The sequence below is a fragment of the Lepidochelys olivacea genome (genome assembly GCF_965140295.1).
Source record: "Lepidochelys olivacea isolate rLepOli2 genome assembly, chromosome: 9".
NCBI classification, from domain to species: domain Eukaryota; kingdom Metazoa; phylum Chordata; order Testudines; family Cheloniidae; genus Lepidochelys; species Lepidochelys olivacea.
This window is the reverse complement of record NC_140419.1, coordinates 37223260-37367438: the sequence shown is the minus strand read 5'-3', so window position 1 is coordinate 37367438 and position 144179 is coordinate 37223260. Positions and strand designations below refer to the sequence as shown.

The 144179-nt window shown below is 41.2% G+C and overlaps 1 protein-coding gene across 6 annotated transcripts; it reads left to right on the top strand.

Moving 5' to 3' along the window:
- Positions 1 to 24032: 24032 nt before the first annotated feature.
- On the top strand, positions 24033 to 132795 carry ACSL3 (acyl-CoA synthetase long chain family member 3). 6 transcript variants are annotated; one of them, XM_084638819.1, is made up of 17 exons: positions 24033 to 24184; positions 41494 to 41612; positions 61268 to 61372; positions 71606 to 72031; positions 86257 to 86434; positions 96485 to 96594; positions 99313 to 99451; positions 103652 to 103802; positions 104988 to 105111; positions 105413 to 105484; positions 106710 to 106849; positions 110143 to 110315; positions 116088 to 116162; positions 117625 to 117816; positions 120320 to 120434; positions 124618 to 124775; positions 128254 to 132795. In XM_084638819.1, the coding sequence occupies exons 4-17, from the start codon at positions 71681 to 71683 to the stop codon at positions 128412 to 128414; spliced, it is 2139 nt and encodes a 712-aa protein (XP_084494945.1). In that variant the 5' UTR covers positions 24033 to 24184; positions 41494 to 41612; positions 61268 to 61372; positions 71606 to 71680; the 3' UTR covers positions 128415 to 132795. The 6 variants fall into 6 exon arrangements, with proteins under 6 accessions (XP_084494945.1, XP_084494940.1, XP_084494944.1 ...); XM_084638814.1 differs by having other exon boundaries at positions 124618 to 124787; XM_084638815.1 differs by lacking the exon at positions 24033 to 24184 and adding an exon at positions 40039 to 40156 and having other exon boundaries at positions 124618 to 124787.
- Positions 132796 to 144179: the final 11384 nt, after the last annotated feature.

Genomic DNA, 144179 nt, shown 5'->3' with positions numbered 1-144179 from the left:
CCCATTCAAGCAGGCGGAACTACATTCCCCTGTTTGGAACCGGTGTGGTTTAGGACTGTTTGACAAATGCATTTTAATAACATATTTGCAGCGCATTTCAATAAAGTCCTTGTGGACTGACCATACATACAGCACGTCAGAATCTTAATGATCAGTGGGTCATTAGTTTTCCAATGATATATTACATGACACCCTTTGGGTATATGTCATGACAACAGTGTGTAGGGGTACACGGAATGTGCCAGGCCTGATAAGAGGTGCTGACACAGAGCAGGGAACCTCCAATGGGCCTCTGTATCACAGATGTATAAAGACACATGACATGACTGCTGAAGACAATGAGTCGATATGTATTAGTGAAAGCTCATTTTAGTTGTACAGCACCACAAGTGTGCATGAGGCCTTACAGATGTATAAAGATATTTTCCCTGGCCAGAAAGAGTGTAAGTCTAAGGCTACTATCCTGCAACTAGATATATAGGCATGAACCTTTACTCCCATTTTAACTGCACTGGCACATCTATTTGCAGGATCAAGGACCAGGTCACACATAATACGAGTGATACAGATAAACAAAGGGAAGAAGGAGGGGAAAGAGAATAAGGGTTATATCAGTAAGGTCGGGTGGATGCTGTGGTTAAATTACAAAAGCATCCTGATCCTCCCACATTTCATAAAGTTGTTTACGATTGTCATAATGGTCTTTGCAAGGGTTGAAGTGTGCAGAGAAAATATTGGGAGGAGAGAAGTAATAGAATTCATGTGAGTGAAAGAGGAGAGGGAGAAACAGAATGGAATGAGTAAGGGACAGAAGGGGTGTGATGAAAGGTGAGCAGAAAAGAGTACAGTAGGCAGCAAGAGTTGTGCTGGTGGGTGAAATGGAGGTGCTGGCAGGAGCCTCTGTTCCTCAGAGGTTCTTCCTTGCATGCCTTGTGGATGAGACCACGAGATTTTACATAATATTGTCAAGGCATAATGCCGCAGTCAGTGGAACCACTGTCATTATAAGGAATTTGGGCCAACCCATGTCTAGGAAGAACCGAAGTGTATGGTGACAACATTCCAGTCAAGATGGTGTGCAACTATCATACCAGACTGTAAAGAAAGCCAGAGTAAAGGTAAGGGCTCTGATTTTCAGTTCATTCACACTTGTGTAAATTAAGAGTAAATCCAGGGAGGTCAATGGAATCACACTGGTGTAAAACTGCTGTAAGTGAGACTAAAATCAAGCCCAACAGCTGTAAGATAAAAGAGTATTATTATTTGTGTTGCAGGACTGCCTAAGAGCCCTAGTCATGGACCAGGCCCCCACAATGCTAAGTGCTGTACAAACAGAGAACAAAAAGGTGATCTTCTCTGCCCTAACAAGCTTGCAAACTAAGTAGAAGCTTACAATCTAAATAGGCCCCTTCCTACTGATTGAGACTCTTCAGGACAACTAGTGTCTTTGGCATTTGAATTTACTCTACATCCAGAGTTAAGTAACTAAATTATCACTCAGCCATCCTCCTTCACTAGGCTATTTCAGAGAATCATTGAGGAGGAAGAAGCATCTTACAGCCATGCTTTCTTCCAGCTGAAATGTGATGCAAGCGATGACTTAAGGGAAAAAGATGTACCTTACCAACACCTGAATATTGAATTTCCAGGGTGTGTCCAGTTCTTGGAATATAACTACATGTTATTTTCATAATCACAGTTTCATCCTCATGCTTATTTAGTCCTTGGACTCTTTCTCTCCTGGCACATGTTTTGTGCCTATGTTTTCAAAGACCAGTTTCTATGAAATTCAGTGCTTTCTTTTTCAAATTGCCAATTGAAGTGATACTATATCCCACTGAAAATGTAGGAATAGTATTCTTCACTTCCTCTCTAGGCTTTTGTGTAATGTTGGTATGTGTTGTTCCACAGCTGTCATGACTGAATTTTGGGTGTGTTTTGAACTGATCCCTGGCCCTATATATAAAGAGTGCCCCCTGAGAACAGCATAGCCAACCCCAAACATTCAAAAAATCATGACTCAAGCCCAAGAAAATAAAATTTGGGATTTTAAAAATGTTTTCTGGATTCTGTGAGCTTTTCTCCACAACAGCTTACTTTCTTTAAATCTGAAAAGAGAGATTATCTCATATTCACATGGCTCCAGAAGCTGGTAATTTAGGAAAAACACCCGTTCTCACAAGACTCAAGATAAAATCATGCGAGTTGGCAACATTGTGAGAGGTGCCCTTCAGTGACGCTTGAGGACACTCAGCACCTTGCAGGATCAGGCCTTTAGAATCCTTCAAGATGAAAGATGCTATATGTAAATGCCAGATATTATTTTTACTAACATGAAATGGTGACAGTTAACCTGTACCATGATGAGCTATGCTTTACCCAAATGTTTGTAGAATAGCTTTCATAAAAGCCTGTCTTTGAAAAAATAAGATTGTAAGTTGGAGTCTCTATCATTCTAAAATAACTGTTACTTTCACGGTTTAAGTACCATCTGTTTGATTAATTGTTACTTCCAGTGAAGTGGGCTGTGAAACAGCTGGGTGAAGAAATTCATAAACCTAAAAATTTGTATATTAATGTCATTCTTGTCTGTTCTTAAATATTTTGAGAGAAAGGGAATTTACTCATTACATGTGCTTGTAAACTCAGCCAGGATTTGAATTTGGACCAGAAAGTAGTGGTACTTTTCTAACCATAACATACATAAATTGCATCCATTTGGGACAACAAAGTAAGACGCTGCTCTCTGATTGTGCAGCTGTTCAAAATATGATTGTGTATTCTCCCTGTACTATGCTGGTTCCTTCATGACTGAGATGAAAAATAACTGGTGGTGCTTTCCCAAATCCACAAGTCTGTAGTGCCAAAGTAAGCTATAGTTAGAGTAGACTATGTAGAACTTCATAATATGATACGTTTTTCACCTTTCTTCATATTTTGATGATCACTGAAATTGTTAATAATGTTGATACTTAAAGTTTCATCATTAGCATCTGAGATGGCATCCATTGAAATGAACAGGCATTTCATCTCTGCAAACTCAGGCAGATTTTCAAACTTTTCTCTTTATCCACAACAACTAAAGATCTGTGGGTGTGGCTTTTTGGTTTTGTTTTTTAGATTCTGGAGAACTGAAGGCAGCTTCAGAGAGGGTGGGTGGTATGCTACACCAACAGGACTCCCCAAAATTTGAGTCCTTATCTCAGCAGCTATTGGCAGTGTGGGTGCTTCGTGAAGAAGTCTATGAAAACAGTAATGAAACTTTTTAAGTTGTGACCATTAAGATATTTATATACAGAATTGCAAGGGGAATGTTATACACCTAAGAATGGCCATACTGGGTCAGACCAAGCCATGCTGTATCTAAACACAGAATGTTGCAACACCCTTATCATAGAAATCACAACTGCCTTCAATTTTAATGCCTTTTCTCAAACACTGGGTGATAATGTCAGCATATAATCATACAAAAGTGCTCTCTACACATTTTACAGCAGGTTAAACTAACAAGTCATTTTATGAGTCTTCTGTTTGAATCCTGCTTCTCTATTTTGTCCATATGTTTCCTATTTGTCTTGGTACCATAAGCATTCAGTTCTATATTTTGTATCTCTCTCTCTGTCATCTTAATAACACTGCTTATTAATATCATTGTAAAATGCACAAGTTAACATATGTGAAGTTATGAATTTCTTCTGTATGAAGTTACTAGAACATGTTTAAGACAAGACAGCCTAGCCCAGATAAAGGTGATGAACAGGTCTGTCCTAGACAAAGGAATGTGGGTTTATTTCAGTTTACACATTAGCTGTAAGCAAAGTTCTCAAGCTAAACCAGCAGAGGTTGTCCTGAGCCAGAACTGGAGAGATTGATAATTAACATAGCTTATGCATCCGGTGAAGTGAGCTGTAGCTCACGAAAGCTTATGCTCAAATAAATTGGTTAGTCTCTAAGGTGCCACAAGTACTCCTTTTCTTTTTGCGAATACAGACTAACACGGCTGTTACTCTGAAACATAGCTCGTGCACCTCGGAGACACAGGAGACTGAATCCTCAGGAGGCCTCCCTGACTTGCAAGAAAAAGACATCCCTTTGGGAATATAAGGAATAGAGAGAGACTATCTTGCTTCTTCACCTAAAGGAGATAAAGAAACCAAGTGATTTTTATCTCTGTGTTGGGTCCTGGTCAGGCTGGCCAGTAAAAAGCTGGAAAGGAGACTGTAGGTGAGAGAAACCATCTTAAACAAAGACTTTATCTTGCTAGATTAAGTTTTAGACTCTTAGATGTGTTTTCACTTATGCTTGTAACCATTTCTATCTTTATCTGCTTTACTTGGTGCCACTTAATCCATGTTATTTTGTTAATAAACTTGTTTTACTTTTACTGTAAACCAACTCAGTACTGTTTGAAGGGGAGAGTGTGTTTACCCCAGTTAAAATAATAAACTGTGATGTACTGACTCTTTAACAGAGCAGCAAACTTAGTATCTTCTGTCAACACAGAGCGGTAGGGGCTGTACACTGCAGAGAAACATCTCTGAGGAGCTTTGGGCTGGAGCTTACTGATTGTTACCTGAGGGGCAATGTCTGGGTTGGGAGAGCCTTGAGCAGTTAACTGATGAGGAAGATAGAGTGGTGTGGCAGGGAGCTGACACACAGTCTAACCTCCAGCAAAGCTCAGCTCTGGAGAGCAGCATGTGACCTATATATAGTGGCTATAATAGTCTTGATCTTAGTCATTTCCTACTTCTTCTGGGGAAGCTTTACAAGTATTCCAAGTACTGGAAATCGATAAATTTAGAGAGAAACTGATAAAGAGATGAATTTCCCTCCTAAATTAGACTCCCTTTATCTTGCATGGGCTTTAGATCATACTCTTCATGATTCTTCCTCCTGGTATTTTCCATTACATACTTTTTTTGAGAGAGCCAGACAGACACCCTTGAGGATTTGAACAGTTACAAAATTTCAAGTTTTATAACCATAATTATTTGTAAGCCAGTCAAAAAGTTTCTATTCATACCTCTGATAACAGGAATCTTGCTTTTCAGCAACTTTACATAAGACAAACTATGTAGAATAATCTGACACATCAGGTATGTTAAAAGACAACTGTTGTACACTTGCAGTATGTGTTGCTCTGGCACCATGTGGTTTTCACTTCTCTGCGAAGGGTTATTTTAAAATCGGTTGCACGGGGTGTCTGCATATCTTGTGGCTGAGCTGTTGGGCTTGCTCAGTTAGTAAGTCTAGATTAAATGAATCAAATGAAATACAGGGACAAGATCTCATTGGAGGATGTTTCACACTCTGTACAGTTTGTCTAATGAGATGACTGCCTCAGTGCCTAGCTGAAAGAGCTTTTAGAGTATGATTCAGCTCTCATTGAATTCCAGTGGGAATTTTCTATTGACTTCAGTGGGAGCTGGATCAGGCCACCTATGAAATTTGTTAAAATGTATATCACATGTAAAACGGTTTCCATAGAGAAGCCATAAATGAGCATGAAACTGAATTGCCCTCTAACTGATAGAGATAATGCCTCTACAAAGGCAGGTCCAGATCCTACTGAAGTCTTTCAGTTGACTTGAATGGGCTTTGGATCAGTCCCAACAATGATGCAGATGGGGTGAAAGAAAGCTTCACATGCCAGTGCAGGTGCTGTTGGTAGAGGACTTTAGGCCCCATGCAAAAGCAACACATTTACTTAAATATTAAACTTGAAAATAGGAAGTTGCATGTAGTCCAATAAAAGCAAGGAAATGGTTAAATTTTCTGGTTTATCTGTTGCCAGTAGTGGGTATCATGATTCAGAATCTGATATTTGCAAATGGATTAAGTCGGGTGCCTAAGTGTCATTTCCGTGGCAGCCTCCTGCCTTGTAAAGTAGAGAGGCAAGAAGGAATTGGTTTATAAAGTACTTTTGTAGCTCTCTCCCTTTCCCACGTTTGTAGTTATTCAGTTCAAGTCTTATTAAAAACCCAACCTGTGGAACAGGATTTGTGACATACTTCTCAAAGTATTCATGGCAGGCATTCCAGGCTTTTGGGTGTTACCAGTTGTGCTGTCGAGTGACGTGGGAAATGATTGTTGTTCAGTTTGATTTAGGGATTTGGGAGTTAGGGAATTAGATGAGAAAGGTGGAAGAGTGAAATTTAGGAATAATAACTTTGCTTGTACATATAGTGATGGGAGGTGTGTGCATGGGGAGTCGGGGGCGTCACTTTGTACTTCTTATACATGAACTACAGAGGATGTTCTAATATATTGGAAGTTTTGTTGCAAAATCATTAATCTCTCTCTGTCTGCACCTGGCACATCCAAGAAAACAAGTATTACACCAATTTCTAGTTTTATGTTGATTCTTTTCCATACCAAATAATCAAAGCCAACATTTCAAATCAGAGTATATTTTTAGTGACCTGCTAATTCAGGATTTCTACCATTTCCCCCAACTTTATAGGAAAATCCATTTTAGCCTTCACAGAAAACTGACAATTTTCAAGCCAAACCAATTTTTTTCTAGTCAAAGCTATATAGGGCTAAAAATAGGACTGGGACTCAAATTATCGCCATCTAAAAACAGGGAACACAACTGAATCATGACAGGGAAGTCATATTTTTTCCAGGAACAACTTCACCATAATCAGAAGTTCATCAGAACTGCAATTTGCACATTCCAATGCTTTGAAAAATTTCAAGACTTTCATTCTACTTAACTAGATACTCATTTTCACAATATCCTAATTCATAATAAATGATCTCCACTCTTTTATATCTGATAATATAGCTCTAGATCTGGGTTAGTGCTTGTCTTTTCCAAAGTATTTATATTGTTAGCCACTTCTCCTTCTGTGTGGACAGAGGAAATGCATTCATTTATTCCCTTCACTGTGATTTAGCTTGTTGACTTGGCTTCAGGTCATAATTTTTCTTTGTGCTCATGAACATCAAGCCTAGTATAATTTAATTCTTAGGAGTCTTAACTAAACTGATAGAAGTAAATGTCTAGAGGAGTTTTCTAAACATGTAGTGTTGTCTCCTCATTTGAAAAAAGTTCCCTGAAAACTGTGGTTAATTACAGGCTTACAATTGATCTTTTTTCTATTATAAGTTGGAATGAAGCAGATATATCTGACTGTAGGTTGTCTGCATAAGGCTGTGAGATACAGAGGCCAAGATTTCCAAAAGAGTTAAATTCATACCTCGATACCTTGATACCCGATTAACTGGTCTGATTTTCAGAAGTGCGAAGGACCCAGCATTTCACAGTGACTTACACAGTTGAAAAACAACCTACTTATTTAGGAGATTAACTTTAGGCTCCTATTCTTGAAAGTCTTGGTAAGGATTGTTTGATTCCAGATTGAAGTCATATAAACTTTTTTATTTTTATTTTTTATTTATATTTATTTATAATACATTTTTATTTTAGGAAAACACCTCAAAGTAGTTAGGTGAATAAAAACCCACAGGAAAACACTGGAAGCTCAGTCAGCTTTCACCCTGCTGTGGTGGGAAAGGTTTTCTTGGTTAGTTAAAACCAACTTTTCTGTACATAACAGTTATACACCCATCTCTTTATATAATACTGTTACCATACCATGCCATTTTTATCTGGTCAAAAGTCCAGCAAAGAACAAGGTTGCCGCAGGAACATAAGATCATAAAACTGCCATACTGGGTCAGACCAAGGGCCCATCTAGCCCAATATCCCATCTCTGCCAGTGGCCAGTACCAGAGAAGCTTAGTGTCACTCCGAGCATGGGGTTGCATTCCTGAACATCTTGACTAATAGCCATTGATGGACCTATCCTCCATGAACTTATCTAGTTCTTTTATGAACCTGGTTATAATTCTGGCCATCACAACGCCACATGACAATGAATTCCAGAGGTTAATTCTGCATTGTGCGAAGAAGTACTTCTTGTCTGTATTACATGTGCTGCCTATTACTTTCATCGGATGACCCCTGTCTTTTTTGGTATCATGGAAAGCGGTGCTTTGCACCTTTTTTCTCTAGGAATAGGTGGGTTTTGGTATGTTCTGGGAGAAGCTATGTCTCCAACTCTGCCTCATTCTCTAATATATAAATGGTAAACCAACAGCTGTCTTATAGACCTAACTAAAATTCTCTGGCATGTGATGAACTCAGGACCAGTTACCCTCAACCCCATCAATGGGACACTTTCCTTCTCTAAGGCAGGCCAGTTGGTCACTATGTCAGACAGACAATAACACATGCCATTCATTCAGGACTTCACCCCAACCCCATCACACAAAGGCATCTTCTATCTGACAAATTTCAGTCAGATTTTCAAGGTGGGCATACAACAGAAATGTCTTTGTCCAGAGACTGTCACTATTGCCTGCTCTGGGCAGACTCTGGTCAATGTTCATGTTTGATGCCTTTGATTCTTCTTTTGCTTTTGATAGTATCAACCAAACTATAAAGTTGCGGGGGTTGGTAACTATTTGAGACTTTCATGCAAAATGTTCAAGAACAGTTTTATATCCTGTTTTTAATACTACCTCCTATTTCCTTTGGTGCCAAAATTCTGATAATATTGCAACATTCCATGTTTTGCTTTGCAGGTTTTTATTGTAGGCCCCAACCTATTTAGAATGTGTATATATTTATCTTGGGTGGATATTTCAATCTCTTTGGGTTATTATACTATTGTTATACAGATGGTATTCTGATTTATTTGCATTAGTCTGGAAATTTATCTGTGCTATTAGAGAATATGAGATGAATTTAAGGAACCTAAAGAACTTTTAAGTACTTAAACATTATCAAAACTAAACTGTTCCTTTTTGGTGCCAATTGATCGTTAAATTCTGCACTTAACCACTGAGCACCTTGTCATAAATCTCATGATGTCTTCCACTGTCAAAAGTCAAGGGGTATGATTAGCCCGAGTCCTTACTATGTTAGAATATGTTGACAGTATTACTAAATATTATAGTAAATACTGAACTGGTTTGGGCATATTGCCAGAACGTTTCATTTTCTCTAAATCAGACTTGGAGATTCACTCATTCATTCCTTTATTTGTAGGCAAACTTCTTTCCCAAGCAAGTAAGCTGTCATAAATATAAAGGGAAGGGTAAACCCCTTTGAAATCCCTCCTGGCCAGGGGAAAGCTCCTCTCACCTGTAAAGGGTTAAGAAGCTAAAGGTAACCTCGCTGGCACCTGACCAAAATGACCAATGAGGAGACAAGATACTTTCAAAAGCTGGGAGGAGGGAGAGAAACAAAGGGTCGGGGTCTGTCTGTATGCTGCGCTTGCCAGGGACAGAACAGGAATGGAGTCTTAGAACTTTTAGTAAGTAATCTAGCTAGGTATGTGTTAGATTATGATTTCTTTAAATGGCTGAGAAAAGAATTGTGCTGAATAGAATAACTATTTCTGTCTGTGTATCTTTTTTGTAACAAGGTTTTGCCTAGAGGGGTTCTCTATGTTTTTGAATCTAATTACCCTGTAAGATATCTACCATCCTGATTTTACAGGGGGGATTTCTTTATTTCTATTTACTTCTATTTTTTATTAAAAGTCTTCTTGTAAAACACTGAATGCTTTTTCATTGTTCTCAGATCCAAGGGTTTGGGTCTGTGGTCACCTATGCAAATTGGTGAGGCTTTTTATCCAACATTTCCCAGGAAAGGGGGAGTGCAAGTGTTGGGAGGATTGTTCATTGTTCTTAAGATCCAAGGGTCTGGGTCTGTAGTCACCTAGGCAAATTGGTGAGGCTTTTTACCAAACCTTGTCCAGGAAGTGGGGTGCAAGGTTTTGGGAAGTATTTTGGGGGGAAGGACGCGTCCAAACAGCTCTTCCCCAGTAACCAGTATTAGTTTGGTGGTGGTAGCGGCCATTCCAAGGATAACGGGGGTAATATTTTGTACCTTGGGGAAGTTTTGACCTAAGCTGGTAAAGATAAGCTTAGGAGGTTTTTCATGCAGGTCCCCACATCTGTACCCTAGAGTTCAGAGTGGGGGAGGAACCTTGACATGGTGGCACAGTGGTGGGATTAACCTGAAATCATTTTGAGATCCAGTTGAGATTTTTTGAACTAGAAATACAGATTTTAAAAAGGAATTTTTAGGAAGTCCAGAAGGCAGCTTTGAAACTGAAAGCAGCTTGGTTTCTCTCTGCTTTGTGGCCAAGCAGAGACAAAAGGGGTTTATCTTGTGAATTGCAGGTTTTCTTTGCCTGGAGGCAGGGTACTTAACTCCTGCAGGGAAATTCACAGTCTTCCAACCCAGAGGTTTTTTTTTTTTTCTTTTCTTCCTAAAAGTAAATAGGGGGTGTGTGCTCTACCCATTTGCCTGGAGACAAAAGTGGCAGGGTTTTTTTTAGGATTTTGATTTTTTTTTTGTTTTACAAGGAGCACAGGTTTGAAAAGAAATTTTTTTTCTTCTTTGGGCTGGGTAAGCAGGTTTCCAAGTAGTTGGAGGTTTTTTGCTTTAATTTGGGCCCAGAGCAGAGACAAGGGAATTGTCTTTTTCTGTAGGCTGACAATCACTATCAGAGAATAGGTATTCTATTCCAGCACAGCAAAATTTTACAGCCAAGTTTTGTTTGTTTATTTCCAAACCTCGGGTGTAAAGTTAGTTAAAAACAGAGAGGTTAGAATGGCCAAATCCTCAGCTCGACTACAGCTGGAATTAGCCAAATTTCAGGCTGAGGAAAAACAAAGGGAACATGAAAGACAGATAGAACTCATGCGGCTGAATGAGGAGGAGAAGGAAAAAGAGAGGAAGCATGTGGAGGAGATGGAGAGGATAAAGGCCCAGCAGAATATACCAACAAACCCTAGCAATCCTTCTCCAGGTACCACTTCCCATCCCAGAAAGTTCCCCACCTACAAGGCAGGTGATGATACTGAGGCCTTCTTAGAAAACTTCGAAAGGGCCTGCCTTGGGTACAACATCTCTACTGACCAATACATGGTAGAGCTGAGGCCGCAGCTCAGTGGACCCTTAGCTGAGGTGGCAGCTGAAATGCCTAAAGAACATATGAACAAGTATGAACTGTTTAAATCCAAGGCGAGAGTCAGAATGGGGATAACACCCGAGCAGTCTCGTCGGAGGTTCCGAGCCCTAAGGTGGAAACCAGACATGTCATTTACCCGACATGCCTACCACATTGTGAAACATTGGGATGCCTGGATATCAGGAGCAAGTGTTGAATCTCCAGTAAATTTGCCCTTCCTAATGCAAATGGAACAATTCTTAGAGGGTGTTCCTGAGGAAATAGAAAGATACATCCTAGATGGGAAACCCAAAACTGTAATCGAGGCAGGAGAGATTGGAGCCAGATGGGTGGAGGTGGCAGAGAAGAAGAAAACTGGTCGCAGTTGGAGCGGAGACCAGAAGGGACCACCCCAGACCACACCCTATTACCGGGGGCCGCCCAAAGCCCCACCTACCTCCCAAAGAACCCTCCAGACCCCTTATCGTCCCACCACCCCGTTCTCCAGCAACCCACCTCGCCCCGGTGACCCGTCAGCTGGATGATGTTTTAAATGTAACGAGCTGGGGCATGTAAAGGCCAACTGCCCCAAGAACCCCAACAGATTACAGTTCATTGCACCGGAATCACACCAGAGGTCCACAGGCCCAGATACCTCCCAGATACCCTTGGAGCGGAGGGAAACTGTGAGTGTGGGCGGGAAGAAGGTCACCGCGTGGAGGGACACCGGAGCACAAGTGTCAGCTATCCATGCTTCCTTAGTGGACCCCAATTTAATCAACCCAGAGATCCAAGTGACGATTCAACCCTTCAAGTCCAACTCTTTCAATTTGCCTACAGCCAAGTTGCCTGTCCAGTACAAGGGCTGGTCAGGAATGTGGACTTTTGCAGTCTATGATGATTATCCCATCCCCATGCTGTTGGGGGAAGACTTGGCCAATCACGTGAAGCAGGCCAAGAGGGTGGGAACGGTCACCCGCAGCCAGGCTAAACAAGCCGTGGGGCCTAGCTCTATTCCGGAAACTTCTATCAGGGCCCGGTCAGAGGTGATGGACCCGGACCCCAGGCCAATGTCTGCAACAGCAGTAGTGGATCCAGTCCCAGAGACCCAGACGGAACCAGTCCCAGAACCGGAACCAGCCAAACAACCAACACCAGACCCCGTGCCAGCACTGAATCCAGTACTTGCAACCTCAACACCAGAGGGCCCCACCGAACCTGAACTGGCAGCAGCCGATAACCCTACACAAGAGGCTCAGCCAGAGCCTGAATCCCAACATAGTGCACCAGCGGAGAGCGGTTCACAGTCAACAGAAACAGCTCCATCCCCTATATCGCTTCCAGAGGGACCAAGCCTATGTCCCCAATCCAATGAGGAACTGATGTCTCCAGCATCAAGGGAACAGTTCCAGACCGAACAGGAAGCAGATGAAAGCCTCCAGAGAGCGTGGACGGCGGCACGGAGCAACCCACCGCCTCTCAGCTCTTCTAATCGATCCAGGTTTGTTGTAGAAAGAGGACTTTTATACAAGGAAACTCTTTCTGGGGGACACCAGGAAGACTGGCATCCTCAGAGACAGTTGGTAGTTCCAACTAAATACCGGGCCAAGCTCTTGAGCTTAGCCCATGATCACCCTAGTGGCCATGCTGGGGTGAACAGGACCAAAGACCGTTTGGGGGGGTCATTCCACTGGGAGGGAATGGGCAAGGATGTTTCTACCTATGTCCAGTCTTGTGAGGTGTGCCAAAGAGTGGGAAAACCCCAAGACCAGGTCAAGGCTCCTCTCCAGCCACTCCCCATCATTGAAGTTCCATTTCAGCGAGTAGCTGTGGATATTCTGGGTCCTTTTCCGAAAAAGACACCCAGAGGAAAGCAGTACATACTGACTTTCATGGATTTTGCCACCCGATGGCCGGAAGCAGTAGCTCTAAGCAACACCAGGGCTAAAAGTGTGTGCCAGGCACTAGCAGACATTTTTGCCAGGGTAGGTTGGCCCTCCGACATCCTCACAGATGCAGGGACTAATTTCCTGGCAGGAACTATGAAAAACCTTTGGGAAGCTCATGGGGTAAATCACTTGGTTGCCACTCCTTACCATCATCAAACAAATGGCATGGTGGAGAAGTTTAATGGAACTTTGGGGGCCATGATACGTAAATTCGTAAATGAGCACTCCAATGATTGGGACCTAGTATTGCAGCAGTTGCTCTTTGCCTACAGAGCTGTACCACATCCCAGTTTAGGGTTTTCCCCATTTGAACTTGTATATGGCCGTGAGGTTAAGGGGCCATTGCAGTTGGTGAAGCAGCAATGGGAGGGATTTACACCTTCTCCAGGAACTAACATTCTGGACTTTGTAACCAACCTACAAAACACCCTCCGAACCTCTTTAGCCCTTGCTAGAGAAAACTTACAGGATGCTCAAAAAGAGCAAAAAGCCTGGTATGATAAACATGCCAGAGAGCGTTCCTTCAAAGTAGGAGACCAGGTCATGGTCTTAAAGGCGCTCCAGGCCCATAAAATGGAAGCATCGTGGGAAGGGCCATTCGTGGTCCAGGAGCGCCTGGGAGCTGTTAATTATCTCATAGCATTCCCCACCTCCAACCGAAAGCCTAAGGTGTATCATATTAATTCTCTAAAGCCCTTTTATTCCAGAGAATTAAAGGTTTGTCAGTTTACAGCCCAGGGAGGAGACGACGCTGAGTGGCCTGAAGGTGTCTATTACGAAGGGAAATGTGCTGGTGGTGTGGAAGAGGTGAACCTCTCCATGACCCTTGGGCGTATGCAGCGACAGCAGATCCAGGAGCTGTGCACTAGCTACGCGCCAACGTTCTCAGCCACCCCAGGACTGACTGAACGGGCATACCACTCCATTGACACAGGTAATGCTCACCCAATTAGGGTCCACCCTTACCGGGTGTCTCCTCAAGCTAAAACTGCGATAGAACGGGAGATCCAGGATATGTTACAAATGGGTGTAATCCGCCCCTCTGAAAGTGCATGGGCATCTCCAGTGGTTCTAGTTCCCAAACCAGATGGGGAAATACGTTTTTGCGTGGACTACCGTAAGCTAAATGCTGTAACTCGCCCAGACAACTATCCAATGCCACGCACTGATGAACTATTAGAGAAACTGGGACGGGCCCAGTTCATCTCTACCTTGGACTTAACCAAGGGGTACTGGCAGGTACCGCTAGATGAATCTGCCAAGGAAAGGTCAGCCTTCATCACACATCTCGGGCTGTATGAATTTAATGTACTCCCTTTCGGGCTGCGAAATGCACCCGCCACTTTCCAAAGACTTGTAGATGGTCTCCTAGCGGGATTAGGAGAATATGCAGTCGCCTACCTTAACGATGTGGCCATATTTTCGGATTCCTGGGCAGACCACCTGGAACATCTACAAAAAGTCCTTGAGCGCATAAGGGAGGCAGGACTAACTGTTAAGGCTAAGAAGTGTCAAATAGGCCTAAACAGAGTGACTTACCTTGGACACCAGGTGGGTCAAGGAACTATCAGCCCCCTACAGGCCAAAGTGGATGCTATCCAAAAGTGGCCTGTCCCAAAGTCAAAGAAACAGGTTCAATCCTTCTTAGGCTTGGCCGGTTATTACAGACGATTTGTACCGCACTACAGCCAAATCGCTGCCCCACTGACAGACCTAACCAAAAAGAAACAGCCAAATGCTGTTCAGTGGACCAGAAAGTGTCAGAAGGCCTTTAACAAGCTTAAAGCGACACTCATGTCTGACCCTGTACTAAGGGCCCCAGACTTTGACAAACCGTTCCTAGTAACCACAGATGCATCCGAGCGTGGTGTGGGAGCAGTTTTAATGCAGAAAGGACCTGATCAAGAATTCCACCCTGTAGTGTTTCTCAGCAAAAAACTGTCTGAGAGGGAAAGCAACTGGTCAGTCACTGAAAAAGAATGTTATGCCATTGTCTACGCTCTGGAAAAGCTACGCCCATATGTTTGGGGACGGCGTTTCCACCTGCAAACCGACCATGCTGCACTAAAGTGGCTTCACACTGTCAAAGAAACTAACAAAAAACTTCTTCGGTGGAGTTTAGCTCTCCAAGATTTTGATTTCGACATCCAACACATCTCAGGAGCTTCTAACTAAGTGGCTGATGCACTCTCCCGTGAAAGTTTCCCAGAATCAACTGGTTAAAATCGTCCTTGAGATGTGGAAAATATTGTTAGTCTTTATGTACTTGGTAGTATATTTAGAGATGCATGTGTCTTATTAACTCTGTTTTCCTAGAGCTCCAGGAAGAAATCCCAGCCAGTGTTTCACCCTAGCTGAGATTTGGGGGGCGTGTCATAAATATAAAGGGAAGGGTAAACCCCTTTGAAATCCCTCCTGGCCAGGGGAAAGCTCCTCTCACCTGTAAAGGGTTAAGAAGCTAAAGGTAACCTCGCTGGCACCTGACCAAAATGACCAATGAGGAGACAAGATACTTTCAAAAGCTGGGAGGAGGGAGAGAAACAAAGGGTCGGGGTCTGTCTGTATGCTGCGCTTGCCAGGGACAGAACAGGAATGGAGTCTTAGAACTTTTAGTAAGTAATCTAGCTAGGTATGTGTTAGATTATGATTTCTTTAAATGGCTGAGAAAAGAATTGTGCTGAATAGAATAACTATTTCTGTCTGTGTATCTTTTTTGTAACAAGGTTTTGCCTAGAGGGGTTCTCTATGTTTTTGAATCTAATTACCCTGTAAGATATCTACCATCCTGATTTTACAGGGGGGATTTCTTTATTTCTATTTACTTCTATTTTTTATTAAAAGTCTTCTTGTAAAACACTGAATGCTTTTTCATTGTTCTCAGATCCAAGGGTTTGGGTCTGTGGTCACCTATGCAAATTGGTGAGGCTTTTTATCCAACATTTCCCAGGAAAGGGGGAGTGCAAGTGTTGGGAGGATTGTTCATTGTTCTTAAGATCCAAGGGTCTGGGTCTGTAGTCACCTAGGCAAATTGGTGGGGCTTTTTACCAAACCTTGTCCAGGAAGTGGGGTGCAAGGTTTTGGGAAGTATTTTGGGGGGAAGGACGCGTCCAAACAGCTCTTCCCCAGTAACCAGTATTAGTTTGGTGGTGGTAGCGGCCATTCCAAGGATAACGGGGGTAATATTTTGTACCTTGGGGAAGTTTTGACCTAAGCTGGTAAAGATAAGCTTAGGAGGTTTTTCATGCAGGTCCCCACATCTGTACCCTAGAGTTCAGAGTGGGGGAGGAACCTTGACATAAGCAAAGTAGTTGAATTTGTATTTCAGTGGTGACCAGCTACCAATCTGTATTGCTTCTTTTATAATAATTCTATACTTAAACAAACAACCTCTCTCTCCCCTCAGATAATACTATTGCTGGAAATGAACAAGTTCAGGAATCCAGCTTGTCTCTGCTGCCATAATTCTTCATTTTCTTTCAGCCCAATTGATTTATACCACCCACTTAGTATTAGCTTTGCCCCCTAAAATTTGCAAAAGGGCATGCAAAATGCCAAATTATTCAGACATTATTGGAAATGGATCCCTGGAATAAGAATGGGATTTTATAGTAAACTGATTTTTAAATCAAAACCTCATGGGAGTCTGATTGGGCATGTATGTGTAGTGGGGTGGTTACCCTGCTCCTGAAATAACAGGAGTGAGAATAACTGAGGGAAGCTGACTGAGTAGCTGACCACAGGTGTGGCCGGCTGAATCAGGGCCCAGCTGGCCCTGATAAGAGAGCTGGAGGCCTAGCTGTAGGGAGAGAGAAGGACCTGGTAGCTTAGGGTACCAGGAGTAGAGCAATGCTGGGGAAAGGCAAGAGGAGCTGGGGAGCTCCAGCCTGGTAAACCCCCAGGCTGCAGGCCTTGTTAAAGGCCAAAGCAGGTGCTGGGGTTGCAGAGGTAGCTGATCCAACCCCCTCCTTGCCAATAATGAGTGGCCATGACAGACTGCCCCAGTGAATAGGGGCTGGATGATGACTAGCAGTAGCCACTGAGGTGAGGTGGGGATAGAGGGTTGGGGGTTCCCCTGGGAGGGGAGACCTAGAGTTACCCTGGGGTTCTGCCCCAGCAGTACCCCCTCAAAGGGCCTTGGGGTCCAGGAGGGACATGGGGCTTGAGGCAGGCAAGACACTGGCCAGCAGAGGGCACTCCGAGGCTAAAAAAGAGCTAATTCCCAGACAACCAGCAGGAGGCGCCACAACAGTGAGTCTTTGTTTCACTACAGTATACATTTGAGAAAGCTGTTGAATCTCAAGAAATCTGACACCTCTGCTCTTAAAATGTTCACTTAGCATGTGGTTACATTTTTTTTAAAGCTTTTTTTGTCATAGTGCTATGAGACATATGAGCAATGCTCCATCATTTGTATTGTCCAGTTATCCAGTGAGTCATATAGTAAGTTTGCTAATAGTCATTTTCCCTTCAGAAATTTTAAGGTGTATTATTAAATCCTACCCAGGCTTGAAGCTTAGCCCTACCCAACCCATTCTTAGTTGTCCGTTGTGTCAAGTGATATCATCACCATGCTCTACATGCAGTCTGCCAATTGTAATTTTAGTTCTTGTTGTTTACTTTAAGAAAGTACTTATTTTGTTCAACTATGTCCCTCATTGGAGTTTTACTTACGGGCTTATATATGAGCATCTGTGATGTTTAGATTTCTATTAGTTCTAACTGTAGAACTCCCTCTATCAAGATATAGCAGACTCTGCTCATAATGAATTAACTGAGAATTTCCCATGTGTATTCTCCCATTCACAGTCTGTTTCATAATGTGGTCCTGGTTTTGTTTTTTGTGTGTACAGTATATTAATGTAGAGCTGGCCAAATTATTTGTTACCAATAATATTTGTTATTTAGTCCCTTTTTCTGGAGAGTGGGTTGTTTGCTTACTGATTCTGACTTTCTTTAAATGTATTGTTTGCAAATTATCCTGAATACTTACAATCTAAAAATCGTTCATGAGCTGTTAGCTGTTCATGTTCTGTGGTTGGTCACCCAAGCCACAAGGCGTTGTTTTTGCTCTTTGACTGGATGACTGAAACTTTTTACAACAGGAAATAAGAATATTGGAAAATTTGTATCAGAGCATTTTTCACTAAATAATATTTGTACTAAAATTTGTGCAATTTTAGGGGTTAATGAACATTTTCACATTGATTGCCTGAATAATCTAAGAGCTGCACTCACTCCCTTCATTTGCAAGATCATGTTAATATTTGGTTTATAATAACATCATGCTAATACTTTAGTTTGTCATCGAGCTCTGATCATCTCTCATTTTCTTTGCTTGTGAACAAAGGTAAATTTCAGAGTTTCCCAAAAGTACTAGCCTATATCTCTTGTACATCTGAGATTTTTAAGTATAAATACAGATTATGAATAATTTTAAAAATTAATAATTCTGTTTATTACAAAATCACCTTTCCCCCTCCCCTCCACTTTGGTTTTCTTATGAATATTCAGCATGGAACTATTATATCATACAGTGAAAATTTCCAAGGTTCTTCAACAAATTTAAAACTTAAGAGAAACTTTAGTTCTGACCAAGATACCAGGTATTTTCCCACTATTGATATTTTCCAATGATGGAAAAAAATATTGACATAATCACAACAGAACAACAATTTAGTGTGTCACAGACACTAAAATCTTTTTCTCTGATACAATATAATCCCAATGCTCTCATTTTATAGAGGAAAAACTCCCACCTCTTGGTACTTGAAATCATTGATGCCAGAGAAATGAATAACAAATATTCTAAGTATTCCATCTAGCTGTACACAAAAATGATGCCATACATTTGCGTCTTGTGGTAGTATTAACAACTGATACACTTCCTATGAATGTGCAAAAAAATTCCAGAAGTCAATATCAGCATCTTTCAATATAGTCTAATCCAAGATTTCATGGTATTTAATCTAAATGGATTGATAGTATCAACTATACATAAAAAGAAATAGTTTGTCTGAATCCATTATAAATGCTTCACACTTTTTAATGTAATCCCCCAGACAGGAAAGTAACGAGCTGACGAGTCATTAGGCTCTGAACAGATAGTAAGGAAGTGTTCCTTTTATACCATAAGGCCACTTGGTGCAACAGAGAGAGGAGAAGCTGGTTACAGGTCTCTGATTCTCTGGGAAGATCTGCACAGTCTGCAGGATGCTTTCCAAGTTAGGAACATTTCTAACTTTTTAGCAAAGGGAAGCCCAACTGCCTTTGTACTGAGAAACATAAAAACTCCCCATTTACCTCACCAATCCTTAAACCCTGTGTAATCAAGCAGTGGACTGACACATGGGTTTGAACCTTTCATCCTAGATGAGGACCTGCCCATGCATTTCTCATCTCCAGGCTGCATTGTATTTGAAGGTGAACGTGAAGATGATGCACAGGCTCCAGCTGGTACAGAAAGTTCCAGCTGTTCACCTTCTGCATGACTCAAGTCCTCATGAGCACATCAGGCCTCTGCTTAAGTCCTTCCACTGGCTTCCAGTCAGCATGTGTTGGCCATGTAAAGCCTTGGTCCTAATTTCGAAAGCAATCAATATCTTCCAGAGGAGATCAGGTGAGCTGAGTCTGACCATCTTTGGGAAACATTGCAAAGCCTTGCTTTTTGAGGGGAAGTGATGCCACCACAAGCGACACTCACATTTTGAACACGCTTTTTATTCCACCATCCTCCGCGCTTTTTTAAAACAAAAAAGTTACTCCAAGCAGAGTTCTGACCCCATACAATGAGAAGTAGGGCAGACTGCATGAAGTCCCCTAGGGACTTTGCTACATGGAAGGTGTTCAGACACTCCAAAAATGGACAGCAATATAAACCTCTTACATAAAAAGTCACGTGGAGAGTGAAATCACAGTTAACATTTTCCTTTCTTGAGCTGATTACTTTGTACTTTCACAAGGAACTGAACAAAGGTCTGTTCCAGATTTTGCCTCAGGTGGCATGCCACCCTTGATACGCACCTTTTAGGCTGCTCAGTCAGGGGATTGTTAAAATAAGTAGGCAGTGCATTTTAGCCAGAAGAATAATATTGCCTTAAAACAACACAGGGTATATGTCTACCCAGAGATAAGACTTACAGCATAGCTGCAGCAAGAGCGGGTCAGCTCTCTCAGCCTCCCAGGGCTTGGGCTGTGGAGCTCAAAAATTGCTGTATAGACACTCGGGCCCAAATGTCTACACAGTGATTTTTAGCCCTGCAGCCTGAGCCATGGAGGCTGAGTCAGCTGATCCAGGCCAACTGCTGGTGCGTGGGTTTGTGGGTGTCTTTATTTAAATAAATCTATCCCTGTAAAGATGTACCCGAAGAGATCTACCATGTTTTTGGCTGCAGAATTTTGCCCATTCTGCATAAAAGTGTCAAGAACTTCCAAAGAGGTTCCTGAGCTGCAGGGGGAGTTAATTTAAGTTCCTATAGAAATCTATTTCAGATACACTGCAGTGTTTTTGTTTGTTTGTTTGTTTTGTAGAGATGTCTGAAATTTCGTATGCATGCACAGTCTGCATGCACAGTCTGTACCAGGTAACCTTTCTGCTCAGCTGTTGGACTGAGTTAGGAACATAGCAATTGCCAGAATGCATCAGACCTGTAGTCTATCTTGTTCAGTAATCGGTCTCCAGCAGTAGGCCACATCAAATGCTTCAGAGGACAGTGCAAGAAACCTTGCATTAGGCAGACTTGAGATAATCTCACCCCTACATTAGGTGTCCTTTTAATCTCTGTTAAAGATTGGCTTAAACCCTGAAGTATGAATATCCTAAAATTTATCATTCACTAACTCTAGGTGATATTGATGTGTAGTTCCTTTCTGAATCTTACTAAGTTTTCAGCCTCAATGTGCTGGACAGCCTTTGGGGGAAGTAAAGGCTGTTTCATAATGGGTGCCTGCCAGGCATGAGGTCCTGCACACAAGATTCTGTCTGGGTTGGATTCTCTGTTCAGTGTTCTGAAAGCAATCTATACCCAACTATAGTATCTATTCTGGGTGCTCTGGACTCAGTGTTAGGGGTGCAAATTGATCAAAGTATTGCAGCTATGTAGAGTGGAGCATAGGCTAGTTTTGCTGTTATCCCACTCCCTTCAATTCTACAGAAAGCAGAGATTGCTTCATGCACTCTGTGCATGCGCACATTCTATTGAATGGAGTCCAAACAAAGTCAATGAGAGCTTTGAGTACACAGCATGTCTGGAAATCGGGCCGTCAATTACTAGTTTCTCAGACTTGCTTTTCTGGAGAGGTTGTCTTTAGAGATCCTGATATTGCCATATTGTGCAGGGAAAAATTAACAAATGCATTGTCCTGGGAAGTTTCCACTTAGAGTGGAGATGGGTCTGTGACACACAGTTTGCATTTGTATGTCAAAATTCAGCCAAGTTTAGATCCAGCATGTTAGTTCAGCCTTTTATAAAGATGGGGACAAGGTACAAACTTTGAAATGAGATCCAGATTTGGAGTAAAAAATTCACCCTCTTTCCTAAGTTTTGGTAGATTTTAAATCTAGGGGATTGGGTCAGGGCCATTTCTAATTCCAAGTTAGGTGTCCTATGAGTCTCTGGAACTGAGACTCTCGCTCAGCGTAGTGCATCTTCACATCACACCTAGTCAACCTGTGGAACTCATTGCTGAGGGATGTTGTAAAGGCCAAAACTATAACAAGGTTCAAAAAAGAATTTGATAAATTCATGGAGGATAGGACCCTCAATGGCATCAATTAGCCAGGATGGTTAGGGATGCAACCCTATGCTCTGGGTGGCCTGAGCCTCTGACTGCCAGAAGCTGGGACTGGACAACAGAGGAGGGATTACACAATGAGTACTTGTTCTGTTCATTCCCTCTGAAGCACCTATTGGAAGCAGGCTTGCAAACTGTCTAATCACACAAACCCAAACACCTTTGCCCTGCGCCTTGTGTCTGGGAGTAGGCTCAGGTCTGGGGCAAGAGATTGGGGTTTGGGAGGGGGTGAGGGTCTGGCTGGTCAGCACTTACCTCGGTTGGTGGCACAGTAAGGGCTAAGACAGGCTCCCTGGCCCAGTGCAGCTTCCGGAAGCGGCCAGCACGTCCCTGGGATGGGGCAGGGGACTCTGCACTGTCTGTGCCTGCAGGCACTGCCCCCACAGCTCCCATTGGGTTAATGGGAGCTGCAGAGTCACACTTGGGATGGGGGCAATACATTGAGACCCCTTGCCCCCACCTTCCCCAGGGCTGCAGGGATTTGCTAGCAACTTCCAGGAGCAGGGCAGGGTCAGGGCAGGCGGGGAGCCTGCCTTAGCCCTGCTGTGCTGACAGACTTTTAGCAGCCTAAAATCTCCCGGTTTGGCTTCAGTAGCCTCCGGGAGACAGAGTGTAATTCTGGAGGCTCCCAGCAAAACCAATCGGAAGACAGGATCCTGGGTGAGGTGGACCATTGGTCTGACCCAGCGTGATCATTTCTTACAGAACACCCATAGGTAAGCACAAGAAAAAGAGGATTCATTCTGTCATCCACGCACCAACTATAATAATGCACGAGACACTCTCCCTTGCTGAGTGCAATCTGAACCCTGTGAAGTCTTGTCTGTGTTTACATAAAATAGCTATTGTTTTATTGTGGAACTGTCCTTTGACTGATTTGAAGTAAAATTTAAAAGACTAGAAGTTCAAGCCAGAGAGTTCATCACAACTCTGAATTCTCCCCTTTTGCATTCACATCCTATCTATTGTCTTTAATTTGGCATGTGTTTGTTGAAACAAGTGAATCCCTTGGCAGAATGTCACTTCAACTCCCTCCTTCTGAAATTATTAAATTTTTTTCCTTCCTTGGAACAAGTGGGTGACTGGTTCTTCCATTTCCAGGTACACAGGCTTCTATTGTTCCTTTTCTTATCCTCATGACTATAGAAGAACTCTTGAATTTTTAATCTAATGCTGTGATATTACCTATAATGTTGCTATCACCTGTATTGGCCTGTGATCCTTCATGCTGCTTATAATAAGCTCAGAAATCTCTCATATACTATTTCCATCTTGCAATATTTTCCTCCCTTTCTGAAGGAGATTCATGTAATTACAAGGACACCTCTACAACTCACATATGCCAGAAGAAGGAAACCATGAAGCAGGCAGCCCAGGCCAAGCTATGAGTCTTTCTGGTGCCTATAAGTCTCAGATGACCTGAGGGGAATATTCCTGTTCTCTCCTAACATAAAAAGAGTCCTTGTATTCTGGGAAGACAGGAGTAATAGATCAGGGTACCAGAATCATTTTAACTGTTTGGTATGAACTGTGCCCTGCTAAAAATTAATAGGAGCAACTGAAAAAAAAATGGAGAAAGTGGCCTAGGGGGAAGTGGTTATCTCTCTACCACTTCACACTTACTTCAACATACTTAAGAGTGGTAAAATGTTCATATTATAGTGTATGCATGCTCTAGAAGTTAAAAAAAAAAATTGCTTCATTTTGTGCTTCTGATTATAATGTTGCTGCATTGATACTTATTTTCAAATGGTACAGCATCTGTAAACACAAAATGAATCTCCCTAATTTAAAATGTTGCTCCTTCTTTAAATTAACTAAAATGACACAGTTCAAGTGCTTGTAAATCTTTGAGTTTACAAAGTGATTGGGGATTATATTACAGCACTAAATGAGGGGAGGGTGCCTGCAAGGCAATAGTTTGCATAGTAATTATTTACACAATGTGCAGTAATATACACTATTTGCATAATAAATTACTCCATGGACACGAGTGCATTTGAATGGTAACTGTTACTTGTAGCACAGTGTCAGTGAAAATCCGTTACTCGCGCGCTCAGCCCCACCAGCCTATTTCCCCGTCCCGAGGCCTCGCCCTGCGCGCTACAGCGCCTGACCCCGGCAGCGAACGCCCTGTAGTAACCCCTGTGCAGCTCGCGCGCTCCCCTCCCCTGCGTGGCAACCGTTAATAATGTTACTGAGCCGGCCCCTCACGCGCCACCCCGCTTCGGCCAATCACTGAGCGCTCCTCATGTATATGGAATGAGGGTGCTCCGCAGCTGCGTCGGTTTGTGCGAGGTGTGTGCGGCCGGGGAGGCGGGGCCTAAGCCGGGCCTGTGTTGGCTCCACGGTGCCGGGACATGGGGCTGCGGCTGGGTGGGTAGTGCAGGGAGCCGCTTGGCATTGTGGGCACGGAGCCTAGGCTGGACCCCAGCGTCGCGGCCTGGACACCGGATCCGGCAAGGCGCGGTGAGAGCGGCCGGCGGCCGGCAGCTGCTCTTTTGCTTGGGTGCATTTTCGGGGGGAGGGGAAGAGACACAGGGGTGCGTTCGTGTGAGGGGCCTTGTGTGGGGGCGGGGGCTCCAGTAGGTGGGGGAGGGGACACGGGTGAGTTGGTGGGAGGGGGCCTTATGGTGGCGGCGACGATGCTGGGGGGTGGGGGGGCTCCAGGAGCTGGGGAGTTAGGTTTTGGGTGTGTGTGTAGTTGTTGGGTGTGGGGATAGTGGGGCCGAGATTGGTGGGTGTGGGAGAGCTGGAGGGAGAGCGGAATGAGGATGGTGGGTGTGGAGGGGGCTGAGGTGGGAGCTGCAGCGGTGTGCTTGGTGGGTGTGGGAGGTCAAGGGGGTGGGGAGTCGAGAGAGGTAGGTGCGGGTGAGGAAGGTGGATGTGAGGGGGCTGGTGGAGGGTTTAGGTTAGCGGGGGCTCAAGGGGGAGGGGATGAGGCTGGTGGGGCTGAAGTTGGTGGGTGTGGGAGGGCTCAAGGGGGAGGGGAGTAAGGATGGACCAAGAGGAGAAGAGTGTATGGCACATGTATTGGGTAACGTGTGGGGTTGATGGCAGGAAAGGGAAATGGCTGGATTGGGATGTTGAGATTGGTTGAATGTAGGAAGCTGTTTAAATTGGGCTACAGCTTCAGTGAAGGGCAAGTAAATAGGAATTTGGGATTTAGTTAGGGAGCTGGGGTCATGAATGGCATCTTTTTGCATTAGGAGCTGCTTGCTGTAAGTTCCAAGTTGTCCCTTCAGTTTCCTTCCCTGATCCTCCAATGCAAAATAACAGTCCCAGGAAATGAAACTACAGATATTGCTTCCCATGTGCAGTTGGTCTAATGACATGTGTAACTCTTTAAAGGGACAATAACTTAGGCCTTGTTTACACCTAAAAATTAGATTGACAACTGCAGCACTCAGAGCTGTGGAAAAACTTTGTCCCCCGTGCAACGTAGTTAAATTGACCTAACCATGACTAGATGCAGCTAGGTCAACAGAGGAATTCCTCTGTTGGGCTAGTTACTGCCTCTTGAGAAGTGAATTATATACATGGACAAAAATACCCCTTCTGTTGATGTAGGAAGTATCCGCACTATAGCGGCACAGGTGCAGTGCTGTAGCATAGAAATACCTTTAGTCTCAGAGTAAGTCTCAGTCCCAGCTACATTAGGTCTCCCAACATTGCAAGACTGCGATTTGGACTATGTCTACACTTGCAGAGTTTTTGCGCTGTCAGTTTCACTGGTGATAGAGAATCAGTAAAAGAAAAGTGCTGGTTTGTGTTCTCACTTACTTCCACAGATTGTGTTCACATTTGCAGCACTTCCATTGCCAATGAGAGCAGCACACTGAGGGCAGCTATTCAAGAGTACAGCTCTCTCCATTTTGAGGATAGGTCTTGTGGGAAGGAGGGGGCATGATCGTGGGGCATCTTGCGTCCTTGCACAGCCTCCTCTCCCCAAACACTGATCCGCTCCAGTAGCTCAGCATTGCTCCGAGCAGGGGATCCGCTGCTCCATGGAGCAGCCATTGTCACTTGGCCAGATGATAAGTGAGTATTTGCCAAGAAAACAGGAAGGGGAATTTCAAAGTTCTCCAAGGCTTTACAGGGGGAGGGGCGGGCTTTACAGGGGGAGGGGCAGATGGCAGTTTACCTGGCATCAGAGCAGCAGAGCTGCTGGCGAGAGTGGTCACATAGGCACTGTGGGATATCGTCCAGAGGTTAAAAGCTGTGTAAACAGGAAGAACGTGTCTCCATTTGCACATCACCGCAAAAGTATCACCGGTAAGAACTGTATGCCTCTTGTGGAGGTGGTTTTCTATTTGCGGTGAAACTTCTGAGTTTCACCGCAAAAAGTAATTGGCAAGGGGAGACGCTTCCACAGTTTTTGCGCAAAAAAGGGACTTTTTGGACTTTAAATGGCAAGTGTAGACACGCCCTTGGTCTTCACCAGTGCCTCTCAACCTTTCTTGACTACTGTATCAATTTCAGGAGTCTGATTTGTTTTGTGTACCCACAAGTTTCACCTCACTTAAAAACCACTAGCTTACAAAATCAGACAGAGAAATACAAGTGTCACAACACACTATTCCTGAAAAATTGCTTGCTTTCTCATTTTTACCGTACAATAAAATGAATCAATTGGAATATAAATATTGTACTTACATTTTGATATATAGTATATAGAGCAGTATAAACAAGCCCTTGACTGTATGAAATTTTAGTTTGTACTGATTTTGCTGGTGCATTTTATGTAGCCTGTTATAAAACTAGGCAAATATCTAGATGAGTTGATGTACCCCCTGGAAGACCGCTGTGTACTCCCAGGGGTACATGTACCTGTGGTTGAGAACCACTGGTCTATACTACCAGTTTCTGTATTTATAACTGCTTTGCTCAGGGATGTGGAAAATCCACACACCCTGAGCAATGCAGTTATACTGTCCTAACCCCGAGCGTAGACAGCACTATATCAGTGGGAGGGCTTCTCCTGTTGATATAGCTACTGTTTCTTATGGAGGTGGAGTACTTATGAGCTCGCCTCTCAGTGCAGGTAGAGTCTTCTCTAAGTGCCACAGCGGTGCAGCTGCACCGTAAGTGTAGACAATCCCTGAGAATTTTTTTTTAAAACTTCCTATTGCACACTACAGCCTTGCAGTAGGAGCAATGAGAAGGGATGGGGATGCTCAATCATGTCTATTGTGGTGCTCTAGTTGTTTTGAAACCTGTATATGAGGTGAGTAGACTTTATTTTGTCTAGGCTGAGAGGATTTCATGGGTGATCGTACTGGTGCTGTATCTCTCCACACAGTGGGAATGGTAAATATAATGTAGCTTATTTCAAGGAAAGCGTTTGGAGTTAATGACGCACAAAAAGACGGACATGAAGCAGAAGGTTTTGTTCTGTCCTGAATATGTCCTGTCTGATGGTACATCTTGGTTTTTTGTTTTTGTGGGGTAGGAGAGGGAGAACAAGTGACTGGAGAAGAGAGATTGAGGGACTTGAAAGAGACAGGCCGAATTTGGATTTTGTATTTAAAACAACAATGCTAAAAACAAAACAAACCCAAAACACCCAACTGTATAATATCACATTCCAGTGTAACTTTTTAACAAATAAATATTCCCAACCAGTGGCGAATGCAAACTTTGCAGCATTGTACTAGTGCATGAGAACCAGGACCTGACACTCACTTGACAGTGTCTAAAAAGAGAAACCAGATAGTCTATTTACATTGTCCAAATTGAAAAAATATAGAAAACAAAAAGTTTAAGTAAATTAGACATGTAAAATTTTCAGTTTTGCTAGTTCTTTAAGTTTAGGTAAGGGAAAGGAAATTTGTAGATATTCTCCAGTCGTGTTGTGCCTTTCTCTGTACAAGTACAACTACGTGACACCCATAAAATGTACTAAAAATGATTTTTTCATCAGCACTTTAAAATTACATGTTACTGTATTTCTAGTGGTCATCTATTACTTAATTCAACGATAATTAAATCAGTGAGGTAGCTCTTTTATAAAGTTGAAAAATGTATAGATAATGGGGTATATACCAGATAGAAATAGCTAAAATACGGTTTCAGATAATTCCTTAAAGGTAGTGCTATACTTTTCAGATTTAAAAAACAGGGAACTTTTGTTTTCCTTTTAACTGTTTGATATATTGGTCTGAACTTTTTTCACTCTTCGATCATCCACTGAGAGTCTTTGGTGAGAGTCAAAAGGGGCTTTGCCTGAGCACAGGGGTTCACTCACACAGTTATTAGTACAGGGGGCTTTAAAATCAGTCTGCAGTTGCCGACAACACTACAAAAATCTGATAGTTGTGGCAAAGTTTGAGTTTCTGCATACTCTGACATCTTTAGCTTGATGGGCATGCTAGCTGAGGAAACTAGATCTGTATTAGTTTAATATAGGTTTTTCCCTCAATTAGTTTTTTTTAATTGGCAGCGTTACGTCCTCATTAAAGAGTGTTAGGTTGCCGACCCCTGTTCTAGAACCGATGGCACACAAGCCAATTTTTAATGGCACACTGCTGCTTGCTGGGTCCCAGCCGTCGGCCCTGCTCAGCCCGCTGTCAAACCCAGGCAGCAGCGTGCAATTAAAAATCCTGCCTGCCCCGGCCCGCTCTTCTCTGCCCCCTGTGGGGGCAGGGTGAAGAAGCTTGGTCCTGCTGGCTGCTGCTACAGAACAGGCAACCTCCCCTGCCTTTTTCCCTAGTGTGCTGGGTTCCTGCCCCTCCTCCTCCTCTCCCTCCCTTCAGCCAATCAGCTGATGGCCCTTGTGCAGGAGGGGGAGAAGCGGAGCCCCAGCGCGTTCACTGCTCTGGGGAGGAGGCAGAGAAGAGGTGGGGAAGGGGGGGTGGAATCAGGGCATATCCCCTCCAGCCCCCTGCCGTGAGCCGCTCTGGGCAGGGGGCTGGGAGCACCCCCACGACCCTAGCCCACACTCCCAGCCCTCTGCCCTGACCCCTGTACCTCCCACACATCCCAGCCTCCTGCCCGGACCCCTGCATCCCCCCAAGACCCCAGCTCTGACTCCAGCACCCCCCACACATACCCAGCCCCCCACACTCCATGCCCTGACTTCTGCACTCCCCACATTCCCACCCCCACCCTGAGCACCAAACGGGAGCTCCTGCACACCCCCCCCGCCATTCCCACCTGCACCCTCGCACCAAATGGGAGCTGCCCAGATAAGCACTCCACACTCAAACCTTCTGCCCCAACCCTGAGCCCCCTCCCTCATTCTAGCTCCTGGCCAGACCCTACACCCCAACCCCCAGCCTGCTCCCTCACCCCCAGCCCTGTGCTCAGTGCACTTCCCACCCTCAGTTCAGTGCAGAGAGAGAGGAAGAGAATGGGCTAGAACCAGGGAGAAGGTAGGTATCCACTCTACATGGGCAGGGCTGGGATCCCAGACTGGCAGCAGGCTGAACGGGGCCCTGGCTGGCAGGAGCCGGCGGATGGAACCCCAGACTGGCAGCGGACTGAGCCGCTCAGCCCACTGCCAGTCTGGGTTTCTGTCTGCTGGCCCCTTGCCACCCGGGGTCCCAGCTGCAGGTCTCGCTCAGCCTGCAGCCAGCCTAGGTGAACGGAACCCCAGGCTGGCAGCGGGCCGGCAGCTTAAGATCAGCATTTTAATTTAATTGAAGCTTCTTAAACATTTTTAAAACCTTGTTTACTTTACATACAACAATAGTTTAGTTATATAATATATAGACCTATATAGAGAGACCTTCTAAAAAATGTTAAAATGTATTACTGGCATGCAAAAACTTAAAGTAAATACGTGAAGACTTGGCACACCACTTCTGAAAGGTTGCTGATCCCTGTTCTAGAATGTGTGTTCTGGCCTTGGTGCATAGACCCCTAAAACAGTACGGTAGCTGATGATCTAAATATCAGTTTAAAACTTTCTGGATGGTGGGCTCCACAGGAGCTGCATGCACGCCCTGCATTTCTCCTCACATCCTGTATCTAATTATTTATAAGGAGCCACAGCACCAACTGCTACATAATTCCTTCTTATTGTTGCTGGTGGTATAAGCAAGTACTCACTATTGTCTGTTGCTACTCCTGTAGGTCCCTTTTCTTGGGAGGGGTGGGGTGGGTAGTAAAATCTTTTTATTTTCCAGTTCATGTTAGGGCAATTAGTGCAGTTTAGATGCTTGGCCCAGATAGGTTTCAGAGTAACAGCCGTGTTAGTCTGTATTCGCAAAAAGAAAAGGAGTACTTGTGGCACCTTAGCGACTAATCAATTTATTTGAGCATGAGCTTTCATGAGCTACAGCTCACTTCATTGGATGCGTACCGTGGAAACTGCAGAAGACATTATATACATACAGAGACCATGAAACAATACCTCCTCCCGCCCCATTGTCCTGCTGGTAATAGCTTATCTAAAGTGATCATCAAGTTGGGCCATTTCCAGCACAAATCCAGGTTTTCTCACCCTCCGCCCCCCACACACAAACTCACTCTCCTGCTGGTAATAGCCCATCCAAAGTGACCACTCTCTTCACAATGTGTATGATAATCAAGGTGGGCCATTTCCTGCACAAATCCAGGTTTTCTCACCCCCCTCCAAAAACCACACACACAAACTCACTCTCCTGCTGGTAATAGCTTATCTAAAGTGATCATCTCCCCTCCCCCCCCCCCCCCCAGGGGAGACACACACAAACTCACTCTCCTGCTGGCAATAGCTCATCCAAACTGACCACTCTCCAAGTTTAAATCCAAGTTTAACCAGAATGTCTGCGGGAAGGGGTAGGAAAAAACAAGGTAGCCTATTTCCCCTTGTTTTTTCCTACCTATCATGTGCCAGCAATGCCCCTCTGCCATTTACATTGGTCAAACTGGACAGTCTCTACGTGAAAGAATAAATGGACACAAATCAGATGTCAAGAATTATAACATTCATAAACCAGTCGGAGAACACTTCAGTCTCTCTGGTCACGCAATCACAGACATGAAGGTCGCTATCTTAAAACAAAAAAACTTCCAATCCCGACTCCAGCGAGAAACTGCTGAATTGGAATTCATTTGCAAATTGGATACTATTAATTTAGGCTTAAATAGAGACTGGGAGTGGCTATTTCCCCTTGTTTTTTCCTAACCCCCCCCCCGACGTTCTGGTTAAACTTGGATTTAACCTTGGAGAGTGGTCAGTTTGGATGAGCTATTGCCAGCAGGAGAGTGAGTTTGTGTGTGTGTGTGTCCCCGGGGAAAAAAAAGGGGAGGGGGGTGAGAGAGCCTGGATTTGTGCTGGACATGGCCCACCTTGATTACCATGCACATTGTAGGGAGAGTGGTCACTTTGTGTGTGGGGGGGTGGAGGGTGAGAAAACCTGGATTTGTGCTGGAAATGGCCCAACTTGATGATCACTTTAGATAAGCTATTACCAGCAGGACAGTGGGGTGGGAGGAGGTATTGTTTCATGATCTCTGTGTGTATATAATGTCTGCTGCAGTTTCCACGGTATGCATCCGATGAAGTGAGCTGTAGCTCATGAAAGCTCATGCTCAAATAAATTGGTTAGTCTCTAAGGTGCCACAAGTACTCCTTTTCTTTTTGGCCGATAGTTACTCTTTTTTTTTTTTTTTTGGTAGCTCCACTGAGCCTTTATTGTTCTGCTATGATTTTGTGCTTGTAGGAATGATTGAAGTTTAAGCTCCGGGGCCTAGAGTGACCAGATGACAAGAACAAAATATTGGGACACATGAGGGGCTACCCCCTCCCGGGCCGGCTCTAGGTTTTTGCTGCCCCAAGCAAAAAAAAAAAAAAAGCTGGAGTGCCGCCGAAACAAAATATCGGGACAGTACATCCATTGGGATGCGGGACAAACAACTAATTATCGGGACAGTCCTTATTTTATCGGGACGTCTGGTCACCCTACCAGGGCCTCAAGTCTTGCCCCTTATGTGAAGGTACTATATACATACAAGTACAATTGCTTGCTCTGCCTTAGAGGGGTAATATTTAGGATCTGTGCTTTTGTGTGTGGATCTCTTCTAGCCTCACATAGAGCCATAGAATGCCAACTTGAGCTTAATCTTAATGACTCCATTACTAGGCTGTACTATTCACCCTATTACTTCTGGCTGAATTTGGCTCCATCACACATACTGAAGCTCAGGAGCTCTGAAAAATGTCTAGAGCTGCAACCTGTGAAATGGATCTGCATCCTTCCTGGCTGGTTAAAAGCAAGCAAAACCACAACTGTGCCTCCTTCAAATTCCTTGAAAAATACAAGGTCTCTTAGAGAGACTTGGCAGCTTTGAACCTGAAATTGTTGAGGTTGAAAAATTGTTGGGGTTTGAAAAATCTCGCTGACTTTCAACATTGTCCAGTTCAAGCAACTGGGAAAGGGAAAGCCACTCTTTCAACCAATATATTTTGAACCTAGTCTTCAGTCCACCTTCCAAAACAGCTGACCATTTCTACCCAATGCTCTAAAAAAGGATTAAAGTACTTTTATACGGATACTGTTCCTAATTTTTGTACTGAATCTGCAGCCCACAGTAGTAAAGTTGGGCTGATTTCGCTTGCTTAGTCCCACAGAAGCAAGAGACAGAGTGCAAGATATGTAGAGGAGGAAGTCATGCTCATCAGCTGTCCTCCATATGAGTATAGTTAGTTACCAAGCTGTACTAGTTCAGTAAAATTTCTTGTTGTGGGACAAACTGACTCCTTTGCATGAAGAGGCAAAGGAGGCCATCACGATGAATTCATCAATTCTGAATTTACAATGTATACAGCTTCAAACAGGGTCTAGAAAATTATTTTAGTTAATTGCTTCTTGTTTCACTTAAATTAGACCATGTTTTTGTGTAGTTATATTACAGTAGTGCCTAGAGACCACAACTGAGATCGGTGCATTGTTGGGCTAAGCACTACCAAAAAAAAAGGTAAGACAATCCCTGCCGCGAAGAGCTTACCTTATAAATTAGACATTGTAAACAACAAGTATGGAGGGGTAAAAGTGTGGGCAAGCCTTGGTGTGGTGGTGCAGGTGTCAGGGTGGACTTGATTTAAATCACTAGTCAGGAAGACTCGATTTAATCATGGATTTATGCATAAAAGTGCATTCTTGTTAATTGTTATAACCTTAATACGTATTCTTTACAACTCAGGTTTCATTTTTAGAAGGTACATTTTTAAAGTAATTTATTTTGAAAACTTTTCAGATTCATTTTAGTGAATGATTCGTTTTTTCATTTACCAAAGGTAATTGAAACAGATATTTATGAAGTCATTTGGAGGTGAACTATCTCCAAATCAACAGGTTAATCATTAATATTTGGAGGATTTTTTGCCATGCTGTATTAGGAGGAGAACGTCACCAGACAGACATTTTAAATTGTTCTTTTAGTTAAATAAAACGATATCATGTATTCTGGATTTTTTCTTGAACAGCAAACATAATATTTTAACAAAACAAGCATATTTAATTTTTGAATTTAAACATTTAGTTAAACATTCAAGTTTTTTAAAATCAGGTTTGTTTTTATTAAAATTGTTTTTAACTAAAATAGTTAAATGAAATATAGTTAAAAAACCCAAAATCGACTGTCAGCCAAGTCAATGTGCGAAACTTAAAATACTGGCTTCTGCAGCTGAATCAGTCGTCTTCACCTTCATTTTCCTGTTTGTTCATAATCTGGAAAAGGAAAAACAAGCTTTCCTGCTTTTTTCAGGTCCCAAACGATTTCTCAATTTGGAATGAATTAGTCCAAAGGAAGAAAATATTCTTTCTACACTGGCAGAAGAAGCTACTGCGCTTAAAAGTGAGATGATCACTTCAACAGTCTCTGAATCCAAGTGCTTAAGTGACTTCCACCAGTTCACTGGTGTGACTTTCTTTAAAACATCATCAGCAAACATCTATTTTTTGAACGGTTCACCCTTAGCTCTGAAGGTTATGATACTTGACGTTATGGATGGATGGATGATTGTTGGATGGTCATGTCATAGCCAACTCTTCTTCAGCAGTTAAGGTTTGACCCTGGTACCAAGCATTGAGAAGAGTTGCAAGAAAATGAGCTGGAGATAGTGTTTGTCCGATTCGTTTTTTTTAATGCTTGTAACTTAACTCTGTCATTGCATATTTCTCTTTTTAAGATCTCACTCCATTCCTTCCAAATTTCAACAGCGTCAGCAATAAAACTGCGATTTCCCTGTATTTTGTTCAAGGCTACAGAAATACACTTCAGGGTACTCAGCACGTATTTAACATTTCTCTTAAGCCCAATGTTGAGAACTTTGGCTGTGACAGTGCCATCTATTTTTTTCACAATTTTTTCACGAACTGTCATCAGATTAGGCCAGTTCTTGATATAGTGCTCAAAATCGTCCACTACTGAGTTCCATTGCACATCTTGTGGGAGAGTTAGCTTGGTTCCTCCCACTTTTTTCAGAGCAGCTGCTGCAAAGTGGTTGTCATAAAAGTATTTTGCAATTTCAACAACATTAGCCTTTATTTCTGGAACACTGAAGTCTTTGGCTAGGAGGTGCATCAAATGAGCACTGCAGTCATATGTTATTAGTTTGGGACTCTCTTCTAAATAATTTCTTCTCATCTTAGATACATGTGTAGCGTTGTCTGTGACCAAGCTGCGTACCAGACATTTGAATTTTTTCTCAGTTTCTTGTAGCTTTTACTGCTACTTGTAAGTATTCTGTTGTGTGTGCATTTCCTGATGTATCAATTGTTTCTGTAAGAAAGACATTCCCTTCTGTTGTCACACAAGCACATACAACAGGATCATTGTGGACATTGCTCCACCCATCAAGACTCAGGTTAACAATTTCACCCTCTAGACCTTTTGCACACTGCTCAATTTCTCTTTCATACACTTTATCCAGCAACTTGCCGGCGACATCTGCTCTGTTGGGTGGACTGTATCCTGGTTTTAATGACTGAACCATGTTAATGAAGTGTGGGTTCTCAATCCTAGGGAAAGGAGAGTTTGTTGCATAAACAAACTGGGCAGTTTTTCATCAATTACCTCTTTTTGTAATCTGCTGGTTCTTATCACAAACTTATCTATGGTGGTTTTCTGGGTGATGGAGATTTTTTTTTCTTTTTGCTACAGGTGATACTATGTGACATAAATGTTGTGACTGAAACACTATCATTGGCAGATAACTCTGAAACTATAGAAAATGGTGGTGATCTTGAAGGTGGATAGTCTTCAGAATCCTGTATGTTGAGGATTGATTCTCCTAAACAAAATAAGTCAATGTAGTTGTTTAATTATTATTGACACTCAGTACTGCTTTAAAGGTGAAATTGTAAAAGGAAGATCTACCTATTTCAGCTATTTATTATCACAACTGCATCTAAAATGATAGTACCATAGAGTAACAACTATATTTTTTGCTCAAATGTGAGAATTCAAGAATAGTCCAGAAGGAAGACAGGCAGTCCTTAAGAAAGAAGTATGAAATAAAAAAGTTTACCAACCTGAAGATTCTACATGTTCAGACATGTTCCTTTCATCATCTTCAACGCAGCTCCCTCCTGAGAGGGAACACTTCTCATGATGTTGTTTCATTTGGGCAACCAGCCTTACATTTCTTTGTTGTACTGTTTGCATTTTGCACGCATACCTGTCTTACCCACAGGTAGAGGAACTTCATTAAAATATTCCCCAACTGGGTCTCTATTATGGCCTGCTGTCATTATAGGTTTTCCCTTCTAGTGAAAGAATGGTATGGTAGATCTCAAATCAATGAAGGCTACACTCAGAAAGACCTCACGATTTCTGGAATATGCTGCTCAAACAATTTCACTTTTGTTTCTACTGCCTGTCCCTCCCTTCTCATATTTATCTCCAGGCTTCTCCTTGTCCAGATCTATTCTACCCCCAACAATCTTCTGTTCATTGAACTTTTTGAAACTTTGCACTTTTAGAAAGGGGTAAGGGATTGACTCTGTGTACACAAATTTACAGAGTGACAATGGGGTTGAGGTCTGTTATTTCTCACCTCTATTTATTTATTTATTTTAAAAACATTTTTGTTGTTAACAAGCATGTTATCTCTGGAGACTGAAATCCACAGTTTGAGAACTGCAAAACTAAGCATCTCTGATAGTGCTCAGTCTAGAAGATACCGAGTCCCATTGGGTAGATAGAAAGATTAATCTAAATAATCTATACAGAAGCCCCTAGAACCCCATAAAATTGGGGTCCCTAATCCATGAACTATTGGAACTCATTTAGAAAACTTTTCTTAAACATTACATGAATATATTCTCATGCTATAGAATTAGAATTTATAATCCTTATTCCATGATGAGACCTCTTTGAGCTATAATGCATCTTTCTTTAAAATGCTTTTTGAGGAAAAAACCAATCTATCAAAAAATGCAATTTTAAATTAAAAAAAAATCTCTTTATTTTATTTGAAAAATCATTGATTTTTATCCTCCCTGGCAGGTGTGCACCACTTTAATATTTCCCCTGATTGGCATCAATATGTTCAATTTAATAGCCTGAGCAAGAAGAAGTCAATACACATTAACAAAATATCATATTCCCTTTTTAATAAGGCTTCAGGACAGGAGGCATTACAGTAAACAGTTCATAAGGTTTCCACCTCAGGATCCAAACTTAAATCTATAACACCAAGTTTCTGAGGCCTGGTCTGTACTACAGTATTCGGTCAGTGTACGGTAAGCTGCCTTACATTGACCTAATTATGTCAGTGTGTGCACTACAGCCTTGCTCCTGCCAATGTAAGTGCCCTACTACACTGACATAAAACTCCACCTCCACAAGAGTAATGGGGCTTATGCCTGTGTAGTTAGGGCAATGCAGGGTAGACACTGCATTACTTACATCTGTTGGCTATCATTCTTATCAAGCTGGAGTCGTGAAATTGACCAAAAAGCCGACTCCCAGCTTTGCTGCTCCACTCCAAGCTGGGCTGCCACCCAGGCTCCTGGCTCAGGCTCCCTCCTCCCGGTTGGGCTGCCACCTGGGCTGTCAGTTCCCTGCTCCCCACCGGGACTAGGCAGCTGACTAGGCTCTGGGTGCGGATCTCCCTGCCAGGAGCCCGGCTGCTCCCCTGACTCTTGGCTCCCTGCTCCCCACTGGGAGCACAGCTGTGCTTGGGTGGGAGCTCCGTTTCCGGAGTCCAGTTGGCTGCCCCATTCCCAGTGGGGAGCCAAGGTGTGTGTGGGGAGGTAAGTCAGGCTCCTGGTGGGGAGCTGCATGCAGAGCTGAAAGTCCTGGCTCTCAGCACCCCACACTGCCCCTCTTAAATTGATGGGAGTGCTCCTGGTGAGGATGCGCAACACTGACAGAAAAAGGGTAGTGTGGACATGAACCACTATAGTAAGTTGACCTAACATAGGACCACTTAAATGTATAGTGTAGACGTATCCTGAGGCTATGTCTATACAGGGATAAAAAACCCATGACTGGTCCTCCGAGAATTGTGGGTCCCAGAGCTCAGGCTCCAGCCTGAGCCCAAATGGTCTACGCAGCAATTTTGAGCCCCGCAGCCCGAGTCCCATGAACCCAAGTCAGCTGACCTAGGACAGCCGCAGCTGTGCCGTGGGTTATTTATCCCTGTGTAGACATACTCTGAGTCTGATTAGGCTCATCTAGAGCCAAAGAGAGAGAAACCACTGCAGCTTGCATGGCCTTTCCTTCCCTCTTCCTGTTTATGTAACCCAGCCCTAGGTTGGGGCAGAGCCTCCTTGATTACACCCCAGGCTCTGCTTCGCTGTAGGCTCCACCCTGTCCCTTAAAGGAGTAGTGCATATCTTCACAAGGGGAAATAGATGGGGAGCTGCCAAGTGACTTGCTCAAGATTACACAACAGGTTAGCGTCTGAGCTGGATATAGAACCCATTTCTCTTGACTCCTGGATCAGTGCCCTATCCTTTAGATCACACTGCCTCTCTTGCTATTCTAAGGGAGATAATACTTGGAAAATTGGGTTGGGGTATGTGTGTTGCAGAGGGAAGTTTTGTTTTGAAGGCAGTGATATCTTGTGTTCTGGAAGTGAGTTCCATGTTTGTGGGCCAGCTACCTTGAAAGTTCTGTCTTCAACCCTTACTGGTTTTACTCTTGTGAGTTAATGTTTCATTGGTCTAGTAAGCGTAACTGCTGAAAACAACCTCAATTTCCATGAACATTAATGTTTGTTGAAGGTTGGGGTCTTATCATGGAAGACTTTTAAGAGCAGAGCTGGAACACAATATGTGCTGTTCAACAATTAGTCTGATATAATTTCAGATTCCTGCTAAGTAGGTGGATGCTCTCTTTAGTATCAGCTAGAGTCTTTTTAAGTTCAGTGATTTAAACACAACATACCTAAGGATGCAGTAGTCAAGTTGAGGTAACAAACAGCTGGGTGGGAATGGTTTTGTCATCATGCAAAAATGTTTGAAATGTCAAAATTTTCCTGTTCTGCATTGGGATGAAGGTTTCACTTTTTGACATTTTTGTTATGAAAAACCAAAGAGAGGCTCCCTCCCCCACCCCCTTTCCCTTCTATGGAATAACAGCCTAATAGTGATTAGGGCACTCAAGTGGGATGTGGGAGATCCAGGCTCAAGTCCTTGCTCTGACTGATTCAGAGGGACTTGAATCAGGGTTTCCCATATACAACGTAAGTGCCTTAACCACTGGGCTGTTGGCTATTCTGGAGGCCCAGGGGTGGAGTTGCAGGGGTCTTGTTTTGACCAGAAATTCAATCCTGGACCTGAGAGAACTTATTTACTGAAGTTTTTCAAAACTGATCAGTTTCTGTGAAAAGTTTTGGTTTTGGTGACTCTGCATTTTTGACAAAAATTTCACAACCAGCTTTCATTATAGATCACCATGGTCATATCAGAGTGTGACAGGATGGAGCAGTGTCCTAGCGAGGAGTAAAAGACTTTTTTTTTTTTTTTTTTGCATCCATAGCTATTAGTGTATCCAACAATACTGAGGACTCTAAGAGGGCTATGAACAGACTTGAAGTAGACACTTTATTTATAACCTTACATATCGGTCCTGAATGAAGTTAGATTGGGGTTTTCTTTCTTATGAAAGCCTTTTATAAAAGTTAAACGATATTAAATGTTGCACATACTATCTAATCTAGTTAACATTCTAGCTTAATAGATTCATAGATTTTAAGTCTAGATGGGGCCATTATGATCTAATCCAGTGGTTCCCAAACTAGGGGCGCTGCTTGTTCAGGGAAAGCCCCTGGCAGGCCAGGCCGGTTTGTTTACCTCGGCCTGTGCCACTTCCCTCAGTCCCAATTGGCCGAGAATGGCGAACCGCAGCCACTAGGAGCTGTGAGCAACCAAACCTGTGGACGCGACAGGTAAACAAACCAGCCCTGCCCGCCAGGGGCTTTCCCTGAACAAGTGGTGCCCCTAGTTTGGGAACCACCGATCTAATCTATTTGTCTTAATGCAGGCCAAAGAACCATGCCCGATAATGTTTGCATCTGGCCCATAACTTCTGTTTGAACAATAGCATATCTTTTAAAGAGATTTCCAGTCTTGATTTAAAGATGTAAAGAGACAGAGTATTCACAACATCAGTGGTTAATTATTCTCACTGTGTACCTTAAAATGTGTGCCTTATTTCTAATCTGAATTTGTCTACTTCAGTTTCCAAACACTGGATCTCATTGTGCTTTTTTAAATGTTAACTGTATCTCATAAAATAAATAGGAAGTGTTAACACAGCCAAAGTAATGCTTCTTTAAGAACTTTATATTTTGTTTCCTGACGCTAATGTTTTGCTCTTAATGTTGCATTAATGGGCACTGTTGTAAGGTGAATATTTTTACTTTATAGAAAAACTGGGTTCCTTCATTCTTCTTGAAACCACACCTTCCTGTTATTTTGTTAGTGAACAACGTTGCATTCCATTTATATTTTAAAAATAGTTTACGATTTCTCATTCTTTCTTTATCCCACCACCAGCAGGTATAGACAATAAGCATTATCCTCTTTGATTGACCCTTTCCAGACCTGCGTTATGTCCTAAGGTGATCTGCAAAGAGGGAGTGGGGACAAATTGTGTGTTTGTGGTTTTTTTTTTTTTGTTTTGTTTTTTGCTTTTTCATGAAGTATAAGGTCTAAAACTATTTTAAAAGGTTTGTTCCTGTTTGTTTTTTTCCCCTTTGGGCGTCTGTAGAATTCTAGAGGAGACAAGAGAATGATTTTAACATTACCATGTAAACTGCCTTTCTGTGAAGGAGCTCACCAGACTAGAATCTGAGCTGCTGCTCCTTTTTGCACTGTTTCAGAATAAAGAATGAGCAAAGTCGCTAGGGCAGAGGTGGGAAAACTACAGCCCGCGGGACCGTCCTGCCCTGTCCTTGAGCTCCTGGCCCCTCCCCCGCAGCCATGCTGGCAGTGTGGCTTACGCCCACCAACCTCCCAGGCTTTCCAATAAGTCTGTCCTACCGCTCTGAGCGGCATGGTAAGGGGGTGGGGCATAGGGGGAGGGGAGGTTGGATAAGGGGCAGGAAGTCCTGGGAGGCAGTCAGGGGACAGGGAGCGGTTGAATGGGGCGGAGGTTCGGGGAGGGGAGAGGAGGCGGTCAGGAGACAGGGAGCAGGGGGCGATGGATGCGGGGCAGGGCTGGGGACAAGGATCGAGGGGGTTGGATGGGTCGGGGAGTCTGAGGGGGGTAGTCGGGGAGCGGGAGGTAGGAGGGGCAGATAGGGGGTGGGGGCCAGGCTGTTTTGGGAGGCACAGCCTTCCCTACCCGGTCCTCCATACCGTTTTGCAACCCTGATGTGGCCCTTGGGCCAAAAAGTTTGCCCGCCCCTGCGCTAGGACTTAGGGTATTGGGCAATTGAAACCGGTTATTGTGACAATCTTGAGGGGACCTTCCAGAGAGTCCAGCTTGAGAACTGGGGCCTTTTGGGACAGCCTAGTGGAAATGCTAACACTGCCAGTGCTGAGAACAGGGTTGAGAACATGACTGTAGATCTAAAATTATGCTAGAGAAGTCCCCAGCCTTGCCTTAGGAGCTCTTGCGAAGTTCCTAATTAATAGTTTAGTATGTGGAGTTTGAGATGTGGTGTTTACATGTATTCTGCTTCTGGTGTACGTGTGCCCCATGTGCTGGAGATTGGCTCTGATTGTAGGGGGTTGTAAGTAACAATTCTGATTCCATAGTTAAGGCTGTTAGAAAAAAATCTGGCCTAAGCCCTACTTGTAACACTTTACTATTCACACAGTGTATTAAGTTTATTATAAAAAAACATATTTTGGCATGGAAATTCAAATGCTTTGCATCATTCCACAGATGCATTTTTTTTAAGCTTGAAGCAAATCAGCTAAGTAACTTCAGAGGTATAAAGTTCTGAAAAATTACCAAATTTTCTATTTTCGGGGGGGCAGGAAGGTCATTTTTGGTGCATTGTGATACAGCTACTTTATATGTTCTTAGTGCTAAATGAGAGCTCATGTAGAGGATAGATTTGAAAAATATTTTTCCAAAAATAAGTTACTCAGAAGTTAATTGTGATTTGGTTGGTTACACATCAGCATTTTAAACAGCATCTGTCAACCTGTGGAGGACTGGTATTGGTTACTGTAGAGGTTAGTCGTCATAAATGCAGTGTAATACAGAGATTGATGGAAATTGAAGAAAACAGACTTTGTGAGCAGATTGTAATCTGTAGCACTCGATAACACAGATTATCACAAGTGTACAAGAATATTGCATTTTCATATGTCTGGGGAAGACTCAGCTTCCCAGTCTTTCTAGGGTTTTGACTCCACAAATTATTTCTGTTTACCTTCTAGGAGAAAAACTACCTGAATACTTCTTCTCTAGTTCTTGTGGAGGGGTGAAAAGTGTCCTCTTGGCTACCTGACTCAATGGGAAGGAAGAATTTTTTAATTCCACCCAGCCAGACCACTAGGTGAGTTGAGGAGTGCCTTGTGACAATCTTCCATGTTTCTTATGAGAGAACTCCCAGCTCACACCTTCAATTCCTTCAGATGAGATTTTCAACAAAATGGGATGATAGTGCTATGGATGTCCTAATGGTTGTGAAATTCCTTCTCAGTGGGTCATTCATCCTGTCATTGTTTATCCCGTATGCACCCTGGTGAGGCTGTTCTCTGCAAAGCTTATGGAAAATATCCTTGATGTCTTATCTGAAGCACATTAAAGCACTTTATCCTTCCAGCTTGGTTTCTTTGCAGTCGCTGCTGCTCATTCTTATAGGGTTCTTAAGTAACGTATGATTAAGGCTACATTTTGGTCACGGGTATTTTTAGTAAAAGTCATGGACAGGTCACGGGCTGTAAACAAAAATTCACGGGCCCATGACCTGTCCATGACTTTTACTAAAAATACCTGCCCTGACTAAAACTTGTGCAGAGGGCCGTGCAGTGATGAGCTGCCAGAAGCTGAAGAACTGGTTCCTTCAGTTGCTCTGAGCCTTCGGCGGCACTTGGGTGGCACGACCATCAGTTGCTCCGGGTCTTCGGCAGCACTGAAGGACCTGCCGTGGAAGGCTCGGAGTGCCACCGAATGAGTAAATATTCACAGGGGATCCTCGCCAGCCGAGAGCTCAGGCAGGATGGATAGGACGGTCCCGCAAGCCGCATGTGACCCTCGGGCCAGAGTTTGCCCACCCCTTTAACAGCCGGTTCTAGACCGGCTTCTAAATTTAACAACCGGTTTGCGTGAACCATTGAGAACCGGCTCCAGCTCATCACTGGGGCCATGGGCGCTCTGCGGGGGTAACCAGGGGTGCTGGGGAGGTGGCCTGGGACCACCACTGGTACTGGGGGAGAGGAGGGCTGGGCTGTGGTGTGTGGCCCAGGACCCTGCTGGTGCTGGGGGAAAGGGGGTTGGTGGGACTGTCAGGGGCTTCCTACCCGGCTCTTGTGTCCCTGCAGCTCCTAGGTGGCGGAGGCAGGGGCCAGGGCAGGGGCTCCACTGCTCCCGCCACAAGTGCTGGCTGCTGCAGCTCCCATTGGCCGGGAACCACAGCCAATGGGAGCTGTGGAGGCGGGGTCCGTGGGTGTGAGCAGTGCGTGAGGTGGTGCGGAGCCCCGCTCCGCCGCCTAGGAGCTGCTTGGGAGCCAGGGAGCCCCCCCACCCCGAGGTAAGCACCCCCCTACACTCCCCAACTCCCTGCCCCTATCCCTGAGCCCCCACCCACACAACCAAACTGCTGGTGCAGGGGCTGCCCAAGCCGGGCAGCAGCTGAGCCAGCACTAGCCATTACGAAAGTCACAGACTCGCAGGCTTACGTATGATTAAACCTGCCAAAACAAAAATTTGAAAATTAGTAGTTGTTTTTAAAATCTGCACAATGAAAATACCTGAAACTTTTACTTCTTGCTGTGTTTAAAAAATGTTACAAGGTGGATGGCAAGATCTACAGATCTCCTAAACTCACTGGCACAGTTGGGAGTGCAAGTTTTTGAAGTGGATCAGTGGGCTATTTTTAAAAATACATAATTCAAAGAAGACAGTAATTAAATAGTTTTTATTCTTAAAAATGAGTCATAATTTGTTTAAAATAAGTGGAAACTTTTTTTAAATGCATTTAAAGAAAGTTTGTAACATTTAAATATGTGCACTGAAAAAAGAAACCCCCTGAAAGCTGCACCCAAGATTTTAATAATGCTGTGTACTCATCCTTTCAGATCCTTCAGGACTAATATACATTGCTGAATTTATTTCAATCTTCTAGTCTTTGCTTTTCAAGACTTAAGTAGATGTTCTGCTGATGTATTTTAAATCAATTTCTGTATTGACCCATTCACTTCTCCCACATGTTTGTTGTTCCCATCTCACTGTCACTTTCAAATCTCCCTGAAGGACTGCTTCCTTTATCCTGGGGCTTCTAGAAAAAATGGGAGAGAAACTTTGAAGAACTGATCAAATAATAAGTTGTATAACAGAAAAGTTCTTTAAATAATTGTCGTTTCCCCCCGTCCATTCATGCGAAAGCTTAGTCTGCCACCCAGTGGAAGTACTTGGAAGGAGACTCTTAGAAGATGATGATAATAATAATAAAATCTCCATAATTCTTACCTTCATAGTTTTCAGAGAGAATGTATTCATTCTTTAGCTATCTTTCCCTCTTCAGTGTGGCTCAAAGCCTCAGGGTTCCCCCCCCCAAAACTCTTTCCTATAACTTTTTTTTGGGTCGGGAGGTGTCTTCTAGTTTTAATTTGCTTCCATATGTTTCATTAATCACAATGATTTGTAATCTCCTAATACTTTACACATCCATATTCTGATATTATATCAAAAAGTACTTTCCTGCCACCTCACTTTATTTATACAGTAGAGAGCCTTTATGCATTGTATTATTTGTGTTACAATTTCAGTACCACAATGTACCTTGACCTTCTGTATGTCAAGGACATTGGGAGTTAGAATTCTGAGACATTACCAGAAAAAAAGAAAAGAGAAACAACATACAATTTAACCAACAATTTCTCAAATAGTGAGATTCCCTCTGATTCAAAATGGTGTTTCATGTTGACCATGAATCTGTTTTTCAGGATTTAAATTTGTATATCAATATTGAGATGCTAAATTGAATATGCAATTTTATCCCAAGTAATAGAACATGTGCCCCATGCCTTCAAGGTATAGATCATTAAACATGATAGAATTGTGTGACTGTCATGAGTCTGTTACCCTGTCGAATTTTGTTTTACTTTTTTGTACTTTTCAGAGTTGCCTGTAAATACTGTATTCTCTTTTGTTCAAAGTATTTTAATAATTTTTTATAGGAAGTGTGGGGGGCATGAATTAGTAAGACTTGATAAATCCACTTACCTAATAACAGTGAAAAATACATTTTCCCTGTTTAGGAGGTAGTATGGCCTACTTGATAAAGCATTGGCGTAGGACTTGGGACACCTGGGTGCTGTTCCTCGCTTTGCCATTGGCCTGCTGGGTGACCTTGGGCAGGTCACATCCCCTGTCTGTAAAATGGGGGTAATGGTAATGACTTCCTTGTAAAACACTTTGAAATCTACTGTTGAAAATCTCTATATAAGAGCTAGATATTAGGGAGCTTGTTTACCAATTTCTGCAAAATTGAACTTTTTATTTAATGATCGCCAGTTTCTAGCCTTTTTAGTTTGGAGGAAACCCTTCCAAATGTAGCATTGCAGTATTGTCTAAACTGCAACCAGGGTATAATTTGCAGATCATGTATACTTATCTATGGTATCTTTAATCTAGCTAGCTCGGTAAAGAAAAGCACCGAGGACGTGGTCGCATGGGTTTCAATGTGATCTAGCAATGTAAGTATGTATCTACAGGGCTGCCTCCTATGCTGCCATGTCCTTACTGCTATTTTGAGCAAGCTAGCTAGATTAAAGCTATTGCGGATATGTCCACATGAACTACATATAACATCCCAGGTTGCAGTGTAGATGTAGCCTTAGTTGGCTGACAGAATCTTTGCCTACCTTAGGATATTTACCTGTTGCAGTCAGTGGGTGTCAGTAACAGGTGCCGGTTTAACTATCATTTCTGAAATGTTGCTGAACACCGTTTGATCTGATTTCACTCACTTATCAAGTGGAAGTGTAACACTGTTTAAGTGCATGGTCTAAGTAGCTGGACTCTGCACTGGGGAGTTACTGTAGTGGGATGGGGACGTTTTGTGGTGGTGGTTTTAGCCTTCCAGGTAAAGTAACCTCCAACACTTTTGCTCCTTGTGTGTGCGAGAGAGGAATAAGACTTGTCTACCTGGGGAAGCTTTTGCAAAAGAAACTAGGGTGTGAATTTAAAACTCAACAGTTATTCCACACTCATTAGATCACATTAAACTCAAACATCTAAACTCAAAGGTCATGCGTACACTACAAAATTAAATTACTGCTGCTTCTGCGTGTCTACACTTTGCTCCTTGTGTTGGCAGTGCTCGTCCTCACCAGAAGCGCTTGTATCAATTGTACTGTCAGTGTGGGGCATTGTGGGATGGCACCGGAAAGCCAGTAACAGTAGATGTAAGCAGTGCAATACCTACGCTGACAGTACTATGTCAACCTAACTACGTCAACCGTGGCTCTACGCTGCTCTTGGAGGAGGAGTTATTAAGTTGGCATAGCAGGACAGTTATGTTGGTGGGAGCAAAATTTAAGTATAGACACTTCCACAGTTAGGTTGACGTAAGTTGCCTTGCGTCGACCTAACTGTAGTGTGGACCAGACCTTACACTGCACTGAGTGCTGTTGTGTGGTTTAGTTTAATCCCACTACCCAACAGGGTGGATTGATATAAATCAAAGTGATTTAAATCACCAAGCAGGAAACTTTACTTTAAATCATCAAATTGAATTATGTTTTGAATTTCTTCTTTTAACATAAGAGCGACCATACTGGGTCAGACCAAAGGTCCATCTAGCCCAGTATCCTGTCTTCTGACAGTGGCCAATGCCAGGTGCCCCAGAAGGAATGAACAGAACAGGTAACCATCAAGTGATCCATTCCCTGTCACTCATTCCCGGCTTCTGGCAAACAGAGGCTAGGGACACCATCCCTGCCCATCCTGGCTTATAGCCATTGATGAACCTATCCTCCATGAATTTATCTAGTTCTTTTTTGAACCTTGTTATGGTCTTGGCCTTCACAACATCCTTTGGCAAAGAGTTCCACAGATTGTCTGTGCATTGTGTGAAGAAATACTTTTTTGTTTGTTTTAAACCTGCTGCCTATTAATTTCATTTGGTGACCCCTGGTTCTTGTGTTGTGAGAAGGATTAAAAAGCACTTCCTTATTTACTTTTTCTACACCAGTCATGATTTATAGACCTCAATCATATCCCCCCACTTAGTTGTTTCTTTTCCAAGCTGAAAAGTGCCAGTGTTATTAATCTCTCCTCATATGGAAGCCATTCTATACCTCTAATCCTTTTTGTTGCCCTTTTCTGAACCCTTTCCAATTCCAATATATATCTTTTTTTGAGATGGGGAAACCACATCTGCATGCATTATTCAAGATGTGGGCATACCATGGATTTATATGGAGGCAATATTATATTTTCTGTCTTATTATCTATCCCTTTTTTAATGATTCCCAACAGTCTGTTTGCTTTTTTGGCTGCCGCTGCACATTGAGTGGATGTTTTCAGAGAACTATCTACAATGACTCCAAGATCTTTCTTGAGTGTAACAGCTAATTTAGACCCCATTATTTTATATGTATAATTGGGATTATGTCTTCCAGTGCACATTACTTTGCATTTATCAACATTAAATTTCATCTGCATATTGTTGCCCAGTCACCCAGTTTTGAGAGATCCTTTTGTAGCTCTTCGCAGTCTGCCTGGGACTTAACTATGTTGAGTAGTTTTGTATCATCTGCAAATTTTGCCACCTCACTGTTTACACCTTTTTCCAGATCATTTATGAATATGTTGAATAGGACTGGTCTCAGTACAGACCCTTGGGGGACACCACTATTTATCTCTCTCCATTCTGAAAACTGACCATTTATACCTGCCTTTTGTTTCCTATCTTTTAGCCAGTTACCAATCCATGAGAGGATCTTCCCTCTTATCCCATGACAGCTTACTTTGCTTAAGGACCTTTGGTGAGGGATCTTGTCAAAGGCTTTCTGAAAATCTAAGTATACTATATCCACTGGATCCTCCTTGTCCATGTGCTTGTTGAGCCCCTCAAAGAATTCTAGTAGATTGGTGAGGCATGATTTCCCTTTACAAAAACCATGTCGACTCTTCTCCAACAAATTATTATGTTCACCTATACGTCTGACAATATTGTCCTTTACTTTAGTTTCAACCCGTTTGCCTGGTACTGAAGTCAGGCTTACCGGCCTCTGATTGCTGGGATCACCTCTGAAGCCCTTTTTAAAAATTTGCATCACATTAGCCATCCTCCAGTCATTTGGTACAGAAGCTGATTTAAATGATAGGTTACAGACTACAGTTAGTAGTTCTGCAATTTTACATTTGAGTTCCTTCAGAACTCTTGGGTGAATACCATCTGGTCCTGGTGACTTATTACTGTTTAATTTATCAATTTATTCCAAAACCACCTCTGACACCTCAATCTGCGACAGTTCCTCAGATCTGTCATCTAAAAATAATGGCTCAGGTTTGGGAATTTCCCTCGCATCCTCTGCCGTGAAGATCGTTGCAAAGAATTCTTTTAGTTTCTCCGCAATGGCCTTATCATCCTTGAGTGCTCCTTTAGCATCTTGATCATCCGGTGGCCCCACTGGTTGTTTGGCAGGCTTCCTGCTTCTGATGTACTTAAAATTTTTTTTGCTATTACTTTTTGAGTCTTTGGCTAGTTCAGGGATCAGCAACCTTTGGCACGCGGCCTGTCATGGAAATCCGCTGGTGGGCCGGGACGGTTTGTTTACCTGCAGCGTCCGCAGGTTCGGTCGATTGCAGCTCCCACTGGTCGTGGTTCGCTTTTCCAGGCCAATGGGGGCTGCGGGAAGTGGTGGCCATTAAATTTAATTATACTATGGTCCCTATTACCAAGTGGTCCAGCTATATTCACTTCTTGGACCAGATCCTGTGCTCCACTTAAGACTAAGTCAAGAATTGCCTCTCCTCTTGTTGGTTCCAGGACCAGCTACTCCAAGAAGCAGTCATTTAAGGTGTCAAGAAACTTTATCTTTGCATCCCATCCTGAGATGACATGTACACCAGTCAGTATGGGGATAGTTGAAATCCCCCATTATTATTGAGTTTTTTATTTTAATAGCCTCTCTAATCTCTCTGTGCATTTCACAGTCACTATCACCATCCTGGTCAGATGGTTGGTAATATATCCCTACTGCTATATTCTTATTATTAGAGCATGAAATTACTATCCATAGAGATTCTACAGTACAGTTTGGTTCATTTAAGATTTTTACTTCATTTGATTATATGTGAAAGAAAGCATAGATAGTGCCACTCCCCCACCAGCATGACCTGTTCTGTCTGTCCAATATATTTTGTTTCTGGTATTACTGTGTCCCATTGATTATCCTCATTCCATCAAGTTTCCGCGATGCCTATTATATCAATATCCTCATTTACTACGAGGCACTCTGGTTCACCCATCTTATTATTTAGACTTCTAGCATTGGTATATAAGCACTTTAAAAACTTGTTACTTTTTAGCTGTCTGCCATTATATGATGTAATCAAATGAGACTCTCTTTCATTTGACTGTTTTTCTGATCAGATTTTACCTGTATTTTATCATTTTCCATCCTCTCTTCCTTACTAGGACATAGAGAATCTCCATTAATAGATCCTCCTCTTAAGGATACTTCTGTCCGAACCACATGCTCTTCCGCACCTGTCGGCTTCCCCCCAGCCCTTAGTTTAAAAACTGCTCTACGACCTTTTTAATTTAAAGTGCCAGCAATTTTGGTTTCCTTTTTAGCTATTTTCCTGAAGAAAGATTGATTCTTTTTTATTGGTAACCATTAAAACATGTTGATTTACAACTAAATGTAGCCTTTACATGAAATTTGTTTCTTTTTGATAACCAGGAGAATACACTGTCTCTGCATTTATTTAAGCAGTTATATAGCTTAATTTGGATTTATTTAGATTCTTAACTTCTGCATTTTTTATTATGTTAGAAAATGGTGAATGATGCATTTCTTGTTTACTAGATTAATTTTTTTGCTTATTGTTTTCATGAAACTCTATCTGGATGGAAATTCAAATTCAATTAAGAATGCAAAAAACAAGCTTTTTTTTTTTTTTTTAATTAACTAAATGTGTTGGATGCATAAAAAAAATAACTTATAAAAAGTTTACCAGAACATTTTTTTCTTTTAAAACTAACTGATCTAATAAAAGTAGTATGATTTGTAGTAGTGAATTGAGATCATTGCTTCTGGTCACTATATCCTTCAAGGATTTAGAACTAGTACTGTACATCATATTGTCTCTCACTAGTGGAAGAGGAAAACAAGTGCTCCTGCTTTTTCTGCTCCCAGTTGGTTTCTTAAATTTCAGTGAACCAGTCATTGAACTGAACTAGTTGAATAAACCGAAATGAAGAAAAGTATATTCTCTCTGCACCTGGAGAACGCGTTACTACTGTCAAAAGCTGATTTAGTGTAATGTCGACAGACCCTGGTTGTCGGCAAGCAGGATTGAACTTGGGACCTCTGGAACTTAGTGGATGAGCTAAAAGCCAACTGGCTGTTAGCTCAGGCTATAGAACAGACTCATTAATTGCTCGCTCTCTAAGTAGTTTCGGTGCCGCTAGATGGGCTAGAACACCACACCCAGAAGGTGTGTGGGTTACATACTTCCCCTAGCTGAGGAAGTGCACCCACCCAAGCTTCAGAGACTTCCCAGTTGAAATCCCAGACGAGCCCCCACTTGTAATGCTGACAGACCCTGGTCATCAGCGGGCAGGATTGAACAGGGAACCTCTGGAACAGACTCATTTTATCTCTCTCTTTCTCTCTAAGTGGTCTCCATGCAACTAGATAAGACCGAACACCACACCCAGGTGTGTGGGTCACATTAGCACTTTAGCAAGCTCTGGTTCAAGGTGCTTAGCCAGTGACATCTACCAGTTCAGTGGTTTGACTTTTTTTAAAACTTTGGCAGCAAATATGTACTACTTAACGTATTAATTTAGATGATTTTAATAAGTTTAGGCCTTAACATATATTGTCAATTTTAAATTTAATTTTAAATAGATTTATTTAAAAACAAACAAGCCTGTGTTTAATTTACATTTTAAAAATCCTTTAAACAAAAAATCTGTTTTTATCCACCTTGCTTCCAGAGTGGAGTAAGCTAAACGTGGACACTCTTAGTGCAGCATAAGAGTATTTACAAGGGGAGCTATTCTCCAATAGCTTTTCAGGTCTTTTCCCCCCCATATGGATGGTAGATTTATATACCCACATTTTCTTCTCCACCGCAACATGAAGGTTTACTCCATGGAGCTGGGCTGTGCAGTGCACAGAGGATAATGATTCCCATGCATGGGCTGTCCAAATCCTTCTCTGTTTCCTGTACTGTACAGTTGAACTTCACTGAGACTGTACAAGGGACCTGTGCTACCCTAAAGGAAGGAGCTGTATTTGCCTGTAAGAAATGTGAATTGCTTCCATTTATTTCACTGGTGTGCTAACTGAAATCTTTGCGTCTCTGGGGTCCTGCCTATACTGGAGGAGTTTTTTGCAGTGTAGATGGGTTCAAAGTGCAATTGCTCTAAGAAAAAATACCAGTATTGTAGTAATGGTATAGCTGGGTTCATGTATTTCTTACAAACATTTCTTTGGAGAAAGAAGTGCTTAAAGCACTGCTACTACCAGTCCTGACACACTGCTGGTAATTATAGTATGAGTACAGTTAGAACAGGCTTTTGCTAGAGGTATAGGCTCTTTGCCTCATCTCTGCACAGGCAGCTATAAAAAGTAGTGGCAGATCAACAGCATTTGATTACAAAGGTTAAGAGTCTGCTTTCTGCTGTCAGTGTTTGGGAAGTAAAGCTGTTGCGGTACTGTAACTAGAGGGGGAAGCAGTGATTCATTTCGCAGTCATAGGGTAAGAGGTAACTGAAGGGAGGAGCAGACAGGAGAAAAAAGAAGCTGACCCAACAGAAAGAGGAGGGGTACAAGTAGGGGAAGTGGTCAAGCAGGAAATGCACAGGGAGATGAAAACCAAAAGACCACTCCAGGATGAAGGAAAGAGATGCAGAATAAAAATTGAAGCAAGCTGCTTACTCTTTAGGTTGTTGGCTGGCTTAATTCATCCTATTAATTAGTCAAAAAATTCAGAAATAAAACTTGCACCTTGCCCTAAAATGTTGCAGCATCTGTCAAATGTTGAAAGGCCTTTTGACACAATTTGGCGGTCTTCCTTGTTTTCGAGCAAGTTAACTCCTTGCTTATCCTACATGGCTTTCCCTCTACTTATATAGCCCCTACCATTGTAATATCTGAATATCTTACAAATACTAATAAACTTGTCCTCAAAATACTCCTTATGAAGTAGGGAAATCTTTTAGATAAGGCCTCATTCAAAACCCATTGTGGTCAATAGGACTCTCTCTAAAGGATCAAGCCCTTTTTGTCACTTTTGGAAGTGGCACTTAACAGTCTTAGTCACTTAAACCTTGCAGTGCTGAGCGTAACAACACCTAAATACCTTTAAAAATCCTGGACCTTAGTGTCTTGCCCAGGGTTACACATGCACCGAATGTGCAAGAGCTGGGAATTGAATCCACGTCTTTGGAGTCCCAGTCCAGTCCCATAACCACAAGATCAGTCTCCTTGCAGAATGTTCTAAGCCCTTGTTAATGCTTTGAAATAGCACTGTTTCAGTAGGGTTTTTTTTGTCAGCAGTCAGTTTAATGAAATTTGAGCTGACCATGGATTTGTTCTTGTCTATGCTTGGAGGCCAACACTGGTTCAGCTAAACAAACTGATCAAATGGTGGTGTTTCTACACGTAGGAAATCTCTCACTTGTTTTTTATGGTGTAAGTTTGAGGAGACCAATCAGAGTGGAACATGATAGAAGTACATAAACTAGAGAAAGTAGATCAAGGGCTTCTGTTCTCCCTGTCTCATAACACAACACCCTTAAGCCAGTCTTTAGTGATTAGAGATCAGGATAAGAGCCAATATAGAGAACATATTATCCCACAATTACCTGCTGCATGGTTCTTATCTCTGAGGAAAGATAGTCCAGTGGTTAGCCCACAAGCCTAGCAGTTAGGCGACCTGAGTTCAGTTCCCTGCTTTGCCACAAACTTCTGTTGTGACCTTGGTCAAATTACTTAGCTTCCCAGTGCCTCAGTTCCCCATCTGTAATATGGGATTAATAATACTTACATACTTTACTGGATATTATGAGGATAAACACACTAAAAATTGTGAAGCACTTGAGATCTGTGGAGGAAAAGTGCTATGTAAGAGCTAGGTATTATTCTCTGAATCATATGGAACAGGTCACTGTTAGACACAGGTGACTGGATGGACTTGGGATCTGATCTAGTATGGCATTTTGTATGTCCCTAAGGGTGCATTTGTTTCTGTCATTGTGTCTAGTAGTTCTTCTGATAGTAAAAAATGCCTGTGCCCTTTTTGAACAATAGTGAGAAATTTTCTAGTGCAGCTGGCATACATGAAGGTTCCAAAAACAGCTTAATCACTGGAGTGTGAGTAGAAATCAAACTGCCATATATAACTGTTAGCCTGGGTTGTAACCCAGGCTGGGTTTTCTGGTCACATAAAACCACTTTATTTTCTTGTAATCAATACATTCATAAAAAAACAGAGAATGAAACCTTGAAATTGAGAAATGTTGATTGAATGACTGTTTTGTTGCTGAACAAATTGTTCTATTTCCTTGGTTAGAGGATCTGCGCTTTAGCAGAGCTTTTAATATATTTCTGTGTGAAAGTAAACACTTAATGCAAAGATTTGTTTTCTTGACAATTGTTTGGTGTAGAACTTCCTGATCTCTTTGTTTAATTTTTTCCCCCGCTACAGCACATAATCAGGTTAGCTGCATCTGTCACCAAGATCCCAGTGGTAGTACTAGCTTTTGGAATTCCCATAATGATTCTACCAGTCCCCTCTTTTGTTGCCTCTCTCTGTATGAGATCTGCTGGAAGGGCTGAGTTAGAAATAGCTTCATTGGCACCTGCAGCAGTTGATTGGGCTGAATCATGAAAGTAGGGATCATAAGATAAGAGTGCTGTTTTTAGTGATTTTTTTTAATTTTAATATTTAATTGCTGAAATATACATGCAGGTACAGACATTAATCTTGCATCAAAATGAGTAAATATGATTGTTCTTTAAATGTCCTCAACTAAGCAGAGTATCTGTGCAAGACTTGCTTTAATGTCTTTAGGAAAAACAAGTCTGAAATGTGTAGTGACTTTTGTCCTTTGTATGTACCTTTTTCCAAGGTGAACTAATAGTTTCACACACATGCACAGGGTGCTGGGGAGGGGTAGAAAGTCTTCTAACCATGTATTTGGTTCAGCTCTTACAATGAGAAAGTAGGGGTTGAGGAGGGTGCAGAGAAATTTCCGTTATGAGGATCAGGGTATCCAGTTGGCAAGGATTGTGAAAGCCGGGTAGCTTCTTGACTGCAGATCACTTTCTCAGTTGTAGCTACAATATACTTTCCTGCTCTTCAGAGCGAGCGAGCTCCCCTTACTGAAGGGTTTTTGTTAAATCTGAATAGCCTATGTATGGTCAGATAGAATTGTTTTAAGTATTTATTGTTGATTGGAAGTGACTTTGGCAGTCTTCCCACTTCCTAAGCTTGATGATAGCTTAGGGTATGTTGCAACACTGACAGAAGCTTCAAGCCTGTAAACAACAGCAGACCTGTCCCAAACTCGCTCAGTTGGGGAATTAATTTTAAAGCGGTGTTTTAATGTTTTGTTTGAAGCCGTGAATTGGTTTTTCTGTGTTTCAGGGAGGCATTTATTACCCTCAGGTTCTGAAATAACTGTCTCTGTTTGTAATTTGTTAATGGAGGCACCACGCAGAGCACAAGCCATGAGGAGGAGAGAGAGAAAGGGGGGTTCCTGTACGTAAAGGATCCGGGAGCTAATGCCAGCATTCTAGAAATTACAGGGAAATGACTGAGGGGATCGGAGCGGGGGGTGGGCGCTAGGACTCCTCTGAAGACAATTGGATAGACCTTAGCACCAGCACAACTTGCAGCAGCTACGTGTAAGGAAGACCAACTGCCTTTGTCGGGTCACAGGTGGGGTGGGGGCTAGGGACAGGAGGGAAGCGGGCGCGTGTGAACGCGTCACAAAGCAGATTTTCCGTTGCTACGGAGACGCTGCCTAGCTTAGAGCTGCTGTTAACCCCGATCTCCATTACATGAATGGCAGTTGTGGGAGCTGCTTGCCAGACTTCGCGGGGGTGTGTGTGGGAACGCGAGTGGGCTCCTCGGAAGAGGGCCGCAGGTAAGGTCAGTGGCTGAGGCGCACAGACCTTTTAAGCGATTGCAGGGTAAAAGATCGTTGGGCAGCCGGGGCACAGTGGGAAGCGGAGGGACCGGGGTTCAGTTACCCTCTCTAGCGGTGGAGACAAGCGTAGTTTGTCCCCGGCTTCTAGTTCCGAGATCTTCTCGGCTCCTTGCCTTCAATTTCCTTTCACTTCTGTAAGGGTGTGCTTGCGGCAGAATTCAGAAAAACGGACCCTGTGCCCCGGCCATCATTCAAGGACAGTGACTAAATACTTTCTCCCATTTCCTGGGGAGATAAATCTTGCTGTGTGTATCAGTGAAATGTTTTGACGTTGTTCGGTTCTTTTTAATAAGAAAACATTTTTTAAACAGTTATGAGGAAGTCTTTTTAAAAATACATGCTTTAGCTCATATTTCAAGACTGGGCATCAGCCCAGACCTGGGTAGTTTGAAGAAAAGATTATTTCCAGAGGACATCCATCATACTAGAGGCCCTTTTTACCTCAGTGTATTTAGAGCAATTTCCCTGGTAAAATAAGTCACTTTTGTATCTGTTTCCTACTTGTATGTACTGACTAGAAAAGAGAGAGCATATGAGAATTTTACCACAAAGACAATAAACTGTGAACTAAGCAAGAATGTATTTTAAGTCCAAAAAGAGGAATTTAAAACCAGGAATTAGACTAATACATTTTTAAAAGTTCAGTAAAACAGTAAATTTCACTGCATGTTGGCTGAAATTGGTTGGTTGTTTTAAGAATCGCATTAGCAAATGCGATGTTGGTTATACCTTAAAACACTGGGAAAGTATACCCAGTGCAGTTTGCTTCCCCTCTCCCCAAAAACTTAAGTGGCTGACACGTGACTACAATCACTCTCAATCTCTATCCCATCTCAAAATGTCAAACTCAGTTTTTTCAAGTGTCTGTCCACTTAGAAGAATAATTTCCAAGTATTAAAATATTGTGCTGAAACTTCTTAATGTGGTATTCTTAATATGTGAATTTAATAATTAAGCTTAAGTAAAATGGATTTGAGTGAAATATCAAAGTAATCAAATTAAATATGGTGTTGCTAATATAAATCATGACTTAAATAGTATATCTTGTCTGTCACTGCATCACCTCTTGGTAATAAATACTTGCTGGAAATTAACTAAAATGTTTTGGCTAGCAGCTAGAATGGGGATTTCAGCGGAAATATAGTAGAATGAAATGCTGCAGTAGGTCACTACTTAAAGGAGGCAGTGAAAATGCAGGTGGAAACTAGTAGAGACAAACTTTTTTAGATTTAAATTTGTGTATTACAAGTGTTTATATTGACTTGGTTAATTATTTAAAAATAGATCTAGGTGAATAAATCAAAAAAATATTCAAATGCTCTTTCAAATAAAACCTATACCCTCAACCCCTTTTCTTTGCTTTCTGTCAAGGTTCATAAAAAGCAAATTAATTTTTGTTTGCAAGGTTCACTGAATTTGAAAGCTTTATGAATATTCATGCAAATGTATATTGGAACCAAAATTGTACTTGTGTGGCCATCTTGAAATCTTTCTGTGGGTTTGTGTTAGGTCATCTAATAAGGGTACAGAGACAAAATGATGTGAGTTAGGTAACCAGTGATAACATCTAGAACATTGAGTACTTTCAGCGAACAGTAAGCCACCCATAAGCTGAAATTCTTTTGTACAAAATAATAATTTCCACAGATATGGCTAATGAACTAATCTGTAACAGTGTTTACAGATTCCCAAACAGGGAAAATGTGTAAATTTGCTGACTAAATTGATTACAAATGTAAAGTTTAAAGCAAGAATCAGTATTTACCTAAAGGGATAATAAATAAAAACTTCATGTTTACTAAAAGTAATAATTATGCATTACAAACTCTTCCTCAGCAGTAGCTGGAAATATTTCCTTCGTGTCCATGAACTGAAAGATTTGAGGGGGAATGTAAAAAAGCTAATTTTGATTGTTGCCTCACTGGCTCCTTGACAATCTGCATGCATGTGATTAATATTGTTTCAAACCTCTTGACTTTCATGACTTTGTAGGTGACCATGAACGATGAGTATTTTTATTACGTTACAATGCGTTTTATGAACTCAGATTTTGTGGGGGCAGTTCTCTTCAGGTGTAAAGTAACATAGCATGGATGAACTGAATACTTTACGTTTGTGTTCAAATCATATTGGATATATACCTTTTTTGTATACGCATCTGTGAAATGTACTTGATGTCCTGATTTTGAAAATATGTTCCTTCAAATAATTTTTTTTTTTTTAAAAAAATTGCATTTTAAAAGGTTTATCCTGCTAAAAAGGAAGAGGGGAGAAACCCTTTTGATTTTAGTTTGTCAATGTGAAATTTCATAATTTCTAACTGTTGATGTAATCTCTATATTGTCAAAGTCTTCAGTAATTACACCTACTTCATAATTGTTCTGTATCTGCAGCTATTTTACCCCAGGGTAAAGTGGGTGGTAAATGCTACCAAGTCGTCGTGGTAGTGTTTCTCTCTCACTCTGTTCTGTCTGAACAACTACACTAGATGTAGGACAATGATGAAAAATCTACATGTTTCTTGGGACTGGTCTACACTTAGAAGTTTTGCGGGCAGAGCTATGTCCTTCCCAGCATAGCTATGCTCGCAAAACTGTAGAGTAGGCAAAATTCCTATGGCTATCCTGGCCTGACTTTTAAAGGTAAACAGTGTTTAAATTCTGGTCTACCCTGAAAAGTGGCATGTAAACTAAAATCTATGGGATTCCATGCTGATCATGTCTCACTAATTTCAGTGTCTAAAGTAAAAATATTTTGTCTAATAGTTTATGAATTCCCCTTAAGTTTTGACAGTGATGCTGTTTTCTTTTTGGTCCCCATCTTGTGCATAATCAGTGGTAATAAAGATAGTGGAGACCAAATGTATGTCTTCAATGACACCTGTAGTCTTCACTGGGGATCAATCCCGTTGCATTGTAAGGCAAATCATAGCTGTTATGGCAAGTGCCTGAAACAGTAAATATTTTTAAATCCAATTTGGCATGTTGAGCCCTAAAGGACTTTTGTTTCCTTTGTATTCCACCCAAATCTCTCTACTCCTTGTGTAATATCTACATTACTTAGTCAAAACAGGTCCTCATACCTAGAGTCATAGAATATAAGGCCAGAAGGGACCACCAGATCATCCAGCCTGACCTGTATATTACAGACTACTAAAGACCACCCAGCCAAGACCATCAAGCCCAATACTTGTCTGAAGTATTACAGTCCTCAGGAGACTAAACTGTTCTATGCCACAGGCAGAGAACAAGAGGGATGGAGGTGCACCAATGCCCAAGATCTCTGCAATGGCATGGAATTGACTAAGTGAGATAAACCCAGATTGTCCTGGAAAGGAACCTGCACTCCATGCTACAGAGGAAGGTGAACCTCCCTGAGGCCCTTGCCATTCTGACCTGGTGAAGAATTCCTTCCAGATGCCAGATATGGCAGTTAGTTAGGTCCTGAACATGTGAGCAAGACCCACCAGTCGCGCACCTGAGAATGAGATGGTACTGAGAATTCTTGGAGCACTGGCCCATTTTGTCTATTATCCCATTCCAGCCATGGCCATCCCTAATGTTACAGATGAAGGAAGAAAAAAACAAACAAACCAGAATACATTGTGGGGAGTGAATCCTTCCTGACCCTTACAGGGGACCAGCTGAAGCCCTGAAGCATGATATTTTTAAGAACATAACGTGTAGAACCAGAAGAGACCAAGGTCGCCAAGCCCATCATACAATCCCATTCATAATTTTTGCAAGCTGTATCTTAAAACTAGTTAGATTGTTTACCCACAACTCCTATTGGGATGCTGTTCCACAGCCTTCTCCCACTGATGGTTCTAAATGTTTTAATTTCAAGCCTAAATTTATTCATGGCCAGTTCACCTCATTTGTTCTTGTCATTTTCCTTTACCTTAAATAGCTCTTCTTCCTCCCTGATCTATTTATAGAACGCATTCATATCCCATCTCAGCTTTTGTTTTGCGAGGCTAAACAAGCCAAGTTCTTTTAGTCTCCTCTCATAAGATAGGCTCTCCATTTCTCTGATCATCCTAGAAACCTTTCTTTGCGCCGGTTCCAGTGTGAATTCATCTTTCTTGAACAAAGAGGGCCACAATTGTACAGAGTATTCCAGAGGAGGTCTTACCAGTGCCTTGTAAAAGGGTATTAATACTTCCAAAATTTCTTTAAAAAATTTGCCCTCAAAAGAAACCTCAATTTTAAATTTTCTCATAGAATGGGAATTCTAAAGGTTAATTTAGAAAAATCTAAACAGTTTTTTGTTTAAATGCACCAAAACAAAATTGATGAGGCTCCCCAGAGACGTGGTAGCTGTACTTCTAGGCTCCCTGTTGCAGACCTGGCAGACCAGAGATCCCTGGCTCCAGACAGGGCTCCCATTGGTGCAGGACTGTACGGTTTCTCTATGGCAGGGAGTCTAGAAGCTATGACAGCCCTAGCTTGAGCCAGAGTTGCTGGGCTTTGTGGCAGCTTGCAAGGCAGGGAAGCTGTCAGAAAGCCAGACAGGGTTTCTTGGGAAACCAACCTGGTTTACATCGGAAGATCTGATGAAATCAATGTGTTTCTGCAGAACATTCAAATTTTGTTGAATTGGCATTTTCCAATGGAAAAACTCAGTCAGAAAATTTGTGACCAACTTTACGTTAAACATATAGGCCTGGCATCCCACTTCAGTTTGAATAATTGGGAACATAATTCAGTGACTCAGATTATTGACTGACGTAATTGGTATAGCTCCACTGAAGTCAATTTACTCCAGCTGAGAATCTGTCCCAATGTTTGAAGATCTAGGGATTCAACAAACTGCTATAGGATTTTCTTTAAAACTGCTCAAGATGAGGTACTGAAGAGGAGGGGATACAATTTTTACTGTCTGAGGCTCTTACTATTTTGTTAGTTTTTTAGTGACAAAGAGAGATCCCAGTGACAATTACTGGGATTTCATTGTTCTAGTTCTTTAAAACAGTTGAATGAAACTTTTTATTCCACAGAAGTGTAGCATTCACTCCAAATGAATTCAGAATTCCCTCACAATTTTCTTAGTCAGTGCTCAGCTCTTTTGTTAACCCTTAAACAGGGATGAATGGTATGTTTAAAAACAACCAACCTTCATCATTATTTCTGTGGTGATTCCAGCTAAGGACCTGCATGAAGCATCAGGACCCCATTGTAATAGGCACCATGCAAACTAACACCAGGAGTCCTTGAGAGTTCGCTGCCTATAATTTGCAACTCAGCTGAATCATCTTGTCCCTGTGGCATTGTCATGCCCCAGTAGACTCACCAAAACTGGTGCTAGAGTAGAGAAACATGAGAATTGAGAAGAATCTGAGTTATAGTAAAAATAGAATAAACTTTCAGCATGATTGTCTTAAACTATTTTAAAAAAGGAGTTCAATGACACTTGTAACTTGTTAAGCAGAGAAGAGCAGTCCTTGGTTTGGAGACTGCAGTCCATGTGACTTAATTTAAAAAAAAAAAAAATTCAGTCAGATTCTTGAGAAAACCCATCACTGTCTTCCTAATTCTTCAAGTCTCTCTGTAGAATTGATTGTAATCTAGGATTTCCTTGGTTTCTTATTACACACACTGCAATTGTACATTTCATTTTGTATTGCCATTGTGTTATCACATCTGGCAATTAGCATATTGAGTCAGTGTAAGGCAGCCAGCTCACCCCTGCGGCACCTCCAGCTGGTCTTAGTCAGGAATTAGCTCACCAGGCTCTGGAGCGCCCTCTGCAGGCTGGTGATCCACCTTACTGCTGACCCCGTGTCCCTCCCAGACCCAGTGCCCCGTGTCTCTTGGATGGCTGCTCCTGGTAGTACACCCACTGTCTCAGGGTTCCTACCCACTATCCTCACCTTCCCTCAGTGTAAGGCTGCTGCCAGTCACCAACTAGCCCCTTGTATCGGGGGCAGACTGCAGTGTAAAAGCCACTCATCACTGGCAAGAAGGAGTTTGGACCTGCTGCCTCGGCCTACCCGTGGGCTGCCCCCTTTGCAACCCCAGTACCTGCCTGGCCTTCTACTAGGCCACAGTCTGAGATTTTCCCGGCCGGAGCTCCCCAGCTCCCTTGGCCTTTCTTCAGCCCTGCTCCAATCTAGGTACTCTCTGCTCCCAGCAGCCAGGTCCCTCCATGTCCAAAGGCAAGAGAGAGAGTGACTCAGCTCCTGGCTCACTGCCTACTTATAAGGCCAGCTGAGCCCAAATTGGGGCATGGCCCCAGCTGAGCCTACTTCCCTACTCAGCCTGGGCTGCTTGCCACAGCCCTCTCCTGGGCTGTTCTAAGCCCCTCAGGGTAGGAGCAGGTGTCTACCCCACTACAGTCAAACAAGCCAATAATACGATATTTTTAATCCTTTTGTTTTTACCCAGATACAACTTCTACTAGTAAATGTTGCTAAATTTTGAAAAAGATCTGGTTACTCAATTGCTATTGTTATGTAACATGAATATCATTGCTTGGAAAATTACAAATCTTAAACTACAAAAGTGATTTGGGTGAAAGTACAACAGTTACAGTATATTATACTTTTATAATTGCCTTATTTAATTGGGATTTTTCTTCTGTAGATTTCACCACACTTGCCTGTGACAGCTCCTGTGGGATAAGCTGGGACTGAAGCATCTGGCAGTGGCTTTCACGTCTTTACCTGCCACGATGAAAAGTTGCATGAGGTTTGTTTGTTTTTGTTTTGTTTTTTTTGACACTCTGTGTGCATTTATTCTAGTGTAGTTGTCACAAGATAAACAGATCAGTTAGTAAACACATTTTTGTAAGGATTTATTTCTTTCCCACATCACAAAAGTTTACTTTTGAAAGTAAAGGGTAGAATAGTATTAGCATGGTAAGTACATCACCAGGACAAATCACAGATTATAGTCTAAGAAGGAAGGATCAGCGCTGGAAACTGCCAGTCCCATTTCCCCAAGATCCAAAATAAATATGCCTGACTTGCATTGACTTGGAGGACTGAAGGAGAGAACACGGAGGATTTCTTGTTTTCTCCCTCTCTCACACTTCAGTACTGCTCCATCAAAAAGTATCATGTACAACTGTATAGCGATTGTGTGTGCATGTGCATGTAAACAGAGTTATCTCTTTAAGTTTTCTGCAGTGTTCTTTCATTGATTAGTAGCATCTTTTCCTCAAAGATTTTAACTTATGCTGCTGAGCTATCTTGCATCTTGTACTTAATAATCAGGATCTGATTCCAGAAATAGTTCTACCACTCCAGGACCGATATGGCTTCTTGTTACTCCAAAGCCGGATGTTTGGAACCAGTCCTATATAAAATGGACAGTCTGAATTGCATTTGGCTTTCATATTCAGCAACTGCTAACTATTTAGTTACATTTTCCTACTTTGAATTTCTGGAATATCTAATGTTAAAGCATAAGCTCATATTCAAAAATTAGTCTGTTATATAGAACAAATTAGTCTACAAACATTTGTATCTTAATTGAAAATGATCTTTTATTCATTTTTTAAGATGTCAATATAAGTGGTTTTTGTTGAGAGGATTTTAAAGAAATCTACTTGAGGGGAGGGGAAGTGATTTTTTTCTGTAAAAACAACAGTGTGTATTCCTCTGTGGTTGGCTGCATTGAGATAAGAATTCTATTCATATAAGAATTGCTGAGTCTACACATAAAAATGTTTTGGTTTTTTTTTGTAATTGCTAGCCCTAGAAACTCAACTTGGCCTCTTCACAGTGAAACTGGATTCTTTCCTCCTCCCACATCATTATCAGGAATAAAGAACCTACAAGAGTTTGGAGTCTCCTGAAAAATGTCCTTAAATGCTTGTTTGAAGATGGGGACAGTGCTCTGTGCACTGAGCGTCTTTTAGAGTCTTGGTATCTCACAAACCGGTTTTGATTCAAGTGAACAGTTAGGCCATCATATCCTGAATAAATCATCAGGAAGGAATAGGCCCATATCTCCTCTAGCTGACAGTCCATCAGTTCTGAGATTGGATTGTGTTCTGTAAGGCCTTCTTAATTGCCATTAACCTGGCAAAAAGGGGAGCTGGCTCAATAACATACCCACGTGAGTGGTCCCTGGGTTGGAGATAACAATTCAGATATTTTTCCAGTGGAAAAATATAAACATCTGTTTGCTTTACCTATAAATATGACCATCTGCTCAAGAATCACTGTCCATCTATGGGTATTAGCCAGGATGGGCAGGAATGGTGTCCCTAGCCTCTGTTTGCCAGAAGCTGGGAATGAGCGACAGGGGATGGATCACTTGATGGTTACCTGTTCTGTTCATTCCTTCTGGGGCACCTGGCACTGGCCACTGTTGGAAGACAGGAGACTGGGCTGGATGGACCTTTGGTCTGACCCAGTAGGGCCATTCTTATGTTCTTATGGTGATACATGCTTTCTTCAGTCACAAGGTGGATGTTGCAGGAGTAGTTGATGTGAGGCTTTCCCCTATTTCCTCTGGTAGCTTCATTGACATTTTTGCTCAGGAGACAAAGGGCCCATGGTCTGTACGGCTAAGGCAAATGTTTATCTGTTGGGGATGATGTTAATCCCATTGTGCTGAAAATGTTGCCATGTTTAATCATGCAGAACCAGTGCTCCTATTTAATTCGCTGCCTAAGATCCCTTTTCCTGTCAGTGTGGGAGACAAACTGCTGAAGGAAAAACAAACGAGGAGTGAAAGTATCATGTGTGTTTGTTTGTTTGTTTTTTTACCCACCTTTTAGCCATGCAAGGAAAGAGACAGAATCTCTATGTTGCCAACAAAAGTTCCTTTTGTCACAGTTTATCTTCTGCAAGAATTTCCATCTTGCAAATGAGATCATTTAGATCATCCGATGAAGTGAGCTGTAGCTCACGAAAGCTTATGCTCAATAAATTGGTTAGTCTCTAAGGTGCCATAAGTACTCCTTTTCTTTTTGTGATCATTTTAGTATGACTGACTACTAAAATATTACTTCCCTCCTTCCTTCAGAAAGGAACTATGGATTTTCTTTCATTCCCTCTTGGAAGATGTTTTCAAATTGGAGTGGTAATATCTCTCATTAAACAAGCACAAAAAATCTATACTGTACTAAAGTTAAATGCTGACTGCCAAATTACCAAAAGTGGATGCTGTAGTTGTCACGCTTGTTAAGCATTCTGTCATCCCCCAGAAAATGGTAAAGATAAAACACTTGAAGCTCTATTGGCCTCTGCAGCAACCATCTGCTTTGCAAAAGCTATTCTTTGTTTTTCCTGTTTGAATTATATCAGTGCTACAGAATTTTGTAAATGCAAAATTACTTTTACAAACAGTTAATCTTCACAACACCCTTTTGGTGTACGCAATTGTAAGTAGTGGTGTCCTCATTTTACTGAAGGAGAAACTGAAGTAAAGAGATTAAGTAGAGCTGTCAACCGATTAAAAAATTAATGGTGATTAATCGCACTGTTAAACAATAATAGAATATCATTTATTTAAATATTTTTGGATGTTTTCTAAATTTTAAAATATATTGATTTAAATTACAACACAGAATACAAAGTGTACAATGATCACTTTATATTTTTTATTACAAGTATTTTCACTGTAAAAAAACAAAATAGTCTTTTTCAATTCACCTCCTAAAAATACCATAGTGCAATCTCTTTGTGAAAGTGCAACTTAAAAATGTAGATTTTTGTTGTTGTTACATAACTGCACTTAAAACCAAAACAATATCAAACTTCAGAGCCTACAAGTCCACTAAGTCCTACTTCTTGTTCAGCCAATTGCTCAGACAAACAAATTTGTTTACATTTGCAGGAGATAATACTGCCCGCTTGTTTACAGTGTCACCTGAAAGTGAGAACAGGTGTTCGTATAGCACAGTTGTAGCTAGCATTGCAAGATATTTACATGGCAGATGTGCTAAAGATTCATATGTCCCTTCATAATTCAACCACCATTCCAGAAGTCAGGCCCCAGCTCAAGTCGAGCAGTGCAGCCCATCCCATGCTTTGCCTGCGAGCCCGGATAGCGGTGCAGGCCCTAGCCAGCTTCAGGTCTCATCGATGCCCAAAGCTCTTATAGTAGCTCAAGAGATCCTGACGCTCCCGGTGTTGCCCACACCGGCTCCCATGGTATCCCTCTCGGGGAAAACCTGCGTTGGGACATATGCATGTGTTTCTGCCTCAGCAATACCGATCCCCATCGAGAGGGATATCCCGCCTTCATTCGCTCGCCCGAAGCCGTCACACCTCAGGACTGAAGAGGCAGGCTTAGTGGAGCCCTCTTCGGTCCCCCCCACTGGGGGCACCGATCGAGGGACTCAAGGTGTACCTCGCCGGTAGATTGGCGCAGACACTCTGAGGCACTGATCAGACACTAGGGATCACCGATCGCTGGGCCGTTGTTGCCTGGCTCCAAGAAAGAGGCTGCCCTACTGAGGACGATACTCCTGGCAACTGGCCCGTAATAGCTCCTGGTCCTGTTAGACATACCGGTCGAGTAGTGTGAGGCATGGCTCGTCGGGTATCCGATGCAGATCCTCCAAACGCCGTTGCTCCCCGGGAGCCCAACAGAGACAGTCTCACTCGGACAGGTCGACTTTAGGACGCAGTGACTGGTCCCGGTTGGACAAGAGCCACCGTTCAGCCCAATCCTGGTTGTCCGGTACCAATCGCTCCACTGGTAGCTCCGGCTCAGAGCAAGGTCCCCTGCCTGCGGATAAGCTCTGGTACTGGCAGTGCCACCTACATTATCGGCACTGAAATCTGTCCCACGGCCCCAAGCGCAGTGGCCGGCACCATGGTATCCATGGAACCCACGGGGGTTCACCCAACCTTCCCAGGCTGCCCTATTGGTGTTGGGAGCCTCGGAGAGGCCAGCAGCCTCAGTATCCCGTCCCTCTCCTGTGCTTGGAGAGGGGGACCCAGGAGGACCCAGGGGAGCAAGCTGCTGGACTACCAATGGACGTGGAGGTTGCCATGGTACTGGCATCATCCTTGTCGTTGCTGGATGAGGCTATAACGGGAGCCCCGTCACCCAGTTCCTCAGGATGACGCCAAAGCGCACCAGGAATTTTTGAAGAGGGTTGCTTCTAACCTGGGGCTTCAAACAGAGGAATTTGAAGAGCCCTCAGACTCTGTTCGATGTCCTCAGCTCCTGCCAGGGTGGCTCTATCCTTTCATGAAGGGGTTTCCAAAATCATTAATACCTTGTGACAGACCCCCTCTTCCCAGGTCCATATCTTTAAAAGGACCGAACACAAGTACTTCGTGCTGACCAAAGGGCACAAGTACTTGTACTCCCACCCAGCCCCGTAATTCCCTTGTGGTTGAGGGGGTTAACCACAAGGAGAGACAGGGACAACCTGGGGCCGCACCCAAAAATAAAGACTCAAGGAGGCTGGATCTCTTTTGGATGTAAGGCTTATTCGTCTTCCAGCCTTCAGCTGAGAGTGGCCAACCACCAAGCCTTCATTGGCTGATATGACTTTAATAAGTGGCAAGCCATGGCCATGTTCAAAGGGTTGCTCCCCAAGGCTTCCAAGGAGGAGTTCCGAGCAGTCCTCGATGAGGGCACGACTGCGGCCAGGGCAGCCCTCCAGGTGGCATCGGATGCTGCTGCCCGCACCATGGCTTCCTCTGTCTCCACACAGTGAGTCTCTTGGCTGGTCCTCTCTGGGTTGTCCTCCAAGGCCCAGAAGTCAGGACTTCGACGGTGGGGCCCTATTTGCGGAGCAAACAAGACAGCAAGTTGCATGGCCTCAAGGATTCTTGCACCACCCTGAAAACCTTGGGTCTCTACGTCCCAGCCCCAGCGTGTAAGAGGTTCAAACCACAGCAGCCTCAGGGCCGGGGAGCCAGCCTCGGCAGGGCCAGCCCCATAAACAAGACAAGGGTTACAAGCTCCACCCGAGCCACCTGCCTCCATCCTCAGCCCAGTCGGGCTCAACCCGTAATGAGCAGATTGCCAACCGGTTGTTTTGAGGGTGTTCCCAAGGGCAACCTACCAGACTATTCCCTAGATCCATCTTTCCCAGTGTTCTCCGACTGCCTTTCCTTCTGGCATGGACCACTATAACTTTGGACCGCTGGATCCTCAACACAGTGGAATAGGGTTATATTCTCCAGTTCCTTTCTACCCCTCTTCTCACCTGCCTTCCCCGTCACTCTTCAGTGACCCCTCTCATGAGAGTCTCCTCGTGCAGGAGGTAAAGGGGTTACTACAGCTGGGTGTGGTGGAAGAAGTTCCTCTCGAGTACAGGAACAAAGGGTTCTATTCCCAGTACTTTTTAATCCCAAAGGCCAAGGGCGGTCTGCGGTTCATCCTGGACCTATGAGACCTCAACAAGTACCAACAGAAGCTAAAGTTCCGCGTGGTCTCTCTGGCTTCTAGTATCCCCTCCCTGGATCTGGAAGACTGGTATGCCACCCTCAACTTGAAGGACACATACTTCCACATAGTGATCTTTTGAGGACAGTGGGGCCCCACCACTACCAGTTTATGGTCTTCCTGTTTGGCTTGGCAACAGCACCAAGGGTGTTTACCAAGTGCATGTTGGTGGTGGCAGCTTACCTCAGGTGCCGGATTATCCAGATCTACCCATACCTTGATGACTGGCTCGTCAAGGGTGGTTCAAGTCTCAAGTCCAAAGGGATGTCGCTGTGCTTAAAGCCGCACGCCACTCTCTGGGCCTACTGGTGAACGACAAAAAGCTGACGTTAATGCTGGTGCAGAGGATAGAGTTCATCGGAGCGGTTCTTGACTCCATCAGCACCAGAGCGTTCCCACCACTGGAAAGGTTCTACACAATGGCAAACTTCATTGTGGAAGTTTCTGCATTCCCTCTGCGTACAGCCAGGGCCTGCCTGTGCCTGCTGGGCCACATGGCAGTGTGCACTTATGTGGTCTGCCATGCCAGGCTCCTACAACAATGGCAGGCAACAGTCTATTCCCAGTCCCGAGAAGATCTTTGCCATTCCCCAGGCTATACTTAGCTCGCTGAAATGGTGGACCAACTGCAGGACAGTTCTGGAAGGGGTTCCATTCGACAGCCCTCCTCACTCCGTCGAGTTGCTGTCGGACGCCTCAGACCTTGGCTGGGGGGGGGGTCCCTGGAGGAGGCACGGTTACACATAAACGTCAAAGAGCTCCGAGCAGTCCGGCTGGCGTGCAGAGTCGTCTTGCCCCACCTGTTGAGCAAGGTGGTATGAGTCCTGACAGACAAGACAGCTTGATCATCAACAAGTACGGGGAGTGCACTTGCCAGCTCTCTGTCAGGAGGTGCTCCATCTGTGGAACTTCTGATTCAGCCACGAAATCCACCTAGAAGCTTGTCACTTCCCCGGCATCAGGAATACACTGGCAGACTAGCTCAGCAGGGACTTTTCCTCTCACCACGAGTGGTCACTCCATAAAGAGGTAGCCTGCATGATCTTCCAAAGGTGGGGAACTCCCCAAGTGGACCTGTTCACTACCAGACAGAACAGGAAATGCCACCAGTTTTGTTCTCAACAGGGTCTGAGCAAGGACTCCCTCGCCGATGCCTTCCTCCTGTGGTGGTTGGGGAGCCTGATGTATGTGTTCCCTCTGATTCCACTCATCAGCAGGACCCTGGAAAAACTCAAGAGAGACCGGGAGCAGGTTATCATGATTACCCCAGTGTGGCATTACCAGCATTGGTTCGGCATGCTCATGAGCCTGTCAGCGGCCACTCCCTGGCCCCTGTCCAACCGACCAGACCTGCCATTGCAGGTCCACGGTCAGCTCTTGCACCCCAACCTCGGGTCCCTCCAGACATGACGGTCTGATTCTTGAGAGGGCTGAAGAGACTCTTCCCGCAGGTGCAGGCTCCCTTCACGCAGTGAGATCTTAACTTGGTCCTCTCTCTAGGCTCACTGACCCGCACTTTGAACCACTGGGGTCCTGCTCCCTTTCCCATCTGTCATGGAAGGTTGCGTTCCCGGTGGCAGTGACATTGGCGAGACCGGTCTCTGAAATTAAAGCCTTGATCTCAGAACTGCCGTACACTGTTTTCGACAAAGATAAGGTTCAGTTGCGGCCCCTTCTTGGCAAAGGTGGTCTCCACCTTCCACATGTACCAGGACATTTTCCTCACGGTGTTCTGTCCCAAACCACACAAGACCACTGAAGAGAGGCGTCTTCACACCCTGGATGTCCAGAGGACCTTGGCTTTTTACTTAGAATGTCCCAAGCCTTTCCATAAATGGACTCAACTCTTCATCACTATAGTGGATAGGATGAAGGGTCATCCGGTATCCTTGCAGAGGATTTCCAATTGGATCACCTCATGCATAAGGGCCTGTTACGATCTACTGAGAGTTCCACAGCCGCCAATTGTCAGAGCCCACTGGACAAGAGCTCAGGCGTTTTTGGCAGCCTTCCTGGTGCACATCCCTATCCAGGACGTCTGTAGAGCTGCAGCGTGGTCCTCTGTCCGCACATTTACTGCTCATTATGTCATCACTCAGCAGGCCAGGGATGACACTGGGTTCAGCAGAGCTGTGTTGCAATCTACACATCTCTGAACTCCTACCCACCTCTAAGGGTAATGCTTTGGAATCACCTAATATGGAATGGACATGAGCAAGCACTCGAAAAAGAAAAGACAGTTACCTTTTCCGTAACTGGTGTTCTTCGAGATGTGTTGCTCATGTCCATTCCATGACCCGCCCTCCTTCCCCACTGTTGGAGTTTCTGACAAGAAGAAACTGAGGGTGGGGGGATCCGGTGGAACCCCTTATACTGCGCCATACAGATGCCACTTAAGGGGGCGCCAGAGCTGGTCCCCTACAGATACTGCTGAGGGAAAAACTTCTGGCACGGTTGCGTGTGGCGAGCACACACACCTAATATGGAACGGACATCAGCAACACATCTTGAGGAACACCAGTTATGGAAAAGGTAACTGTCTTTTCTTGGAGGCATCAACATACAAGTTCCTCCACTTTGATGGTGAAGGAATATACTCCTGCATAATTTAATCTTGTTTAATGCCATAAGATAATGGATAACTTGTGCTAGAAAAATAACATTTTTCATTAGGTTTTCAAAACATAAATGAGCATAATGAGCAACTAGCAAAGAAAGCTGACTTGTCCTAACTTGGACTACCTCTTCTGTGGCACCCTCACCACCTTTTGAGTTTGAGTTATAAACATTATTTAGAGAACACTATTTAGAGAGAATTATCTTATCGATGTAAAATAAATAAATAAATCTGTATATATGCATGCTTATTTTTTTGTTTGTACATGATAAATCAGCCCTGCAAAACAGTGCTTCAGAAATCTTAGGGCCAGAAGTTTTTCCCTCAGTAGGATTTCACTTTTGGTACTTGTATGTAAAGAGGCCATACTTGTACCAAAGAGTGCATTTTTACTATAAACATAACCATCCCGTAATGACACTTAGTGACATGGAAGCATGACAGAGGAATTAAGATTCTAATCATATCACTATGGACAAAGAGTTAAATACTGCCCTTGTTGAAGTCAATGGTGCCTAAATTTCAATCAATAAAATCCCCATGGTTCCTAAATCTCTGCCGGAGGGTACGCATACAGATACCAAGAGTGTGTGACACTTGAACACCTACCTCATGCCAGAACTCCAGCATGATCTTCAAAGTAGGCATTGCCCTGGCTATCTCTACAGCAGGGTCTGACTCGGTAGGAGTTTTTGGAAGCCACTGACTGGATCAGGCCTTTCAAAAAATGGTTGTCTTTATTACGTTTAGCTCAGTTGTTAAAGCATTCACCCAGGACGTGGAAGACCAGGGCTCAAATTCCCCCCTCCCTTCTCCCTGTTGTGGAGCAGGGGCTTCAGCTTGGTACCCAACACCATAGGTTAACACCCTACCCCTTGGATTATTCTTACTATCTGGTCCAATGGCTATTTTATTATTCAGACAAAGTGGAATAGCTTCAAACAGGAGACAAAGAAAGAGACACCCCATAACGCTGTATTTAGGGCACTCACTTGCAATGTAGGATACCCAGGTAAAAGTCCCTGCCCCACATCAGGCAGAAAGGAGATTTGAACACATATCCTTAGTGAGTGCCCCACCTTCTGGGCTAAAGGTCATAAGGAGGCCAACACCTCTTCAGTTTTTTTCAAGAAAAGGCTTAGGCACCTAACTCCAGGAGAAAGTTCAGAGCTGTGAATTCCAAGTGGAAATAGGCACCATTGTGTTGTTATGGGATGGTTATGTTTATAGTAAAAATGCACTTTTTGCATACAAGTACCAAAAGTGAAATCCTTTAGGCCATGTAATGCCCTCATGTAGAGGAAGCAATATAGTTCCACTGCATGCACTGTGCCTGCCATACAGTGGAATTGCATAGTTTCCTGTGTAGTCTGGAATAGAGCTCTGCAATGGCCCAATTCAAGGTACTATGTAGGGTTTTATAGGGACTTGGCCAACATACTAATTTGATGGATTTACTGATGACTATGTGAGGAGCAATGGGTGTTACTACTTTTCTCATAGGCTCTTAAGTAGGTTGATAGTTCAAAGGAGTTGAAGATTACAGGTTAATGTCTAAGCACAGAATCTTATGATATTCTGATGTGATTGGGTAGCGTGTTCTCAGTTTTTGTTGGTGCATCTATTTGAAAATTGGAACTGGAAATTTGTTTAAATCCAGATATTGTGTTGAAAAATAAGATTTTTAGTGTGCCTAGATTTCTGCATAATTGCCAGATAAATCAAAATAAATACTGCAAGTCATAGATTGGAAGAGAAGAATTGTTATCCCCACTCCTGGTCCCTTGTGAGATGCTTGATCTTTGTACAAAGGGACTAGGATTTTACCCTAAACTCTTAAATGCATAAATTGACCTACTACTTTGGTAACTCTTAATCAGAAAATGGGAAATACATATTTTTTAAAAGGACTGCAAACAGACTTTTTCTTTCTCTTTCAGGTCTTCGCTGATCTACATGTAATCAACAAATTTGTCAAACTCCCGTGTGATCTACAACCTTCACAAGCAGACAAAATGAAGCTAACACATACTATCAATCCTGTTTTTCTGCAGTTAATAAACTTCATAATATTGGTGTACACGTTTATAACATACGTTCCATGGTACATACTATCTGGCTCAAGACAGACCTTAGCAAAATCAAAACAAATTAAAGCTAAACCTGTGACAAACAAACCTGGTAGTTCATACAGGTCTGTTAACAGTTTGCATTGCTTAGCTTCCGTTTTATATCCTGGATGTGACACACTCGACAAAGCTTTCAAGTATGCTAAAACTAAATTTAAGGACAAAAAACTCTTAGGAACACGTGAAGTCTTGAAAGAGGAAGATGAAATCCAGCCCTCTGGAAGAGTTTTTAAAAAGGTAAGTTGTTTTGTTGTCTGCCTTTAACTTTTTTTTTTAAAACCAGTAAAGACTACTCTCCATTGCAACAGTTCTAACTAGAGTGATACAGACTGAAAAACTAGGTTTCTTTCTGAAATTAAGTAGCCATGGCAAAGGTTATAATTCCCTCTTTCATTAATCCCTGTTTAAGACAAATCTAAAATCTCTTTTTTGCATTCTTTAGATATCCTCATTTATGGTTTCAGTGAAACAGGAAAAAGTGATGGTGAAATTATTGTGCAAGATTGTTCTCTGATTTTTTGGGGAATGTACTGCTTGTTAAAAATCTAGAGGTGGAGGAGGAAATAGGTTTAAGTTTTCTATTGTGACATTTTTAGTCAGTGAAAAACCTTACTCCTGTTTCTCTAAACTTTTGTAGACAACATATAATATGAAAAAACAAACTAGTATGTGCCTTTCTAATAAACTGAATTGTAAATGAAGGGTCCAGTTATGCACCAGACATGCAGGACTTTAATGGGAGTTTTGTTTGCACAAGGACTTCCAATTTGGTATCACAGATCATAATTACATAGTCTTGTTTGATTGGTTTTTGGTGCAGTCACCTTAAAGGTGAACTACAGAGTTAAAAAAAAAAATGTAAATCATTCCAATAGTACATTTTGAACAACTCAAATACTATATAGGGATTATTTCAGTACAGTAGCCTTTTCTGTAGTTTTGTAACTTCAGGCCTCCCTTGATGATTGACTCTTGCTTTTTGTAAGCTCCTAAGAAACATACCACTGCATTAGGGGATAAGTCAAGTAATATTTTCTCCATTTTTTTTCACATTATTTAACTCTATAATAGCATGATTTTGAGATGGTATTATGAGGACTTGCATATATGTACATGAAATCTGCATGCTCCAATGCAGTTCATGGCAGATGTAGTATCCTCAGTCAAGTGTGTGCTGACCAGGAACCAGTAGAGGGCAGTATTGTGCGCTCTAGGACTTCCAGAAAGGGTTGCCATCTTCCCAATAAAAAGATTAATTTTGGTGACGATAATCTTTTTGTGGGGAACCTGCTTTACTTTGAATGTTAACAAGGATTTTTTAACCACGCACATGTGGCTTTTTATTTATAAAAACATAAAACGTGGTTAAAATAATAAAATATCCATAAAATAAAATAGTAAACAAGAGTTAGCATATGTTCTGTTTTAAATTGTCTTACAGAGGGGCTCTAATTTATGGGGAACCTTTTCCACAGCTCTGGAGATAATGCCCTGGTAAAAGGGAAATACTATACAGAAACATTTGCTTTTATAAGGAGTATAATCTATCTTGATGCACCGTTCCCAACTTTGTTGGGCTGTAAAGTAAGCACAAGAGCAAGTTAATGTTTCATGCAAACTGGGCCTGCCTCTGAGTACAGATTAACATTTTGGCCACAAGTAGTCTTTGTGGGTTTGTTTTCTAAGCATAATTAATGCCATAAAGGTTAAGCATTAGGAAGCTTTAGACTATTCTGTTATGCAAGTAAGTGTCTTGGAAGTAGTGGAAAGCTGAAAAATGTGTAGAAATTGACCTACTTATTTTTCTTGCTCTCTAAATCTTCAATCAGGAAATTTTAACGAAACTTGAGATAACAGTTCTTTTTGATTGCCACACTTGATGCTGTGCCGTTTTGTTCCATGGGGTGGCACTGCTGCATAAGATTGTTTTTAGAAGTTCTTAGCATTTTCATTTTATGTTAAGAAATGCTGTATTTTCTTTAAAATGTGATATAAAATGTTGAGCAAACAAATCAGACTGTAAAAGTTTTACAAGGTACTTTGCACATTTTTCTAGTAAGACTCCTGTTGAAATCACTGAGAGTTTTGACAATGAGTTTCATCAGGAAGGATAGCAGGAATTGGCTCGTACATTTTTTGAAATGGGACTTTGGTCTAATTTTGGTCTCTGAAGTCAATAGTAATACTTCCAGTAGCTTCTGCTGTAATTCCCTGCAACTCTGCTGTAAAGAACAGATTCTAAAAATTGTTTGAAGACTAACATGCATCTGCCAGACATATTACAACAAATCTATATGTAATGTCTTTATAGAAGTCTTATTTTTCAACTAATTGATCTAAAGTCATAAAGCCCATCCCCTAGAACAGTGGTTCTCACACTTTTGTACTGGCGACCCCTTTCACATATCAAACCTCTGAGTGTTTCTCACCCCCCATAAATGAAAAACACTTTAAAATATATTTAACACCATTATAAATGCTGGAGGCAATGTGGGGTTTGGGGTGGAGGCTGACAGCTTGCGAACCTCCCCCTTGTGTAATAACCTCGTGACCACCTGAGGGGTCCTGACCCCTAGTTTGAGAACCCCTGCACTAGAGCATATTAACTAATACTTTAGTTGAATAACTAACTGTCATTGGTCTTTTTGCTAGTTTTCCTATTTAAAATCATTCTGTATCCTCTAGTTCTCTTTGTAAAGGCAGCTTGTCACTGTTCAGAGCAAGCGTTTGAACATTTACATAATTTGTAACTTTTATTTATATGGTGTACTCATAAATCTTAAATTACTTACAAAGGGTAGTAATTATTATTGCCAGTTGGGAAGCGGAGTACAAACTGGTGAGAAATGACTTGCTTTGGATCACTCAATAAGTCAGTGGCAGAGCTAGGCATAGAATCCAGGTCTCCTGAAAGCCAGTCAAGAGCCCTGTCCACTGGACTATGCTCTCTCCTTGAAGAGGCATTTCACTTGTGGGAATGTCAGTAAGTTGAGTTAGATCCTCTTTAAAAAGTAAAAAGTTATGCTTCTGATTTTCGGAAGAACCGAGTAGCCATGGTTCCATTTGAAGTCACTGGGAACTGCAAGTGCTCAACATCTCTGAAAATCAGGCCTGACGTTAATTTGCTGTTTATTGTGAAGTGGATTGATGTCACTGATAGCACATGAAATTACTGATTATTAAACTAATACTGAGATAAAAGGATACTAAACAGAAAATCAGTTTGTTTGAAAGATTTGTATATTCTGCAGTTGAGAATAATACCCAAGAGTACTATAAGTGAATGCAGTTAGAAAAAATACAGATTTTCCCTTTTTTGTTTTTCATTTGACACTACTAAATCTGTATTCAGTTTTCTAGTTCCCTTGAGTCGTGGGACAGGTGTTTTTCTTTCTTGATGAAAATACCTTTTAAACATCAACAAGAGAACCGGCAAACTTTTTCCCTTCCCCACCCCAAGGATTTTTTTCAAAAGGCCAGGATGTGCTAATCTTGAAAATAGATGACAATTTAGCTGGAAGCCTAATTTAATTGGAAAAATTCAGTGAATTTAGGTTGTGAAGAGGACATTTAGGATTGGTTTTCTTCATCTTGTATGCGTTTGTGTTTGAAAAAATAAATTGACAAATTTGAAGTAGAACAAAATGGGAAGGTTAGTTCTGTAAATTGGACCACATATTCATGAGATTATAAACCAGGCATAAAATTCTGGCCTCATTGAACTTAATCACAAAACTCATGTTGATTTTAATGGAACAAGGATTTCACCCCAGAAATTTATTTTCCGTAGATCTTAAATGTTTCATTAGTGAGGGAAAGACATGGGAGAATATGTGATGGCATGTAAAAATATAAAGGTTTTTTCAATATCAAATGGCCTCACCTGCTTATCAGTGGTAAAGGGAACTATGCAGATCATCTAAAACAAGTGCTGACAAACTTTTATACCTCAATACACCACCATGTACTCTTTTTATGCCACAGAAATACTGTTTTACAAATGTATTATAGAATTTTAAAAATTTATATTCGGATAAATTTGTTTCCATCCACCTCCAGACACAGGCTCCCTTAGCTACCATGAGTCTGTCTTCAGAAAGTCAAAAATATTAAGCAGATTAACATAACTTCTGTAGAGGTAAAAATGTTGTGATTTTTAAGGCCCATTATCTCAGGGACCTTCCGGGACTAGACATAGATGCAGGATCATGTTCTAAGTTTGTGAGGCCAGTCCATCTGGTTGATCTAATATTGAGTAACATGCTTCAAAAGCAATAGTAATAGACTAAATCTTCTATTATTTGCCTGCTGTTTTAGTCTCTCCAAAGTAAAGGAAAACATGCAGAAGAGAATTTATTGCAAGATTTGGAATAAAAATGCAACGGTAGGAATCTTCAAACCCACCCAGTGTTGGTCAGGCTCTGTTGCCATTAAAGTTAATGGTAAAAATCCCCTTGGCTTCAGTGAGAATAGAGCTTGGCAAATTCTGAGCACTTTTTTTGAAAATTTTACTTCACGCAAAAGAACAAATAGGTAAGCATATACAGTTATGGGAAATACTACCTGTCAGTGTTCCTGGCTGGAAGACCTGCAATTTGTGCGCTAAGCACTCTCTAGGGGTGACTTAGGTTTGAAATGATCTCATACTCTAGAAGGAGAATGTAGAAAAATCCTAGAGGTGCTCCTTGTTTGTGGGTCACTGGCTTCCATATGAAATTTGCTCAGCTTACAAGAGAACAGTGTGTTTCCAGTTTCTAGTCCTGCAAACAACCTGGATTCTGAAAGTCAAACTAAGTTCTTTCCTTTTCATGCATAATCAATAAAGCCATTGCAGCCCAGATTTTGCCATCAGTTACAGGTGTCACCACACTAGCTTTTAGAATGGGGTTTCACAGGTATAACTCCATAGGTTTTTATTTTAACAAGTAATTCAAGAGTTTTTTCATATGTTGGTAAATTGTATGTGTGCGCGCGAGCGTGTGTGTGCTTTTTGAAGAAGGAACTGGCTTCAGATGAAATTGTTTTAACACTGGCAATAAATGCTTGCGAAGACCGAAGGAATTTTTTTTGTAAACAATTGGAAAGCAGTGTCCAACTTTTTAAAATCAGAGAAATACAAATTAACTTATTGTTCATAACAGGGTTCTTGCTTGCATCTTCCAACCTCTGTACATCTAGGTGCCAGTCCTGCAACTGACTTTTTACAGGCAGACCTGTTGGCCTTAGTGGAACTCTGTACAGATGAAGGGACTCTACTTTTGCAGAGCCATTTGCAAGATCAGGACCATTTTTATTAAAAGACTTAAAGTCTCTTTTTGAGAATTGCCATGAAGTTGCATTTTTGCTCTAGCTTTCAAAAGCTACATTCAAGTGTTTTGGCAGAGTGTTTTAGGAACTTTATTGTACCATTGTCTGTCCATGTGGTTTATGAGTAGAATTCAGTCCTTCTCAAAACTGTGAGCCAGGTACGTAATGACACTATGACTGTTTACACCGTCTGAGGATCTGGCCCTTGTGCATTTAAAGTTAAGAGGAAATAAACATATGGGTTTTATGTATATACATTTTGTGTTTTAATATTAGTATAAATATGATGTGGCCCTTTTTATAGTGGTTAGGTGATTTTCAAGTTTGGGAAAATCTCTTAATTCGCCTTTGTGCCTCAATTTCCCTATCTTTAAAATTGCTTTGAGATCTGCAGATGAAAAAGGCTATACAAGAGCTTAGTATTACTAATGAACAACTGAAAACAGCTGTTTTGTATTTATATATTTTCTAGTATCTCTGAACATGTCAATTATGTAGTAGATTAAGGAGACCTGGTTGACATAATTTATTTAGATTTCCAAAAGGGCTTTGTCAAAGTCCTGCACAAGAGGTTACTAAAGAAGCTAAGTTGTCATGAGTAAAAGGCAAAGTATTGTCATGGATCAAAAATTGGCTAGGAGATAGAAAGCCAAGAGTATAGGTAAATGATCAGTTTTCATCATGGCAATAGGTTAGTGGAGTGTTTCAATGTTCTGTACTAGATCCAAAGTTTAATATGTTAATGATTTGGAAAGGGGGATGAGTAGTGGGATAGCAGTATTTGAAGATGACACAGTTATTTAGATTAGGTTCAGAGAGGGCTTTGAGGAACTGCAGAGGACTCTAATCAGGCTAGATGACTGGGAACACAATGGCAAATAAAGTTCAACATGCAAAGTAAGGTACACATTGAAGGGGGGAAAAATTAAACTCGTACATCTTACAAGGTGCTAATTTAACTGTATCAACTCAGGAAAGGAATCTGGGTGTTATTTTGGAGGGTTCAACTAAGACCTTAGCTCATTGTGCAGCTGCAGTCATGAAAGCAATCTACATGTTACCATTCATAGATTCCAAGGCCAGAAGGGACCATTGTGATAATTTATTCTGACCACCTGTATAAAACAGGCCGTCGAACTTCCCCAAAATAATTCCTAGAGCCTACCTTTTAGAAAAAAAGAAAAGGAGTACTTGTGGCACCTTAGAGACTAACCAATTTATTTGAGCATAAGCTTTTGTGAGCTACAGCTCACTTCATCGGAAAGCTTATGCTCAGATAAATTGGCTAGTCTCTAAGGTGCCACAAGTACTCCTTTTCTTTTTGCAAATACAGACTAACACAGCTGCTACTCTGATACCTTTTAGACAAACATCCAGTCTTGATTTAGAGATCACCAGTGATGGAGAATCCACTTTGACCCTTGGTAAATTGTTCCAGTGGTTAATTATGCTCACAGTTATAAATTTACTTCTTATTTCCAATCTGAATTTATCTAGCTTCAGCTACCAGCTATTGGATCTTCTTATACCTTTCTCTGCTAGATTAAAGAGCCCATTATTATTTATTCCCCATGTAGATACTTATATACTTTAATCAAGTAACCCCTTAAACTTCTCTTTGTTAAGCGAAATAGATTGAGGTCTTTGAGTCTGATCTATAAGGGATGTTTTCTAATACTTGTATTCATTTTTGTGGCTTTTCTGTGAACCCCTCCAATTTATCAACATCCTTCTTGAATTGTGGGCACCAGAACTGGACACAGTAATCCGGCAGCAATTGTACAGTGCCAAATACAGAGATAAAATAACCTCTCTTCTCCTACTTGAGATTCCCCTGTTGGTGCATCCCAGGATCGCATTAGTTCTTTTGGCCTCATCGTCACTCTGGGGGCTCACTTTCAGCTGATTATCCATCACAACCCCAAAATCTTTTTTAGAGTCACTGCCTCTCAGGATAGTGTCTCCCATCCTGAAAGTATGGCCTGCATTCTTTGTTCCTAGTTGTATGCATTAACATTTAGCCATATTAAAACTCATATTGTTTAGTTGCTCCCAGTTTACCAAGCAATCCAGATTGCTCTGAACCAGTAATGTGTCCTCTTCATTATTTACTACTACCCCAATTTTTATGTCTTCTACAGATGTTATCGGTGGTGGATTTTATGTTTTCTCCCAGATAATTGTTAAAAATGTTAAATAGCATAGGACCAAGAACTGATACACACCTACTGGACCCTACTGGGTACACACCCACTCAGTGACAGTTTCCATTTACAGTTGCCTTTTGAGACCTATCAGTTAGCCAGTTTTTAATCCATTTAATGTATGTTAATTTTATATCATTCTAGTTTTTTAATTCTAACTATTTAAAATGTTGTGTGGTATCAAGTAAAATGCCTTACAGAAGTCTTAGTATATTATATCAACGCTGTTACGTTTATTAACCAGATTTGTAATCTCATTTTAAAAAAAAAAGATAGTTTGACAGGATCTATTTTCCATAAACCCAGATTGATTTGCAATTACACTATCCTCCTTTAATTCTTTAATAATCGAGTCTCATATTAGCCATACCATTATCTTGCCCAGGATTGATGTAGAGGCGGACAGGCCTATAATTACGTGGATCATCCTGTTTTCCCTTTTTTTAAAATTGGCACAACATTAGCTTTTATCCAGTCTTCTGGAACTTATCCAGTGCACCAAGACTAATTGAAAATCATCATTAACGATCCTGAGAAATCCTCAGCCAGCTCTTGTAAAACTCTTGGATGCAAGTTATCTGGATGTACTGATTTAAAAATCTTCACCTAAGTAGTTGCTATTTAACATCCTCCTGAGATTACAGTCAAATGGAAAAAGTGTTATCGTATAGTGAGATTGTCTCATCTGGTTTTTTCCCCAAACACAGAAAAGAAATAATTATTGAATACTTCTGCCTTTTATGCATTATTATTGATAATCCTGTCTTTTCCATCTAGTAATAGACCAATACCATTGTCAGAATTCTTTTTGTTCCTAATATATTTTAAAAACTCCTTATTTTTCCTTAATTCTGCTGGTCCTAGATTTCTCCTTATGTCCCTTTGCTTCCCTTAACTATTTTCTGTAGTTCCTCATTTCTGATTTATATTCGTTACAATCATTTGTTATATATTATTTATAGCTATTTTCACTTGCCTCTAAACCAGGTTGTTTTTTAACCTGGACTTTGTTCTTTCTAGATTGTGGCTTTTGGGGCATCTATTGAGGCGTTCTTAAATGGTTCCCAATTATCATTCACATTTTTCTGATTAAATGCTTCCTCTCAGCTGATTTTGCTCAAATTTGTTTTCAACTTGGTGATATTGGTACTATTAAAGCAACAAGTATATGTATTACTGGTCTGAACATTATTCCGCTTGCACATTGTAAATGTGATCAAGTCGTGATTAGGTACCTAAGCTACCATTAATTTTTAGTTCTGTGATCAGTTCCTCTTTATCAGTTAAGACAAGGTCTAAAAAAGAATTTCCGTGTTGGCTGCAAAACTTTTTTGAGTTAGGAAATCATCATCTATAATGATATTGTGCAGCTGTGTTTATGAAAGTAAACTAGATGTTAGGATGCATAAAGAATGAGATGGAGAATAATATAGAAAATATTTTAATTCCATTATAAGCAGTGGTGTTTGCCTTATCTAAAATATTGCATGGGGTATTGGTCACTTCATTTCAAAAAGGATATTCCAGAATTAGAATAGAATGTTTGGCTGTTCATAAAAAGGTGACGAGACTGATTAGGGTAATGAAAAAACTCTCATAAGAAAAGAGAGTAAAAAGATTAGAATTGGAAGACTAATGAGAGGTGACATGGTAGAAGTATGTAGAATAATGAATAATATAGAAAAGGTAGCTCAGGAGCTTCTGTTCTCCCCATCTCATAACACGAACAGGGGGACATGCATTGAAATTAAAAAATGGGAAATTAAAAACTACTAGTAAAAGGAAACACAATTTTCACACCATGTGGGACTGTAGAACTCACTGCCACATGATGTTATTGAGGCCAAAACCTTAGCATGATTCAAAGAAAGACTGGAGATTTATATGAATAACAAAAATATCTGAAGTTGTAATAGTTAATGCTAACATAAATTTTGGAAGAGAGAGTAAACCTCATTCTTCAGAGTTTAAACTAATCTCTAACTACACCTCTACCCCGATATAATGCGGTCCTTGGGAGCCAAAAAATCTTACAGCGTTATAGGTGAAACCGCGTTATATCGAACTTGCTTTGGCCTCAAGCACTTCCGTTATTAATAGTCACTTCCTGCCCCCTGACCGACCCCTCAGAACCCCCAACTCATTCAATCCCCTCCCCCCGGCTCCCTGTCCCCTGACTGCCCCGACCCCTATCCACACACCCCGCCCGACAGGCCCCCCAGGACTCCCATGCTCTATCCAACGCCCCCGTCCCCTGATCGTCCCACCCCCAGAACCTCTGAAACATCCAGTCCCCCCACTCCTTGTCCGTGATCGCCCCCCGAGACCCTCTGCCCCTTATCCAACCCCCCCGGCTCGGCACCCTTAACACACCACTCAGAGCAGCATTGTTGGAGCCAGACATGCTGACGCGCTGATCCTCCGGAGTGCGCAGCCCCGCCCCCCCCAAAGCGCTGCTTTACCACGTTATATCTGAATTCGTGTTCTATCGGGGTAGAGGTGTATTAGGAAAAGACCTTATGTGGAGGGCAGATTAGCTTGCTTATGCCTATTGTGGGGTTTCTTGCACCTTTCCTCGGAAGCATCTGATACTGACCACTGTCAGAAACAAGACATTGGATGAGAATGAGACGGACTATAGGTCTGATCCAGTTCCTGGATAGGCAATTCCTATGTTTTGGATATATGCGTGGTGCTTCTTCTATCTGAGAGTGTATATCTATATATAAAAAACTGCATTTGGATTTATAGCAATGAATGTGGGGAAGCAAGAGTTGGTTTTGCGTACTTGGCTTTTTTTTATTATTCATTTTTATTTTTTAAAACAATGTTGGGGAAAAAACAATATTCTAATGTTTGTAGGGTGATATTTTCAAAAGTGCTCAGACTTGGCTTAGCCCAGTTGACTTTAGTGAGAGTAGAGTTGGTCCAAGGCTGAGCACTTTTAAAAAATCCCACTCCTAATATATTAAATGTCTGGACAAATATGTAGAGAGGCAAGGTGGGTGAGGTAATAACTTTTATTTTGTTGGTACCTTTTCCAGACCTGAAGAATAGCTCTGTGTAACTTGAAATCTTGTCTATCACACCAACAGTTGGTCCAATAAAAGATATTGCCTCACCCACCTTGTCTCTCTAGTATCCTGGGAGCAGACTGGCTACAACAACACTGCATGGACAAATATGTGAAAGAGATTTGTCCAAGAACCACTAAATGATTATTCTTTAATGTTTTAAAACATTTCCAAATATTTAGTATTTGTATATGACTTTTTCTGTTTAACTAAAAGTATGAACATGTATATTAATTTTCATAATCAGTATAATTTTAGCAGTTAATTTGCTGTTTAGATAAATTAAAAAATCAGAGGCACTAGAGGGCAGTATTTATTTTTTGTTTTCCACTCTTAAGGTTGACTGCTTCCTCAGGAGACCTTTAAGTACTGCCTCGATACCTAGTATTTCTGACAATGTTTGGGTATAAATGTCTGATAAGAGAGATTCTTATATTACTTTTGACCTCGTAGAGCCTATAAACACCTGTATGCATACTTTACTTATGAGTAGTCCCCATAGGGACTGCTGAAGTGTGTAAAGTTAAGCATGTACGTAAGCGTTCGAAGGATTGGGATCTTTATATGGTAAACAGGTTATTAAGTTTGGCACTAAGTGCTGTACAGTGGAAAGTACCTGTGTAAACATTCACACTTTGTTGTTTTTGTACTCTTTGTGGATTAAGAACCAAAGTTATTGTAAATTGTTTTTAAAATCAGTAAACCCTTTTCTTAACAAGGACTAAATTAAAATGCAAACTAACCCATCATAATTTTAAAAATCCATTATAGGCATTACCTTACAAAGGTTCTGAACCAGTGATTTCCAATGTGTCTTATTTTTTTTTTCTGAACTATCAAAGTGAATGACAAGGAAGAAAGTATCATTTCACCCTACCCCATTTAATAAAAATACTGAAGCAGTGCAAGGGGAATTCTAAAAATATTTTTCAAAATTCTAAAATACTCTTTTGATAGGTAAATATCTATATGTTATTTTTTGTATGCTTTGAGAAAAAATCACCTTAGTAATCTGAGTAGTGTTAACTGGTGTGGGGGGGGGGGCGAAGAAAAAGGGGGGTCATGTTGCTGAAAAAAACATAGAGTTGTCTCCAAGTGTGTAAAGAACAACCTCTTATAATATAAATTGATCTTCTAACTCCAGCTGCTGAACTGAGGCAGTTTAGGTAGAAGTGTAAACATGAGGTCAGGCAATTGGAAGGGAAATGGATTTGGAATTAGGGTACTTGGAGGTAGGGGTGGCAGAACCGGAAGGGCAATGGAAATATTTTGTGGACTCTGTCCATACATAAAGCTGCGGAGATGAGAATGGGATCAGGAGGCGCTGGAGTGGCTGCTGCAGTACCCAGGATTGGGTCAAGGAGCAGGTAGGAACCACTGGGATTGTCCTTCCCAGCCTGGAGCAAGTGGCCTCTGTGCTGCTGAGTCTCTAACTCTCCTTGCGCCACCTTGCACCCTTTCCTGTCACTGTCCCCCCCATTCACAGCTGTCTTCTGCCACTCTATTTGGAAGCCTGGAGGGGGGTAAGGAGGCCTTGGTTCATATCCTCAGAAAATGTGTGCTTGGGAAGGCAGGAGGAAGTAGCATACAGATGGTGGCAGGACATTGGCATGTCATGGAAAGAGGAACAAACAAGGATGTAGGGGACCATGGGATTTGGGGTAAGGAAAATGAGTTCAGGGAATCAAGGAAGCATGTGTGTACGTGCAGGGAGATTAAGGATCTATCTACACGGCAATCAGATGGTGTGGTTTCAGTTCATGTATATGTACCAAAGCTAGCTTTGATATAACTAGCTGAGGTACCATTTGTGAAGCCACAACAGCATGTGCTGTTACCCAATGTTCCAGGCAGGCTTGTACAACCTGTGCTGGGGTGTACGCTGCTGCATCTTCAGTACCTGAGACAGCTAATAGAGGTAAAATTTCCTTTGTTAATAAAAGCTCTTCCCAGCTCCCCAAACACACCTGTATCATTGCTAAGCTCTGGTGAAGGAAAGCACTGGTTTAGTCATAAGATCTGCTAAAGCAGGACTCCCCTTGTTCAGATGTCGTAAGCCAAATTAGTTTAAACTTTAAATATAACATGTAAACAAAAATCTGTGTTGAAGGGTTAAAGTTGAAATTCCATTGCTTATTTTAGGGATCTCTTATCAGATCTCTAGTAATTTGATGTTTTGACCTTCACATGTATTTCTGCAAATTATATTGGCAGGTAATGTTAAGTTTGAGTGGATGATGTAAATCACACGGGGAGGTAGTGATAAATATTACATGGCAGTAGGCCCTTGCTTGGATCCCTTAGTATAATAGGCTGAGAATAGAGTTTGGTGGTGGTGATCTTAAGTGGGTCCTGCTGCTCATTGCTCCAGGTGACTTTATATCTAGAGCTGGCAGTGAAACTGATTTCCAGGTCTGCAAAGAATGCTCAGTCTTTTGGAAATTTTTTCATCCCAAAACAGGATGAAAATCCAAAAATTTAAAATTTTTTACAGACCAGCTAAATGCACAATATTTTGTTTCAAAAACACAGACAGCCAGAATATTTCAGTGTTTCCAATATTTCAGTGTGACCAAATAGATTTATTTTGCCACTAGAATAAGCCATCGGCTCCTGGGCTCCCTGACTTTGTGCCAACCAGTCAGGTGATCTGCTGGGAGTTTGGGAGCCAGGGCTGCCAGGCTCCTGACTCCTTGGTTGCCCATTTTTTGTTGAGGGAGTTCTTTCTTTATGAATAACTCCAGTACCTGCCTCTAATATTTTGTTCACAGCTTTGTCAAAAAGCATCAGCTAAATGAAGTTAACTAGAGTTAGGTCAGTTTCACAGCTGCTATTTAATGGGGAGGGGGATAGTCATGAAACTGACAACCATCATGTCCATTTCAGTCAGCTTTCTGAGCTCCCAAGCTCTGTGGCTTTGCAGTAACCTGGGTTTCCTAGGCCAAGGCTGGGGAGCCCAGACTTCTCAGCCAAATGGCTGCCGTGGAACTGGGGAGCCTAGATTTCCCAGAAGCCCTCAAGATAGGCTGCTGAGGTGCTGGGAAGGGTGGGTTGGCAGGTGGGTGAACTGGTAGGAAACCAGTAAAGCAAAAAGAGTATTGGAGAGAATTTTTTACTACTAAGCTTTTATCCTTTTCTTAGCATGGAATAAACTTTTAAATACTTAAGGGTTAATTACTGTGGTGTTTAGCATGGCCTCAGAAGACCTCAAATACTGTTCTTCCCAAGTGTGGGAGCAGAAACAAAAACTGTGATATCTATTAGGAGATGTCACAGTCCTTGTGAATTGTGGGCCCAAACTGTGTGCCAGTTCTCTGGGGTGGTAGTGGGCAAATGTTTTGGGAGGGACAGTAGAGTAGGAGAGGATGTCCTAGCATTTTGAACTACATCTGTATTAGGGGGTAGCCGTGTTAGTCTGTATCCACAAAACAAGGAGTCCAGTGGCACCTTAAAGACTAACAGATTTATTTGAGCATAAGCTTTCATGGGTAAAAACCCACTTCTTCAGATGCATGGAGTGAAAATTTGAAGTGAGTTTTTACCCATGTAAGCTTATGCTCAAATAAATTTGTTAGTCTTTAAGGTGCCACCGGACTCCTTGTTACATCTGTATTGTGCTCCCAGTATACCACACCCATCCTACAGCCAATTTCTGGTCCCTCAACAATCACGTAATTTTCTTGTACAGAGCCATTTAACTTGGACTTTGACGGACAAAACGTGGAACTTCCACAATGTTGGCAAACTTTGATAATATTTTTAGACTTATATTGTTCATATTTTCACATGGGTTAAGGCATAATAAAGATCTTCGCTGAAGCTTGGGGACCTACCCTTTTCTAAATTACATTTACATAAATTTATATTACTTTATTAGGTCATCCTTGGAAAATACACTTGGCTCTCATATGATGAAGTCTACATTAAAGCTACTAATTTTGGAAATGGCTTAGCAATATTGGGGCAGCAACCGAAGACTAACATTGCCATCTTCTGTGAGACTAGAGCAGAGTGGATGATCGTTGCACAGGCCTGCTTTATGTGCAATTACCAACGTAAGTACTTTTCTTCACTGACCCTATATTTTTAATACCTTTTGGTATCATGACACAATCTGAAAATTCAAATTGATCTTGAGGTCACTTCATGTATTAGAAGTTTTATTATTTTTATATATTCTATAAAATAAAATATTTTAATCTCAAATGAAAAGTATCTATGATGCTAAGCTAAGTCTTTCCAATTCTGTTCTGGTGTGTAACGTTACAAATCTCTAGATGCAGAAACCTGTGTGTGTTCTATCAAGCCTCAATCCCCAATTGTAGTAGAGTCTCCATAAATACATAAAAGTTAAGTAAGTATACCTTCCTCAGACCAGTTTGTGCCCTGCTTACAATCTTCAATTTTTTTTTGCTGTCGAATCGGTGCAGGTTGCTGTAGTTCCTTTACAATAAAATAAATAAAAAACCGTATAAGAATTAATTGAATTAAGTGAGTCAGATGTATATCTACACTTTATATGGTTTAGATTTCAGATTGGACACTTGCTATGTTTTGCATTACAAGATGACTTTTTCACTGTTATAAACTTGATTTGAATAAGGATTTATATTTATTTTATTATATCAGACCAACAGTGTATATCAGTGTATCTGAGATTACCCAGTTTTCTTTCAACCTTATATGTTATCACTTCACTGTCATGAATTGACCTGTCAAATTAAGGCCTAGTCTACCCCAGGGGGCAGGGGAGGGCGAGCTAAACTGGTTTAAGTTACAGAACTTCAGCTACGAAAATAGCATACTTGGAGTCAACGTACTTAGTTACTTACCGTGGCGTCTTCGCTGCGGCAGGTCAACTATTGATACTCCCCCATCAACTCTCCTATGCGTCTCGCTCCGGTGGAGTACCGGAGTTGACGGGAGAGCGCTCGGCGGTCAATTTATCGCATCTTCACTAGATGCGATAAATTCGACCCCTGCTGGATCGATCGCTCTGGAGGTAAGTGTAGGCATGCCCTAAGTTTTCTGTTTTAAGTAAAGTTAACTAGATTTAAATCACTTGTACTTTAGCTACATTGTTCTGGTTAGGACTAATAATGTTAGTTGAGGAACCCGTTTTGGATGGCCATGTAGGTCTCCTAAACCTCATTTATCTGTCTTAATTCTCTCGTCTTCCTCTTTTCTTCTCCTACTGCATTTATATTCCCGCTGATCTCTTGCATTTCCGTTCACCACTTTTCTTCAATCTGCCGAAGAAAATGGCTGTTCTTCCTCAAGTGATCACATTGGTCTAGCCATTTCTTGAGATGAATTTTTCACACACTCAAGACTAGTTTGTAAAAGCAGCATTCGAAAAATCTATCTAAGTGAAAACAAAGGAGAAACGAAATAAGAAATAGTAAAAATGTTGATTGTTTGGAGATCTGTACACACTCTAGCATTTGCAGAAGGTCTGTATTTGCACCGAAACTCTACACCAGAGACCCTAAAATAGGGACCAGCCGTTTCAGAGCCAAGACAATGTCAGAAGCTGTCAGGAGTCATTGCAGCCTCCTTGCTTACATTTCACATTTAATATAGTGGTAATATAGGCTTTATGGCACTGTATTTAAATGTTTTCTTAATTCTTTAAGGATGTCTATTAGTCACTTACGATGTCCAGCAAACAGTGGTTAGCTTCATTTGAAGGACTGTGATAACATTTGTTAGGATGCATGCATTGTTTAGGGAAAATTGTAAGTACACTGTTTTATTTGATGTGTAGGAGGAGACTTTAAGTCTCTAAGGTGCCACAACTACTCCTTTTTCTTAAGGCACTATTATGAACTGAGCACCTATGTCTCCTTTTTGCCTTTTCACAATATTCCTCCACAATATTCCTGTTCTGTTGCCTATTTCACTGCAACAGTTAAGGTGAGCCTCTTGAGTGAAGGTTTAATGCTGGACTCAGAATCTTTCATTTGGGAGACCTCATCCAGAAGAGATCAGATGCTGGAAGAGCCCAAGAACACACTGAGAAATCTGTGTTGGTGATTATGCATGTTTTACTGGCCCCAGCAGGATGAAATCCAGGCTCTATTGAACACACAGCAAGGTATTGCAGATTCCCTGCTGTGATGGGCTTTTCTGGACAGCTCTGGTCAGGGAGCCCCATTTTCTCTTCCTACCTGAGCTGTACATGTAACAGATACATCCAGCCTTGGCTGGTGGCTCACCTGAGTCCAACTGTTCGATTAGCAGGAAGAGTCCAGACTCGGTGTATTGGAATAAAGGGCAGTTAAGGGCTGTACAATCTCTCCATCTGCAAGACAAAGAAAGCATCCTAGCAAATCACCTGACCCACAAGTACTATGCTCATGATGAGTGGTCTTGGAAAGATGCTATAATCAAGTCTGTATTTCAGAAACAGAGGAACCCCCAAATAGATTTATTTTGCCACTAGACACAACACTCTCTTCAGTTCTCTAGATTCTTGTCAGTATTCACCATGTCATCTCTCTTATGCTTCTAGTCCTCAGTGTTATCAGGAAGATAAAAGCAAGAAAGAACCCATGTGACTTTTTCACAGATCCACAGCTGAAATAGCAAATATAGTTCACAGACTTGTTGTCTATGAAAACAACTCCCCCCCTCCCCCTTTGTGCCATCCCATCCCCAGTCTTGTATGTTTGGATTATCATCTCTTTGAGACACAGTCCCTTCATCCCTAAATATCTGTACAGTGCCTAACGCAATGGGGTCCTGATATTAGTTGATCTGTAGGCACTATTATAATAAAAATTATAATACACCTCTACCCTGATACAACGCAACCTGACATAACACGAATTCGGATATAACCCGGTAAAGCAGCGCTCTTGGGGGCAGGGCTGCGTGCTCCAGCGGGTCAGCGTATCTGGCTTGACACACCACTCTGAGCGGCTTGTTAAGGGTGCTCGGCCAGGGCGATGGATAAGGGGCAGAGGGTCTTGGGGGGGTGGTCAGGGAGCAGTGGGGGTTGGATGGTTCGGAGGTTCTGGGAGTGGGGCGGTCAGGGGACGGGGGCGTTGGATAAGGCGTGGGAGTCCCAGGGGGCTGCGGTGTGGATAGGGGATGGGGCAGTCAGGGGACAGTGAGCAGGGGGGTTGGGTAGGGGGTGGGGTTCTGGGGGTGATTAGGAACGGGGGAGTCTATGGAGGGGGCGGTCAGGGGACAAGAAACAGGGGGGCTTATATGGGGGTGGGGTCTTGGGAGGGGTGGTTGGGGCGGGGGTCTCTGGAGGGAGTAGTCGGGACAAGGAGCAGGGCAAGGTTGGATGGGTCGGGGGTTCTGAGGGGTCAGTCAGGGTGTGGGAAGTGACTTAACGGAAATGCTCAAGGCCAAAGCAAGTTCGATATAACGCGGTTTCACCTATAACGCGGTAAGATTTTTTTTTGGCTCCCAAGGACCGTGTTATATTGGGGTAGAGGTGTATTAGCTAAAATTGGGCAACTAAATTGACTTATCTGATATTTTTATCAGTCTTTTTTTGCTTTTAAGGTTTGAGTCTACACAGTCTAGGGAAGCAATCCTGTAATCTTTAAATATCCCTATTGTTAGATAATCTGCCAAGGATAGGGGTCTGCACAGGCAATTCTCAAATGAGCAGGGTTACTCACCTCTAATTGGAGACCTCAGAATATGTTACCTGTGCAGATCCATCCTCTTCCACATCTGTGGAATCCATTATTTTCTGAATGAACACCCAAGGGAATAAGATACAGATGCACAGATCATTTATTTTATCCTTGGAAATGAAATAGATTTACAAATTTTAAGAAGTCTTAAAAAATTCTAACATAGTGAAATGTCCCAATGCATGGTGTAGAGTGGAGTGTGGAGTTATTTTATTTGGCCTAATGTTTTAAATTCTCTCATTGAGACGTGCTTCAGCTCACTGTCTGACATATTATTTAGTGTCTAAGCAGAATGTGATCTTGTGTGAACTTGGCTGACTTTTTTGTTGGCAGATGATAGTATCATGCACTGTTCACGTAGTCAGAAGAGAATGAATTATATTTTAACTAACTTTAGCAATATGGTAAATGATTCACTTATTGTGCTGCTGCTAAATTATACATATGAGTATTAATATTTTCCCAATTTGCAGATATGGAAAGGAAGACTTATTCCTTCAGTACTGCACCATACACTTGGAATGTAAAATATGATATCTTTTATGGTACAGTATGAACAAAATACATACTAGTGATACAAGCTTTATACTCACTGATAGTCCATAAAAACATTCTATCCATCAGCAGACTTACTCCTGTATTTTGGTGTATTTTATATATTTCATGAATGGCACAAAACTAAGATGATTTGATAATTAGAAAAATCCTACATATTCAGTTTTTTATACTTACCTTTTATTTCGAGACCTGTAAATTGTTTAAAGCTTCAAAGAAGTTGTGTGTATGTGTGAGAGTGATTTACATGACTAGTTTAAATAGGTAATGTAGAAGTTGCATTGAACTTTTCCCTCTTTCAAAATCTATTCATGTACAAAACCTCTTACCCACCCACTGGGAACAACTGAAAGACCCGAGTCAGTGTTAAGTAACACCACAAAAACATAAGGTCATGTATTACGTTTTCCCTAATAGCTTCCAAATACATTGATAATCTGAGGTTGGACGTCTCTGGGTTTTTTTTCTAGGATGGATTTGACTCCCTCACAGAAGTCTTTTTCATGAAAAATATACTTTGTCTGTTTGACACATAGTAGGGAGTGAATGAGTCTAGTCTTAATGTGTGAAATCTTGGCCACATGGAAATCAATGAAAAAAATTCCCATTGACTTCAATGGGGTGAGGATTTCACCTCATATCAGCTGACAAATTTAGTGCTTGGAAGTTTGTTTTTGTTTTCTGACTTTTCTTGGATCAGTACCAAAATCAAATATACAAATAGAAGTTAAATTTCAGACTTAATAATATTGTATATGTAATGCAGTCTCAGATGTGCCTGAGAAAGTGTTAGATACCTTTGCTGAGTAGTGATGACTTTGCAGATCAGCATTGGTGATAGTGGCAAGCAGCTGTCATAGCTCACTTTTTCTTTTTCTCCATGACGTCAGTGCACCATCTTGTAAACTATATAAACCTCCCAGCCTAGTCAGCTCTGTCACATAACTAATTTGTTTTTCACTTGTTTGCTTTGTAGGTGAATAATTATATAAATTATTATTCGAGAGATTATACTTTTCTTTCCAAGTACTTTGGAGTTTCAATACGCTAGCTGGCTCGGGGAAACTAAATTTTTGCTAAGTTGTTTGTATAACAGGGGTCACTGGACTAAGTGGAGAGAGCTCGTGGGAACTAGAGGCACTCTTCTGTCCTTTTCTCCCACCAAATTAAAGAAAACAATGTGCATGTGCATTTGCCCTGCAACAGTTCCAAACTATGATAGACTGTTTTAACAAGGAAAAAAAATAAAGGTTGATGATTAACTTTTTTGATGAAAAGAAACTGGCTGCTTTTGCCTTTTTCTTAGTATACCATAGTGAGTTGTTAGTTTCAGGAATTACATATCCACCGATAGGCTAAGACTTTTTCTTTGGTGGTATTGGGACCTAACTTTACTAAAATAAAGCTAATGCAATAATATCATTAAACTGTAACGGGTTTTTCCTCCGGTTAAAAATTTCAGCAAACTAAATCCAGATAAAAGCCCAAGTGAAATTTAAAAATATCTGATTCTGATAATGGCACAAACCTTCTGTGCTTTAACTTGTCATTGTAATAAGTGATTGTGTCAAAGGTGAAAAGAATTAGTGATCTTGCAACTTGTTCCAGGAGGTGAACTGCACTAAACTTTCTTCACTACTCAGTTGGGATTCCATTTTGGAAAAGTAAAGTTAGATTTGTTTTTAGACTTATACTGTAAATTCCTCCTCCCCCCCTTCCCTTTAAATGGTTCTTTCTGCCCCTTTCTCCTCTTCTGTTGTGATAAATGAGAGGAGATAGCTCCCTTTTGGAGACTCCCAGCCAGCCAGTTGGCTATGGAATCCCTCTTGGTGGTGGGTCTCTATTTGCTTTACCTGTAAAAGCTTAATAAGCCCACAGGTAAAAGTAAAGGAGTGGGCACCTGACCAAGAGAGTCAATGGGAGGACTAGAACTTCTTAAAATTGGGAAAAAAACGTTCCCTTTGTCTGTGTGTTGTGGTTCTCCGGGAAAGAGGGGAACAGGGAGCAGTTATGCTGTGAGACGCTTAAGCCAGATGAAAAACCATCAAATCATACCTAGAGATTACTTATCTGAAACCGCACATATATATGCTGTAAATTAGGGAATGTCTAGAAAGATGCAGTTAGGTTTATTTCTTATTGGTTTGTGGATTCCTCTATGCTAACCCCAAATGCTTTTTGTTTTGCTTATAATCTTTAAACTGGATGTCAAGAAGGTTATTCTTGATGTTTAAATTTTGTAAGTGGGTTTTTTAAATCTAGCAAAAGCCTAAATTCCAGATTTTCTTTCTTTTTTTGGTTTTTAATAAAATTTACCTTTAAGAACAGGGCTGGATTTTTTGGTGTCCTAAGAGGTTTGTGCATATATTGTTAAATTAGCTAGTGGCAACAGCTGATTTCCTTTGTTTTTCTTTCTCAGTTGTTCCCCGGGAGGGGGTTGGGGGTGTGTGTGTGTGTGAAAGGGCTTGAGGGTACCCCACAGGAAGGAATTCCCAAGTGCACCTTTCTGGTTTCAAAGGATTTTTTTGCATTTGGGTGGTGGCAGCATCTACCCATCCAAGGTCAGAGAGAAACTGTAATCTTGGGAGTTTAATACAAGCCTGGAGTGGCCAGTATTAATTTTTAGAATTCTTGCAGGCCCCCACCTTCAGCACTTGAAATGCCAGAGTGGGGAATCAGCCTTGACATCTGTTCTCTTCCCACAAATTGTAATAATAAAATTTGGGTGTATAATTTTTTTAAGTATGAAGTAATTACTGAGGTTTACAGCTTTCCTAATCATGAGTTACTCTTAAAATATGGAAGGTATTTAACAGAATAGTGCAGTTTTTCTCACCATGAAATCCTGGCCCTGATGAAGTTGACTTTAGTGGGACGAGAATTAATCCATTGTATCTATAATTCTGCCTACTTAAATAGTTGTGTGAATGCAATAAACCAATGGCTCTCTGGTGTAATGTAGCCTTCACCAATAGGAAATATTTTTTTCCCCCAAGTAATTCCAAGGAAAATAAGGAAGGTAGGAAAAAACAACTGTAAAGAGTATATTTTACTACATTGTTTCAAGTAGAATACTAGTGGATGCTGATTTCCAGTACAGAAAAGCTTTACTTAACCATACTTTGGTTAAAATGCTGGGCTAATAGTCCCTGGACATGGAAGTGTGCATGAGATTACTTAGTTCAGCTGTAAGCCCATTCATTTGCATGTTCTGGGTATAGAGAAACCCAAAACATTTTGGACGAAGAGGCAGATTGTTCAGTTCTTTATAAGACCTGTGTAAAAACACTTTAGCAAGGTGTAACAGGGCGCACACTCACCACAGTGGTGCCTCCTGCTGGTTGGTTTGGGAATTAGTGCTTTAAGCGGTGCGCCTTTGCTAGTGGTGTTTTTGCTTACCATTACTCTCTGTCTCAACCGTCCTCACAGTTGGACCTATGTCACTCCCGGACCGCGGCATCCACTTCTGGACAGTGCTCTCCAGCTGTATCTGCTCCGCTGACTCTTCCCCTCTCCCCCCCCATTCCGGGGGACTGGCAGCTTCTGGTTCTATCACTCCCCTCAGTGGCTCACTGCAGTCCTCAGTCTAGCCCCTTACTCCAAGGGCAAACTGCAGTCTGGCTTAGCCATGCTCATCACTCGCAAGTTGGGGGAAAAGAAGCCCGCCTGCTACTCTGGGCCCCAACCAGGGACCCTCTAACGGCAGCCACTTACTGCCCTCCTCCAGCTCTTCTCTACTGCCTACTTCCCTCGGCCACTTCCCCGTAGCCCCAGCACCTTCTCTGCCCCGTTGTGTCAGGGCCCCAGTCTGGCAGTCGTCAGCCTAGAGCTCTCCTAGCCTCTACTGATCCTGCCCAGCCCTGTTCTGTTCTGTCTTAAATGTTTCTCTGAGAGCCAGTTCTTCTCCCTTTTCCCTCCAGGGAGAGTGTGTGCTCCTCTCTACCCTGCAGCCCTCTTATAGGGCCCAGCCTGTCCCTGATTGGCTGCTTTCAAGCCTCCACTTGACTGGCTTCCAGTAAGACCTTCCAAGATTGGCTGGGGCTCTGTGCAGCCTCTCTGGCTTGCTTTAACCCCTTCCATGCCAGAATGGGGCAGCTGCCCCACTCCACAAGGACAAAAATTGGTATATTGTCTTGCTCATACACATTCAAAATTACCCATCTTCCCCTCCCTCCTTCCTCCTCCAGGATTGGTGTTTTATGCATTCTTTTATTAGTGTTCTTCCTATCATATGAAAAAACAATTCTTCTCTGATCGTGCTGTTGGATATCCACAGATGAACCTACAGACTCCTTTTGACTTCATTGGGTCTACCACAGAGGCACAAGGGTCTGCATATGCAGATCTGATTGCAGAATTGGAATCAATGTTTGAAAAGACCAGCAGTAGGCAGTTCAGATCTGGTGATTTTAATGTAATCTACTAAACACCGCAAAAATAAAAAGGATAACTGATCCTATTTTTGTCATATAGAGGAAGCTTAGGAAATTTAAGGGAAACCGTTGTAGTTGTTGTTTTGAAGAACAAATATTTCAAATAATTACTTTATAAAGTGTCACATACTATATATTCTACAGTATGCAAATCAGGAAATAAATTTTTTTTTTCACTTCATTAGCAGATAACTGAATTAGACTTTCAAGATTAAACATTTATTTACTTACATAATTTATAAGTAAAAGCAATGCTGTTTATGCAAATGTTTATACTCTATTCAGTGAGCCCTATTTCAAAGACACAAATCTGAGGTGAGTTAATTTAAATAAAATACTTGAATTTGGCATTTGGTGCACAAGAAGACTTTTACCTTTAACTACTACATACCTCTGAAAACTACAGTTATGCATATTATAATTTAACTGAATGTTGCATATAATTGAAAACCAGTGTAGGGGTTTGTTTAATAGTAATAATATCAGTATATGAATTTACTATAGCATTTGTATAATTGCAACCAGTGCTGATCCTCCCACTCCAACTCCTATTTCTTCATTACAGCTGAAATGATTTGGGGCAAACTCATACAAAGTGTGTGAATCAGGATTGTTTCCATTTAATTGTTTTCAGATGTTTAGCTATAGATAATGTGCATGGATAATAGCAATGGGAATCATTAGAAGTGCATCATATGGTAGAGCTTTTTATATGTATGTATGTGTATATATAGAGAATGGGTGGGAGAGGATAAGGGAGAGAAAAGCAGCTTGATTTCAGAGCCTCCCAGTTACAAATTTTTTTTCATCTATACCAACTAGACACAGAAAATTTGTGTATTGGACAGACATTGTAAGTGCTATTCGTCAAAATTGTTTGAAGGGAAATCCTGAACCCATTTTTAAACTAAGAAAAGTTCAACCTTGTATTAATTACAACTTACTAATAGCTTCTGATCAGTCACCAGTTCAAAAAGTCTAGTAATAGAATATATGATTTTTGGAACAAGAAATTAATCAATTAAAGTTAGTCCTCTTCTATGCAGGAAGATTAAGTACAATGTAAAATTTTACAAATTAAGAACAGATTCCTGAATTTAAAATGATAAAAGCTAGGAAGATTGAGGAGCAAGTCTAGAGAGGGTTACACAGGCTCGTATGATTTTTGGAATATTCAGTTACTGCTTGCTTAACTACAAATACTCATATAAGCAACATTTGTTCTTGATTTCTCTCATAAGAAACTAAAACTTGCATTCATTTCTTTTAAATGCATATAACATATTTTACCATAAGACTACATATCTTCTTGGCCGTTACCTTAGCTGGCAACACAGGTTAGCAGTTTAGCTTGCCTGAGTTGGTTAATCTGAGGCCCTTTTTTTTCCCTCCTGGAAGACCTTTGAAATATCTTGAATATTTATTATAAGGATTCATCACGTTTATTTTTCTCCCACAGTTGTTACACTGTATGCTACTTTAGGAGGCCCAGCAATAGTACATGGATTAAATGAAAGTGAGGTGACAACCATCATTACTAGTAAAGAACTGATGCAAACAAAATTGAAGGTAAGGAATATGCCTTTTCTTTGTGAATAATTCTGTTGTAGTGTATGTGATCTGGTGTTTTTGGAGACTAAAGGCTGATGTATATGGCCCAATTTATTGATTTACTTGCCTGTTGTAATGCATGTATTTAACATGTTACAGATTTATTTCTTTTTGACCATATAAGAGAACAAGAAACATCTAAAGTAAAATGTAGGGCTTGATTTTATGCTCCTTTACTCTTGCACAGTTATCTGTACCAGTACAAAGTAAGGCATTAATCTTTTAATATGCAATGCATGGGTGGAATGTGAGCCCATACACAACCCCATTGAAACCAGAAGGGCTACTTACAGATAGCAGGAATCTGCCCACCTGTTGTATGTTACAGTGCTGAGGTGTAAAAAGCTACCAGTCTAATTTTGTTAGGGGTTTACACATACTTTATAATCCCATTACCCTTTTGCAAAGCAGTGCAGTGCAGAATCAGACTCATAAGTTATATAAGTAAGCAAGAAAACATGTTAATTTATCCATCTACTAACATCTAAAGTAGCCGAACAAGACTTAAGAAAGTGTTACCCCAGTGATTTAACTCTCTTACTAGGGTTGAGGCGTTCAGATACTAAGTTGATGGTTGCGGTAGACGAATTTGGATGGGGTAGTGCCACTACACAGGTAAAATTTGTAACCATTTTACTTGTACTGGTGCAGCTATACTGGTCCTACCAATTGAGGCTATTATGTAGACAAGGTGCAGGCATTTTTAATATCTTATTTAACCTTACTGAGCTGGGTAGCTTAAAATACCTCAGTACAAAAGAGTTTGCACCATTGGAGCTGGATTAGTGCAGAAAAATGCTCACATTTGGCTTGTGAAAACAATGCCAAAGAGAATAAAAGAGTTAGTCTTGAATCTGTCACCTTTAGCAGAAAACAGGGCAGGTGAGGTTAGATCTACTTGTATTCTGTAAAGCATTCTGAGATCATGGTTATGTATTTTCAGTATCCTGAGTGATCAGAAATTAAGCAAATAGGCAGCGCAGAATTATGCATAAAGTATATATGCAATAATAAATGTGACAAAATTTAGCACTCCTAGTTTATTATTAATTGTTTTCCCAGCAGACAGTGGATTGTGCAGAGTGGCAGCCTTTGTTTTTGAGTCAGTGTCATTTTTGAAATGGGAGATCAGCTTAAACATTTTTATTAAAGTAGCTTAAAGGTTGAACCTGCCAAGTCTAATAGCATCCTTTTTTAATTACAAATAAGAATATGTTAAATTTAGCATGGTAGTTGGAAAAATAAGTAAATTTGATGAGAGAATTTTCCCCAGCCTAAAAATGGCCACACTTAGTGTGGCGTCAGTTTTACTCAAACAAAAGTCTGAAGTGCTCTGTCATTCATTTATGGCTTCAGTTTGAAATCTTAAATAATTTAAGATCCAAAAACTAGCTAATACATATATGCAGAAATTTAACTACCTTTTTATAAATTCTAAAGTAGTATAACTAGTTACTGTATTTTTGTAACTATTTCCATAAAGAGGTTTGGATAAGATTAAAAAGAGAGGTTTCAGAGTAGCAGCTGTGTTAGTCTGTATTCGCAAAAAGAAAAGGAGTACTTGTGGCACCTTAGAGACTAGCAAATTTATTTGAGCATAAATTTGTTAGTCTCTAAGGTGCCACAAGTACTCCTTTTCTTTTTATTAAAAAGAAAGCATTTTTCATAGACTTAGTGAAAGCTATTTGTGAAATAGTTAATTCCTCCCACTCAGAAATGAATCTAACCCTTAATTGTAGTATTAAGACTGATTCTTAATATATACCTAACAGTTTATTAGTCATTAGGACTGTTGGATTGGTCTTCAAATTACATTTTTCTCCAGAAGCTGAGTGCAGAATATTCAGAGTGCTCCAAGACCTTACTGACTGCAGATGGGACTTCTAATTTGCATTCCACACCTAGTAGCACATTGTGCAGCCATTAGACCCCTGAGCTGGTGCAACACATTTTTTTAAGCCAAAAATTGTGTTATTCCATTTAGAGTCAGGAATCCCTAAACTGTATTTTTAAATTTTCTTTTGGATAGTTACAAGAATTGGTACTGAACAAATAAAAACTAGAATGAATGAGTGTTAGAATTTTCTCTGACCAGCATTTTATATTTTGCCTTGTATCCTTAGAATTGTGATCAGTATTCTTAGGTGCTCTAAAACTTAGATTTTGCTTTTGGTAATAAATACTATTTGACTATTCATTTTGCTAGACTTCTATTTGCTGCAGAGCATATTTTAAATACCATACTAAACATTGCATTTCAAGAAATAACCGAGAAGACAAACTCAGTCATCCATTCTGAGCTCAGTGTTACCTTTGAATTGACAGGGTGATCCTTTTCATCAATATTTGGTGGGAGTGGCAGGTGGCCAGTATTCTGAAAATCTGACTGTCTCAACAAGAGCACACAAAAATGGAGGCACCCAAAATTAGTGGACAGTTGTGAAAATTTTGGCCTTAATTTTATGTTTAAAGAAACGCTTAAATTAGCCCTGATGTCCCAGAAATCTTGACCGTGGGAATCTGCAGTTTTCACCCAAAGAGTGACTTTATTACCATTTAGTCATTTATATCAATAATATTTTAACATGTTCAGTAAAAATATTTTGTTTCTTTCCTGGCACAAACTTTTGCACTAGCTTTCTGTGCAAAATGAAACATATGTATCCATTTCCACAGGAAATTGTTTCTCAGGTTCCACTGTTGCGACATATTATTACTGTGGATGGCAAACCAACAACATGGTCAGAATTCCCCAAGGGTGTCATTGTTCACACTATGGCTTCCGTGCAAGCAATGGGGGCCAAGGCAGATAATGGTATGTACTTTTAAATATTTGGATTGGAGAAACTTTTGTCCAACTAAACCTGACTGAGTTAGGAGAGGAAGATGATAGCCCTTTACTGCTGAAAATCTTGTTAAATCATTTATGTATACATTTTATATATCTTACAAAGTGCTTTTTGATGCAACTTGTTATTGAAAAGTTTTAATTTGAAAAACACACAAATCTACACACTTTCACTTTTTTTTTTTTTGGCTACATGGCTTTTTCTCTTGACATGTTGGGTTTTTCAAAAAAGCAGGGTGGAAAGACTTGTATTAAAGCTGTATAGTGTATTTTATGTACACTTTGGTAAATTTGGGTATAAATACCCACTAGAAGTAACACGTAAAATCTGTTTTAAATCAAGAGCTATTAAAACTTTGTTTAAATTATTTTTACTGTATTTTAGAAGGTATCAAAATATATTATGCCAATTTCTTGAATTCTGATTTTAATTTCTTTAACACCTTAGAACCAGAAATCTGAATTTCCCTGACATTAAATGTTTTAATGCATCTCACTAAGTGGCAGAAAATTCTCACTTTTAGTGCTAAAAAGTTGGTTAATCTGATTATTTCAGATGTCATGCATGGAGTTCCTCTGAACTCCTCTCCCCCCAGTTCTGAGTGTTGTGTTTTATTGGGGTTACACAATCCTTTTAATCATTAGGTCATGTGAATGTTGGATGGAACTGTTTAGGAGGAGGGGTGTGTGGTTAGTACATGCTGTTAATTACGTGGGAATAATATTTTGGGCAGTTTTTTTTCCCAATATTACAAGGGCTTAATTTCTCCATTTAAAGAAATGATTGTGTTCCTTTTTGATGAGCTAGCCTTATGTGCTATTAAAATGTTAAGCCCACTATCAGCAGAACTTAGTACAGCTATACTTCATGTTGAATCAGTTGAATATTGTTGTTCAAAGTACAGTAGAACCTCAGAGTTACAAACACCTTAGGAATGGAGGTTGTTCGTAACTCTGAAATGTTTGTAATGTTATGGTTGTTCTTTCAAAAGTTTACAACTGAACATTGACTTAATAGGGCTTTGAAACTTTACTCTGCAGAAGGAAAATGCTGCTTTTAACAATCTTAATTTAAATGAAACAAGAACACAAACAGTTTCCTTACCTTGTCAAATCTTTTTTAACTTTCCCTTTGTTTTTTTTTAGTAGTTTACAGTTAACACAATACTGTACTGTATTTGCTTTTTTATTTTGTGTCTGCTGCTGCCCAGTTGTGTACTTCCGGTTCTAAATGAGATGTGTGGTTGACTGGTCAGTTCGTAACTCTGGTATTCGTAACTCTGAGGTTCGACTTTACTAAATAGAAGGCCTTATGTTTCACCTTGCTTCAAACTGTTTAATATTGCATACAAAAAACTCCATTAAAAGAATGATAACTTTGCAAAGTAAAGCTTTCAGAAGTTAGAAAATGCCATAATTAGGGTTCCTCATGCAACTTTAATTCAACCCCCTTGGTCCTATGCATTATGATATGCTCTTTAATTACATGAACACCTTTTTTTTCTTTCATTGGACCCTGTTTCATTCAGTGCCCATGATGGACAATATTCTCTGGTTGGGTAGCTATGCAATACTTCTTTTTGTACTCCTCAGTGCTCCATTCCATATTTACTGCACACCATGCAAACCCTTCTCTAAATACAGAATTATTATTTTTCTCATGGGCTTTTCTGCAGTACTCATCACTGTAATAATATTTGAGCATTTAAAAACATTAATGGCCTTTCCTTCATAACACTACTATGTGTTATGTGGTAGTATTACCCCATTTTACAAACCAGGCACTGAGGTTTTGTAGAGATTAAGACCATGATTGTCAAAAGTAATTGATAATTTTGGGTGCCCAATTGGAGATGCTTAAGGCCTGATTTTGGTTTTTTAGAGTGTTTAGCATTTGTATAGCAGTTCATATGTTCAGTGCACAGCCTTGAGTAGATTACAGTTGCAGTTTTGAGTGTTCAGTATTCTTGAAAATCTTAACCTATGTGTTCCAAGTGGAGCATCCATAAAATAAAGAACACCCAATTAGTGGGCCCTTGTGAAAAGTTTTGGTTTAAGGTCCAGATTTTTAAAGGTCTGTAGGTATTGCTATGCTCAGTGTTGCAACACTTAAACAGATTTAGGAATCTAAATCTCATTTTCAAAAGGGATTTAGGCACTAGAAACCAAAATCTCAGTGACAAAGTGACTAAATCCCTTTTGAAAATGACCTTTAGGCTCCTTAATCAGTTAGGCGTTGCAATGGTGACACCTAAATATCTTTGAAAATCTGGCTTAAGTGACTTCCTAAATACATAGGAATTGTGTGACAGGGATAGAATTCAGTTCTCCAAGTTGCCGTTCAGCTGCCTGAATCACAAGAATATCCCTTTTCTCCCTGCAGTCCCTTGCATTGTTCACTATGCACCTTGCAGCCTCTACAGCAGATAAGTCAGGGTCCTGCAGAGGGCTGTCTCATTCACTACTCTGAAAACATAGAATATCAGGGTTGGAAGGGACTTCAAAAGATCATCTAGTCCAACCCGCTGCTCAAAGCAGAATCAATCCCCAGTTAAATCATCCAACCAGTTTTTGCCCCATATGTGTAAATGGCCCCCGCAAGGGTTGAACGCACAACCCTGGGTTTAGCAGGCCAATGTTCAAAACACTGAGCTATCCCTCCCCCTTCTAAATCCCAGGTTCTATTCCAGGTTCTGGAAGGGAGTGATATCTACTGATTATAGACCCGTCTTTCCCTACCTACTCAGCCTCTGTTTTCCCCTTTGCTCACCCAACAGATGTTTCTGTCACACCTGCTCCTCACCACTCTGCATTCCAGTCAGGCAGTTTCCTCTTTTGCGTGTATACCAGCAGTAAGAGCATTGAGAGCATGTATCCCTCCTCTGTCCCTGTGCTAACACCACAGTGGCCCTGGCTGCCAGGAGAGCAGTTGCAGGAATAGTCCTGTTCTGTGTAGATGGGATCTTCTGAGGTGTTAGTTGCCAGATTCTAACAGTAGCTTAGAAATGGCACAAGTTTTTTCATGGTGGCAGAAAAAGACATGCCCCAGACACCTGGGAGACTGCTCTGTTGTATTTCAGATTCCTGCTCCAAGATATATAGGCACTAGGGCTGCTCTACGAAATGGTTGTAAAACTTTTTTAACATGCGCAAAACAGTGTATTTTCCATTATCTCATTCTGAGAAACAGCTGAACCGTTTTTGCATAAACATTAAAAATATAGTCAACCTCCAACAGACACCTGGAATGGAACATTTGGTAATGTTATAAGCAACTGAAAATAGGGTCTTATAATGGAAAGTGACTTACTGTTACCAGCTCTGCATATAAAACAGAACCCTGTATGCAAGGGCAAAAGAATAAACAAAAGGTGATTTAGTTTGCCCAACACTAGTAAACTTACAAATATAGCAAATATAATTTTATATACAAATAAGGGCCCCAATTCTACAAACACCTATGCATGTGTTTAACTTAGTGCATTGAAGTCAATGGACTACTCAAGCAAAAAGTTAATTACAGGAAATAAATTGCAGGATTAGGGCCTACATTTCTACAGTTCGGTGTAGATTGCTTATTTCAAATGAATTACACCATCTTCACAGATGTTATAGTAGGTGAACAGAACACGGTTTTGAGAATTGACATTGGCTCAATTGTGGCTTTGCCGTGAGCCCTGTGTGTAAGGTAGTGTGTTGCTATGCCCCAGGAGCGCACACAAGCAGATTGATTCAATCAGGCTCCTGGTTCCCCTCACTGGTCTGGTGGGTATATATCCTGCCCTATATCTGGTGCAGCGGACATCTCCTGGCATGCCAGTGCAGCTCTGCTGTCCAGCACATTGAGGGTGGGAACAAAAGCTTTGTTCATTCCCCATTCTTCCCACCCATTTCCATCCAGGTGTGTGGTTGAGACGTAGTAAACTCAGAGTCTGATTTTTACCATAGTGTAGCTACGCAGTATTCATAGATGATGCAGAGAAGTTAGGGGGCACTTCAAATTTTCTTTCTCCCTGTGAAGGTTCCTGGGATTAATTGTCACAGAAGTAGTAATGTCTGTCTGGTTCCTTATCAGAATAATCACTATAATATGTTTTAGTATTTAAGATGCTACATTTTATATGCTTTCTATACATTGTGCATAATTTTTTTTAATAAAAATTACAGTAAGCAAACAGCAGGCCAGGCCTGTACCCTCAGATATTGCAGTAATCATGTACACAAGTGGATCTACAGGACTTCCAAAAGGAGTCATGATTTCTCATAGCAACCTTATTGCTGGTATAACTGGGATGGCTGAAAGAATTCCTCATTTGGGGTATGTACCAATAGAAATTTTCATTAAAGATGGCTTGTAATTACATGCAATCATAGATTAATTATTGAATAACTAGTTATTCTATATAAAGTCTTCTACTGCACTCATTGCCACCATAGTATCTGGGCATTTTTCAGTCGTGCATTATTATTCTGACAGATATTAGTCATGTGGTTTTTTCCCATGTATTTGTGTTAGGGATGGCAAGGTCAAAAATGGGCCTTGCACTTAGACTAGAAAGTGGTGAGGTTTGTGGTGGTCCTTAGTTCCATTGGGAGTTCATTCCACAGTCTTGGACTGACCCCTGAGTAAGTTCTGTGTCCCAAAAGGATGATCTTTCCCCTTAATGTGGAGAGTTTCATTGTATCAGCAGCAAAGTTGTTGACCACAAGCAGGCATACAACTATTTTATCCACGTTTTTCAAAGGAAGTGCTGTTGATTATTTGCCCATTTACTATGTGGTAGATCTTAGCTTTAAGATAAGAGCATGACATCTCACTGAAAGATAAGTTAAAGCATTTACTAGGAATATTCGGAATAGTGACTTATTTTTATTTATTTATTTTTTTAAAGATTTTTTTTTTTTTTAAAAATCCAAATGACTAGCAAAAATCCAAATAACAAGCCAGGGCAGCAGTGGCATATGAGAGTCAGAGTTTCAGTAGGGAGTGCTGCAGAGATTTTGGGCAGCATTGTGGCTCAGAGGTCAGTCTGTGGAAGCTGATCTAAGTTAGCCCCTTAGAACTGTCTAAATTACGTCTGGGACCGCTGAAGCACCGGAGCACCCCGGAATCAGGAGAGCACAAAGGTAGGGTAAAGCCCCCTTCTCTTCTTTTCCCCTCTAGCTGTCAATTCTATGCTGCACCTCTAGTTGGTATAGCATAGACTCTTGCCTCTGGAGAAGTCTTTGTGGTCTTAGTTATAAGTGATCACTTTTTGAATCTTTTGTTCCCTGATAAGTAAATAACACAGTTTCCTCAGTGCCCCTAAATTTAAAATGAACATTTCACAACTTTTGAAACCACATATATATGCTCAAGAATACTGAGATTGGTTTTCAGGCACACACATATTCTTTAACCTTCTCTGGTTCTTTGGAGGCTGTAAATACAGTTTGGCTTTAAATGATTGTCATGAAGACACTAAATAGTACAATATGAATGTATCTTTTAAAAACTTTTCAGGGAAAAAGACATTTATATTGGATATTTGCCTCTTGCTCATGTTCTGGAATTAAGTGCTGAACTTGTTTGTCTGTCTCATGGATGCCGTATTGGTTACTCCTCACCCCAGACATTAGCTGATCAGGTACGTAACTTGTATATGTCACAACATAACAATAAAAGATCAACTTTTGATGGATCTCTTAATAGCTGTTTAAAAATTTTTAATAGGAAAGCAATAAGAAAATCTTTATATACCAAAATATAAATGGGTATATTTTTTGTTCTATATCAATACATTAGACTAGTTTCTAAGCAATTTTTAAGGTGAAGGCTCTATAAACTGACATCACTGGTTTTCTAATTAAGTAAACTGTCACTTTTCTATTTACATATTCAAACCTTTCACAAATCCTCCATTAAACTTTATGTTCCTCCCTATTTAGTCCTCTAAAATAAAGAAAGGAAGCAAAGGAGATGTTACTATGCTTAGACCTACCCTAATGGCATCTGTACCGGTAAGTTTAATGCTTTCTTTTAAAGATATTTCGTCATTCAAATGTTACATGACAAAGAGGAATAATATCTTGATAGTTACTGTAAATTACAAGGATGAGAAGACCTTTAGCGTTGATAGTTTACATAATGTCCTCTGTATTTAAAAAAAAGTATATAAATATTTACACGGTGGTGTGAACATTCTTACATACTAGATGACTAACACTATTTGAAAATGTGAAACCAGATGCGAAAATTACACGTTGGAATTTCAACTTTTATCACACTATTGCTAATAGTAGGTAGTATAAATATGATTTAAGTAAAATTAGCTAAATATGATCTGTAGAAGACATTTTATTCTATTTGTCATGAGTGTGCTATACTATTGTCTCCTAATAAGAAATGTTCCTTATAGAGCAATGAGTCTGCCAGCATTATGTAAAAAGAATGTGGAAAATTGGCTTTGGCGTAAACATTCGTTCATTTGTTATTTTAAAGGGAAAAAATATACAAGCTAGTTAGGCCTTTTGTGGGCAAAGAATGTAGTGGGTATGCTTTGCACCTTGAGGTATATTACTAATGAAACATTGGAAAGGTGGTATTTAGCAGTAATTAGATTACAGTTTTATACTTCTAAATTCAGATAGTGTGTAGTGCAAGACATCAAAAATCTCAAAATATTTGAGTAATACTGTACTTTGTACATTAAGATTTTATCATTATTTTTGTTAGGTCATCCATGTTTTACCATTTAACTATAAATTGAGGACGGTGTCCTTCTGTAGGCTTTGCTAATGCTGAAGGGATAGGAAAGGGATCGGGGTGAGGGGAGGTGTCCACACCCTTGTATAAGCAGGAGAAGTAAACTCCATAGCATTTAAGAACACTGAGAGTTAGCAAACATGCCAGCTTGCACACCATAGCCAGTGCAGCATGAGATGCTGGTTAGGAGATGTTAAGACCTCTGGCTATACAGCACTTATGCTGCAGACAGGATGTAAATTAGGATTGCACTGTGCACCTGCTCAGACTGGGAGTGCATTTTACTGCTGCTCTGTCACCTTGGTCTGTCCTAGAGATCCTACCCCAGATACAGGTATCCTGTAAAAGTGGGAGCAATAGGCAAGGATTTGTGCCTTGAAATGTACTAGCATTTCTACGTCTCATGTTTACCTTTTAGTGCACTAAATTTAGTATTGCTATTAACTTGCTTATCTGTATTTAATCCTTTAATGTAACTAGGAAATCATGGATCGGATCTACAAAAATGTCATGAATAAAGTGAACGAAATGACCAGTTTCCAAAGGAATCTGTTTATATTGGCCTACAATTACAAAATGGAGCAGATTTCAAATGGCTACACTACACCACTTTGTGACAGGTAGATTTTCAATTCCACTTCTATAGGGGTCTTTTTAAATGCTCATCAAAATATTGCTATAAGTGCAATATGTGGTCTTCAGTGAAGTCATACTTTTGTTTAGTTTTAAAGCTCACTGTTTGATTGGGGCACAATACATTGACTCGCCTAAAGTCACACAATGAGTCTGTAGTTCAGTTGGGATTACTTCAGCATTTATTAATATAAATATAATAAAAGTGTTAAGTTTATTATTTTTCTTTCAGTAATTTGAAAGCTTAGATATCTTTTCCTATTCAAGTCATTGTGTTGCTCCTGTTAGCTTTTAATCTGGGGTTTTGTACATACCTGGAGAGAAAAATCTATTTCTATAACCTAGCAAGGCTTTATCATATTTTGTTTTTAACATAATGTGAACCTTATCGTACAACTGGTCTGTAAGTATAACCCACGCACCTTCTGGGTGTGGTGTTCTGTCCCATCTAGTGGCACCGAAACCACTTACAGAGCGATAAAAATGAGTCTGCTCTACAGCCTTAGCTAACAGCCAATTGGCTTTTAGCTCATGCGGTAGAGGTTCATGCACTGAGGTCCCCGGTTCGGTCCCTCCCGCTGACGACCGGGGTCTGTCAGCGTTACGTAAGGTCATGAGAAGAAAATCTAAGGGAAAAAGGAGTTGAGGAGGGCTGGCAGTTTCTCAATGAGACAATATTAAAAGCACAACTGCAAACTATCCTGAAATATAGGAAGAACAGGAAGAGGCCCATATGGCTCCATGAGGAGCTCTTTAATAACTTGAAAAACAAAAAGTAACCCTACAAAAAGTAGAAATATGCACAAACTCCTAGGAAGCACAAAAGAATAGCATAAGCATATCAGAACAAAATCAGAAAGGCTAAGGCATGAAATGAGTTACACCTTGCAAGGGACATAAAAGGCAGTAAGAAGCGGTTCTTTAAAAACATTAGGAACAAGAGAAAGATGAAAGTATAGGCCCTCTACTTAGAGGGGAAAGAGAGCCAATAACTGATGACATCAAGAAAGCTAAGATGTATAATGCCTATTTTGCTTCAGTTTTCCACTAAAAAAGTTAATGGTGACCAGATACTCAACATTATTATTATTAACAACAAGGGGGAAGGAATGCAAGCCAGAAAAAGAAAAGAACAGGTTAAAGAACATTTAGATAAGTTAGAGGTATTCCAGTTGGCAGGTCTTGTTGCAATTCATTTTAGGGTACCTAAGGAACTAGCTGAAGCAATCTTTGAACTGTTAGCAATTATTTTTGAGAACTCCTCCACTCTTCTGGGACCTCCCCCATCCTTCAGAAGGGCAAATGTAGTACCTGTCTTTAAAAAGAGGAACAGAGAGGACCAGAGGAATTATAGAGCAGGCAGACTAATTTCAATACCTAGAAAGATACTGGAATCAATTATTAAACACTCAGCTTGTAAGCACCTAATAGCCATTACGGATTTGTTAAGAACAAATCATACCAGACCTACCTAATTTCCTACTTTGACAGGGTTACTGGTCTAGTGGATATTGGGGAAGCAGTAGATGTGATATATTGCGATTTTTCATAAGGCTTCTGACACAATCCCACATGACATTCTCATAAGCACAGTTGGGAAGTGTGGTCTAAATGACTATAAAGTAGGTGCAGAACTGTTTGAAAGACCATACTTCAAGAGTAGATAAAAATGTTTCATCGTCAAATTGGGGAGACATAGCTAGTGGGGTCTTGCAGAGGTCAGTCCTGGATCCAGTACTGGTCAGTATTTTCATTAATGACTTCGATAATGGAGTGGAGAGTATGTTTATAAAATGTTCAGATGACACCAAGCTGGAAGCTTTAGAATTCAAAATGGCCGTGACAAATTGGAGAATTGGTCTGAATTCAAGATGAAATTCAGTAAAGACAAGTGCAAATTATTTTACTTAGGAAAGAAAAATCAAATGCGCAACTACAAAATGGGGAATAATTGGCTAGGTGATAGTACTTCTAAAAGGATTGGTGGTTATAGTGGTTCGCAAATTGAATATGAGTCAACAATATGATGAAGGTGCAAAAAAGGTTATCATTCTGGGATGTATTAACAGGAATGATGTAAGAAAGGCACGGAAGGTCACTGTCCCACTCCACTTGGTACTGGTGAGGCTTTAGCTGGAGTACTATGTCCAGTTCTGGGCACGACTCTTTAGGAAAGAGGTGGTTAAATTGGAGAGTCCAGAGGAAAGCAACAAAAACAGTAAAAGGTTTAGAAAACTTTGCTTATGAGGAAAGGTTAAAAAAAATTGGGCATGTTTAGTCTTGAGAAAAGAAGGCTGAAGGGGCACCTGACAAGTTTTCAATTATGTTAAGAGCTGTTGTAAAGAGGACTGTGATCAATTGTTCTCTATGTCCGCTGAAAGTAGGACAAGAAGTAATGGGTTTAACTTGCAACAAGGGAGACATAAGTTAGATACTAGGACAAACTTTCCAACTGTAAGGGTAGTTAAGCTCTGAAATAGGCTTCCAAGTGAGGTTGTGGAATTCCCATTATTGCATATTTTAAAAAACATACTGACAAACACCTGTCAGGCATGGTCTGGGTTTACTTGGTCCTGCCACAGGGCTGAGGGCTGGACTTAATGACTTGTTGAGGTCCCTTCCAGACCTACATTTCTGTGATTATGGCCCTGCTTCTGTCAGAACTTAAGACATGGGGGGAAAAGGTAGTTACTCACAAATGCAGACAGAAAGGTAGAGTCGCATCAAGCTAATTCAAATCCTCTTGTAAACTTCAATTAAAATAAACAGCACATAAATATTTACAGACTACTGCTAATGTTTTCTGAGCCTTTTGCATACACGTGATACATGGGTAAGTCCAATTTAACTCTGCAAAAGTGTATAAATCATACAACTTATCTCCAAGCTCAAGTCAGTTGTAAGATTTAAATGATTTCAGACCTTGCTGAGACTAAAAGATATAGTATAAACAGATTTCTGCACTTTTTCCTTTTCAATAATGTGGGCAAAATAAACATTAGAATTTTGCTGTCTCAGTAAAGCATATTCAAGAGACTTCGACTTATCCTGCAGAGTAAAATGCAAAAGTAAAACCTGAAAATTTTCTATCTAAACATTGTTTTTAAAAACTTTACATTTTAAGTGTACTGTTTGTGGATCTCATCCTGCATTTTCTGCACATCTAAAAATCTTTGGAGTTAGTGGAAGTTTTTGGTGCCCATGCAAAACAAGATAATCTCCTTGGTCTTCTATTTTTAAGCAACAAAAACATCATCTTTTCTTAACTTCGCATTTTTAGCCTTATTTTCCGGAAAGTACGACTGCTGCTAGGTGGTAAAATTCGCGTCCTACTATGTGGAGGAGCTCCACTTTCTGCTGCAACTCAGAGATTTATGAACATCTGTTTCTGTTGCCCTGTGGGACAGGGATATGGACTAACTGAGTCAGCCGGGGCTGGAACAATCACTGAAGGTTAGTGTTGGCATGTCCAAATGGATGCGGTGATCTGTGTTTGTATAATCTTCAACAGAGTATTCATTTGGGCTTATGTCCACAAACTGGTAAGTGAGAAAGCACTGAGAGGTGACAGGCTTTTTGAAGAGTAAATTAATTTTAGAAGGCATAATCTGGGGATTTTGTGCTAAAACATAGGAATATATAAATTGATGTTCTCATTATAGCAAACAAAGGTGAAATGGTCTGAACTGAATTTTGGAATTATTTGTGTATACTAGCTGAACTGAATAAATTTGTTCCAAGAAGCCTGCAGAATAGGTTGGCCAGCATCATGATGGGAATAATGCATTCACCAATGACCTGCAGTCTTTCTTGAGTGTACACAGGCTCCGGAATTTGATTTTCTACTTTTGGATAGAGACCATATAGTAATTAAGTTAAATATATAAGTCAAATATGTGAATGCACATTGCTGTGAATATGCAGTCACATTTTTTTTCCCAAGATATCCAGTAACTCATGCAGTATTCCTGGGATTTGAATCAAGCCAATAGTATTGACTCAAATAAGAAAGAAACAGATCTATTTAAAAATATATAATATATATACAGTAGATAACTCAGCTGAACCATGAATATATACGGTACTTGACGACAGGATTCTTGAAATACCTTGAGTTACAGTGAGTGCTGGTTAAAAAAGCCTTGACATATCATGCATGACGAATATAGAAAGTGTGCACTACAAAGTCTAGTTTTTTTTCAAAACAGCTAAAAAAATTTAAATTTGTTACTATGGATGAACTGACATTCATACAACAGTTGTGTGAAAGGCTTATTTTATAGGTTATGCTGCTTTATGTACAGTATGCATGTACTTAATAAACAGGGAATACACCACATCATTGGGTGAAGACTTCATTGGTATACTATTGGAATGTCTACATTACTCATGAGTAGCAAAGACGTTTTTGAGTTGTGCTGGTCATTCCAAAAAAATGTTTCATAAAATTTAAGGCCAGAAGGAACCATCATATCCTCTAGTCTGACCTATATATCATAGACTATTACATTTCACCGTTCCCCATATATTGAGCCTGAGGCCCCAGCAGTAAATTTGTTCTTTGAGTGATGGTCCCTATGTGTATTCCACTTGAGGTGCACATGTGTGACATGCACCTGAGACTGGAAGATTCTTGCTAGCAGTATCCATTTGTCCACACGTGTCTCTATCCTCCTTATACTCCAAACTGCTAATTCCTTTCTACTGCTCGTGTTCTGAGACAGAACTTCTTCAGTATCTGCAGTGTTAGCTAGCGTTCTTCAGAATTTTTAGTTTTACATAGTTTTAAAACATGTTTTTAGATGGTTTCAAATTAGCTGGAGTAGTTTAGTAGTCTTTAGGGCTTTGCCTCCCTACTCCACTGGACACCCCTTCTACGGCTGCCTAGTATGTCCAGGATCCAAGATCTGTATGTCTCGTCTGTGGGCTTTCCCAGCTGGCAACACTCATATCCCCTCTAAGTGCAACATCTGCTAGTCCTTTCCCAGATGAACTTGTCAAGCCCATGAGTACAGGCTTAAAAGATTACAATGGGCTCATGTAATGAGGCCCCGGTCTGATTCTGGCTGTCAACCACCCCTGTACATCAGGCAGGGGCACCAAGAAGTACCCTCCTGAGCATGGTGTCTCTGAATCCGAGGATAATCTGAGCAGGGCTAACGACCCTGCCAAGCAGAGACCTGAGGAGGGTAAGAGAGAGAACTTTTTCACAAGAAATGTGAGAAATCTCACTCAAGCTCACCTTGACTTTCTCCACAACACCCTTTAAGTCGGGTGAGACTCCGTGCCCCACTATACAAGTGTCAGACGCTCACAAGGAGCATGGGACCAGTTTCAAGTCACTGAGAGGCAAGAGTACCTCAAAACCATCCTTAGCCAAAGGGATGGGACCATCCTCAGTCCTAACCAGATGCTACCTATGCTGTCAGTACTGCAAGTGAGAGAGGAGTTGTTGGTACCGCCAGTGCTACAAAGGGACAGAAGCCCGGTTCATTCTCCAGTATCAGGAGTTTGATACAGTGCCCTGGAGGACATTTCAATCTAAACAGGCTAAGAATTGCCAGTACTGTTGTATCTTGCCCTGACCATCAGTTCAAAACTCACTGGTACCATCAAACAGTCGAGGTGTAAAAAGACTGCTAATATTGACAGCACTGCACATCAGTATAAAAGCCTTCTTTTCTGCTACCCAGAATTTCCCACAATTCTTGACATATGAGCTACTCTCCCCCTCCGCAAGCTACAGAGGCAGATCAGAGTTTTGGAGCCACATTGTCTGGCTGTGTCCCCTCAGACCTTGCTTGCTTCCAGTTTCTCTGCCTCTGTTAGAGTGTGTGGACAGCGATTTTTACAGCTCCTGCCTTCACATATGCCTAAGGGTGTGTTTTGTCAGATTTGGGGTAGTGGTGAGTAGTTATCTCCCGCCCAGCCCCTGTTTCCTCTCAGGCCAGTTTTTTAGCCAGGTGTTGGAACTGTTTGGAGCCTCAGCTGCAGTGCCTTTCTGCTGACTCCTCTGAACCATCCAAGTATTGCATTGCTGCCTAAAATGCACCAAATGGTGCTCCATCTGTGAGACTGTATTCCCAGGCTTAGTAGATGGTGAGTTGTGCCCAGCCTCCACCCAGCCTTCTGTCTCTCTAACTCAGGGCTATGAGTCAGAGAGGCATGTGGAATCTCCCACCCACTGGAGTAACCACAACTCCAACATGGGAAAAATGGACCAGGGTCCATAGACCCCCCCCCCCCCCCAGTCCATTTTTCCCATGTTCCCCCCGCCCGCTTCCCAATTTGGCCAGGAGGGTTGACGCTATCATAGCATCTCTGGCTACAGATATGGTTATCCCCTCAGAAGGGGAGTTCTAGCCTAAGGACCCCATGGATAAAAAAAAGGTGGAGGCCACTCTCAAAAAAGACTTTGAGACCTTCTCAGTCTCCTTCAGTGAATCCCTATCAGCTGCTTGCTTTGTGAGCACATCTCTCCTGACTGGAAGATCTCAGGGTCTTCAAAGATAGAGATCACCCTGACTTTGGCTCTGTTTTAAAGGACATTTCCCTGGCAACAGAGTTCATTGCTGATACCTCAATGGACACAAGGAGATTCTCAGCCAAAGTCATGGTCTCTAGGTCAGTGACCAGTTGCCACCTAAAGCTCCGTGACTGAAAGGTGGATGGCCACACACAGCAGGTTCTGTGCTCCACCAAATTCGTGGGAGCCTGGCTTTTCAGAGAGAAGCTAGTCAAGGTAGTGGTGGACAATGCTGCAAAAATCTAAACAGTCGCTCCCTCTAAATGCTACAGGATGTCTTTAAGAGCAATAAAAGCATTCCTTTTGGCCTTCATCCTTGCAGAAATGAAGAGACAGCAGATTCTCCAGAGGAAAGCTGTGAAACTGTGGCTCGGGAGGAAAGCCAAGAAGGAACCCTGCTGCTCCCAAAGCCTCTCTGTGTGATGAAGACCATCTAGGTCTTTGCCTGGAGCTGAAGCTTGGGAGCAGGCTTTATCATTTCCTGGGGGAATGGGTTGTTTCAACCATGGACTAGTGGTCAGGGAGATAGTGAGTTAGAGATGTTCCTTTGAGTTATAGGCTCCACCCCTCCCATTCTTCATCCAGTCTTCCATCTCAAATGACCCCATAAAGCATGGTCTAATCCAGAATCTGTTTTCTTACCTCCTGGATATGGAAGTAATAGAAAGTGTTCCCTTATAAGAGAGATTCTTTATTGTTCAGAAGCATACGGGGAGGGAGAAGCTGAGCCCTTCTAGATCCCAAAAGGCTCAAAAAGTGGATGAAGAAAACAAAGTTTTGGATGGAGACCCTAACTTCTAAGGTGTCATCCCTATCTGAAGGGAATTTTCTGACTTTGGTGGATCTGATGGATGCATAACTTCATATCATGATCAGACTGTGCCATCTCAGGTTCCTAAGGTTTTTGTACGTCAGGAAGCATTATCAATATTGGATGCTCCTATTTGGCTTGTCTGCGGGCTTCTTTGTCTTTACAGTGATGGTGGTGGTAATCATATTCAGACTCGGGTCACAAGGGATCCACCTATATTCCTTCTTGGATGACACTAATCAGAGCTCTTATCCACAGCAACAGCACATAGAGCTACATCCCTGACCTTGAATCTCCTTGAGGTTCATGGCTTTATTATCAATATCAAGAAAAGCTTGATTCCGTTCACCCAAATAACTCATTTGGGAATGAACATAGATTTTTGAACATATTTTTGCTGTCGAGGTGTCTGTCTTTAAGAGGTTCCAGAAAATTCAGAACCTCCTTGTGTTGCTTAGGAATTTCAAGAGGCCTGATATTGCACTGAGCCTTCAACTGTTAGGCCTCCTAGTATTATGCATAGGGATCATTCCATGGATGCAATCAGACATCACGTGCATTCTAGCTTCATCTTAAAAGTATGAATCAACTCCTTAAAATGGTGGCTAGCACAGAGCAGTGTCAACTGGTTGTACATGGGGACACCATATCAAGTATGGATGACAACCCTGATCCTGCTCAGATTCCTACACTTGTCAAGACTCCAAGTAAACATAAAAAAGTCCATTTTAGCTTCCACACAAACTATAGACTTCATTGGAGCAACCCTAGATTCAATCAGAGCCAAAGCATACCTACCCCAGGACATATTCCAAGCCATAAAGGATTTCATCACTTAGCTTTGACTGAGCCCTCAGACAACAGTTAGAACCTGTCCTAACTGCCTAGGTCATGTGCCACCCTTTGGTGAGACTTCGATGTCTACAGGCTTGATTTATGGACAGTGCCAAACAAACACAGTCCAGACAAATTGATCTCCTCTTCTCCCCGCCCACCCCCTCCCCCCCTGCCCCGAGTTCTGTGTTCTCTCCCTTGGTGTGAAAAAAGGGAACATGGGACTTCGCTTTGTCCCTCCCCACCCTCAGAAAGATGAACTACAGACCCCCTCCCATCTGTGCAAACGTGTTGGATAGAGTACCTGGACCCAACGAAAATCCGAGCTGCACATAAACCTTCTGGAGCTGCATACAGTGCACAAAGCCTGCAAGTGATTCCTACTTTTTATTCAGACCTTGCATGTTCAAGGCCTATTGGATAACATGACAACAGTTTACTATATCAGAAAACAAGGGGAAGCATGGTTTGCCCCTCTTTGCATAGAAGCAGTCAATCTCTGGAACTTCTGCATTTGCAGATCACCCTCTCAACCAGTGCACCTTCCTGGAGTGTGGATGCTTTGGCAGAGAGCCAGAGCAGACGTGATCTCTGGAGATCACAAGTGGGAACTACATGGTATGGAGCATCATTTGGCATTGGGGATTCCCATCTTGGAATTTCATTGTCTGTTCAAAGGTAGTTCAGAAAAGAAATTCAGTATTGATAAATTATTGTGAAATTTTATTTATTGTTGACTTAATCAGCAAGCACACAAGCATCCATTTACAGCTGTAGGCTCTGGTCCTGTAATGTGATTCATGAGGGTGGACTGCTGTGACTACCCAGAGCCATATTGACTTAATTTGAGGTCTTCACCTTGCTCCCCCATTGCAGGATCAATATCCTAATCAGTATGCTTGTATCTTAATTGCACATTTTGAAAGTTGTGTTGCAAGAACTAAAATTAAGAATTAATTCATTAATTAACTCAACTCTGTTCAGTTTTGATAAATAAAATTTATTTGTAATCACTACTTGCAAATTGTTAATTGAAAATTATTTTTAATTTTAGTTTGGGACTACACTACAGGGAGAGTAGGAGCACCTTTGGTTTGCTGTGAAATCAAATTAATGAACTGGGAAAAAGGTAAGAAAACTCTTATGTAATGAAACTCAAATGCACGTAAGAACCTTATGTCAGTATTTATTTATTTGGCTGCACTATGCCCAATCCTCCACAGTGTAAAGCTGTTTCCTGGGTGACACAGGATTAGTGAGCTGCAACCAAGCTCCCTTATAGAGCTTGCTCAAGCAGGATTGAGAAAAATCTACCTCAAGAAGTACCGTGCATGTGTTGCTTACTGAAGAGGAAGTGAACAAAATGTTTAAATAATTTAAATGTAGACAATTGTTGATATTTGCCTAAATAGGTGATGGTTAGTATAATAAAGCCATGGAATTAGTCTGTTTTTGTTTCAGGATGAACGGAAACTTCTTGTGTTTCAATAATATTAGATTGGTAGATGAATATTTGTTTGTTTTTTCCTACCTTGTTGCACACAAGTTTGATTTTAAAAAAATCAGCTCCTAAGCCACTGTAAAATGTTATAAATATTTATAGATTTGCTTATTAGCACACACTGAATATTTTTAAACAGTTCTGATTTACAGCTTGTGTTTGTACAATGCCTAGCACCATGGGATACTGGTCCATTACTGGAACTCCTAGGCACTAGGATAATATAAATAATCTACTGTAGTGTTTCTTTCTTTTTGTTAGTCACATGATATATGAACATACATCTGGTGTGTTTGTGCATGCATGTACCCTCCTATCTAGAGAATTATTTAATGTCAACACACTGGAATGGGAGACAAAATTCTGTATGTGCCAAACCAGGGGTGTTGGATTCACTGTGGTTCAAGCTAAACTACAAGTACACATTTTCTCCTCTTGTTGTTAGAAAATTTCACAATAGGCATAGTGCAGTTTACTAGCATTAATATAAGAAAGACAGAAAGAAAGAAAGAAATGGCCAGTGAAATGGAAGCCTATTAAATAGATGCCAAATCTAATGGGTCTAATTAGATGTTTGAAGTACCTCTCAGTCCTTTGCCTCCCTTCACAGTTTCTTCTAATTTGGATGGCAGAGCTGCTTTATTATTTTGGAGCGCTTTTGTCTCACAACATTGAATGAAATTCACCCCTTTGATTTGGGCCAGTGTAAGGCTTATGTCTAACTTAAGTCCCCTGAATGGGACTGAGGTGATACGTATGCTTTAAGTTGGTCCTCTGCACACATAGGAATTTCACCATTAATGAACAGTGCCTACCCACCTCGCTAACTAGATGCTAAAAGTGGTTTGGAGCCACTAATACTCTAGTTAAATTATTCAGAAATTTATTGTAAAAAAAGATACTTTCAAAAATAATTATTCTAATCTAAACCTGCTCTATAAAATCTAATTTTGATGATAAACCAAACACATCAATCCATTGAAAACTGTATAGATTTGCTTGGAATAGTTTCTGTTTTGTAGTTTTTTTGTTTAACTTCAATTTTTTTAAATCAACATCATGTTTAGAAAATAATTAACTCTGTTTTTAGGTGGATATTATAATACTGATAAACCGTATCCTAGAGGTGAGATTCTTATTGGAGGCCAAAATGTGACCATGGGCTACTACAAAAACGAAGAACGAACCAAAAAAGATTTCACTGTGGATGAGACTGGACAGAGGTGGCTCCATACTGGAGACATTGGAGAGTTCCATGCAGATGGATGTCTAAAAATAATTGGTGAGTTACCTAAGGAATTTGATTAATTTACTCCTATCAATTGACACAGTTCAGGTAGATAACATACTTGAACTGCTTTATTGTGTTGTTACCTAGAATTCTCAAGTGGTGGACTACTTGGCATTTGGGCTCATGTTGTTCTGTGTATCCAAGGAATATGTTTATCCTTCAACCCAAAGCTCCAGTTAATATTTTAAACTACAATTGTTCTCCCTCTTTTAGAATATTAATATAGATTTAGCTGTGATATTGGGTGCATCAACAGAGGACTCTACTTTCCTAAATCAAGATTTATGAGCTATTTAAACTATTGTATTAAGTTCTAGAGATTTTTGTTTGTTTTGTTGTTTTTTTGATGGGGGGTGGGTGGGTGGGTGAAGTTGTAATGGTATTATGCTGTCAGTAATTCTAAGGTGTGTTTCTTTGTCTTGGTATTAATTGGAGTCCTCTACAGACAATGGAAGAGGAATACACGCAGGCAACACTTTTTTAAACAAGTGCCTAAAGTTAGGCTCCTAAGGCCATATTTAGGCACCCAAATAAGTGGCAGGACTTTCAGAAGTGTGAAACACCAGTGAAGTTAGTGGGAACTTCTGGGTGCTCCGTAATCTTGAAAATCAGAGCACTGATTTAAGAGTAAAATGAGGACTGTTGCTATTGACTTCATTTATTTTGTGATATGGGCCAAGTCCTAGGTCCCTTTGCAGTGGTTTTTCAGGACACTATAGCTGCAAAAGTAGCTTACTTGGCTGCCCCAGAGAGCATGTTGGGGTATGACCAGGGAAAGGGGGTTTGGCCAAAGTGCCACTGCACTTGGCAATTCGTCTGTTGCAACAGCCCCTTGGAAGCCATTACAGCTGGTGCAAGATAGAACAGCCTTCAAGTTGCTCTCACTTGTACCAAGGTCTGAATCAACTCCTTACCACATCCAGGATTGGGGGTCACTTTACTATCCTCCCCACTTGGGTCCTGTATTAATGAGACCTCAGCCAGACCTGAGAAATGAGGCCTGTATCTCTAATTATTGTGTCTTGTGCAATAGATGAACTGTTAAAATATAAATTAAAAGAATAAATAATAAAATACCACAAAACGTTGCATTTCCTGCATATGTTTCTGGTCATATGTATAGTAGCCAAGCAGCTTGAAACATACTACTTTGAAGAGTGTCCCTTTGGGTCTCCACTTTAGGTGAATCTGCACCCCTGCGCTTGTAATTGGAGATTTTTAGTAGCAGTGCCTGGTTGGATCACACATGTGCTGTCCCTGTCCCGTGCTGCTTCTGGCGGTTACATAGTGCTGTGTGACCAACCCCCCCCCCCCCCCAGTTCCTTCTCCACCTCTCTCAGCTTGAGATGGAGCATTTGGCAGCACCTCTGAGATTTATCTTTAGCCTATCTTAACTTTAGAATACTAGTTAATTAGGGTAGTAAACTAAACTAACTACTATCTCTTCCCCTTTTATTCTTAAAAAAAAAAGTCTTAACGTAGGAATTTAAGTTATAGTTATTAGGATCCCCCTTGGTATAGTATAGTTACCTTTCCTCATGGGAGAAACCCTATTCTAAGTGGCATGCCCGACTCCCTGGGTTTTAAATATTGCCTCACTTGTCGGTCCTCAATCCCAGTGTCATGAGGAGAAGTCTCTGCGCCCGGCATCCGGTTAGGGATCATGGACCCCCAGGCACCGGTCCCCAATGGTGGCATCTGACAGAGGTTCTCTGCTACCCCCTCAGAGGAAGGAGCACTTTGCCAAAAAGGTGACAAAGAAAAGAACTCTGACCTCCCCTTCTTGGGAATTTGCCAAAAAGAGTTGTTCCCGACCCATCAGACCCCATCAGTACCGACCACACTGAGACCATCCATCTCTGAGGTACCGGAACTCCACTACCCTCCCTCCCTCCCCTCTACTTTGGAGTTTTCATGTTAGAGACTCTGCGGTAGAGAGGGACAGGGATCATGCATGTGTGACCCAACCAGGCACTGCTACAAAAAATCTCCGATTACAAGCGCAGGGGCACAGATTCACCTAAAGTGGAGCACCCATGGGGACAACCATCTCAAAGACCTCAGTTACTGCAGAGTATGAGTAACCTTCTCTTTCAGCCAAATACTGTTTTTCACATAATTCTAATTATAGTCTAGTTATATTCGCTTACAGTGCTGATAGATATTGTTACATCTGATAAAGATACCATATAACTAGAAGATCTAGTTGGAATAAAACATATAGTAAACATACAAATATTTCATTGGGGAAAGGTTTCTGTGTAGTTTAAAATATGGATCACAGTTGGTAGAAGGACACATCTAATGATCTGGGCAGATTGCTTTTTGCTAATCTGTGCAGTACCAAAAACTGGAACTTTATTTATCCAATTTAAAACACACAGAAATATGTTTGTTGCTTTTATACACTAATATCTCAGAAATGGGTATCAGCAAGCCCTTGGTGTTTTCATTTTGCAAATAACGTTTATTTAATTTTTCCCTTTATCAATAGATCGTAAGAAAGACCTTGTAAAACTCCAGGCTGGAGAATACGTCTCTCTTGGCAAAGTTGAGGCTGCTTTGAAGAATCTTCCACTGGTAGATAATATTTGTGCATATGCAAGCAGGTAAGAGAGCTCGTGTCCAAGACTTTGGGGTCAACATTTTCTAATATTTAAACTACAGTGGTTGCACATAAAACTCTTTTGCTAACTTGCAAGTTTTTTGCCCATTTGAAAGAGATTTTTGTTTTGTTCTGTATTTTTTGAAGTTTTGCACTGTGCCTATGCACTCAGCTCCAGGTATAACCATATCTAAGACTTGAAAAGATTAAGCGTTAGCTATCTCTTATTGATGCATAAGTACTTGTGCATGACCAAATTAATACATTTGTAGCTAAATCTGGTTCCACATATCTGCTGCAAGTAACTGAATATGTTGAGGATCTCTGCAAGAGTGAAGGGAGAACTCACCTGACCCATCCACCATTAGACATTGAGGCAGCAGTGGAAAACCGCTCTTCAGCTTCTAATGTTGTTGCAACTCGCTGAGGGCTTGTCTACATGGGGTTTTAAACTGAATCAAATCCAGTTAATCTGGTTTGAAAATTCCTGTTTATGCATGATGCAACTCATCATTGCACTCTAACTCCACATTTCCTGGGAACTCTGGAATCCTCCGCAAATGAACTAGGTTTGCTCCTAATTGAATTAGTTTAGTCTTTTGTTTGTGTGCTTACAGTTGCTGTCCACCTTTTTGCATGCTTACAGTGGCTATCCCACAGTGCTTTTCAGGTCAACCGTTATGACTTGTCCATTTACTCGTGTGCCATCCTTGCCCTGGTGTTGAGTTTCCAGGATGACCCTTCCCCTCTTTAAAGGGCGGCGCAGAGCCAGATTTGGCCATTTGCTCCTATACTACAGTGTATCATTATTCTGGTGATACAAACGTGCTAGCACATGAGAAACCCAACAACATTCCTCACACAGCTATTTGGAGCCATGCTGGGACCCTGGATCATCACTACTGGGGGAGAAGTGTCAGTTCAGAAAACTCTTGTGGCCAGCCACAGGCATAAGAACCTTTTTGTGGACATAGCAAAGCAGATGTCGGGGCGGGGGGCTTGTGACCAGGATGCCGCCAAGTGCCAGATAAGAAGCCAAAAGCTCAGGAGAAACATTGAAATGAGGGGGAAAAAGGAGACAATCTGACGGGGCACATGATCTCTCCATTTTTCATGAAGTAGACAGGATTCTACCTGATTATAGTACAACCCATCTCAGGCACTATTCTGAGAGTGTTGCCTGCATTCCCCCCCACACTGAGGACGACCATCTAGACCCATCAGAGGATGAGCAGGAGGTTGCCGAAGAGGCACTGCCCCCTGAGAGCCTGACTCAGGAGCCTGACTCTGGCCAGCTGGAAAGCCAGCTCCCGTCATGCTCTGCTACAACAGACCCTTGTTCCTGCCCTGCATCAGCTGAGCCAGAGTCCCAGACAGAAACCCATGCCAGGCCTGAAGGCTCATATCCCATAAAGGAAACTTCAGCATGTAAGTATCTATGTTTACAATTTATTATTTTATTATTGTTGGCAAATATGAGCTAGAAACCCACATCCCGTTTGTTACAGCTTCAAAATCCAGCCAGCATAGTGCAATTGCAGTTAGTCCCTCTTTCTCCTCTGGTGCACCCCCCCTTCATAGCATATTTCAATAACAAAAGCATTCATTTGTGCAAAATTAACAGTTGATTGAGACCATGCTTGCAGGAAAAGAAATTGGGTTAGTTTTCATAGTTTATGTGAGGTATAAGTGCACATTGCCTGCCCAGTCAAGACACAAACAATACTGGACCCTTCTAAGGTACAAATGCCTGGTAAAATACATTGTAGCTGATGATCATTGAAGGACCCTGTCCTTCTCTGCACTTTCTCCATGTCCACAGGGAAGATATAGCAGACCTTAAGATTGAGAAATAGCTTGATATTTGTTTTGCATATTACAGGGAATAGTCACTCACCCATGCTTCTCAGTATAGCTTGTCAGCTCCTTCCACTCCTGCAGTGCTTTTTGGGGGGGGCATCCTGGTGAATAACTGAGCAGCAAGATACTGCCCTTTGTCTTTTTGAATAAGACCATTCTCTGCCTCCTAGTCAGCCACGTCAGCATAATGTTATGGAGAGTGAGGACAGCTTAAAGGCGATGTAGAGGGAATTACTATCCAGTTTGCCCCCTATAGTCCTTCCTTTACACCTCCAATGCCATAGAAGAACCTCCAGGGCGCAAACAAAACTGCAAAACCAAACCTGGATCATAGCTCCAACCACATCACCCCAACAGCATGAAAGCAGATACAGTAGATTTGAAATCCAAATGCACCCAAATTCCTCTGTACATGCAGACCACTTAGCATCTCTGAGGTTCCCCCATGAATGGCAAGAGTCTCGGGGAGGTAAAGTCACATATACATAGCTTTTTTCTGGTATCATGATTTGTCTGCGATATGAACAATAAGCAGTTGTTCTCCTCTGCCCCCTACTTCCACAGCCACAGCTCTGCAATAGCCAGATCATCAAGGACAGGATATGAACTGCTGACAGGCTGGTCAACTTGAAGGGGAGAAAAAAGAAGACTCAAGACAAGGTGTTTGCAGAACTCAGGGCAGAGACACAGAGGAAAACCAGGCTGGCTGAGAAGTGGAGACTGTATATGAGGGAGGGAGAAAGAAGTGCAGCTGTCCCAGGAGAACGTGGCAGTGAGCAAGGACAACGTCACAGTGACCAGTGAAAGTATGGCTGTAGCCAAGAATTGCATCACCGTGGTGAAGAAGAGCATGGAAAAAGGCAGAGAGATTCTGAGACAACTCATGGATGCTATCCTAAGACAGAACGTCCTTTTGAAAACATGCTTCTGCTAGGCCAGCAGTCCCTGAAGTCCCCTAATTTGGGACCTAGCCATGTTCTTCAGACCCTGAACAATTCTGGCTAGGGGACCAGCACTAACTCCTAACCTCTGCATGCCCACAGCAATGCTTCTAGCAGTTCCCATTCACCTCTCAAATCCAACCTCTAGGCACTTGGGACTCCAGTTCTTTTGCGCCCTACAATGCCTCTGAGAATTTTGAGCCAAAGTGCTCAACCTATGTGGATGAGAAGAGACAGAGGCCAGGTGTATACTTGCCTTTAACTTTCTGCATCCCTCTTCCAAATCGTTGCATTTGAAATGTTCTTACTGTTGCACTTGTGAAAGGTTTGTATTCAGTTGGTTATTTAAGAAGATTGGTTGGTTAAATGGGGTTCCAAATACAGTTTTTTCCCATTTGTTCATTTAAAGGTTTGTATTTGGTGTTTTATTGTTTTTTCATAATAAAACTATTTATACATAATATATCCATTATGAGTCATCAATGCATTTAACACAGAAAATCCTTTAAATAAACCTGAAATAATGCATCAGCTTTTACAAAAGGATATAGGGACCATTCAACTTCAACGACCCACACACAGTACACCAGCACTCATAATGTTTGCATCTGAACACACACCGCACTGGCTACCGTGTTCAGGCATGTGACTCAAATACAAACAGTAGGCATCCCTGACAGCATTCCCCTGGTGTTTGTGTTCTGTATGGGATGCCTTGCTGGTTGCTCGAACTTCTGAGCAAGTCTCCTCTCTTCATTCTCCCATCTACCTATAAGGCTTTCCTGCTTGCTCTCACAAATATTGTGTAAAACACAACATCCAATTATAATGGACCTTTGCATATCCTCCTTATGTATGAGGTGTGCACATTCTGCATAGGCTGAGCCCTGCCTCCCCTCACCTTAGTATAGCAGAACTGCACTGATTCCTTTGCAAGAGGACTTTCCATATCTGTAAAGGTCAGGTTAAGATTTGCCCCTCAATGAATTATTTGAACCCGATATGCCCTATTTTTATTCATTATGTAAATACGCAATCCAAATTATCTCATAATAAGGAAATTACATTTAAAAATGGCTAATCTGACATTATAGTTAGGTATTAATTACAACTCTAAATTTGTGTGTTTTCTTCCACTATCATATTTCTCCTTAATACTTACATGGGTCTGTTATGGCATAAGTAACCATATTCAGTAATACAAACTTCTACCTATTTAAAAAAGGGCAGAGGTCCAATTTTGTGAACTTATTCTGTGAGATTCTAGATGAACAAAAGTTAAAAATCAATGTAAAATAGAAAAAAGTTTAACTTTATAATTGTTTTTAAATGACTTAATTGTTAATGCTACCAAATTCATACTAAAGTACATTTTATACTTCTCAGTTTCCAGTCTTATGTCATTGCATTTGTTGTGCCAAATCAAAAGGAACTTACAGAACTAGCTCGAAAGAAAGGATTTAAAGGAACGTGGGAAGAGATCTGCACCAGTGCTGAAATGGAAAGAGAGGTACTGAAGGTAGTAACTGAAGCTGCTAGCTCAGGTGAGCAGTCAGGTAAATTTGTATTTGCTTTGTGGAACTTAATGTATTGTAAAAGTATAAAATATAAAACAGTAGAAACAAAATAGGCATATGAATTTATAAAAGATGTTTTATGAGTAATTTGTGTCCAAAATAGAATCCGCCGATAATGAAGTATTTGTGTTTTCTGCAAAATTTGACTTTAACTGGAGGGTGCTTTTTGTGTGTGGGAGGGGTGGGGGACATAGTCTATGTAATTCTTCTTAGAGTGCTGGTCTCTGTGTGACTTCCACACGTGGGTACATATGTGCTTCATGTGTCTGAGACTGGATATTTCTAGTAGGTAATGTCTCTTGGTCTGCACCTGCACAGTTGCTCCCCTTATACCCTATACTGGCAGGATAAAGAGCGGTGAGGACAGATGCTTTTCCAGTTCCTTCTTACCACCATGTGGCCTCAGTCGGAATCTTGTGTGTGTGAAGCTATCTTTATCTTTCATAATCTGCATGTATAATTGTATATAGTTGTAACGTTTTTAGTATTTTATAGTCTAGTGTAGTTTAGTTTGTCCCCACCTCAGGAACTATGTCTATTCCCAGAGTTCCAGGATTTAAGAACCGTATCTCCTGCCCTCCCGCATCTTGGTCAGCAATGACCACCAGTACTACCTTTACTGTCTTGTGGAGTCTTATATCTCCACTAAGTGCAGCATCTGCTGCTCCTTCCCTCTCTGGACCTATGAGAGACGAGAGCTCCGACTGAGGAAGAACCTCATGGAGAAGGCCATGAGACACAAGTCTGATCCAGGCCAGAGGAAACCTTGTGTACCTTGGCCTCAGTCTGTGAGTAGCACCCTTCTAATAGCCATGATCAGAGGCCATTCAGACTATTCTCAATTGCAGCAGAAAAGACTCCATCAGAAAATGGTATTTAGCAAAATGGAGGCGTTTCTCTACGTGGATGCAACAGAGCCAGTTATCCTCAGAAAAAGCATCTGCTATTTTATACTACTTTCTTACCCTCAAGATGTCAGGATTGTTCATTAGCTCACTGGAGGTCCACTTAGCTGCAATCAATGTCTTCTATTCTCCAGTAGAGAGCTAATCCATTTTTAGTCACCTGACAATAGTCAGATTTCTGAAGGGTCTCACTAGGATCTTCCCTCCAGTAGCAGTGCCAACATTGCAGCGGGACCTCAGGCTTGTACCTATAGGCGCCAACTCTGTGGGTGCTCCGAGGCTGGAGGACCCATGTTAAAACCAATAGCTGGTGCTCAGCACCAGTCAGCTGTTTGGCGATGCTCCCAATGAGCTAGTTGGGGGTGCCACCAAACAGCTGTTTGGTGACCCTGCCAAACAGCTGTTTGGTGGCTCACGGAGGGGCTTGGGGGAGGGCAGCGAGTGGCAGGCAGTCAGGGGCCTCGGAGAGGGGTGCAAAGATGTGGAATGGAGGCAGGGCCTCGGGGAATGGGACAGAGTGGGGGCAGGAAGAGGTGGAGCAAGGGCAGGGCATTGGGGGAAGGAGCGGAGTGTGGGCGGGGCCTCAGAGCAGAGCGCGGGTGAAGCACCCCTGGAGAAAACCAGAAGTCTGTTCCTGTGCTTGTACTGTCAATACTTACTGGGCCACCCTTTGAACCATATGCCATATGCCTGATGTCCCATCTTTCCACGAAGGTAGTCTTTCTTCCCACCATCACAGCAGTCAGCAGGTGAGTGAACTGGGGGCACTCATGGGCGACCCACCATACACCACGTTTCATAAGGAGAAGGTTTCCCTTCACCTTCACCCAAAAATCACCCCCAAGGTAATTTCTGAGTTTTTCATGTGAAGCAGTCTCTTCGCTTGCTGGTATTCTTCACTAAAACTCATGCTTCTAATGAGGAGAGGAGATTTCATTCCCTTGATGTCAGATGGGTTCTAGAGTTCTGTGTGCAAAGAATGAAACCAATTAGGAAAATTCCTAGACTATTTGTCACTATAGCAAAGCATTCTGGGGGACCAGCTTTTCTGCTCAAGGACTCTCTACATTGATATCTGTGTTGCTCTTTGTAATCAGTTGGCGCATCTCCCTTCCACGGACAGGCTGAGGACCCGCTATACTAGAGCACAGGTAACATCAGTAGCATGTCTTCGAGAAGTACCTATACTGGACATTTGTAAGGCAGCAGTCTGGAGTTCCATCCATATCTCTCAAAGATAACATCTTAGTCCAGGCATCTTTTGCAGATGCAGCAGAGGTGTATTACAGACTTCTATATTGACTGCATCCTTGCACCACCCTCCTCTTTGAATACAGCTTACCAGTCACCCACATGTGGGGTACACATAGGGACCAGCACTCGGTTACTCTACCTGTAACTGGAAGTTCTTCAAGATGTGTGGTCCCTATTTGTATTCCACTTCCTGTCCTCCTTCCCCTCTGCTTTTGATCCTCTCGGATTCACAGTAAGAGGATTAATTGGAGAGACGTCCATCTGCACTGCCATGTATGCCCTTGGTATGAAGAAACTGCCCATGTGTGGACTGACAAACTCTACTTGCTAGAAATCTTTGATCTCCGACATATGGAGTGTGTGTACCCATGTATGGAATATAGATAGGGACTACACATCTTGAAGAACCTCCAGTTACAGGTAAGTAACCCACATTTTTCTCCTTGTCCGTCTCAGAAACTTTAATATATAATATAGCAAGTTAAGTATTGTGTAAGCTAACGAGCATTCAGTATGCAATAGGCTATTTGTTTTCATTAGCTCAGCGTTCCATTGACTTTACTTTTACATTACTTCATAACCTTAGCCTCCATGCTAAAGAGTAATAGTTAAACACTCCTCTCTGTTGTGTTCCATAGAGAACAAAAAGGGTGGGAAAACAGTGAAAGGGGGAAATTACATTCTCCCTCTCTCCTCCTCCTTCAGTGTCCCTTTCCAGTGAGTTCGCTGAAGATCAACTGCACAAACAGTGTATAATTAGGGTTGGGCAGGTTTGGGGAAGTATATTGTAGCAAAGGAATCAGCTACTGTACTCAACACGTTCTCCCAGCAACTTTCTAGAAATACTATGAGAAATAAACAGCAGAAAGTAGCACTATTCTGAGCCTAAATAAATTCAATTCCATGCCGCCTTCTACTTTCAGAGGGTCAGGGTTAGAAAACAGGCCTGGCAGGATAGATCTTGAGTGAGCCGTTCTGCTGTGTGTATGAGCATGCATTTGCAAAGCCAGTGAGCAGCACAAAAGCCCAAGCACATGGGACATATTCCATGGTAATCGAATTTAATTGTCCAGAGATCCTGTGACACCACATGCTTTAAAGACCTCTCTGTGTGGCATCAAACTAAAATTTGAGGAGTACTTTTATCCCCATAGCACTGGCTTTTCTGTGTGAGAGCACGATTTAGCTCCTCAATCTATGTTTTAGTTAAGGAGGGGAAAAAACAACAAAAATAAACCCACATACATTTGAAATCTTTCTCTTATTTGTATTTTTTATTATTGCAGCTCATCTGGAGAAATTTGAAATACCAGTAAAAATTCGTTTGAGCCCTGATCCTTGGACCCCTGAGACTGGTCTGGTGACAGATGCCTTCAAATTAAAACGCAGAGAGCTTACATCACACTACCAGATGGACATTGATCGAATGTATGGAAAAACAAAATAATTCTTTTCCTGCGCTTCTTTGCTACAGTGAGCTCGGATCAAATAGGAAATACTTGAATCTCATGTCTCAGTACTTGAGACCAACACACAAAAACACCATTCCTCATTTTCAACTTAAACTGATAACATCAACATCGTTGACTGTCAGGATTAGTAAAATGTTAAGGCAGCAAACTTGTGTCTGTCTCCTTCTTTCCAGTATTCTCTGCTATCCTGTCAATAATTGGATTTTCCTGAGTTCTTTTGGGAAACTGTGTGATTTTTGAAGCCTCAAGTTTTTAAATATCATTTATAAATCCTGTATAATGTTCGGTTTGCAACTTTTTAAAGTTTGGATGTACAGGCAGATAACTTGGCTATGTAAGAAATGGTTATTCTGGGGGCCTTTTTTATATAAGTATTTAAATATAAAAACTTATTGATGTTGTGAAATTATGTAATCTGAAAATGCTTATAAATCAAATCACTGTTGGACGGAAGACCAGATTATTTTGTTGCTGTGCAATTGTTCTTTGTAAATTTAAGAAAGAAAAAGTCTGACATTCTGACTTATGAAATACACCTGAAATATGTGCCTGATGGTTGATCCTTAAATATTTTATTTTTTACCTGAAAAAGAAAGGTGGGCATGGCACAGCACTGTATATAAGCAGACAGCCCTGGAGAATATGTTGTTTGAGGCTTTATTAATGCAAAAGATGCTATTTAACACACCAAAAGCTACATCTGTGAATAATCTGTCTAATATTGAAATTCACTTTTAAAATATCTTCAGGCCATTTTGTACAGAAGTTATATTGTTTAAGATTTGTGAGAACTTTTAAGTGTTAAGTAAAATGAATTCAGAAAGTTTGGCGGGACTTTAACAAAATCATCTCTTTTCTCATCAGTCTTACGTACACAATTCAGGTTTTCCGTTTTGTTGCTTGTAAATCATTGATAACAGTCATGTTCAAACCTAGCTGCAGCCCAAATCTTTTGGAGGGAAATTTCTTAAAGGCCCAAAATGTCCCATTAGGTACCAGTTGGAAGTGGGCACTTAACTGCCATTTGTGCCTTTGAAAATCTTCCCCCTAAATTAATAATTTAATGTTTTTGTTTATCATCTTTTTTTCTTTGAAGGCAGATGTCTGAAGTATTGTACGTTAAGAGTCATATTTATTTTACTTGGTTGGTTGTTTAATTGTTGCACCCAAATTCTTGATTTAGTTGATTATAAATAGTCCTGTGAAGCTTTCATTTCCAGAGTTCTGGGTGCTAGCTAGGTCTAAAGTGAGAGCCTCTAGATTGATTTCAGATATGTATTTTATTATTAGTTTTTTAATATATTAATTTAGAGAAAATATTCTGATCAGGGTCACATGAGAACATGGAAAGGCATACATCAGTAAATTTTGTGGTGGACCAGGTATTAAAAGGGCTTTAATTTGCTGAAATTTCTTTCCTCATAGGGTGTATGAAATTATAATGTAAAAAGTCAGGTCTTCATGCTTGCTTGATGCAATAGTTTGATAACAGAGCATTGGCTGTACAAAAGACTTGCAGTACCTAAAACCAACCTTTTCTGCTGTTAACATTGGTAAAGCTTTAAGTTGGGAGTTTTAGGAGATGGTTTCACACAAACTCTGATGAAAAAGTTAATTCTGAAGTATATGAAAATTGACACTCCTTGTTCAGTTGTATCGGAGACCAAAGTCAGGTAGGTTCCCTGTGCTGGTGAAAGCTGAACGTATCATACCTAGTTTCAGTCACTTAAATAATGGAAGAATGAGCTGTATTTTTAATAGCTCTTACTGGATTGCCATGGATTTGCACTGTTGTTGGTGCTGGAGAACTCTCTGGACCTTTTGGTGAGGTTTGGTGTATTTAGTCAAATGGAATTGTCAGAATTAAAAGGGGTTCAAAATCACATTTGTATGAGTAATGAGGCCGTTGTAATCCAGGCTATACATGATCTGAATCTTAAAGAAGTTATAAACACATGATAGATATATACAGATAAGACTAAATGTAGGTTGCATCCGATGAAGTGAGCTGTAGCTCACGAAAGCTTATGCTCAAATAAATTGGTTAGTCTCTAAGGTGCCACAAGTACTCCTTTTCTTTTTGCGAATACAGACTAACACGGCTGTTACTCTGAAACCTAAATGTAGGAAAGTAATTGATTGAAGAATGGGAGCACATGAACTGTCAAGTTCAAAGGAAAAGTGTCGTCATGTTTTAGTTATAGAAAAATGTTTAATAAAATATAGATTTGCACTCTGTCAAATGGCATCAAGAAGCAATAAGGTTCATAAATAGAGCCTGCATTTGAAGCAATGATATACTTTGCTTAAAGTTGCAAATGGCTTTTTTGTGATCCTAGAAAAACAAAAATAATCCAAAAAATGGCTAACGTAATATGGCCAGCATCTTAAGACCACTTGTACTCTGTAGTGTATTAATAAAATTCTAAATTTGATTAACCCAGAAGAAGAATTCTGAAAGAAATAGTATTTTAAAGTATGCTAAGTTCTTAAATGCACTTTGGATAAATCACAGAAATTAACAGATGTTTTAACATTAGTTTGGAAACAAGTCTTCACTTTCCTTCCAGCTCTGCCAGAAGGTTGAACTGTAATCTAACTCTGCATCTGTTTTTCAATCCAATTTTCTTTTCTGATGTACTTTTAAGTTGATGTAGACAAATAGTTCCAGTTTCTGTTGAGATCAGATTGGTTTTGTAAAAGATAAAGCTTTTGTTTCCTCTACGTGAAAATAAACCGGTAGAACAATTTTAAAGAGAAAAGGGCCTTTGAATTTTTGGATGGGCCTAAAAAATATTTTTTGGTAAGTATTATTATCCTGTCTCAAAGATGGGGGAACAAATGGCCTAATCCTCTGAGGTTCTGAATATCTGCAACTCCTGTTGAAGTCACTTGTTGTGGGTACTCAGATCTTCTCTGGAGCAGGCTCTAAGGCAGAAAAGTTACACTAAATGACCAGGGCCACAAAAGGAGCCTGTGTCATAACTGACATTAAAATGCACGTGTCCCTTGTGATTGTAGTCCATCGAGCAATGATATCTCTTGCGTGCTTGAGCTGCCACCATCCTTTCATCTTGTGATCATGGGCCATGCTAGCTGCTTAGCAGAGGAACAATTCAATTAGGAGGCGGTTCATGGGAATCCTAATGGTAGCAGTCAACGTGATGCCAGACTCCAATTATGAACTGGTCTGGGGGGCTTTTTTCTCAGCCCTCAAAAGTGAAAGAAATCTAGCAACCTGATGGAATAGATTTAGCCTCCACATTTTCAAGGTTCTCATAATAAGAACATGGGGTGGGAACTGCCGCTGAGAGTCTATTCTGGCCCTAAAAGTTGGCCTTTGAAAAGAAGCATCTTGACAAGAAGCAATTTAAAATTCCTAAAATTCTGAATCTGTGGGATGATAGTGATCATTAGCTACTTATCCCCATGTGGAAATGTGCATAGCTATGAATTTTGAATTGCAGTATAAAAGAGGATTAACTGACCTAGTAAGAACCAGGACTGAAGATGAATAGTTGGCACACATCTTCTGGTGTTGGTTTTTGAAATGTTTCAAGACTTTAGACTGACACTTCAATCTAGATGTCACAAGTGTTCTTTACAGAGAATAAACAAAGCTTGTTTGGATGTGGTTAGGAAATTAAAAATTAGAGGTCAGAAAAGACCTGGCAAGTTTATTGATGCTGTTACTATTGCAGTTTACAGAAAAATTGACTGTACCTCAAGGGGAAGCTGTGTCTTCTCAGCAGTAAAACATTTTGCTGAAGTTGAAGTTCAAAGCGGTGTGCAATTGAAACTAAAAATATAGCACATAGATATGTGCTAACAAGTTTATAAATAGGATGAAGAGAAATGTATGGAATTGAAACCCTACATAAAAACATTCTACAAAGCTTGTAAATTTAGGCAGAAACTGCCACAGGGGATAAGAGTCCATGGAAGTAAACTTTTATATGTATGCTGCTGAAATTGGCAAGCTTTTCTTCTGTATTAGAACTCCACTTAGACCTTGTGTTGCAGCATTTTTTTTTTTAATAAATGTGGTGTATTCATTCGTTTGAGCTTGTAAGAAAATTGTATACATCTGTGTCTTCCATACTGGTTAAGAGGAGGGGTCTCCTTTTAAGTTTGAACACATTAGACCAGTCTGAAAATGTAATTGAATGACCAGTTGTATAATACTATAATTGGTTATTTAATGCAAACTCATTTTCAATGTAATCTTGGTTTGGTTGTTAATGTGAACTGCCTGAAAAAGTGTATATCATAACTGATTTATATTGTATGAATTATTTATTTGTAATTGGACATTAAGTTTCAAAAATAAAGAAAGATAAAATTGAGTTTCACAAATTAAGCCTCGCACTTCCTGTTCTTCACCTTTTCAGGGTGTTGTTTTTTCCCCCCACAAAAAATCATTCTGGACCAGAACCATAGCTGGTGTAAATTAGGGTCCCTCCATTAACTTGGTGGAACAGTATACTTGTCCATCAGCTGAGGACACATCTAACCCTTCACATATAAACTATGTTCTTGCCGCTTTTAAAAATGGTAATGAATTAAGACCATTGAGAATGTTGCTATTTTCAAAGGGGACATACTCTGAATTTTTCTCCTTTTGTTGGAAACCTTTTTGCACAAGTGTGTGACATACTATAACATTCCTGTCTTCCTCTAATAATTTTTCCTTTTCCCTCTTACATTTTTACTGTCTATTACATTCAGACCATGCAAACTTATTTTTATAACAATACTTGTGTTGTTGTGTGATGCTGACATTTAGTATTATAACACTCTGCTTGGCAATTTCTAAATGATACGTAAATATCATCTTTATTTCTTGTATTTCAACCTTGGTTGCAATGATTAATTTTACCTCTTTTAGACCATATTATGGTACCCATTGTGTTGGAGGGCTGGAGTGTCGTAAATGAATGCAATTATCTGGAAATCAGTTGCAAAGATTTGAGTCAATCTCAGATACTATCACATTTATATTGATTACATGGCAAAGGTTCAGGCTGAGGGCCGGAGTGTCAGCCATGTGAACTGTCTAGTTTTAAACTTGGGGGTGAGTCTACTAGCCCTATATTTCTGCATTAATCACAGTAGTATCTTGTTGCTGTAAAGCAGTAGTTCTATTATTCTTCATATTGAAATGCACCCACTCTCACAGTAGGTTTTTAGTCTCCATGGACCTGGTGGGACAGAATGATCTCTGGCTGAATGCTAAGCCCTTCCTGATGAACAGACAGCCCGTTTATTTTGCCTTCATCCGTGTGTGAGATGCCAGACTCCTCCTGGTACACACTTGTATTCAAAACCTTCAAAGATATTTCTAAAGCTGGAAACTTTTAGTTTAAAGTAATTCTAGATAATTTGACTTTAATTTTCCTAAGGCCCTGCAGCAGCAAAACTCTCTGCAGGATGCTCTTTGAATGCTAAATTCAATAAATAGAAGTGAAGGACTGTAAATTATTGTAGAAGCTAATCTAACTCTGGGTACTAAGAAGGGATAAAGTATTAAGTAACCCTATGGAAAGCTTAATTTTCATAGGGGTGTTATATTAAGGAAACTGCCAGGAGACGGACAAACGTGTGTAGAAAAATGGATACAAGAATAATGGATGAGTCGAGCACATACAACTGGAAGTCTACTTTCCAGTGATCTAGATTTAGCCTCCACATTAGCTAACAAAAGGTAAGGGGTAAAACACAAATGGCTTAAAATAATAAACCAGAAATGGAAAAAAATTGGAAAAATATTGCAGATTTATTAGGATAAATAAAGGAATTCTGACAACCTGTGGTAGGGGGATGTGTGTGTGTGTGTGTGTGTGTGTGTGTGTGTATATATATGTATATATATATGTGTGTATATATATATATATATATATATATATATATATATATATATATAAAATGAGAGAGGAAATGCAATTACTAAAACTACATAGTAATAGACTGCGAACAATACCAGGGTACATCTATGCAATTGTCTGTGAAGCATCTCAGGCTATGTCCACGCTGCATTTAAAAACCCACAGCAATGAGTCTCAGAGACCAGCTCTACAGTCTTGGGCTTGTGCGGCAGTGCTAAAAATAGCTCTGTAGCCATTTGGTCTCAGGGTGTCTCTGGGGCTTGGAAGCCCAGGGAGGAGGATGGGCTTCAGAGCCTGAGCTCCATCCCAAACTTCAGTGTCTACACAGCTGGTTTTAGCACTGTAGCACAAGCCTGAATCTGTAGACCTGGGCTCAGAGACTCATTGCCGCAGGCTTTAAAACTCTGTAGACCTATCCTCAGGTACATTTACTCAGCAGCTGCAGTTGTGCTTTCCAGCGTGGGCAGGGAGCCGTGCTGGCTTTGCTCAAGTTACATGGTAAAAATCACTGTGTAGCTGGAGGTAGTACTGGTGGCAGCTTGGGCTAGCCACCTGAGTACAAACCCACCTAGACCCCTTAAGTACGTACTCAGGCGGCTAAGGCCAAGCCGACACCTGTGTTGCCCCTGGTTTCACTGCTTCTTTTTAGTGTGTCTGTCTACCACAGCTGGCAAGCACCTTCCCAGATGCAGTGTGAACATAGCTTTCCTATGCTTACGTGAATCCAGACTTAACACAGTTAATTAGCTCTTTTGAAAGCCTTCGGCACCTTCAGTGTATAACTGGTTGAAATGCAATGTACTGGCTCTTTCAGGCCAGAGGGTGGAATCTTAGGGTATGTCTACATTGCAATTAAAAACCCGCGGCTGGCCTTTGTCAGTTGGCTTGGGCTACGGGACTGTTTAATTTCAGTGCAGATGTTTGGGCTTGGGCTGGAGCCAGGACAAGTGGGAAAAGGAACTCAGCCAACCATGGCAAGTTCTGGGAAGGGGAGGGCAGCATATCAAGTGCTTTCTTTCCCTGTACTTGGCAAGTCCCTAGCAGGAGAAGGACTTCTTGCCTGCCTGCTGACCTCTTCTAGTACTGAGTTTGGACCTTTCCTCTTGAGCTATCTTCCAAGTTGTGCAGGAAGACTGGAAACTGCATCCCAGCAGAGACTCTGTGGTGGAAAGAACTTTGGCATGAAGGTTTTTCTTTGAGGTTTGTTTATTTAAAAGCCTTTGTTGCCTGTTTGAGTACAGTCCGTGAGGGTGATTTAAAGGGCCAGCTGGGAGAAACCAACTCAGGGCCACAGCCTGCTATGCTGGTTAGTGTGCTATAAACCCCTCAGTTGCAGATCAGTCTGGTTATGTCACACATACAATTATATCACAGCATATTGATTCTAGGTAATAGTTTTGCAGATTTTTCTGCTTTATAATCAATGCTTGGGACTCCTCCTATATATACATCATATCTGAGTATCATATCAGTATCATATCATATCAGAAAAACTACTCTTAAGTCTAATTGGTGAATCTAAGGGAGCCTGTCATATGCACAGCAGAAAAGAGACTTTTTTTCTAGAGTATCCTACAATTAATAAGTGCATTTTTCTTTAAACCAACAAAATAGTTAAAATGAAATATAAGCTCCAGCACCATTATGTGGACTGAAACAAGCCAATCTAAAAAGAAGAGATCAGAGTGGTAAGAACAGCTTTCTAATAATCCAAGATTATCAACACTGTACTGATACTGTGATGGTGTCTCACGTCAATGTTAATGTACTAGGATTCAGCAAACAAGCACATGTATACAAGGTCAGGACAATGCAGGGACCGCAAACACAGTTACAAGTGGGATAGACAGGACTGTGCATGACCATTGCAGGCTCTTGTAACTTTGATTTGCATGGTTCATGATTTTCACTGTGAAGCAATGAGATTCTTTTCCCCAAGAATCAGGCAGCACAGACAATACTGAACAGGCTTATTCACGGCACCGGGAAGACTGATAAACAGCTTCAAAAGTATGGTGTTAGTGACCCATTATATACTTTTTCTTACCAATCCATTTGCCTTTATCTTGTACTTTGTTTCAGAGAGCGAGTGAGAGAGAGAGAGAGAGAGAACACTTAACATGACAATGACAGGAGCAGAACATACGCATAGAAACCATTCTGATTACATCAATTATCTATGACTACCCTTAAGGTGAAGTGGTGGGGTGGGGGTGAATGTTCACATATATCCGGAGAGCTGTGGAGGGTTTGTACTGCTCTTCCTTACTGAGAGGCCGAGTTACTGGGCGGACATCTGACCATTTAAGTTATCAAGTGTTTACAGCTGCCATTGTCCTTGGGCCTCTGGTATTTCTACTTGTTAGTTATGTAGGTTTCTGCCTCAGCTGCTAACTGAATTTTTAATTCTTGCCTAACATCACATAATGTGTTAATGTGCCTTGCTGCAAAGCAGTTAACGGCGACATGACACATCTGCCATCTCGCTTTGATGATGTTTCCCAGATGCTGGAGTCAACCTGACATGCTTTCAAGTCACTCCACTGTGAAAATGGGTGCCTTGCTTTAGCTGACAATCAAATATGACTTTGGGTATTCTCGAGTCAGCCATAGGAACAAGAGGCCCACACCAATGCCACTGAGCTTCTATGAGCTTGCTTTGAATTGCAGACATCTAACAATTACCCAAGGCCAGCTGTGCATGTAGAATGATGATATACCTCCAGTGGAATGATAGGGGCATCAAATAAGCATTTAAAAATAAACTGATACTGTACTTGCAATATCTGTAATCACATAGCCCATATGAAGGACCTATTCAGGCTGCAGAGCAATAAAATAAATATGGAAACTTACTGGAGCACACACATTCAGTGAGTTATTACACCAGTGCTGACAAAGCAAATATTCCTCTTTCCTTCCGTAGCCCCACTGTCTTCTCTCAGCATTTTCCTTTGCTCTAGTGCTTTGACATGTGTGAAACATCATCTGTGATTTCTGTAGTGACTTGAATGAGTCACGGGTGAGAAGGAAACTTTGTAACCAGAACGTACAATGCATGACAAGTAGATGATACATCACCTTGTTCAATAATTTCTCATAAGAAAAAAATGGAAAAGCAGAAGATTGGAAAGAGAAAATTTATTCTATCATGTATTGGGAATAATTCATCTAAAGTCTGGGAAATGATTGGTCCAAATGATTTGGAAAATACTCTCAAATAATGACTCCATTCCCTGAGGTCAGAGTCTGTTTGAAAATTGTTCGAATCAAAAAAGTCCTAAAGTCTTAGGATTTTAGTTTAACAAATTTTATTTTCCCAGCTAAACTTTTCATAGTCAATAGACTTCAGGTTTCAATGTATTCAGAGACAGAGCGAAGGGATTCACTGGACTAAAGCACAAATGTCTCCTCTGTCCTTCCCATCCCAAAGCCTACTGAATTCAGTGGAAAGACATTCCCATTGTCTTCAGCAGCTTAGATCAGCTCTTGGAGTAGCTAAAGGAAGTAAAATAAGAGCTCTTCAAGTATTTCCTGTACAGACTGATATTCTTGGGATGCTCCTGCAAATCCTACATCTTTGCTAGACTCCTTTGTCTGTCTGTCCATGTGGCCTCCCTGTCTGTCCATCACTGGCCTGATGAAGGCAACAGTCAACAGGGGGCACCAGAGAAAGGAAAGAGTGCAGGCTCGCACCCAGCCAACAGGAGGCACACACGAGAAGTGAGAGCACTACATCACAGAGAGGAAGAAGGGACTGTCCAGGAGACAACAGGATTTTGGATAGGGAAATGGAGGGGAGAAGATGAGCAGAGCTGACATTGAGCTGCTGGTCTCTTCTTGCTGGGTCTGGGGGAAGTGCTTCCCCTCACATTCAGTAGACACAATCTCACTGACGACCTTTGGCTTTTCAGACTGGTACTTCTCAAATGAAGAGCTAAAAATAAGTTACCAGAAAGGAAAAACTTTTGGAGCAGTAGGGCTGGTAGCTTGGTTTATAAAACAGCTTCAGGAACAAGTCCACCCATTTGTGTCTCTTCCAACTATGTCCAAAGAAAGAGACTGGAATAAATATGATAAGCAATCCCAGTGCTGGATACTGAAAGGATTCTCAGATCCCTCTTTGGGGAGCTATAGTTCATCAGCTGGGATATTCCTGTCTGACAAACCAAAGGCTATTTGGCAGAACAAAAGTGATAGTGAGGGGAAGCATGTTCCCCCAAAGCTAAGGAGCAGGATTGTGTATCGCCCTCCCCACAACCAGACCTACCTTATATCTGTTCTTATCTGTTCCCACAATTTTGGCATTCCAACTCTATGGTCCTGTTACTGCTGATTTACCCTCTGCCCTCAAGACAGCCATTGACCCTTTCTGCTAAGTCCTCCTCCTGGGCTCACTGGAGTTCTGCACTGAATCTTGCTGATGAATTGGGGAGAGCGGGTCAGAAACAAGAAGTGGATGACTTGAGTAGAACTCCATTGGTAGCTCTTGGCAGGGAGCTACTTAATGTTGTGATGAATGAGGAGAACAGCATTGACAATGTTTCATTTAGATAATTCACACCAGCGTTCCATTGCATATGTGTACTGTGTGCACATGCAGCCAGTTGTTTCTAGGTGCTACGGTTCTTTAACTAGAGAGATCTGAAAAAATGGTGAGACACCATGACCCAAACTTCCAAAAGAACATTTTCAAATGCTTCCTCTAGAAAACTGCAAAATTTTATCTGCTGCACACAGAGAATATATACAAATTCAACAAGGCTGGGAGCAGCTTCTGTGTAAAATCTGAAGCTTAAATTCTCTTACTGATTGATTTTTAAAAGGGCTTTTATTCCTGCTTTAAGTGGAAAGCTCAGCTCAGCTTTAACTATAGAAGCTCTAGTATGTGTCCATAATATATAGTTAGTTTTAAAATGACTCCATGTTATGGAAATAGCACGGGACCAGTCTTCACTGGGAAGCAACACGATCAAGGGAAATGAGCTTAGGGTTGTGAGTCAGGATGGTCCTGAGTGCTCATCCTTGTTCTTTCAGGGACTTGCTCTATGACCTTGGGCAAGTCACTTCACTTCAATGCCTTGGTTTCCTCTGCTATAAAATGAGGATGTTACTTACTTACATTGCAGGGCATCATGAGGGTTTGTCAGTTTCTTCAGCACTTAGAAGATGCAAAATGCATTATAAATGCTAAATATTAGGCAGGATGATTTTATACTTAAGACATTGCACTGGGATTCAGGAGATCTGAGTTCAGTTCCAGCTCTGCTCAGGCTCCCTGTGGGACATTGGACAAGTCACCTGATCACTCTGTAAACTTCCTTTGTCTGTTTTGTCTATTTAGACGGTCAGCTCTTTGGGGCAGGGGCACACCTAGCACAACAGGGTTCTGATCTCATTTGGGGTGTCTAAGCACTACTGTGATACAAAGTAATAATGGTACAGTAGAACCTCTGAGTTACGAACACCTCGGGAATGGAGGTGGTCCATAAGTCTGAAAGGATTGTAACTCTGAACAAAACATTTTGGTTGTTCTTTCTAAAGTTCACAACTGAACATTGACTTAATACAGCTTTGAAACTTTACTCTGCAGAGGAAACATGCTGCTTTTAACCATCTTAATTTAAATGAAACAAGCATGAACACAGTTTCCTTACCTTGTCACGTCTTTTTTTAAACATTCCCTTTATTTTTAGTAGTTGATGTTTAACACAGTACTGTACTGTATTTGCATTGCGGATACAATGGTTTTTTTTGTTTTTTGTTTTTTGTCTTTGCTGCTGCCTGATTGCATACTTCTGGCTCCAAAGGAGATGTGTGGTTGACTGGTCAGTTCATAACTCTGGTGTTCGTAATGCTGAGGGTCTACTGTAATAATTTGTGCATACCCTTGCACTTAGCAACCTATTACAGTCAAGTTCAGAAGGTAGGTGTGATGATGTAGAGCAGAAAAGAAAAGATCACATTTTCCTCAGAAAGACTGAAAGGACATTCACCATGAACATACATCCACCACCAGCAAAGCAACTACAGACAGTGGAAGAACTCCATGCACATTGCAGGGAAAGGGGGAAAAAAAAGTCTATTCCAGCCTGTTGGCCATTAAGTGCTGCCAAGAACAACAGCAAGAAAAAAGCCATATGCCCCACTTTAATCTCTAGTCTCTAAAAAGAATCCCCAAGTATAAATTGTTCAAACCATGTGAGTGAATTAAGATAAGATGATTAATAATGTATCCTGCTATGGGAAATGCAGAGGGTAAAAAGCAGATATCAAAAAGTGTGGGTAGCAATTAGGGGGAGAGTGAGGACTGTAGCAGTGAATAGAAATTATGAAACTGACCAAAAATTATTTTTTTCCTGTGGAAAATTTTTGTATGAAATCTTTTTTTTATTTATGTCCATATTTTTCTTTGAAACCTTTTTCACTGTAATTCTTAGATTTTTTGATGAAAACAGATTTTTTTTTGGCTGAAATTTTCATTTAATCACAAAGCCATTTTCCATCTTTCAGCATTTTGATGGAAAATTTTTGAGCAGCCCCAATTCCATATAATAAGCTATATTTATAAAATCATACTAGCTAACTTTGGAAGAGGCCTATTAGATAGTCATGTCCATCCTTCTGAAAATAAAGGGCATGTAAAAACTTCTCTTAGATCTCTTTAGGCTTTCACACAGTTTCTAACATTTGACTCGTAAAGATACATAGATGGTTGAGGAGAAAGCAACATAATTCTGAAATATAAAAATTGGGTATAATAAGTGTCTGCAAAGGAGAATATCTCTGCCTATTACAATAATTGCACATAAAATCCAGCTATATCCCAAAGCCACCCTAGAGTCTTAGATGAAAGCACTTCAAAGAATATACTCCATGTTAATTAATATGGATTTTGTTGTAAAGCTGGACCTGAACTACAAAGTTCAGATCCAGACTTTTACTCCTGGAGGAATTCTGCACCAATATGCATGCATATATAATTAATGAGCCACACACATTTTTATTTTTTTGTGCAGAAAAAAACGTCTGCCAGAAAGTTGCTGCAGTTCTGCCTTTTGCCCACCAGAGGGTGCTGTGGTGATAGAACAGAGCAGCAGCTCCTGGCCAGCTAGGGAAGAGAGAGAGCCTGCCTTCTTCACAGTGCCTGTCAGGCCAAGTCAGGATACAGGGGCAAAGGACAACATAGGACTGCTGGGGGGTCAGACAGGGACACACAAAAGCTAGTGAGGGAGGACAGACTGGGGCAGGGGCTGAATGGAAGTGGAGGCACAGGCACAGGGGGAGGGAGGTGCAGGGCCACAGGGCCACATGGGGATGGGGGAGGGGGTGCAGGGCCACATGGGGATGGGGGGAGTGGGTGTCTGAGTGGGGGTGGAGGGACACATGGGGATGGGTCAGATGTGCCTGACTGAATGGGAGAGGTTAGGGTCAGCCAAGGTCTGCATGGGGGAAGCTCCCTAACAATCCCTCTCCACGTCCCCCCCCCCAAAACCTGCTCCATACATTTCCCACCCATACCCAAGAACCCTCCAAATTCACACCCAGGCTCCTTCTGAGCAATTACTTCTCTCTTCCTCAGCTCCTCCATTACCCCTGACTCCACTAAGCCTTTGCACTCCTTCTGAGGTGCAGCAGAAATATGGTTCTATTTTGTAGTTTAAATGAATTATTACTCAGAGTTCTGCATTAATATCCCTAGTAAGGAATCTATTTCTCAAAAAATATTTCCTGAATTTTTGTTGTTTGTTACAGACATATTTAATGCCAGGTATTTTGAAATAAATGACCAAAAATAGTTTAAACTGGGGTGATTATATTGTTATTTTGAAAAATAAAAGATGCAGAATTTTGCAGAATTTTAAAATATTGTGCCCACAATTTTTAATTTTTTTGGCACAGAATTCCCCTAGGAGTAAAACTTTCCCAAAGGTCAGGGGAGTTGAGAGCAATGGCATTGGTCCAGACAGATACTATGTACAGTATAATTCCAGTTATCCAAATTCCCTTTATTCAAAAATTCTAGTTATCTGAATCTATGTGTAGCCCTTTTAGTTAAATGTTCCTTTTTAACCAAACACCTGGTTATCCAAAGCTTTTTGGATAGCCCCTAGTCATTTGGGTCAATGGAGGTGTACTCTGTTCACAGATGTTCAGCTCTATCTACCTGCATAAGTGTATAAACTATAAGACTTCAGTATAACTAGTAGAAAGTTTGGAGGGAGCATAATTTTTATTAGCTGATGCAGGCCGAATACACACTGTGTATTCTGGGGTTTTCAAAGGGGCCTAAAGGAATTAGGTTTCCAGGACCTATGGAAAGTCAATGGGAATTGGATGCCTAACTCCCTTGGGCCCCTCTGAAATCCCACCCATGTTCACTTCCCTTTTCAGTTCTGGTCTGGTCAGATGAGCGAGAGTTCATGCACAACAACAGCATCAGGAAGGTCAGTGTGCCTAAATAGATGTGAGTGTATTCACATCCACTAAACTCTTGTGGCCAATTTGAAAAGCCACCTCCTTAATTTTCATAAGAGTTTCATCTAGCAATTACAGTTACTGAACAAATTATTACAAATCTCAATCTATTCTTGGATCATTCATAAATTGAAAAAAAGGGCCAAACCAGGCCAATAAATTATTTGCAACTAATAATTAGACCAGCTGAGCACGCACACACACACACACTCTCTCATGCATGCATGCATCTCCCCACCCCTACCCCCTCAGGTCCTCCACAGCCAGAACTTAGGAAGGGAGGTTTGGGGCAGCACATTATGTCAAGAGATTTGGGTAAGGTCCTCAGCTGCTGTAAACCAATGTGGGTCTATTCACTTTGATATAAAGATGCCAGTTTCCACCCGCTGAGGATCTGGCCTGTGGTTGGCACATTTTAACAAACATATTTTCTGGCCTTCTCCCCTATGACTCATGCAGATTGTCTGCCATGGGCAGAAATATAATTTGTGTGTGGGACAGGCATGTGGCTATAGCTAGTCTGTATGTTGGCAGCACTGATTTTGGAGAAACATAGATGCAAAGACATATACAGCTGGAGGTGAGAGCATGGCTGCATGGTTGGTGTCACAGGGTGGGCCTCAGTTTTCTTGACCATAAGATGTTGTTCAAGAAGAAGGACTACTGAGCAGAGATGGGGTCCATCTATCTAGGAAGGGGAAGAGTATCTTTGAATACAGACTGGCTAACCTCATGGACTTTAAATTAGGTTTGATGGGAGCAGGAGACAGAAACCTGCCGGTAAGTCCAAAACATGGAGAAGGGTGAAGGATTGGAATCTGGGTGCAATGTGGGAAACCAAAACAGGGACAAAGGAGAGATAAGATGGAAAGATAAGGGGAAAGCTAATGAACATTTTGTATGTCTGTATACTAATGCAAGAAGTATGGGGAATCAACAGGAAGAGAAAGAACTAGAAATACTAGTGAATAATCACAATTATGACATAATTGGCATTGCCAAACTTGGTGGGATAATTCGCATAGCTGGAATACTGGTATAGAAGGGTACAGCTTGTTCAGGAAATACAGGCAAGGAAACAAGGGAGGAGGTGTTGCCTTGTGTGTCAAAAACGTATATAGTTGAACTGAGATGGAGATAGAAGCGGGAGGCAGACCTGTTGAAAGTCTCTGGATAAGGATAAAAGGGATAAAAAACAAGAGTGATGTAGCAGTAGGGGGTTTACTATAGACCACCTAATCAGGAAAAAGAGGTGAATGAGGTTTTTGTAAAACAACTAACAAAATCGTCCAAAGCACAGGACTTGGTGGTGATGAGGTACTTCAAATACCCAGATATCTGCTGTGGGAAAATAATATAGCAGGGCACAGATTACCC

Excerpts from the sequence above, each read along its gene's own strand:
- ACSL3 (XM_084638818.1), top strand. The coding sequence starts at position 71,681 with ATGAAGCTAACACATACTATCAATCCTGTTTTTCTGCAGTTAATAAAC. Across the intron at positions 72,032-86,256 it reads CTGGAAGAGTTTTTAAAAAG|GTCATCCTTGGAAAATACAC; the intron begins GTAAGTTGTTTT and ends TTACTTTATTAG. Across the intron at positions 86,435-96,484 it reads CTTTATGTGCAATTACCAAC|TTGTTACACTGTATGCTACT; the intron begins GTAAGTACTTTT and ends TTTCTCCCACAG.